General features: G+C 43.3%; 2 protein-coding genes across 3 annotated transcripts; one reads left to right on the forward strand and one right to left on the reverse strand.

Annotated features, from left to right (window-relative positions):
- Positions 1 to 2354: 2354 nt before the first annotated feature.
- HRAS (HRas proto-oncogene, GTPase) lies at positions 2355 to 54098 on the reverse strand. Its single transcript, XM_075837574.1, has 7 exons — positions 53851 to 54098; positions 45206 to 45255; positions 23418 to 23541; positions 17719 to 17897; positions 12749 to 12908; positions 9174 to 9298; positions 2355 to 5592 (listed from the first exon to the last, which is right to left on the reverse strand). Exons 3-6 carry the CDS (start codon positions 23526 to 23528, stop codon positions 9179 to 9181), a joined length of 570 nt encoding a protein of 189 aa, XP_075693689.1. The 5' UTR covers positions 23529 to 23541; positions 45206 to 45255; positions 53851 to 54098; the 3' UTR covers positions 2355 to 5592; positions 9174 to 9178.
- Positions 54099 to 61800: 7702 nt separating this feature from the next.
- LRRC56 (leucine rich repeat containing 56) lies at positions 61801 to 101008 on the forward strand. Of its 2 annotated transcripts, none has more exons than XM_075836947.1 (15): positions 61801 to 61949; positions 68781 to 68912; positions 83532 to 83577; positions 85331 to 85481; positions 85604 to 85691; positions 88472 to 88532; positions 89259 to 89355; positions 90293 to 90490; positions 93032 to 93203; positions 93611 to 93805; positions 94423 to 94487; positions 94875 to 95005; positions 95963 to 96147; positions 97036 to 97381; positions 100209 to 101008. In XM_075836947.1, exons 4-15 carry the CDS (start codon positions 85338 to 85340, stop codon positions 100387 to 100389), a joined length of 1863 nt encoding a protein of 620 aa, XP_075693062.1. In that variant the 5' UTR covers positions 61801 to 61949; positions 68781 to 68912; positions 83532 to 83577; positions 85331 to 85337; the 3' UTR covers positions 100390 to 101008. The 2 variants fall into 2 exon arrangements, with proteins under 2 accessions (XP_075693062.1, XP_075693063.1); XM_075836948.1 differs by lacking the exon at positions 61801 to 61949 and adding an exon at positions 68589 to 68671.
- The last annotated feature ends 43171 nt before the right edge of the window (positions 101009 to 144179 follow it).

The raw sequence follows: 144179 nt of genomic DNA on the forward strand, positions 1-144179 counted from the left end.
GTGTGTCTAGTGATAGGGTCCTTTTACATGTTAAACGAGTGCCGATCAACAAGCGCTGGTTTGCGCCACTCAAACAGAGCAGTGATCGTAAGTGTGGGGACGACCAATCGATTGTTAATGCAAATCGCTTGTCCCTGTACAGTTTGCATCTTGTCGACAAGACGTCCCCTATTTACATGGGGAGATGTGTTGCCTACAATACAGCATTTTGTTGCCACATAAAAGATGTGATCAGCCGAAAAAACGAGCATTTACTTGCTCATCGGTTGATGGCTGCCTTGTTTACACAGGCCAAATGATCGTCGCTGTTCTGCCTAATCTAGGCCTCCAATAAGTCAACAGAATGGTTATTAACTTACAACCCTATAGGGATATATGGAGATGATTCTCCTCATCCTGTGCCTGTATATACAGCAAAGCTGAAGTGAGCTGCAGAGAACAGGAAACACCAGCGTAGTGTAAAAGGTTCTAGTGGCCAGTGTGAAAACTGCAATATTTTTTTTTTTATGGACAAACATTAAAAAATAACACTTTATAATACAAACATGATTTAAGTAAGGTGCAATTTGCTGACGATACATTTCGTTTAAGTGTGGAGAAAGAAATATCAGGCACTTCTAATCACAAAAAATGGCCTGCCATTAAATTGAAATATTGATCAAGATTAATAGTGTTAAGTGATGTTAAGATTTAAGATCCGGGGGCCTAGTTTTAATACAAGAGGTATAAGTCCTAGTGCATCTGCAGCTGCATTTGAAGGCACTAAGTGGGGGGAAAAAAAAACCTTCATATCGGAGGCCCATTGTTCTAGGCTTTCCCATCTGGTCCTCCATGGATGTCAGCAGCCACAAACCACGCCGGAGAGAGAAGCGTTGTTGATCATTAAAAAAATTAACCCTTTTGGTTCTAGATAGAATCCCATTAAAAATAAGAATTTGTTTAGACCTTATTCACAGAAGTGTATGTTATCACTGAATCAGCATATTTGTACACAGCAGAATTTAGAGACTAAAATATGTGATGCATATGGCAGTGACAGATTTGCTTACGGTTGTTTTTCATTTGTTCACCATATTTTCAAATATGCAACATGCCCTATGAGATGGTACATCACGGACGTTCGATCCTATATAACACTTTGTTCACATCTGCCTTGTGGCTGCCGTTCATAACAGAAGCCATGACATTGTAGGATCCATCATATTACAGATCCCAATAGCACCCGATGGACCCCACTGATCTAGGATGTCCGTTGATGGTTTCTTTTGTTTTGTTGGCAAGAATAAAAAACTGCCAGCCAACCATAAAATACAAACAGAATGCATAACAAATACAAAGGTTAAAACAAATGTTAAAAAAAAACAAAACAACAAAAAAACTAGACAGACAAAATACAGTACCAATACAGAATTTCATATGCAACTAAATTCGGATAAAATGTTACATATTTTGTGTTAGTATTTGGTTAAGTTTTGGTTCTGTATTTCAACACGCTTGTCTGAATATAGTCTAAAAAGTGGAGCGACCTGATAAGGATGGAGAGGTGTGAACCATCTTATAGAACCTTTATATTAAAGAAGCACAAACAGATCTTTACACATGATTGTACCTGGCAGTGTTGGAAGTCTAAAAAGATCATGGAACAGGATGAGCAATATGTGCCTATGTGCTGTAATGTGGAAAACTTCAGTTGTACGCAATATTAGCTCAAATGATAACCCAGCACGGGGCTTATGGGCATACATTGGGGTCGTGTATATTTAGATGTCCAATTTAAAATGAAAAAAAAATATTAAAAAAAATGGTGCAGTAAAAAAAAAAAATGTTCTTTTAAAGGGTTGGTCCTCCAAAAGAAGATATTCACTATGCATAAACTTTTAGGGAATTAAAATCACTTTATAAATCAGGCTACGATTACAATTGCACTGTATATTTTGTTACTCTGATCCGTTTTAAAACAGAATAACGGATAAAAACAGATACATTAAGAATCCAAATAAAATCAATGGAATTTTTAATTGCATCCCTTAACTTCCATTCACTTTCCTATGTTAGTCATCCGTTTTGCCAAGGATAAAAGTGCAGAGCAGCACACTTTTTTTTTCCTATTCAAAAAAACGGATGTCTATGGTTATTTTTATCATTGGTGTCAATGTATGAATTTAGCCTAAAATATCGTTTTGTTATATAAAGAAACATTGTACAAATTTCCCATTCAATGTCCTCATTTAGAAACATGATAGATACGGTATATAATCTACTGATGGCGCACATAGATCTGATTAGAATGGAAACATGTTTACATTATTATCAGGTATTGACTTGTTGGTGCAGAAGTAGTGTAAACCCCCCCCCCCCCCCCCCCTAAAAAAAAATTGGCTCTAAAACAACCAAAAAGCTTTTACCCAAGTGACATTTACAATGCGCCTCTACTGAGAGTTGGGTTAAAACAACATCGCTGCGGTCTCTTAACCTGAATTCGGCTCGCACCTGATTTGGAACTACCTGCAGAACCTTAAGTCTGTCATCCATAAATAAATCCATGTACTTTTACCAATTGGACACTCTTGCATAAACCTCTTTGTGAAGACACACGGGGGGATTTTTCACAGTAACTGGGAACATTGACAGAGAGGAGCTTGGCTGTAAGAATGAGCACAATGCCAGGTGTCTGCTGGCAAAGGATGTGACACCTTAAGCAAGGTCTAGAAGTCAACATGTGCCCGGATAAAGATGGTTAGAAATGGGTGTGGACTAAACGCCCAAAACACAGTAATACATATGTCTCAGATCTCCTGCCCTAGAACTACAGTTGAAAGAGAAAAAAATATATATAAAATGAAATATTTGGGTTACAAAGGGACTTCTAAATCAATCCACAACTAGCCAGGCAAGAATACAAAAAAAAAAACATAAGAAATTCAAATTGTTTCTCTTCTTGCCAATACTCATGCCTAAATAGCAGTTGATCAATATATTTTCCTTCCTGTTTTTTCTTAGCTGTACTCCAGAACAGATTTCTTTCCTTTAGGTCTGCCTAGGAGCTGCACACACAAACGGTAGAAGCACTGGAGCAATATGAAAAAACCTGGACACACAGAATCAAATCACAAGCTCTATTGAGAAAAAATGGATGCTTTGTTGCTTAAAACAGTCACCATGAAATAAGTACAGTAGATTAACTCCGACATTGTGGGTAGGAACTAGTCATAATGAAAATGTCAAAAAGTTTAAAAAAGGAAGTTTTTTCTCCTTTCTGCTCAATGCGAAATCCACACAGTACCAGTTAGATACCTGCTCACCATAACTACCTGCAAGTGGCAGTCAACAAAAGGCTCATACCTTTCCTAATCTTTTATTTGGCCCCTTTAAGGGGTTGTCTAATCACAGGTAACCCTTTAATAGGAGTACCTGCTATGATAATTCAATCGGGATTCATCCCGCTTAGGAGACTCCAGAAAACTGCACGTTTTACTGGGGGGCGGGGGAAGAGTCTCCACCTACTGCTTATTTCCCCTGTAGGGAAAAATGTACTACTACATGTGGCTATTCAAATGAATGGGGACCATAGTGAAAGTATTTGCTTGTTAGCAGCTTTCCACTCTGGCTGATAGAGCCGGGGTCCTGAGTGGAGAAGCCTCCGTCCAATGATTTCCAGGTGAGAGGTTGTTTGATACAAGTCCTGTGCCAATAACCTAAATTACAAAGTAAGTGAACATGGCTGAGATTAGTAACTATGAATCCTAGAAATGTAGGATTGTGTATCTAAACTGACTCCAACGTCAGTTGATGTTGATGAGCACTAAGTACACAAGCAAATAAAGGGAAAAAAAATAACTTTGATATAGATATAAGGGGGAAAAAAAAATCACTTCTAGTTCACAGCAGCTGAGCCCCTTTTTCAAGCACAAACTAACATGTCAGACACCATATTTTAAGAATTAAATTAGATTTTACTGAAAATTTCTCCACAGACATGTCAAAGCGAATAGCTTTATTTTGGACAAAAACATACAAATACTAGTAGTCTGTGGCTATGGCCACCCAAAGTGAACATAATTTAATCTGCCACTTGCTACTTTTGTCTTCTTTTAATAAACCGTTATCTATTGGATTAATCCAATAGATAACAGCTAATAATATTCACTTTCCTCACTTCCGGACCGGACACTGCCTGGACCTGTAGAGGAGCCTCGGAGTGAGGAGAGTATGGGAGTCTGGTCTGGAATCTGCATTAATTTAGGGGTCTGGTCTGCATTAATAGAAAGACCTGGTGTCCACAATAATTAAATGTGATTTTTCACGAGCAAATATCGTCCGTATTCACCACTATAGACTAGCATCGATCAGCGCTGGTTTGCTCCCTCCAAATGGAGCAATAATAGTATGGGGACAAATAATCATTACTACGATCGTCCGACTCTATGCAATTGCATTATGTATGTCAACAGCACATCACCCTGTTGCACAGGGAGATGTGCTGCCGACTAGCGACCATTTTTGGCTACATATAAGATGCACTTAGCCAATGAACGTTCACCCAATCATTGGCCCGTGTAAAAGATCCTTAAGGAATCGGATGTCTGCATTAATTAAGTGAGCTTATTTGAGGGGTCTGGTGTCTGAATTTATTTTGGTTTCTCTAGAGGCCAGGGATAGGTGCAGAAATAAGGGACCAAAGATGCCTCAGCAGCAAACTCTGCAGTGGTCAGTAGAAGTTGTCATGGCGGTCTGGGCTGGATGGAGAAGAGAGATCAGGCAAGACATCCCATGTAAGTCACTGGATTTATAGGGGACCTGTTGGCTCTCATGACATATCTGTTGAAGTAAATACTTGTATTATAGAAGAAGTACACAAAAAGTCTCTGTGTAGCCCAGGCCTAAATGACAACAGGGTGCTACAATTGCTCCTCAAGAGGACACGTCCCTACACAGCCTGACACGGTCAGCAATTATTGGAGACTGTCAGACGGACGGGATATAGCCCTTTGACAAGCGGAATGGTAATACCCAGTTGTCAATTTATTAATACAAGCAGAAGTGGGACTCACTTTTTAACCAGAATTAAACCTGCCAGCACAGAAAGGTGTTGTTGACTTTAAACACGATGTGGCAGGGCGGCAGTGGGAATTGGAGGGGGGGGGGGGGATTTGGGGGAACAGCCCAGGGCCAATGGTCTACTTAATCCCCCACTGGGAAGGCCTTCTAAGTGAAAATTAGACATTGCATGCAGGGCCAGGTTGCTCATCCAATGATCCATATTGAGCCTCTAAGTAATAATACTGATATTAGTACCATTGTGACCAGAGAGAACAAGATCCATTGGAGCTGCCAACAACAGTCATGTCATTAACCCTTTTGTTGGCTGTAATACTACCTGTAGTATATACTCAGCACATCCAGAAGACAATACATTCCCGGATATAGAAATATAATACCCAGGTTAATCATGTTTGAGTCTTTACAGACGATTCTTCACAGAAGTCTTGATGTCTTCTAATCTCTTCTAATACTTATCGACCTTGGTATCTGGCACTTGGCCGGAGGAGCAGAACAGGGAAACACATTCAGGTCAGACTGTGACCTGCATTCCTAGCAAGGGAGAAATAGAATAGAAATGTTTTTTAAAAAAAATGGATGACATCTTCAAAATAGCAAGAGTAAATAAAGCAAACAATTGTACAAAAAAAAAAAAAAATGCATATTCTAATGTGTTACAAGAGTCAAGATGTTCTTAAGCCTCAGGCTTAAATTATACTTCATTTGGAGTAGGAGCCGGGAAAGCTCCTGGCGAATACGCCAGACGTATCCATAGGCTCCCCATTCTTTCGAGAGAGGTCAAAAGAAGAAGTGTTCCTTTTGGCCTCTGTCGGGCTGGTATAAGTCAGTATATATTTTTTTTTTACGTCATGGAATAATGTAGTCTGCTGTGTTATTCCATACAGAGGCATCCCACAAAAAAAAAACAACAAGATATTACGCGGTTTAATTTTTTTTATTTTGTATTTAACATAGGAGTCTATGGATGCCACTGTATGCCTATACATTGAATTCTATTGGAGGTATCCATCGGAGGTACACGTTGGGAAATATTTCTGACATATACCTCCAATGTACAGTGCAAACTCAGTATGAATAGGCCATTCACACGGCAGAATTTTTGCGGCGGATTCCACAGTATAATTTCGCTTCCCATTCATTTCAATGGGAATTAGGCACTTCTATTTCCCGCTAGCTGATTTTTTTCAGCTAGCGGGAAAAAGCAGCATCATGCCCGATCGGGCAGATTCCGCCTGAACCTCCCATTAAAGTCAAATGGGTAGAGCCATCTTTCGGATGATGGCAGGAATAATTCCGCGGCGGAACCTTTCCTGGAGGAGACCTATATATGGACAGTGACGTCAAGGGCCACCTCTAGGAGCTGAAACCCCGCCTGAGCATCGGCAACGCTCTGGCCGGGAATTCCTCTCCTGGAGGAGCCCCTGACGCCAATGTCCATATATGGAAGGTGGGAGCAGCACAGGGAGGTCACATTCACACGAGAGCGAATAACGTCCATGTGCTGTACATATAAATCACGCGCAGCACACGGACCCATTGATTTCAATGGGGTCGTTCACACATTCGTGAGTTTTCACGCAGCAGGAGTCCACTGCCTGATACGCACTGCATGTCCTATATTGGTGCGATTTCACGCACCTACGCGCCCTTTGAAGTCAATGAGCGTGAAAACCACTCACTGCACACTGATGCAGCACTCCAAATAGAAGGTTGCAACGTTTCAGCTGCTCAATGCAGCCTCTCTCAAGCAATGAAATACAGGTGTATCAGTCCTTTTATGCAGCCCACAGTGGGTGGGACAAGCATACTTCACCCGCATATCAAAAAACATTAACACCGTTAATTACAAGTGTGAACATCTAACAATCACTAAAACAGTAATGTAGTGTTGTAGATAAACATATGTAATGTAGTGATGCATTATAGATTACAGAAACATATAAAACACGTCATAAATATAGGTCTCAGCTGGAATCAGTTATTTAAAATCCATATATCTAAAATAGCTGGCACTCCCCCAAAAAGGAAGAACTACAGCAGCCATATGCACTTTCAAAAAGCTATGTACCTCACCAAGACGCGGCGTCTAGCGTCTATTACTGCGCATGTCCTGAAGATCATGTGACTAGAGTATGGTTATATGACTACCTGTCAAACCTGGGACTACGGTTGATAGTCATTGGTTACCACCAGTGAAAAAGAAAGAAGCCTGGACACGGACCTGTGCGCATGTGCGCTTACGACAACAGTGTATGCATTGCGAGGAGCCACGCAATGCCCGGTTACAATGGATGACAAGGACATATTTCAAACAAAGAAAATCAACAAAGACAACCTCTTAGTGAAAAGACTCCAGAGTTTAACTGTCTCAACTATATCAATGTATCTGCCTACAGAGCGGAGTCATGATATGCCCGATATGCACATAAACAGCAGTATATGTAAACCACCATGAAGTTATAATAGTGCCATCACCCAGGGCTCTAGTAACCCTTAAGGGGTCAACAACCACTAACCATATATGGGGGGCAATAAATTGTAAAATAATGTCCACCAAAGTACATCACATAATGCATAGCATGTTTAACCCCTTCCCGACATTTGACGTATCTATACGCCAAAGTCGGGTAGGGGAAGTATGGAACGGCCTCATGGAGTGAACCCGCCCCATACGATGCCGGTGTCGGCTGTATGTTACAGCCGTCACTTTAGAGTAACGAGCGCGATCCCGAGGGTTACTAGAGCCCTGGGTGATGGCACTATTATAACTTCATGGTGGTTTACATACACTGTGCTGTTTACGTGCATATAGGGCATATCATGACTCTGCTCTGTAGGCAGATACATTGATATAGTCGGGACAGTTAAACCCTTAATGTTTTTTGATATGCTGATGACGTATGCTTGTTCCACTCACTGAGGGCTGCATAAAAGGACTGATACACTTGTATTTCATTGCGTGAGAAAGGCTGCATTTAGCAACTGAAACGAAGCATCCTCTCCACATATGGGTAAATAAAAAAAACCTTTTGAGGCCTTCTATTTGGAGTACTGCCTCTTTTCTTTTGAAATGTCCATATATGGACAGTGACATTAGCGGATATCTACAGGAGAGAATCCCTGGCCAGAGCGTCGGCAACAGGGAGGGGGGTGTAGCGCTGTCGACAGGGTGGGGCACTATCTACAGGGGGATCACATTATCTACAAGGGATTCCGGTCCACAAGGAGCCCCTTACCTCACTGTCCATATATGACAGAGACGTCAGGGCCTACCTCTAGGAGCAAAATCTCCGGCCAGAGCATCGGCAACTCTCTGGACGGGAATTCCACTCCTGGAGGAGTGAATGGCAGAGCAGGGAGCGGATAGTTTCCTGCTCTGCCATAATATTCAATTGTATCTACATCCTGAGGAAGCAGATACAATTGAATAAAGGCATTTGCTGGGACTGTCTCTGTAAATTTCGGACAGTCCCGGCAAATGTATGCAACTATGGTAATGGCAGATACAATGACAGCATTCAAACAAGAGCTAGATGCAAATTTTCAAAATTGTCGCCAATTTGAGTAATGGAGGTAACATACTGTATGCTTTAAAACGTAGACCTCATGATAAATATCTCTAACGCTACAGAAAGTTATAAAACCATAAATGCGTGTGTGCGCGTTTGAAAAAATGGTGCACAAGTCGACGCAATTATGGTGTCCGGTTTTGCTATCCAAGGCCTTCTCCCTCCACTCACTTGTAATGACCCTCAGTCCAACTCACTTCCCTTTTGTTTGCTAAAGTTGAAGTTCCTGCTCAGGTTCTTGCCGACAAGGACTGGGCCCCCTCTCTCCAGGGGCATTATAGCAGCTGCGTGGTCTGCCCCTATGGTATGTACACCCCTGGTTTCACGGAAGGAATATGTTGATAAATCTAACCAAAGGCTTCTCCATGTAAAATGGTGCTATAGCTCCCTCATGTGGCCAAATACATCTACTACAAGGGTTATTTTTGGCTAACTTTTTAAACAAAAACAAATTTGACATGACGCAGAGTTACATGCAGCTTTTATATGTATTTATGAGAAATGGACATTGTTAGAAAACATTAATACTTTTGACTTCCTTACCATGGTCAGGATACAACGCATTTGCAGTTCAAACATCCTTTCTCACTCTCATCGGGAGGATTGAGCTTCCGTAACTTATGCTGCCGAATCTCTCTTACTAATGTGTAAAAGGCGTCTTCTACTCCCTGCGAGTTACAGGAGACAGCATGATAAATAACGGCTTACTACCCAGTGCGCCAGTTGTAAGGACACAACCCGGTTACTAAAGGGGCACTCCACATTCAGTGTAATGTTAATCCAAACTGAGGAGGCAATGACTGCTGGCCGTGGTTGCCTCAAAACCAGCAAATGTAAATATACCCTGACACGGGTAAAAAGTGGGTTGGCGAGGCAGTGTGATTTGCCACTTTGACATGGAAGCCTCAGACAGACAGAAACACAAAGTATGAGAGTATGGCCGTAAAACACTGAAAAACGGACATGCGCCATAATTCCCGGCACAGTTCTACGGCACGGACACCCATCGGTAGAGATACGGAAAGGTGTCTGCGGCCAATAAAACCGAATGGGTCCGCAATTGCGGACTATATTACGGTCCACAAGGCAGTGTCCTGCTGCTGAATGTGGAGTGTCCTCGGCTCTATGGCCCCTTGCCTGCTGCTATCTCCCACTGGCATCAATCCCACACTAGACCTAGTGGTGACGCTGCTGACATTCCTAGGACTGCCACCGACATCCCAATGCAAATACCAGCTGGCCTGGGCTGGTGGGTTGCCGACCTGGTTGCAAACCTACGGCTGGCCAATGTCTATTGGTAACCTCTATATGCAGCGTTATAATAAAGATAACAATAAAGAAGTAGCACAATGCAGTAACAAATCTCCAGCTATGATATTAAATGCAGAAAAGGCTCTTATCTTTGAAATATAGTAATAATGGAACAAAATACCTAGTCTGTTACCTTCTTTTCATTAGTTACACAAGTTGAGCAAACTCCTTTTAATTGAGATTTAATCCTATGGGTCCTGAATAGGCGGCTCAAATGTTTTAAAGACATACAGTGAAGGAAATAAGTATTTGATCCCTTGCTGATTTTGTAAATTTGCCCACTGTCAAAGACATGAACAGTCTAGAATTTTTAGACTAGGTTAATTTTACCCGTGAGAGATAGATTATATAAAAAAAAAACAAAAAAAAAAAACAGAAAATCACATTGTCAAAATTATATATATTTATTTGCATTGTGCACAGAGAAATAAATATTTGATCCCTTTGTCAAACAAGACTTAATACTTGGTGGCAAAACCCTTGTTGGCAAGCACAGCAGTCAGACGTTTTTTGTAGTTGATGATGAGGTTTGCACACATGTTAGATGGAATTTTGGCCCACTCCTCTTTGCAGATCATCTGTAAATCATTACGATTTCGAGGCTGTCGCTTGGCAACTCGGATCTTCAGCTCCCTCCATAAGTTTTCGATGGGATTAAGGTCTGGAGACTGGCTAGGCCACTCTATGACCTTAATGTGCTTCTTTTTGAGCCACTCCTTTGTTGCCTTGGCTGTATGTTTTGGGTCATTGTCGTGCTGGAAGACCCAGCCACGAGCCATTTTTAATGTCCTGGTGGAGGGAAGGAGGTTGTCACTCAGGATTTGACGGTACATGGCTACATCCATTCTCCCATTGATGCGGTGAAGTAGTCCCGTGCCCTTAGCAGAGAAACACCCCCAAAACATAATGTTTCCACCTCCATGCTTGACAGTGGGGACGGTGTTCTTTGGGTCATAGGCAGCATTTCTCTTCCTCCAAACACGGCGAGTTGAGTTAATGCCAAAGAGCTCAATTTTAGTCTCATCTGACCACAGCACCTTCTCCCAATCACTCTCAGAATCATCCAGATGTTCATTTGCAAACTTCAGACGGGCTTGTACATGTGCCTTCTTGAGCAGGGGGACCTTGCGGACACTGCAGGATTTTAATCCATTACGGTGTAATGTGTTACCAATGGTTTTCTTGGTGACTGTGGTCCCAACTGCCTTGAGATCATTAACAAGTTCCCCCCGTGTAGTTTCCGGCTGAGCTCTCACCTTCCTCAGGATCAAGGATATCCCACGAGGTGAGATTTTGCATGGAGCCCCAGATCGATGTCGATTAACAGTCATTTTGTATGTCTTCCATTTTCTTACTATTGCACCAACAGTTGTCTCCTTCTCACCCAGCGTCTTACTTATGGTTTTGTAGCCCATTCCAGCCTTGTGCAGGTCTATGGTCTTGTCCCTGACATCCTTAGAAAGCTCTTTGGTCTTGCCCATGTTGTAGAGGTTAGAGTCAGACTGATTAATTGAGTCTGTGGACAGGAGACTTTTATACAGGTGACCATGTAAGACCGCTGTCTTTAATGCAGGCACCAAGTTGATTTGGAGTGTGTAACTGGTCTGGAGGAGGCTGAACTCTTAATGGTTGGTAGGGGATCAAATACTTATTTCTCTGTGCACAATGCAAATAAATATATATCATTTTGACTGTGATTTTCAGTTTTTTTTTTTATAAAATCTATCTCTCACTGGTAAAATGAACCTAGCCTAAAAATTCTAGACTGTTCATGTCTTTGACAGTGGGCAAACTTACAAAATCAGCAAGGGATCAAATACTTATTTCCTTCACTGTATATAGGCTTCACACGTATGGCACTAAGCAGAGCCATATGTGTGAAGCCTGTACGGCAGTGCACTGATTATTTTTAAGGCTGCATAAAAGTTGTGATCAGCCAACAAACGAGCGTTTGCTTAAGAACACTCGTTCGGACAATCGGCCCCTTTCAATGGGCTTTAAGTAAGCTCTACTGAATATAATATTTAAATAAAAATAAGAAAATCACCAAACTCAAAACATAAAGAAGAAGAAAAAAAATGTCACCGAAACTCCGTATTGTTCCTGCGCTGCTGGTGCCAGGTTACCAGGTCACAACTTAATATCTGGCATGTGACTGCAACAGCCAATTGCCTGCAACACTGATGCCTTTATGGCTGGGTGCCCCACCATTTTGTGTAGTTATCACCGGGCGATGGCATCTCACGCACTGGTACATTACCACCGCAGCAAGTCGCTGGCCACGGTGGTGGTCACTTTGGATGATTATTATTGAGGACAATGGTAACTTTTGAACTATAATGTTTGAAAATGATCAAAGTCCCTACATTTTTATTCTACTTTCAAATTTCTATTATTCAATAGTTTATTTCTTATGGTGTATTGTTGTGTGAGTTTGACAGATATTTCATGGCGAGGTACATTGAACATACCTTGTTCTTGGTTCAGAGTTAACAAACATGTTCAAATTGCTTGCATTATGGGACCTCATTTATCAAGGTTGTCAACAGAAAAACTGCCTTTGTAGTCCATAGCACCCAATCACAGAGCAGCTTTCATTTTTCCAAGGCAGTTTAAGAAATTAAACCTGAGCCCTGATTGGCTGCTATGGGCAAGCAAGGTTATTTTATCCTGTAAGACAGTTTCCACAGATGACAATTTTTTTAAAACAATATCAGATCATTTATCCATCCTAAATAAAATAAAAAGTCAATGACCAGTTTTATTGACCTCCGCAGTATCACTAGTATAATACATCCTACACTTACCTGCCTGGTTTTGGCAGATGTTTCAATATAAGGAATGCCATAACTTCTAGCCAGGTCCTGAGCTTGTCGGGTCTCCACAGTTCTGGCTGGGAGGTCACATTTGTTGCCTACCAACACCATTGGAACATCATCAGAGTCCTTCACCCGTTTTATTTGCTCCCTATGTGAAATATTGCAAATAACATTAGCGTTCATTTTATAAATTCTAAAAAAAGAACACAAAACATAAAAAAAGGTAACCAAACCCAAAGTTGGAAATATAAATATGAAACTTTACAGCAGCACCTTACTCTGAACAAATGTCATCTGCAATGGCTAGACCAACTAAAACACATACAGTGTACGTATTCAAAAGATTGCGAAAGCTGCTTTTGGAGACCAAAAATCGGAATCTGATTACAGAAGGAGATTGCAAAAGATTTATATAATCCTAATATGACAATTGCAAACATCTAGAAATTTTGCGATCGTTGCTGGTTGTGGCTTTGTGCGGGCCACATCCACAAGTAACATCAACCTTGTACTATAACCGTCATCATCTACTGCTTCTACCAGTGGCGAATTAAGTAGACCATAGGCCCTGGACTGTTCTACAAACTTGGGGCCCCCTTCTCCACCGCCGCTCTGCCGTGTCTATAGTGAACACCACCTTTTTGTGCGAGCATTGCCAAATGGTTTTTACGATTCCCCTTGTCAAAGGGCTGTGCCCCTACATACTGACAGTCTCCAACCATCGATGACTGTATCACACTGTTCAGGGACACTTCCTCTTGACAATGGGAATGGTAACACACATTTGTCTGTTAGTCCTGAGTACACAAAGATATGTGGAATACAAGTATTTCCTACAACAGACATGTCAGGAGAGGGGACAGATCCTCTATAGATCCAGTGACTCACAACTGACGTCTTCTCTGATAGGAGTAGTTTTCCTTTCTCCAGCTGACGCAGACCGGTATGGCGACTTCTCCTGATGAGACATCTTTGCCCATGACTACTGCAGCCATTTCCAGCCTCTATAGAAACACACAAATTTAGACACCAAGGCCCAGAACCATACATTAAAGGTGTTGCCCGATTACCAGACCCCCCCTAAACAAATACAGACCCCAGAAAAAGCACCCTAAATAAATACAGACCTAAGACCAGACCCCTAAATACAGACCCCAGACCTGACCACCTACACTAATAATGACCCAAGACCAGACCACCTAAACTAATACAGACCCTACACTAGGCCCCTAAATACAGACCAAATAAACTAATACAGATCCCAGACCCCTAAATACAGACCCCAACCTCAAATAGACCCCCTAAATACAGACCCCCTACCCTAATAATGACCCCAGACCTGATTCCTAAATACAGATCCCTAAACTAATACAGACCCTAGAACAGGCCCCCTAAATAGACCCCATAAACTAATACAGACCCCAGACCGGACCCCCTAAATACAGAACCCAGACCCCTTAAACTAACACAGAGCTTTAAATATACAGACCCTAAACCCCTTAAACTGATACAGACCTCAGAGCCCCTGAATACGATCCCCAAACCAGGCCCCCTAAATACAGACCCCTTAAACAAATCCATCCCCTTATACTTACATAGCATCGCTCCTGAGTCTTCTCTGTGGAGTCTTGTTGCTGCTGCTCATGGAGCTGTGGTTACGTGCCCAGCAGGTCTCTAAACAGTAGTAAGAACTTCAGCGATGAGATCATGTGACCTTATGTCTGAAGGTCCTTTTGCAGGACATATACAATGCCGATTCACAGCAAAAACGCAACAAAACTACATTGTACCTTGGGCAGCCATGGGCCCCCCGGGAGCCTCGGGCCCCGGGTGGCCACCCAAAATGCCCTATGATGATCCGCCATTGGCTTCTACGGCTCCTCCCCTATTTCATTGTCCGTCATCCATGACAGAATGTCTGGGCAGGAAACAAAACATGCCCAGTAATCCGCTTCTGTGCCGACTAAACCCCCACCTGGCAAAGTTGCTGGCTGTGCAGTGGCTGACGTACCACTTAGATTTCACTGCCTTAAGGCAACTGATGGCGTGTGCTCAGCCTTGATGGGGGATACTTCGTCGCCATTGTTTCTCAAAGAAGGCCATCCCTGCCTTGTACATCAAATGGCAGGGAACGTGAGCCGCTCCTTGGTATTGTCGCTTTGCAGTAAAGGTGCTGCTATCACCAACATTTGGAGCAGCAATTATAGCCAGGGACAGTACACTTCTTTCACGGATCTCTGGGTCAATGTTTTGCGCAGCAGTGGTGACTATGCACCACCACAGCGAAGCCAGGTGCTAGTGACACCTCCACGGTTGTGCAGGTTTGGTTCAGACACCAGATGTTTATCCACCTCCTCCACATCCTCCTAAATGGAAATCTTTCCATTCCAACAGCAATAGAGCAGAGTTTCTTCCACTCACTCTCCCTCCTTTCATAGGTGTAGCAGTAAATTTCCCACTAAGTGTCTCCCCACCAATTATAACCAGGCAACGTAGTCAGTGGCAATGAAAGGAACATGGTGGCTGCACTGCATATAAGGAATTTAACAGAAGCTCCCTGCACGGTGCAAGTCATTAATTTGGTGGTGCAACGTTTTTTAAAAAAGTTGCGTAACTTGCACTAGGTGCTAACCATGTCCAGGAGAGTGTCTGCGCATTTCAGCCATTATTATGTGATGTAGAACGCCCTCCTTCGACTTACAGCGAAAAAATGGTATGTATGTTAGTCTCTTAATCAGCAATGTTCCAACTCACTGAAATTCCACCTTGCATATGCTGGAACGTCTGGACGAGCAGCGTAAAGCAGTCAAGAATTACATCCTGAACCAAACCCACAACGCAGGGAGCATGAGCTATTTTGAGCTCAGGCAGTAGCAGCTCATCAGGGACACTTGTCGCCTACTCAGACTCAGACTCCTCGAAGGGACAGTTTTTCGAATATGGACAACAGCGGCATCATCGAGGTCACCCCCTGATATTTATATTGGAGAAACCGCTCGCACTAATGTAACAAGGGTTGGAGGAAGAACAGCGTCCACATCTTGCTCGCCGCCCTGTGGCTGTTGGGGGACACGCAAGGACGGACGATGTCCATGCATAAAAAAATTGGAGGAGGAGATTGGACTTGAAAATGAGTTGGTGGAGGGGTACATGGAGTTTGCACAGGCACAACTAGGGGACAAGACTGATGCTCATTGTGGCCCGCATCTCCTCCCTAGGAGACACCAGCGCTGACTTCCGCTCGGTTCTGCTGTGTCCCGTAGGGTGCGCACGCACGCTCGTTCCCGGCCTTAAAGAGCTAGAGTGCGCACATGAAAATAATCATCTATTAGCCCATGATCACCCTGGAATATAAGAAGGGCTATCCCCCTTTACTCCTTGCCTGAGCATTGTTGTGTTTACCCATATTAGTCTTGCAAACGGTCCCTTAGTGTTATCCTGTTCCCAGTGTTCCCGTACCTGCATCCTGTATCCCGTGCTACCTTGTTCCTGTGCCTTAGAGAGTTGGAGTCGTGTTGTGCCACCGGTCATGCCTGCTGTGTTACACCTGGTGTCTGCTGCCAAGATCCCATCTGAGCCTAGCCGTTTCTACTGTCTGAACTACTACAGGTACCCTTGTGCTTGGACTATATATACACACATTGACTTGGTACACTGTTTGGCCAGCTGCTATCCTGGTATGGCCAAGTGGGTCCACATACCCACAGATCGTGACAATGGTTTCTTGATGGGAAGGTGGACAAAGGGGAGGAACGACTAGGAAATTTGAGGGAATGTATATGAAGTCGATATTGTATCCCTCCGTGATGATGTCTAGAATCCATCTGCTTAACGAAAGTTTCCTCCATGCTTGCCATAAATTCTCTAGTCTTTCGACTACTTGGCCTGTGGCGTTATTGGGAGGGTTTGAACCTCAGTCAAAGTTGGCATTAATGAGAAAATCCTTAGACTACTATTTCAGGGACTGCCATCTTCCAGAGGGGTCTTTCTTGCTATAAACCTGTGAGTTCCTTTATGGGTTCCGAAAGGAATGTCTCTGCTGATAAAGTCTAGTGTCTGATGGTAAACCTTTTTTCTTATCTGAAGCTTTCTCAAGGATGTCATCTATACCTGACCCGAAGAAAGGATCCTTTTTACATGGGATGGAACATAAACAGGACTTTGACCCTCCTTTCCCACCAAAGAGTGCAGCTAGATGCTTCTTCTGGTCGAATTTGAGAGGACAGCTGCCCTAGTGCTCAACTTTACTGCATCGGCCAATGCCTCCGAAATAAAGTCCACAGCTTTTTAGAGCACTGGAAAGGAGGCTTCTTGGGTGTCTTAGAGTTGAGATGTTTCTCGGTTTGCTGTAGCCAAATTTTTAGGACCTTGCTTACTTCCAATGCCTGGCCTGAAGGAAGCTGTACTTGCTTCCTAGGATTTTCTTAAGATACCTTGAGCCATTTATGTTCATAGGCTCTTTAAGTAGACTTCAAATTATAAAGATGAGCGCTTTGAAATGTGGGCTACGGGCCATCTACTTTTAGGGTCTTATGCCATTTTTCCCGCATCTTCTTCAGCAAAAGGATAACTTTCACTTAAAATTTCTGGGAGTTAAGATCCTTTTTTAGGGCTCTTTCCACTCTAGTAATATCAAAGCGGATGGGACAACCATAATGGGGCTCTCCCTCTCCATGTGCCCCATAGAAATTGAATAAGCTATCTCTATTGGTGCCATGAATAGAATAGAAACCTTGATATTGAGCCCTGCAATTCATTGCCTATTTTGAACCCATCTAACCACTAACTATCCTCCGGATCTGAGTACAATGATAGGATTGGAACATAGTTTTTCAGGGGGCAAGTCAAGGAGGTTGCAAGTAGTTGTTTTCAAATGTATATTTAACGCTTCAGCTTCATCTTTCAAGAGGAGAGAAGAGGTTGAATTAGAGAAAATGCCACTTATTGATCACACACACCTGTATTGGTGAATATCCTCAAAGGACTTGGTGTTGTTAATGGCAAATACACATAAAAATCCCTCTCCTGTTCTCATGTACTGGTCCCTCATAGCACTGTATTCCTCCTGACCTGCTGTGTCCAAGATGTCCAATAAGCAAGTCTCTCCATCTATAACAACTTGTTTTCTGTAAGAATCCTGGAAGAAAAAAAAAAAAAGAACAAACGGAGTTATTTATACATAAAAAATATTTAAATATAGATTTGCTTTTAATTTTGATGTAAATGATGGTCAAGTGCAGGGCCACCTCTACGATTTCTATGATTAATCTAAGCTCAACCCACCAGGAGCTTTCCTACATACAAAGTAAGGCTGCATTTTAGACAGCCGTAATGCGGCAGCATTTTAGCGCCAATATTATGGCCGCAATGCCTGGATTCCACGTGGTTTAAGTGACGCAAACTTAAAAAGAGGACCTGTCACCTCTCCTGACATGTCTATTTTAGTAAATACTTGTGTTCGCCATAAACTAACAATTCTGGAACATCTTTCCTTAGAACTCTGCAATGTCCTGTTCTTATTCCTTCTAGAAATTTCTGAATAAATGGACTATTGGGCGATACCAGTTGGGGATTTGTCCCTACACACTGACACTGTCCAACCAGTGCTAAGAGCCAAAACTATGTAGGAACACAATATTGACAAGGGGAATGTGAACACCCAGATGTCAAATCATACATACATTTCTAGGAGGAACAACAAAGGAACCGCAGAACACAGAGTTACAATAAAAAATGCCCTAGAATTGTTATTTCATGGAAAATACAAGTACTTACTAAAACAGACATGTCAGAAGCAGTGACAGGCAGGGTCAGCCTTAGGATACATGGCGCCCCATGCAAAATTATCTTTCGGCGTCCCACCCCATCATAAAAAAAAATGCCCCATAAAAGAATAAAATAAAGTATAATGCACCCCCCACAGAATAATTACCTATATAGTGCCCTTACACAGGATAATGCCCCTTTTGTGCCCCCATACAGTATAATAATAATATAATATAATATATTATAACTCCTTCAAGGACACCGTATTTTGCCCTCTAATTGTGCCCACACAGTATTATGCCCCCTAAGTGCCCCATTGAGTCACGTGAGTCATCTGACCTGGTCACTGACGTGAGGTCAGGTGACTGGACTGGTCCACTCCCTGGCCGTCACAGACCCCAGTCAGAATGCCGTTGCATGAACTCCTGGCTCTTCCTAAAGCTGATCGCTGCTGCAGGTGTCCGACATAAAGGGCACCTACCAGCAGCGATCAGCTGCTCTGCAGCATCCCCCTTCCCTACCACCTAGTTGCGCCCAGGGCACATGCCCTACCTGCCCCCCGCTAGCTAAGCCCCTGACTACACTCATAGGGTATGTTGACACAGCGGTTTTTTGTAAGGCAAGAGTGGAATCCGCGGTCACAGAGTCAACAACGCTGTGGACGGGGATTCCGCTTCAGGAGTTGCCCCTGATGTCCGGTCCATATATGGATAGAGACATCAAGTGCTCCGTCCAGGGGCGGAATCCCCGGCCACAGGGGGATTACGCTCCTTCAGGGAGCTACAGTGGCGTTGCTACCGCTGTAGCAGCCACAGCGGCTGCTAGCGGCGCCGCAGGTCATGGGGCCGTCCTGACGGGTAGCATGGGCACCCTCATGCCGGGTGTCGCTGCTAACAGCCACTATGGCTGCTACAGCGGTAGCGACGCCACTAAGTGAAGGAGCGCCCGGGCGGAAAGGTGGCTGCTGAGTCGCCGAGCCCGGGCGCTTCTGAAACAAGCAGGAGAAGGGAGCCAGCACAGCGCCCCCTTCCACCTGCTGGAGTGATGCGCGCTGTGCAATGGCACAGGTCGTACACCCCTAAGGCGGGACCTAGTGACAGGCACTCCTAACCATAAAACCCTACTGTGATCAAAGATCTGTTAATGTGAACTTCCAGTCAACCTGGACTGCTGCAGTTTTATATTAGCTGGAGTACTAAAGGTGAAGAGTATATCTATGTATGCATACAATAATATGTTTGTACGTTATACGCATTAACCTATTTTGGTGCTGATGTCAATTACAGTGTAGAAAACCATGGAGCCGGCAGTGACCGGTTAATGCTCTGGATTTCGATCTATTTAGCCAAAACGTATCCAACTGTATGGCATACAGTGGGATACGTCGCCCGGGAATGGCCCAGTGGATACTGAAGTCACTGTCCATGAACAGGGCTGGAGCCTTCTACTAGCGCTCTGCCCAGGGACTATGGTGCTGTTCCTGATGTCCATATACGTAAAGTGACGTGCAAAGCTTTGCAAAGCCTGAGTACACGGCCGAAGCGTCGACAACGCTCTGGCCAGGAATTCCGACCCTGGAGAATCCCCTGACGTCACTTTAAATATATGGACAGTGATGTCAGGAGCTTTCCCAGGGACAAAGTCCACGGGTAGAGCACTTGTGATGCTCTGCCTGGGGACTGCAGAATAGCAAATCTACTCTGCTACTCCATCCTTCAAAAATAAGGTAAACCGACGTCTACCAGCCCAACGTAGGCTAAAAGGAGATAACGGAGCCCTGTGAATTATCGTCCACGTTGGTTATAGTGTACGTTAGATTTCCTGACGTGCATGATAAACTTAGGGCAACAACACGATGTGAAGGGGCCTTAAGGGAGGGGGAAGCGCTTGTGAGGATGTAAGGAGAACTAATGCTCCGTTCTTACGTTGCCATTAAAGTTGAATGTATTTTTCCACAACAAAAATCTGAGGTTTACCCTTTGATTTCTGACACAGATGTGCCCCAAGCGTGTAGCAGATCCGCACAAGAATAAGGCCCTGTTCACACAGAGATTTTTTGCGACATTTTTGCAGTGGAAACCACGTTGGAAACTGCAGCAAAAAACGTCCGAAATCGCCTCCTATTGATTTCAACGGGAGACTAAGGCGTTTTTTTCCCACGAGCGGAAAAAATGCTTGAAAGAAAAATAAACGACATGCCCTTTCTTCAGGCATTTCTGTCTCTGACCTGCCATTGACATCAATGGGAGGCAGAGAAAGCCTGAAGGAATTTCAAGGCAGATTTTTCTGCCTGCAAAATACTGTGTGAACAAAACCTAAGTCCCATTATCATTCAACGTTGCTCATCCTCGGGTTTTTCATGTAATATAAGTCGCATGCTACTTATTGCTGTGGTCAATTTCTTTTCATTGTGCGGACAAAAATACACGTGGAAAATTTTTCACACAATGTGAACTGGGTTGCGGAAACCTCATATGCATGGGATGCAGAATCATCGGAATGTCATCGGAATCCGTATCAAATCCAACATGTGTGAACGGGGCCATAGTGTGAGTTAAAAAAACTGTTAGGCCAAATGCGCACGATACTTATTACATGCAAATGTGTCGCGGGTATTTTCGTGCGGCAAATCCGCAGTGCAATACAGTACCAGCAAATTAAATGTCGCATTTTCTGCACAAATATTGACCTGCGGTGTGTATTTGAAAATATGCTACATGTCAATTTATCTTGCGTTTCCACTTGCGAATTGTTTCGGACTAGTTTAAAAAAAATAAAATTAAACCTGCACCTATTTCCGCATCAAAATGTAAAAACCGCACCTAAAAATGTATAAAAAACCTCAATATTTGGTGCAGATTTTACCTGCGGTTTTGATGCGGATTTTGTGCACCAAATGTGTGCATTACAGAATTGGCTAGGGATTTACAGCAAATTAACCCTTTTCATTGTAAAGGATGAAATACGTTACAATTCTGCAACATTAGGATATGTTCACACGGCTTATTTTCGGCCGTTTTTCTGTACATAAACGTACGAAAAACGTCAGAAACATCAGAAGCAGAACGCCTCCAAACATCTGCCCATTGATTTCAATGATAAAACCGGCGTTGTGTTCCGATGGACCTGTAAAAAAATAGGACATGTCCTATTTTTGTGCGTTTCCACGGATCCCTCAATAGACTCAAGTCTGAGGGATCTGTGAAAACTGGTCCCGCACGGGTGCAAATCGGCCGTGAAAAATAGACGATCTTCACGTCTGATTTCACATGTTGGTCTGAAAATCGCCTTATATTGTAATTTGTAGTGAATTTTAAGTGTGCAATCCGCACCAAAAATAGGAGACAAGTACAGTAAGTGGCCTTATTCAGACGTCCATATTCGGTTTGTGATATACGGACCATGTATCGGCTATATTTCCCGGACCGACCACAGTTCAGGGAGCCGGGTTTCTAGCATCACAGTTACCTATAATCATAGGAGTCCCTCCCTTCCTGTGGGAATACTGTCCCCAGTCCCGCACTGAAAGCATCATTACAGTATGGGGCAGTATTCCCACGGAGAGGCTAGGAGTCCTGCCACATGAATTGTGGTCAGCCTGGGAAATATGGCCGATACACGCTCCGTATATCACGGACCAAACACGGCTGTCTGAATGAGGCCTTATTCTAGTTACAAAGTACGGTCAAATCCCATTTTTTTGCAACAATTTATGCAAAATCGCGGAAGAAACGTGATTTGACCGCACTGAGGATATAGCCGAACAGCACTATTCTTTCATGTTTTGTATCCTTTTTTTATGCAATTTTTGTAATTGCGGCACAAATCACTCAGTTTTGCCACGATTTTTATATAATCGCAGCTAACTGCACAATTTTTGCAGTGATTTTCGCAATCGCTGCAAAAATGGCGCAGTTTTGCCGCAATTATATAATAAAAACGCTAGGAAAACGAAAAAAATAGCAAAAAACATTTTAACATACTTTGTACATTCTACAAATGGGGTCAGGGGGAATGGGAAGCAGGATGGAGAGGGGGAGACACTCACCAGCCTGCAGGTCGGGTCAGCAGTGTAGAGGCGCTGGCTGGGGGGGCGGGATCTCCACACGGAGCTTCTGCACATGCTGCGTCTTCCCCATCCAGTATGTGAAGCTACAACAGGTATGCAGGGGGTGTCGCGAGCGTTGCTAGGGAGGACGACGACAGCCCGGCGGGCCTCTTTTCTTCATCCATGTGGCCGGGCCCCTGACGGGAGTACTAGTAGTGCTGCCCTGATGGCTGGCTGGCTGGCACACACACCTCGATGGATAATTTTATTTATTTTTTTAATGGCCCTTTTTCAGGAATCAATCCTCGTGACGACCGTTAAAAACAGATCCTGGCCCTCACAAGAGGATATCCCGGGCACAGCGCTACAATATGACCTGAGCCCGGGAAAGCCATTGAAGTCACTGTTCATATATGGAGAGTGACGTCAGGGCTTCTCCTGGAGTGGAATACCCGGCTAGAGCGTTTCCGACACTCTGGATGGGTACTCCACTTCTGGAGGAGGCCCCGTGCATTACTATCCATAAATGGACAGTGACGTCAGGGGCTCCTCCAGGAGGTGAAACCCCAGCCAGAGTGTTGTATCCGCTCCTAAAGGTAGCCCCAATGGCATTTTCTACAGGGGAGTGTGGCCATCCACAGGGTAGGTTGTGTGTGGCACTACCTGCATTGGACACTGTGGCGCCATCTACACGGGCACTGGCACTTTATATATGGGCACTATTGACAGTGGGCACAGTGGCACATTCTATTTTTTACATGCAGTTATACTTCAGTTTGGTTAGAACAATGTGTGAGTTGGTAGAAGAAAGAAGCGAGAACAAAGCACTTTTTGGAGTCTCACCTCAATGGTTGGGTCATACTCATCAACAAAGTGGTTCTGTATAAGCTGAATGGTTAAGGCACTTTTCCCAACGCCTCCTGCTCCCACCACCACCAACTTGTACTCGGTCATTGTCCAGAACCCCCTGTTGGAAAAGGAAAAAAAAAAAAAAAAATGTATACATTTTAAAAGTGGTTATAACAAATAATATATCCTGCAAGCATTGGTCCAACTTTTTGAGTACCATGGCCTGTGCATTCTACAGTTGTAATATTTGATAATCTTCATCTGAATCTACAAAACACTTAAAAGGGATTGTCCGCTTATTGTTTACATTTATTTATTGATCGAATAGGAAAATCTAAAAAAAAAAAAAAACACACACACACAATGCTGAGTGGTGTATATGCAGTATGTCCTAATGCATGTGACGTGTGTGCAGCATGTGTCTAATGTATGAGCATTTGTGCAGCATACCAGTGTGAGAGGTTGTGTGTGTGGCATGTGTCTAATTTGCATGTGGCGTGTATACATGTGATGTGTGTGGCATGATTCCAATATATCAGTGGTGTGCATGGCATGTGTCTAATGTGTGAGAAACATCTGTGCAACATATGACTAATGTGGGAGTGGGGTAGGTGTGTCAGGGTACGGATAAAATTTACTTGCATATACACAGGCAGCTTTTAGGGCATACCTTAGTATGTCCTAACAGTGAATATGGTCAGATAGCCCTTGACCTGCCTAAGTAGAGTCGTGTGTTAACGAACCTTCCCTTACCCCATCCTATCCCCCCACCCCCACCTTTAGGAAAGACACGTGACACCGAGGTTGGATGTGAAATGGCCACAGCAGCCGTTTATTAATTTTACAGTTTTATAAAAACAATTTAAATCCGAAACCTTCGGATAACTAGTTAGGAATCCACCAGAGAATTCCTTCTAATAATTCACATGACCCAACATGGGTCAGAAACGTAAATAACAATTTAACGTTAACATTAACCCGAGCAGAGGAAGTCCTTGAAGCCCTTTCAGATATTCCTTTTTTAAGAACACACCGAGTTAGCCATCTGCAAACCACTAATTACCTCCAGCCGTAAACCAGCTCGGAAGCACCGTTCACCTCTGCAGATGGCTCCAACCACTAGAAGTCCACTTCAAGGGGATAACACCCGATGAAGCCCTCAAGTGATATACCGACCACTAGAAGTCCACTTCAAAGGGATAACACCCGATGAAGCCTTCAAGTGATATACCTTCTACCAGAAGACCACTTCAAAGGGATAACACCCGATGAAGTCTTCAACCATGTACCTTTTTTGGGGGACGCATACCCCCGATGCGACCCCCCCACCATTTTTTACTGACTGGCCTCAAGGACTCCCCCCGCCAGCTGCCATGACAATAGGACCTACTCAGGAAAAAAGGAAAACATGTTAGATAAGCACACAAATAAAACACAACACTCATATACGGACGTACGCAAATACCCACCACGTAACAAACCAAGGGCGGGAGGGTGGGAGCTTGTTCTTACTGTGCTACTGCTCCCGCTGCTTCCGGCTCAATGCTGAAAACAGCGGGAAGAGCAGCAACGGCCCCCCTGACTCCTCCCTGACCCCCTCCAACTCCCTCCAGCTCTCCCTCACCTGTTAACCCTTTCCCTACCAGGGAGGTCATGGAGGCTTCCCCTTCAGCCCTGCAGGCTCGGTCCAGCCCCTTCTTGACCTGCCTAAGTAGAGTCGTGTGTTAACGAACCTTCCCTTACCCCATCCTATCCCCCCACCCCCACCTTTAGGAAAGACACGTGACACCGAGGTTGGATGTGAAATGGCCACAGCAGCCGTTTATTAATTTTACAGTTTTATAAAAACAATTTAAATCCGAAACCTTCGGATAACTAGTTAGGAATCCACCAGAGAATTCCTTCTAATAATTCACATGACCCAACATGGGTCAGAAACGTAAATAACAATTTAACGTTAACATTAACCCGAGCAGAGGAAGTCCTTGAAGCCCTTTCAGATATTCCTTTTTTAAGAACACACCGAGTTAGCCATCTGCAAACCACTAATTACCTCCAGCCGTAAACCAGCTCGGAAGCACCGTTCACCTCTGCAGATGGCTCCAACCACTAGAAGTCCACTTCAAGGGGATAACACCCGATGAAGCCCTCAAGTGATATACCGACCACTAGAAGTCCACTTCAAAGGGATAACACCCGATGAAGCCTTCAAGTGATATACCTTCTACCAGAAGACCACTTCAAAGGGATAACACCCGATGAAGTCTTCAACCATGTACCTTTTTTGGGGGACGCATACCCCCGATGCGACCCCCCCACCATTTTTTACTGACTGGCCTCAAGGACTCCCCCCGCCACAGCGAAACAGGCCTTGACCACCTTAAGCCTGTGAGTTCCTCCACACCACCACCGCCCTTTCTATGCCTTCTGCTATCGCCAAGCTCCACAGATCAATGCCAACCTCGGTCAGATGAACCCCGTCACTCCTCCAGAAATTCCCCACTCCTGGCTCCAAATCCCTATGCCTCACGCAAATGCCCCCGTTCCTTGCCACAAAACGGGACACCGCCCGATTAACTTTAATGCGAGCCTTATTGACTCTCTCCACCGATCTAGCCAACCGCCAATGTTTTCTTGGGACTATGTCCGACCACACTATCACTAACTTGGGATAAGATACCCACAAACACAACATATCGTGTTTGATATCCCGCACCAACTCACGAAAGGGGCGGACTCCTAAGTCATTCCCACCCACGTGCAGCACTAAGACCTCCGGAACCCTATCAAGCCGAGCATATGTCTGGAATTCCGCCAACACCCTGCTCCACGACATACCTCTAAATCCCAGCCAATGCACAACCGCATCCTGTCGCGGAATGCGCAACTGGCGACCATCCGGGCGGACGTCCGCCCTCAAAGCCCCCCAGTGCACGTAAGAATGACCCATCAACCACACCAAACACGGAGGCGAATCTGAAACGGAAAAAACAATTAGGCACCACCATATAACATTTTTAAAGCGTTAACAACAAACCTCATAACATATGGGGGCGGACATAGGACTTAAACCTGTTGGACTCCCAACGACCAATACGCCGCACCCCCTCATCATCCAACCCCCAGCGCCCCGCTTCTGTTGCTGCGCCAATCCTAAAGGAGTGAGATGAATATGAGCCTGCCACAACACCAACCGCCGCCAAACATTTTTTAAATACAGCTCCAAACTGAAACCTGGACAAAAACGACCCGTCCACATGACGTAACAAAGGCAAATCTGGAGACCCACTTTTCGGCGTAAAACCCCGCATGCACTCTACTGGGCACATAACCGACCCCGGGAGGGCGAACAAAACTATCAGTTTACCCTTCCCCACTTGATCAGTTTTTGACCGACGCAACCATACCTCCAGCCGATCTGCGAAGAGGCTCACCTCCCCAGATCTCAGCCCCCCTGCCTGTTTAGTACTTGGCGATACCAACTCACCTATTCTAAATGCCCCAAAGAACGCTAACGAAAAAGCTAACCGAAACAAATCCATTTCGTCTGAAGAACGACAGACCGATGCTAATGAACCGCCCAACGAGCTAAGCAAAGCAAACGACACAGGCCTTCTACTATCCGCCTCCACCCTACCTCGGCGCAACCCCTTCAAAGCCTGCGATACCAGAAATTCCTTCGATACATCCTGAAAGCCCCGCAACTTAAACCCAAACGCCACCGCAGATATGAACCGGTTCACCTTCGCCACTGAAAACCCCGCCTCCCAGGCGTCCCCTAACCAGTACAAAAGTGCCACCAACCTGTCTCTATCCGTAGTGACGTCACCCAACTCTCTTACCCACTCCTCCCACTGCCTCCAACAAGCAGCATAAGCACTCCACGTCGAGCGCGCCAAAGACCTTTGTAACAGTTGTTCTACGGGACCGATACCAGATCCCAAAGATGCTCCGGACAAGCCAAACCGAGCCGTTCCGCTCCCGGTGCCAATTGCCGAAACCGGTCCCACTGCGAGCGAGAAAGAGCATCAGCGATACAGTTCCGTACACCCGGGACATGCACCGCCACCACCCACGCGTTCCACGACAAACACACCAACACTAAATGTCGCAACAATTGAACTACCGGAGGAGAGGACGCCGTGATATTATTAATGGCCAGCACCACCCCCATGTTGTCGCAGTAAAAACGGACCTTCTTATCCCTGAGCCTGTCCCCCCAAATGGTAGCCGCCACCACGATGGGAAACAGCTCGAGCAGGGCCAGATTCCGCGTGAGTCCACTGGACACCCAACTAGCCGGCCATTGACCCGCGCACCACGGACCTCCCCCGTAAGCTCCAAAACCGCCCGCCCCAGCCGCATCCGTAAAAATATTCAAATCACTCGTATCCTGCGCTGGGGCCATCCATAGTGAGCGACCATTGTACTGGCCCAAGAAGTCATCCCAAACCTGAAGATCCGCTCGGTGCTCCTCCTTGAGCCGCACAAAATGATGCGGCGCACGCACTCCCGCCGTTGCCGCCGCCAACCTCCTACCAAACACCCTCCCCATCGGCATAATCCGGCAGGCGAAATTCAACTTCCCCAGCAGCGACTGAAGCTCCCGCAGCGTCATTTTCGTCAGTCTACAAGCCCGCCGTACCTCCAGCCTCAAAGCACCCAACTTATCCGCAGGGAGACGACACTCCATTGCCACCGAGTCTATTTCAATTCCCAAAAAACAAATCGTCGCTACCGGGCCCTCCGTTTTTTCTGGCGCCAAAGGAATACCGAAATCCCTCGCCACCTTCTGTAGTGCATGAAGCAAATTACCGCAAACCGGCGAACCCCCCGGGCCAACACACAAAAAATCATCTAAGTAATGGATCAACGAGTCGACCCCGGATACTCCCCTCGTTACCCACTCTACGAAGCTACTAAACGCCTCGAAGTATGCACAAGAAAGGGAACACCCCATCGGAAGGCACCGATCCACGTAAAAAGCCCCATCCCAAAAACAACCCAACAGCCGTTGGCTTTCTGGATGAACAGGCAACAACCTGAACGCCGCCTCGATGTCGGTTTTTGCTAGCAGCGCACCTGGACCCGCAGCCCGCACTAAACCCACCGCCTTATCGAACGAGGTATAGACTACGGAGCACAACTCGTGATCAATCCCGTCATTTACCGACGAACCCTTGGGATACGATAAATGTTGAATCAAACGAAATTTTCCGGGCTCGCGTTTAGGGACAATACCCAACGGGGACACAACTAAATCTTCTACAGGCGACTCAACAAACGGCCCCGACATGCGGCCCAACGAAACTTCTTTCAACAACTTTTCCGACACGACTTTTGCATGCAAGTAAGCCGATTTTAAATTCCTCCGCGTAACCGGAACCTCATAAGGAGGCGGAGGAATAACAAAACCAACACGAAACCCTTCGGAAAGCAACTTCGCCGCCGCCCTATCTGGATACTCATTTAGATAAGGGGCCATCTTTTCCACCCTCACCGGCGACACCCCCTTGACCAGCCGCGGAGTGCTGGTTCCCTGACCTCTTTTTTCGCAGACATTTTGCCGCCCCGTGTGATGCACCATTACACTCGGAACACACGTGCTTGAACTTGCACGTGGCCCCAAACTTACACTGGCCTTCATTAAATTGCCAGCAAAAACCCGCCTTTCCCCCGCCGCTTTGTCCAACCTGGCTAGACTGGCCTCCCTGGCCGGCGCTCCCGGGAAAGGACTGCCTAACCGGAGCCATAACCCGTAACCAGAGAGCAATATCCTTCTGGTCCCACCGAATCGCCGACCGAACCGCTTTCCGCTGACGGAATTGCTCATCGTATCGCAGCCACGCCTGACCCCCATACGCCCTATGAGCCTCCCCAATGGCATCAAAATAACAAAATAACGCCGAACAATTTTCCGCCGCCTTTTCCCCTATCACACTAGCCAATATGGCGAACGCCTGCAACCAATTAACGAACGTCTGCGGGATAAGCCTATACCGCCGCCGTTCCTCCTCGTCCTTTTTACTCTCGTCCCGCTTGCTCTTATCCAAATTAAATTTAGCGAGCGGCAAGAGAGAAAAAATCTCAACATATTCATCCTTCCAGATCCGCTCGCGCACCTCCTGCTTTAAATGCGCCCCCAACGGACCTTCGAAACAAACGTACACCTCCCCCCGAGCACGGTCATCAATACGCACCCGATCGCCATCCTTTTGTGCCTCGGTCTGTACCGACACCGCGACCGCCTCCCTAACCGCCAGCACGGGCCGCGCCTGTACCAACCCCAAGTCCCTGGGGCCCTCCCACACTACCGCCGGGGACACTTCCGTAACTAACGGCGCCGCCGCCCTATCTAGGCGCCCGACCAGCTCCCTCAAGCAACCCACTAAGTCTGCCAGACCCGCGCCATCGCGCCCGCCCGCGCCACTACCGGCAACCGATGCGACGCTAGCAGCCCCCCCACCGACACCCGACATAAAAATCGCTGGATATGACAATGATGGAGTTACACACTCACCGGGCCGCACAGGCGCTGTGTTCCCGTCAGCCGGACCATCCTGACCTCGACGATACACGTCCAGTTCACCTTCCTCGAGCTCATCTCTCGCAGACGACTGGCCATCCCACCGACATCTTCGGATCGGAGATGATGACGCGCTGACCGATGGGCCGGCAACCTGCCGCCCGACCGATGGAACCCAGACTTCCGACCGGACCTGTTGCCTCGACGTCGCTGCAGATCTAGGCGTCCGTCTCGATGATCCTGAAGAAGCCTGCCCCCTGGCCGGAACATCACCAGGCGGGGCGGCCGTACCTCGTCCTCCGAATCTTCCATCCGATGGTGGAGGGGTGACAGGGAGCCCGGCCTGCGACTCCCTGCTCACCGCCAGACCCCGTCGCGGCCTGGGATTCCTGCCAGGACGCAGGGCCTGGGAAGGGGCGGTCCCCCCAGCTGCCTGGCCTGCAGCGTCCGAGATCGGGCTCCCCCTGCGACGCCGTGTCCGCGGGACTGCCTCAGGACTGAGGCGCTCTGGAGGTCGAGACCGCCGGGAGGGACGGGTCGACCCGGCCTGCGTCGCCGTCACCCCCGGCAACGCTCTCTGCCTGCTCCGGACAGGAGCAGTTGTTGCCGACTCCCCCCCCCCGCCGCCATGCTAGGAAGGGGGCCGGGGGAGGGGAGCCTGTCTCCTGCAACAGACCCCGAACGCCGGGCCTGACGTGGCAACACGGCGTCCGGGATCCTCGCTAATGCAGCCACGGTCTCCTCCAGCCATCCGGGACCGTGGTGCACAGCAGCAGCACGCAGCTGCTCTAACAAAACCGCCTCCGACATACAGTAAGAGCGCGGGCAACGGGGAGCTTGTTCTTACTGTGCTACTGCTCCCGCTGCTTCCGGCTCAATGCTGAAAACAGCGGGAAGAGCAGCAACGGCCCCCCTGACTCCTCCCTGACCCCCTCCAACTCCCTCCAGCTCTCCCTCACCTGTTAACCCTTTCCCTACCAGGGAGGTCATGGAGGCTTCCCCTTCAGCCCTGCAGGCTCGGTCCAGCCCCTTCTGGAGTCCTTCAATGTCTGTGTGCTCATACAAGATAAGGGCCCAGATCGCATCTCAGGAATTCCCTGTGACGTCATCAAACGGGGGTCCCTTGCAATTCATGTCTGATGACCAGCTAGTAAAGAGACCCCTCCATGTGATGCAGAAATCACTATTGATTATGGCATCAAAAAAATAAAAAATTACCAGGATCATAGTTTTTACTCTTATCTCGGCCGTTGCCAAAGCATGGCGGTTTTTGATCACAGAAGGTGCCCCATAAACGCACAAAGCACTAGTGTTCACATCACTGTTGCCCTTCCGTTCAGGGGTTCAGTCAGAGGTTTCCGTCGGGTTAACCCCTCAACGAAAAGGAAAAATAAAACCTAAGCTTCCGTTTCCCTCACCTTTGATATCAAATATTGCTAAAGATTTCCGTTAGTCACCGTTGTGACAGTGTTCCGTTGTTTTGACTGAATCAATAGTGCAGTCAACTGTCAGGGTACGTATGTGCGACGTGTTTTAAATGTGTGAGTGCTGAGAGAAGGCATGACATGTATATAGCATGAATTCCATATATACAGTTATTTTTAAATTAAAGGGGTTGTTCACTACCGGACAACTGATGACCTATCCACCGGACCCCGAACCAAATCGGCTGCTCCAGTGGCCTCCTGACGGCCATGCTAGAAGCAGTTGGCTTCAGTCACAGAACAGTAGTCGAGCTGCAGCACGGCCGCTATGCAACGTACGGAGCCAACTGCTTCCCGCAGGCCACCGAAGCAGCTGATCAGTGCAGGGTCCGGGTGTCAGACCCCCACAGATAGTCCAGTAGTGGACAACCCCTTTAATGTTTGTTTGTAATTATAGATTACATCTTTGCACAGCTTTGTTGCCTTTGAAGTGAGGGGGGCCCAGACTTGCTTTTTGCACCAGGAACCTTTGCGCTCAGTGTGCGCCCCTGGATTAACTGAATAGGACGAATTGTGGAATAATGATTAACAACTACTTCACTGTGTGTGTATTTACTGCCCGCCTGTCTTTAGGTAATGTTGTCATGTTGTTAATAAAGGGAGAAAAGAAATTAGACTATAATCACTAATGCCCTAATTGTAGATTAATGGCTTACTGTACTTTAAGCACATTTATTACCTCCCCTCAATGGGGATAAATGTACTAAATTTACTAAATACAATTGTGCAAACAGTAAAGATGGGTGAAATCACAAACATATATTATAGGGGGTTTACACAAAAGGGATTTGCCCATCAGGGACATTGACGGCATATCCACAGGATATGACAAACGTCAGATAGATGTGGGTCCCACCTCTGGGACCTGCACCTCTCTCTAGAACGGGGACCCCTAAACCCCGTTCTACTTTTCTCTGATCTGGCTGCCTCCCGGGCCACTTCCTGATTACATGGTCGGAAATTACAAAGTGGCCAGGAAGGCAGCGGGAACAGAGAAAGGTAGAATGGGGTTTAGGGGGCCCCGTACTAGAAATAGGTGCGGATCCCAGAGGTGGGACCCACATCTGACATTTATGGCATATCCTGTTGACATGGAATAAATGTACCTGATGGCCCTTTAACCACTTGAGGACCAAGTAAATTTTGCCATTGAGAACAAGAACAAATTTCTTGAATTTGCCTTTGCACTCCAAAAAGGTCATAACTTTTTCATTTTATGTTAAACCTAGCTGTATGAGACTTATTTTGCAGGACAAGTTGTACTTTATGTACCCTTTTTTTTTTCTTTTTTTACACATATGCAAAATCATTTTATTCTAAATTATTTTTATTTAGTCAAAAATGCTAACAAAAACCGATTCCACTGCAATTTTTTTCTTGTGCCATACATCGATTATAAATGATGTTCTAAATGTATTGTACAGGTGGTGGTTGTTTAAAAAGGTTTTCAGATTTATTTTTTTATTTCCATAGGATTTTTAATTTCCATTTTTATTTTTTTAAGTATAAAATTTACTTGCATATATCTATATGCCAGTACATTAAAAGTGTGTACGGATATTACACAGGAAGTTTTTAGAGAATACCATAGTATGCCCTAACAGTGAATATGGTCAGATAGTTGATCAAAGGAGGGTCCCTTGCAATTTATGTCTGATGACCAGCTAGTAAAGAGACCTCATTGTGATGCTGCAATCACTATTGATCGTGGCATCACAAGAAATAAATTACCAGGATCATTGTTTTTACAGTGATCCTGGACGTTGCCACATTGTGGCAGTTTTCGATCACAGAAGTTGCCCGCTGCGTTATTAGAGCGCTATAAATGCAAAGCCCTAGCTCCCAGCAGCATATTTTCACGGCAGATGTCGCTAAGTGGTTTAAGTACATGCCAATTTTAATCTACATAGGTCTAATACTCTGCATAGACATACAGTTAAGGCTTCATTCACATCTGCGTCAGGGCGTTACGTTTGAGCTTTCCGTCAGAACGGAGCCCTGACTGACACAAACCATAGGTTTCCGTTTCCATGACCATTGATTTCAATAGTGACGGAGCCGGTGAAAATGGTTTCGGTTTGTCTCCGTTGTGCAAGGGTTCCATCATTTTGATGGGATGAATAGCTTAGTAGACTACGGTATTCATTCCATCAAAACGACGGAACCCTTGCACAACTGAGACAAATGGAAACTATTGGCACCGGATCCGTCACCAATGAAATCAATGGTGATGGAAACAGAAACCTATGGTTTCCGTTTGTGTCAGTCAGGGACCCATTCTGACAGAAAGCTCAGACGGAACGTCAGAATAGAGCCCTGACTCATGTGAACGAAGCCTAAATTATACAGATTTTTATATCTGTAGTGTTATTTTATCTTATTTTTGCATACTAATCTCTATTACATCCACCCCAATGATAAGCAAATGACAGAGTCCCACAGTTGGGAACTCCCCAGCAAATCAGCTGTAAACTGTGGAGTACCCTAGCAGCAAGTGTTTAATCCCCCTTGCAGCACCACCACAGGGGAAACAAAGAATCAATGGGCTGTCTATTTAATGTATGGACATTCTGGTCCTTCAGCAGAGAAAAATACTCTTTGTAACCGCTCTCTGACCCAGATAATAGTGGTCCTGAGAATGAGGGACTCTCCTCGAACAACACAGAATGACCTTATAGGGCATTTTTCAACCAGACAAGTCCTTTAAAAGAAACTGGTCACATCAATAAGGCAACCCGATCTGCAGGCAGCATGTATAGCGTGGGGGGTGCAGAGCAGGCGGATATATCGTTGTGTGGGAAAAGATACAGATTAACCTGTAATATATTTCTTTAAATCACTTCTAAATCTGGGCTTAAAAAGTGTTGACCAGGATTAGAAAAAAATATCTGCTTTCTTCCACAAACAGTGCCATGTTTTTCTAAATCTTGACAACCCCTTCAAGAGTCCAGTGGGCGGTTCCACTCCATGATTACCAGCTGTTTCTGTGTTCCTACTCATGCAGGGGAGTCTGTCAACCAATGGTTTAGACCGCAGACTGGACTCTTTAGCCAACAGTGAGCAGAGATTTCAATGAATAAATTACACGTTTTCCTGAATATTTTTGTACAAAGCCACAGTACATATCCATCTGCTCAGCTCCTCCTGACCTATAACATGATACCTGCAGACAGGACATTACGTTCTACATGACAGATGCTATTTAAATTACAAACTTTGAGGCTTACATCTGCCCCTCTCCTTTTTAGGGTATGTTCACACGTAGAATTTTGGCCTAGGTCATTTTTGGTGTTCTTTTGTAAAGATACCAGGAAAGTTATATTGATTTTTTTTTTAATCAAATGCCAAAAACGTTACATTTGAATGCACTCTTAGTGCCACTGGCGCCATTATTGGTGTATAGTTTACTGGATGACTGAAAAGTAATGGAAAAGGGGGACCACAGTGACTATCATCCATTGACCAACATAAACCTAGAGCCTGCCAAAAGATGTGGTTTACATTACTGAAGTCCAGTTTACTGTCAATAATGTGGTAGGGTTTATCCTTGACTTTACTATGGGGGTCAATTTTGAATCCTAGATTAGGCCCCTGAATCTGAGAGACTTTGTTAAACTTTCGTGTGCGACTATTGACATTGAACTGACGGGATCTTGCAGCATCAGGGCAGCAGTACATGTAAATCTTCACATTCTGGTCCTGAGAATTCATTTTCAAAGTGCAAACTTCTTAGGACAACCTAACTACTAGTTACAATAGGTGTCCTCACATTGGATACAGACAGGGCCAGCCTTAGGGGTGTGCAAGCACACAGGGTGCTACCCACGCCAAGCATGTAGGGGGCGCCACTGGGCTCTGCCTCTACTCTGTTCTTAGTTACACACACACACACACACACACACACACACACACACACACACACACAGAGTAAATAAGAGACGAGGAGCATAGGAGGAAGCTCCGCCCACAGCCCGTCCTGCACGAAGCCAGTGATCCTGTCCGCAAGGAGAGATGGTGAGTGTCTGGGTGTCTCGGTGTATTTGTGTGCGTATACAGTATGTGTGTCTGTGCGTATACAGTATGTGTGTCTTTGTAAACGTGTGTGTTCAATATTAAAGTAGAACATATAAAACGAAGATATCTGTGCTGCCTCCTATATACCCTGCTGCCCCTATATACCTTGCGGCCCCCTATATACCCTGCGGCCCACTATATATATGCCTCTGTGTGTTTATAGGTGTCTATGGGTATAGTTATCTTCTACTACATTATCTGTACTCAGAGTTATCACTGTTATCTGTGGTGTTACATAGGACTGCACATGAAATCTACAACATTATCTGTACTGGGTATATATGGGTCTGTTTGTGAATGTGTCTTTGTGCTTGTATATATATGTGCCTTTTATGTATTTGCATATGCGTGTACGTGTGTCGATATAATTTACCTGTATGTATATATTCCAGAATGTGTGTATGTATCTTTGCCTGTATGTCTAAAAATATGTCTTTATGTATGTACAGTATATATTTTCCAGCGTGTCTATATATGTGGTTAATTTTTGGTTTGTGTAAGGGGCGACAATAGAGAGTCCCGCACAGGGCGCCATCCAACCGAAGGCCGGCCCTGGATACAGATTCCTAGAACAGAGAGTCTTAAAGCAATATCAAAAAATTTAATTATGAAGCCTTTCTCTAGAAAATGTTAAATACAAGAATTGTTTTTTTTCTTCTTCTACCTCCTCCTGTTACAATTGGAAAGATTTCAAAAATTAAATTTGAATTAAATGGTTAACCTGAATTATAGCTAGTTTATTATGCTGTATTGGGTACATTCAAGTGTAGTTTCCAGTGTGAATATTTGGATGTTTGTGTCACGTAATGTGTGTTTTTTTTACGGGCATGATGGTGGACTTTATGGAGTATGGTATTATGCATGCACATCTGCTAAAAAGACTTCTGATCCAGTTTCCTCTTCTGAGAGTATTTGGAAGGAAATTACTTTTTTGATGGGGTTGAACATAGGTCTACTGAGACTGCATAAGGCCTCCTTCACACAGGATTTTTGTCTGACATTAAACGCATTGATATAAACCCTTTTAATGCCCAAAATGTGGTTGCTGTATTTATTCAAATAGCCAAAAGATTTTTTTTGGTTTTTGCCTTCCCATATTCTAACAGCCATAACTTTATTTATTAGGTCTGTATAAGGTCTTGTTTTTTTGCGAGACGAGTGGTAGTTTCTCTTAGGAGACATTGTGCTATACACATAATTAACCCATTCACTCGCTCTAGTGTGCCATTACATCCTGGTGCAGGAGGTAACATATGGAGCGCGCTCGGCCCGTGAGCTCTATACGCTGTGGGTGTCAGCTTTACAGCGGATACCCGGGACTAACAGCCAGGAACAGCGATTGTGCCAGCAGCACCAGAGGCATTGAAAAGATGGGGACAGACAGCTCACCCACCACACCGCAACGAAATCGGGGGTGACGATGGTTGTCATGGCAGCCAAGGGCCTAATGAAGCCTATAAACTGCAATGCATTAGTATTGCATTGTATTGTACCAGCGATCCAACGAGCACTGGTTCAAGTTCCCTAGGGGGGCTAATAAACTGTAAAAAAAAAAAAAAAAAAGTGAAATTACGTTTTCAGTAGTTAAAAAAAATAAATAAATGGTATTGCAGAGTCCATAAGAGTCTGATTACAATATAGCATTATTTAACGCGCACAGTGAACTTAGCTCTTAAAAAATAAAAAGTGATCAAGAAGTTGTATGTAGCAAAAAAATGGTATCGGTAAAAACTACAGCTCGTCCCACAAAAAATAAGCCATCATACTGTTCAAATCGATTAAAAAAAAATACAAGTTATGGCTCTCAGAATGTGGCGACACAAAACTTGTGTTTAAAACTAGTAATATAAAAAAAAAAACAATATAGATTTGGTATCACCGTAATCGTATTGAACCACAGAATAAAGTTAAGTTGTCTTTTCTACCACACGGTGAAAGCCGTAAAAAAAAAACAAAAAAAAACAGAGGAATAATTTTTTTTCCCCATTTTCAGCCCGCCAATAATTTTTTTTCCGTTTACCAGTACATTTTATGGTACTTTAAATGCTACCGATAGAATCTACAACTCACACCACTCCATTTGGCTGGGTTCACACGTGGCGGAATTTCACTTGAATTCCGCTGCGGACACTCCGCAGCGTTAATCCGCAGCGGAGCCGTTTCTCCATTGACTTCCACTTCTATTTAGAAGTGTTCGTTTAGACGATGCGTAAAATTCCGCTGCGGAGCATAGGCTGCGGAGCGGAATTTGGTGTCCGCAGCATGCTCTGTCTGTTGCGGAGCAGTGGCGGACTGGTTGCGGACTCATGGCGGAATTTCTCCATTGACTTCAATGGAGATTCTAAATTCCGCAATGAAGTCCGCAGCTGTCATGCACATGTTATGTGTGCTGCGGATGCGTCTTGCTTTTTTGACATGACATTTCTTCATTCTGGCTGGACCTATGTATTTCTAGGTCTACAGCCAGACTGAGGAAGTCAATGGGGCTCCCGTAATTACGGGAGCGTTGCTAGGAGACGTCAGTAAATAGTCACTGTCCAGGGTGCTGAAAGAGTTAAGCGATCGGCAGTAACTGTTTCTGCACCCTGGAAAGTGACTACCGATCCCAATATACAGCAACCTGTCAAAAAAATAGAAGTTCATACTTACCGAGAACTCCGTGCTTCTGTCTCCAGTCCGGCTTCCCAGGATGACGTTTCAGTGTAAGTGACGGCTGCAGCCATTCACAGGCTGCAGCGGTCACATGGACTGCCGCGTCATCCAGGGAGGTCGGGCTGGATGCCAAAAGAGGGAGGCGTCACCAAGACAACGGCCGGTAAGTATGAAATTCTTTTACTTTCACTAGGGAAAGTGCTGTCCCTTCTCTCTATCCTGCACTGATAGAGAGAAGGGAAGCACTTTTTCCGCAGTCCGCAGCAGCTAGTCTGCATCAATTTACTGCACATTTTGGGCAGATCCGCAGCCGTAATCCGCAACCCGGATTATGTGCGGCATTGATGCGGACAGTTGCGGAGGAAATCCGCCACGTGGGGGCATGCCCTTTGACGGAAATATATATATAAAAAAAAAAAAAAGTTATGGCTCTTGGAAGGCGGGGAGTGAAAAACGAAAAATCAAAAATGTCTCAGTCCTGAAGGAGTTAAGCGTTTAATTCATATCTTTTATTATAGGGAAATGCAGGAAAGAAAAATAATAGATTTCCATATACCAGTACATTATGAGAGTCAAACAAATCTAAGAGTACGCTCGCTTGTAGGTTTTAGTAACTTAATAGCCGTGTCTATGGCTAGCTCAACATTGAAAACAGATCTCAATATCAGTTTGGTCCACAACTGCCAGACTAGATCAATCCAACATGTTGATTGATAGTTTAGCAAATCCTTAGATTGGGGAAAATTTTGGGACAACCTGTACTCATTTCTACTAACTTTATTTAAACAGTTCCAAAGTTCCATAAGCATTTACAGAATGAAAGAAAAATACAGTTAAAACTTAAACCATATGTACGCCTGCATAGTAAAACTACAATCTCTATAAATCGTATTAAACAGCATAAAAATCTGTCATCAGGTCAACATTGTGAAAGACTATTAACTTAAAGGGAATGTGTCGCGAATGAAAACATTTCTTTAAGTTACTTATTTTTATTATATTTTTTAAGTTTTTGCTGTATTATTTTTTTCTTCCACAAGGTGGAAATTATTACAAATTAAATAATTTGACATGTTTTCCTATGTTGGCCAGCAGAGGGAGCACTTCTCAGAATTACAGAAAGGTGAAACAAGCAAAGCAGCCTGACTTACAGCTGCTGTAAATGTGGGAGGGAGACTCACCCCCCCTCCCTATTTTTAACTACAAGTCAGGAAAAGGCATCTTCAAATTGCTAAGCATTGTCCAGTTCCATTTTGGGAGTGTTTTAACAATGGCAGCTGGTGAAAGGCTAAAGCTGGATTCACACGAGGATGTTCGGTCAGTAAAGTCCCAGACCGAACACACTGCAGGGAGCCGGGCTCCTAGCATCATACTGTCTCGTACTGAAAACATGTTTACAGTACAGGACAGTTGTACCACAGCGAGACAGGGAGTCCTAGTGTCGTACATAACTATGATGCTAGGGGCACGGCTCCCTACAGTGTGTTCAGTCCGGGACTTACGGTCGAAATATGTTTCGTCCTTTACAGACCGAACATGCTCATGTGAATACAGCCTAAGAATGATGAAAGTCAAGAGGGAAGACCCTGTGGTGAATTACTTTTCTGACGACCGGTTCACACGGCGCCAAAAAACGTGTCAAACGCTTGATTAAGCTTCTCATTTACATCAATGGGAAAGCGCGCCATTCGTACATACATCACGATTTTTTTATGCAAACGTTTTAAAAAAAACACATTGCAGAAAAAAAAGCAGCGTCTTATAGTCAATGGGAGCAGTACTTGCGTGCAAAAAAACTTGCAAAATGCACGCACAAAACGTGTAATAAAAACACATGAAAAACACGTAAAAACCGCCTGTATTTTAAAAGGCGCTTCACAAGAAAAACAATTTTACACATCTACAGATTCATGTGACCATGCCCTAAGAAAATTATTTTCATTGGTGTCTAGTTTCTACTGAGGTGCAGGGAGAAGACAGAAGTCATTGAAGATGAGAAGATTTTTATTTTTTATATTGCTAACTTTATTTTTTATTCTGCAGGTCCTACTAGGTACGTTGGACTACTTCGATGATCTACTTTTTAAAAAAAGTAAAAATAAAATGGATGACGAGGGTTTATTTGAATAAAAAAAATATTTTGCCGCGTTTTCGCCACGCAGCCGAAAACCGCATTGAAAAAATTGTGGTAAAAACACATACGCCATTTCATGTGGTTTTCGGCCGTTCGGGAAAGAGGCAAAAAAAAATTAAATATCTGACTTCGAATTCCATCAGAGATTTTGAAGCCGATCTTAAACTGCCTGCCCTTTTTTCCGCTGGTTTCACGGCAGTTTTCGCCCGCGGCCATTGAAGCTAAATGCAAGAACCATGGGCAAAAACGCCACAAAAAAGGCCTCAGAAAAGATTTCAATAGGCGGTCAGAGGCAAGAGCCGCAAAAAAGGAAACGCCACTTTGTTTTTCCCTGCGACCGGTGAAAAGCCACCTGGTAAAAAAAAAAAAACCGCCTCTGCCTCCTATTGAAATCAACGTGGGGAGATTTCGGGGGTTTTATGGCGTCAATTTCGATGCGGTTTCCCCATCAAAATCAGCGCCAGCAAGCTCTGTGTGAACAGGGAGTTATATCTCTGTTTTTTGATACTTTATTACAAACTTAGTAACGGCAGTTGTCAGTTTGACGACATCTATTACTATGGAGGGGCATAGTGTTAGCCACTAAAAAGGCTAGCAGTAACCCCCACATTATTACCCCGGTACCCAGCACCGGCAAGGGTATCGGTAAGAGCTGGGTACGATCCAGGGCATGACCATCTGTAGTGACAGCCAGGCACAGGGGCGGCCTCAGGCTGGTATTATTAGGCTGGGAAGGGCCAAAGACAGTGGCCCTTCCCATCCTGGTAATGCTAGGCTGCAGCTGTTTTATTATATCTGGCTGGTTATGAAAATGGGGGGGGGGACCCTACTCCTCCGTTCCTTGCTCCTACTGTGAATCACCATGTAGTTACACGGCGGTTCACAGTAGGAGCAAAGAACAACGGAGCAGCGGTGCTCGCCGCTGATCCTTCAAAACAGCCGATTAGCGGCTATGAACGATCAGCGGTGCTCGTGTGCGGCTGATCCTTCATAGCCACCAATCAGCTGTTTTAAATGAACAGCGGCGAGCACCGCTGCTCCGTCGTTCCTTGCTCCTATTGAATGCCTCTCCTATTCAAGTCTGTAATACTGTGAACAGCCGCTAGAGGGCGATTCACAGTAAGAGCAATAAACGACGGAGCAGCAGCGCTCGCCGCTGATCCTTCAAACAGCTGATAAGCGTCTATGAAAGATCAGCAACGCTCGTGTGACGCTGATCCTTCATTGAAACCAATCAGCTGTTGTGAAGAAACAGCGGCGAGCACCGCTGCTCCGTCGAGCACACACACACACACCCAAACCCCCCAAACATGCAACCGTGCCACACAGTCCACACACACACACACACACACACACACAGACACAAACACACCTTACCTGCAGCCGGTCTCCAAAAAAACGGCACTGGCTTTCCCCCTACAAACCAGCTGTGCAGTACAGAGCAAGACGGCAGAAGCAGAGGATATAATGAACGGCTCCCGTTTGTTCTGTCCTATAGCTGCATTTTTTCATCTGTGTATGCGTCGTTAAGAGACACATACACAGATTAAATAAAACTTGTCAGCCCCCAGTAATGTAAAAAAGTGTTAATAACAAAAAAATAAATAAAGTCCATATATAAATTTTATTAAATAAAACACAAACTAATAAAAAACAAATTACACCTTTCCTTGAAGACTGTTTTAAGGGTTAATGAATGTTCTCTCTAAGAAACAGATCCAGAATTCCCTATGGCAATTCCATTTTGCTACTACAATTTTAACATTCCTGATGTATTGTGGAAGTAAACAGACAATCCTTTCTTTGTATTCCGCCTCGGTCTTGTGAACGTTGAAAAAATGTTACACTAAGATGATGGGGAATTCTAAGGATGTTAAGAGAAAAGGGAAAAACTAATCTTTCACTTCAATGAGTGTTACGAAAACAGCGTAGCCCAGAGAGCTCGGCTGTTTCTGCGCTCCCGGCCACCTTGTGACTCGTTAGATGGAGAGCAGCAACAACAGGTCAGGATAGGACGGAGGCCAGGGGATCCCATTCTAGACATAGGTGTGGCTTCCAAAAGGTGGGACCTGCATCTATCGGACAATTACGTTCTATCCAGTGGATAGGCCATAAATGTCCAAGATGAGAATACAAAAAATCCTATTACAGGCAGTAGAAAAAGGCATGACTATCAGATCTGGAGCCCGAGGATCAAACATGACAATTAGAAAAAGGTTTATTAAAAAACTATTGTCATAACCCAGTTTAATATGTACAAGTGCTAAAGCGCATTAGAAGAGGAAAAGGAAATAGGCACTACAAGGGCATATGTAATGTACTGTGGATGCTATAGGGCTTTTAGAGAAGGAGGAGGGGGGGGGACTAACTCAAGCTGGCCTCTCTTCCCTTTACATTTAGTTTGAGGATGGTACCACAACTCCAGAGGCATTACAATATTAGCAAAAAAATATTGAGACCTACTGCCTCAGGAGTTGTGATGGCATTAACCAACTCCAATGAAGGGCATTTTGGTTTTAGCTATTGGGTTGACCTCCTTGTATCATAGCAAGAAGGCAGGGTTGGGGGACTATTTATGAAGACAGGCCTGAAGAAAAGGGTGTAAGCATACTATACAGGCCGGCCCTGTGGCTACTACGGGATCTCTAGAGAGGGCGGCCCCAGCTCAGTTGGGGTCAATGTCCCTTTGTGAACTTATGCAGACCACCCTAATGCAGAAAGCACTGCAATGTTCTCCTCACAATAAGTACCAACACTCAAGCCCTAGGATGAGGGAAGTTGTGGTGGTATGGCTTAGTACCAAAAGACGAACTTCATCTTGATTTTTGCTTTGGGCCCAAAGTGCCAGGGACATGGAAGGCAAGGAGAACGGTCATGGAAAACAGTGTGTGGCTACCCTAAACAGTTATTTTACCTTATTAGATGGGACTTTGGGATGATGCGTTTCTAATTCATTATTTGGGCAACTGTTTTTATTTGTTTAGAACTCATACGGTCACTGACCCTGGAGAATTTATCTAAAAAAAATTAATTAAAAAAGGAACAAAGAACAGTTCACGGTAATATGTATGAGAAGGATCGCATCTCAGAATTATTACTTAAAAATACCAGGAGGGTGACATGCAGTTTCCTCCAAGGTCACTGGGAGCGTACGCTGGTCTTATATCACATGCCATCAAACTGGAGCCCTGTCAGCAGTGGCTGTGCTTGGATTTCTCCTGACCGATCGAAGTGATTTCAATTAGAGAAGGCAGGGAAAATAGGGCCACTGCATCTAAAAATAACAGGCATGGGCTTATTAAATGGCTTTGCCTGCCAAAGAGCATATTGATTTGAAGAAATGCTTCCATTAGCGGTGTCAGAGAAAATGCATCTGATGTTCTCATGTCTTTATTGTTCCAATGCTCAGCCCACATAAAAACCAGACTGACACACTGGACAAAAAGATGAAAAATCAAACTGGCAATTGGGGGTTATTCGCTAACAAAAAGCATGATATGTGCCTATAGAAACACTTATTTTCTCGGTGACTACGTGACCACCACTCTCTGTAGCTTCTCTCAAGAAGGGGCTGTCTGGGTTTTAATCTTCTGAAAAACAAATAAACGTACTCATTTAAATTAAGTTCCAGGTCTCCATTCTGGGGCTGCGTAAGAGCGCTGAACTGACCAAGGTCCATGTACAGAGAAGGAAGGTTGCATCATATTCCCTGCTGTTAATGTCAATGTGTGCGCTTTTTTTTTTTTTTTTTGCGCATACAGTACAGTAAAACAACATTTTCACAAAAAAAAAAAATTTTTAAAAAAACAGCTATAAATCGATGTGTCTTTATATGTATGATAATGGTGGCTGCTTGTGGTGACCTAACATCACCAGACATTATATTTCTCATAAAAGATGAAGAATCAGCTGTGTGACAGACAACCTTTCATTAGTCTTCAAAGATCGATCGTTCGTAGGAACTACAAGAAAAATGTTCTATGTTCTATGTAATTCTAGTTGTGTTGAGGCAATGGGCTTATAAGGTTTACTAAAAATAGGACCTTAGTAAAACAATGTTGTCCAAATTACTCCATTACTTGCTGTCAAATATTATTGTGGAGAAAATGGGGAATTCCCCTGAGGCCTCCAGCAGTCAGTCACCACATCGTGTCGTCCAATCTAAACTTACTGCCATTACATGTATATCATATAACCCAGGGGCGGACACGGACAACAAAGGGCTCCTGTGCAGAACAGTGTATGGGCCCCCTATCTTTCCAAGTGCTGATTTGATGAGGGAGCTAGTCATAGGGCAACTCCTTCATGACTCTCCTGAAGTAGTCATTGTGAACCATGAATGGAAGTCAAAAGTGGGGTCCCCAAAGTAGCAGTGGCCCTCTTGTTTGCTGGGCCCTGCACATAGGTTATGTCCGCGCCCCTGAATAACCATCTGTGGTAATATTTAGGCATTGTATAGCAGTAATATTGAGGCATAATATGGCAGGATTTATAGGTTTACTGTATGGCACTAGTCACGTAGATATAATTTTGGCAATGTAAAGTACAAATATTTGGCACTGCATTACTTAGGCATATTTTAGCAGTATTAGGGGGATGGTGTTAGGGCAGTATTACTCTCTATATCCTTCCTAAATAAAATGGGTAGTAAGCCACCACATGTTTTGTCAAGGGACCGCCACAGACTTAAAACAGCCCACTCCTCGTGTCACTATCTAACCAATGCCTATTACATATGAAATAACTGAGCATAGTGACCTTACGAGTGCTTGTAACTGAAAATGCACAGAAAAATCCAACTAATGCACTGAAGTTACCTTTTAATACTTTGAGCACTGGAGTTTAGATCTATTTCAATCAGGGTCAACAAAAAAAACCCCTCTATTTTTAAGATGAAGTTCCGTGTACTCACCCTTCCCAAAGTGCCGATTACGTCTCACCAGAGGACCACAATTTAGTCACCTAAAATAAAAAAAAATGTAAATGAAAAAAAAAAGTTAAAGGCAGTATCTCTGATTATGTGAATGGCTACTGCAACTCTCAGAACTACAGTACTCGGTTTATGACCTACTAGTAAAGCAGAGACCCCGACAACTCATGACCAGACACAAGGGTTAACTTATTAACTTAACTACTTTCTGGCACAGAAAAAAAAATAAAAAAAAAATAAAATAAAAAAATCGCAAATGCATCAAAAGTCGGTATTTGCGCAAAATAATTACGACTTTCCATGCATTTACGCCAGCCATACCACTTTTCTAAAAAGCGGGTGTGACCTCCCACTGCCCGAAAAATTTACTATAGTTTATGCCAGAAACTAATTTCTCTTTCAGGTGCATGGACAGCCAGAGATGCGCCTAATTCAATAAGAGGCATGCACCTCTTAATAAGATTAGGCGGATCTTACTCCAGCTACCTTTATATTAAGACTGTCACACTGTATGAAACGGCAGTCTTAATAAATTTCCCCCATTCTCCGATGCTCCATGGAGAGAATAAAGGCTGCTATTTATGTGTAGGGCAATATTTTCAGAACAAAAAGTGATGTAGTCCACAAGAAATGGTCTCGCAGAACTACGAACTAAAAGAGACCATTGTACGGTCAGGGATAGGGTAGGAAATAAGAACACTATTAACATTGATAATCTGACAAGGGTATATGTCAAAGCCAACAAACATTTTTAGTTGTAATTTTTACGAGGGATATTTAAAATAACTTGCTTTATTAGGGATTGCCCCATCAGAACAACCCATTCCAAAATGCCCTATTAGGGGTTATGGATGTTAGAGGGGGTTCCAGCATTCTGCGGAGTGTGATGGGAAGTCCCTCAACCCTATTTCACAATAGGTATTGAGCCCAAATTTTCATTCTAGCCCTAGCTGCCATCACCAAGTCCTATAGCCACAGATAAGCAATGTGATATTGCCTTTAGTTGGACTGCATCACCCAATAGATCTAGTGCGGTACTCGAATAATGCAAGGGACTGTAGCTACGTGACGTCACATTGGACAACCTAGAGATTGTAATTGGGGGGAAAAAAAAGTTAATTCCTAGAAAACCCTTTAAAATGTGGTTCCAAATTAATTGTATATTAAAATGCACTCAAATAAAAACAGGACAACACGCAGAACATCTTTTGATTTAAAAGTAATTCACCCTACTAACGTTAAAGGAAGTTGCCTCCCTGTGTAAAAGTGTTTATGAATTGCTTGCTCTTAAGTGAATATATGGAGGTGTAAATATAGAATGTGCATGTGTGTACGGCACACGTGTATCAATGTCTCCAGAGTGTGTGATGGGAAGTGTAGCTGGGAAAGCCCATTCCTTCCGCCCAGCCCCTCCTGTTATTCCCAAGAGACTTCTTGAGCTTCCTGAGGTGGGCAGCCTTAACCCTTACCTTGTATGTGGGGGCAATGAACAAAAATTAAACAGGGGTAGCTTTGATACTTAGGGCGACCCGCAGCCACTCTGCTTTCCATTGTCAGATTGGGACATGCACATTTGTATCTTGTATGAGATAACTTCACAGAAAACAATAGTCCTCCCCCATGATCACGTCTTTATCTCACATATGCCAGTTCTGAAACACTTCCATAGATGTGTGCGTGACAGTATCATCTCATGTTATAAACTTTTAATTTATGTTCTATGACCCTCCACTGAAACAGCCATTTCTAGAAAAATAGCCCTAGACCATTATTGGTTGAGAATGGTTAGAATTCAATTGTTGACTAGGATTATTCATGACCAGTGGGGGTCTGACCCTTGGGACTCCATAGATCAGCAGAACAAAGAACTGGCCATTCACTTGAATGGCACCAGGCACAGCAGCACATATAGATGAACCGCTGCTTGGTTAAACATTGAGGGGGATGCAGCCCCCTTTGTTCTGCTCCTAAAGATGGACCATCAATGTATATTGCTAAGAAAACTCATACCGTACAAGGTGTGTAAGGGAATCTGGGGCTCTACAGAGCCCCACAGCATTTTCATTTTGGAAAATCAGTATGGGCTCAAACTTATGGACCCTCAACAACCTCAAAGTCTAACATGTCTACACAACACGTCATAAAATGAGTATGGGTGGGTTTCCCTTGCATTAGGAACTTTCATAAAAAGCAGATTTCTACTATAATTTTCTAAATTTAATGTTTTCCCTAAGTAGAGGACTGCAAGGCGACCGCTGGGAGCTAAGAATTCTCAGTAGATTATTATTGGAACTGTACTGCAATTAAATTGGAGTTCCATCGAACGTTACCCGTGTCCGGTCCGTGATTCACGCAGTAGTTGCTAAAGAAATGATGAGAAAGAGAAAAAACGCCTTAATTTTTTTGGGCTGATGTAAATAATGTGTGACCTACACGTGTAAAAAATGCAGACTCGCACCGTACACGTCACACTAAACTGTAATGCGCGCAAAACGTTGCATTTTTTACATGCGCAAAACGGACCCGCTTGTGTGAATAAGGCCTTATGCTGATATTTTCTCATTACTCGGGACAAATAATACTTTCGTAGTATGCTTATATGAGATTGCAGACAAGATGGCTAGAATAAAGTTGCAGGCAGGTTCAACTTTCTTCTTAAAAGCAGCACAATTCAACAAATAGTTTGGTAAGAATCATTTACAGGCTAGAAGCACATACAGCGCTCATGTTGGAGTTGTTCAAACCATTACTTCCATTAAACTGAGATATTTGCATAAACATACAACATTGATTTTTGGTTCCTTTAATTCATTTACATTCTAAGGGCTCCGGCACTCAGCAGAGCTATAGACATGGGTGCTGCTACAATGGCTCCATAGGGTGCTGTATGCAGAACTATTCTACCCTAGAAGCAATGCATCTTGGGGGGAGAATGCTGAATCTGATGAAGCATACCACAATTTTTCATAAGATTCGTACATTCGTAAGAGGACTATATACATGACTTTTGAATACTATGTCCCTGTATTTCAATGAGGAAATGCATTCCACCATATTGGGAAACGTATGCGGAGTCTGCAATAAAAAAAAAAAACAATATTGCAGCATGCTCCATTGCATTCCTTATATCTGACTAAGTTTTCCCCTAAAAGCACTGAATTCAGTGCTCCAAGAGGAAAGCAAAATGTATGAAATGGAAGTACACCTGCACGGAGCGCAATAGTAATCCACATTGAGCACCATATTGTGAGCCAAAATGCACATGAGGCCGAAGGCTGGTTTTAGATATCTGTAATATGGCGGCTTTTTAACATCCAAATTGCAGCCGCAAGACCCGGAACTGTCCCACTGAACTTCGATTAGACAGGACAATGGGGCTCCATGTTTTTCGGCTGTATGGCTCTGTTCACATCTGTACTAGTATTTCCAATATTCTATTCCGTCATTTGACGGACAAAAGAGTGTTGCATGCTGCACTATTTTGTCTGGCAAATATGATGAAATGTGCGCCAGTGGCTCTTAACGGAGCCTAATACATGCAGGGAAATGTAGCCACATTACTACCTTCTGAAACTGGTGTAACCTATTAATCCCTCATATTATTCCAAGCTCTAAACCAGCCAAAGAAGCCTTTGTTTTCAGATCTAGCATTAATGAGAGCTAAAAAGTCTGACAGATGTATAAACGTCAGAACACATGATGTTCTTATAGGCTGTATGCGTGCTTTAAAAAGGTCATTGTGGGCTACAAAACACAGACATGTGTCCATGTGAATGAGTTCTGAAACATGGGATTGTACAACTATAGCAATATCAATATGCAAACTCTAAAGGGGTTGTTCAGGGTTAAAAAATAAAAAACGGCTGCTTTCTTCCAGAATAGCGCCACACCTGCCCCTGGATTGTGCTTGGTATTGCAGCTCAGTTCTATTAAAATGAATAGGACTGAGCTGCAATACCACACACAGCCTGTGGACAGATTTGGCACCGTTTTGTAAGAAGGAAGCCATGTTTTTGTAATCCTGGAAATCTTTTTCTCTTTTGAACAATAATGGCTCAGAAGGGGGAGTCTTGAGAAGTGTCAGCCACAGCTCTGAGCCAGGAATACTGAAAAGCAATGTCACTTCCCAACTCACACAATCTGCTCGAGGAAGCTGTAGTTCTCTCAATCTATGTGGAGAACCCTTCCATGCTACATGTTCGAATGCAGAATCTTACTAAAATGGATCACGGACCATCAATTCTGGGGCCATGAAAAATATTTAAGGGGCAATAATTTAACCTAAAGCTAGCCCTGTCAGGTTTGCTAAGGATTAGTTATCCCACTTTACTATTTAGGGATATGTTCCTGTTTTTTGGTGTAAAGTGTACATGACTTAGGGTATGTTCACATGGTCTATTTTTGGCCGTTTTTGGACCGTAAATGGCAGAACAGTTGGAAGCAGAACGCCTCCATACATCTGCCCATTGATTGCAATGGAAAAACGGCGTTATGTTCCGACCGGCAGTATTTTTACACGACCCTTTTTGAAAAATGGCTGCAAAAAAGAAGTGTAGGTCACTTCTTGGAACGTTTTTGGAGCAGTTTTTCATGGACTATAGAAAACAGTTCCAAAAACGGCCATAAAAAAACGTCTGAAAATCGGGAGCTGTTTTTCCTTGAAAATAGCTCCGCATTTTCAGACGTTTTTGAGTTTGCGTGGGAACATACCCTGCAGCACTACCCACTGCCTCTGCTTTTCAGGAATGATTATAAATAATCATGTCTATAAAACATGGTTAGCAAAGAGACCACCAGAAGAAAAGGTTCTGAGGGCCCACCGTTCAACTGGAACATGTGCACATCCATGTTATTGCATTTTAAACTATGCTCCATTTCACATAGAGGACATATCAATAATATCTAATTATCGTAATTCAACCAATTAAAAATAGACCCTAATTGCAAGTTTAGCGCTACAAAATTAACTCCAACTGGTGTTGTCTTTTGGACCTTTGCAGCTTTTTTTAAAACCCTGGAATTAACCAATGCTAAAATAAAAGAATGCTGCACACCTAGGCTTCCTTGAAAATGTTATACGAAAGAAACCTTTCTATTGACTAAACAAACAAGATGTGATATTCTACATCTATTTTATATCCGGTAGCAGGCACAACGATAAGAGGCATGAAGTGATCGTCACAGCCAAGTATTACACTGGCTGGCTAGAATTGAATCCATTATGGAGAATTTATCTACTGCATCACGTGACATGCATGACATCATCACCAATAGTGCTAGGTCACTACTCAGAAAACTACATCCATGGCATGTTTTCAAAGCACAAATATGTGACTATTGAATCAGTGCATCAAATAGGATTCTTAGCACTTAACTAGCAATTCCTAGTAATAACGGATATATGAATAAGGCATAGTGAGGACCTTGTGGGAAGAAATTCCTGAGATAAAAGTAACAGTTATGTAACACAGGGAAGAATTTATTAAAACGTTTCTACGCCAGTTTTCTGTTGTAGAAAAGTCTCAAATGCTGTAAAATTTCTTGAACCTTCCAATACCATCCATCATTTAGCATCCAGATTTTGCTTAATAGGGGTTGTCCACTACCGGACAACGGATGACCCACCCACCGGTTAGGTCATCAGTATATTATCGATGGGTGTCCTACACCCAGACTCTGCACCAGTCAGCTTCTCCGGCTGCCTGCGGGCACAGTACTGCAGCTCTGCTCCTATACAAGTGATCAGGAGCAGAACTGCAGTTAGGCAGCATGGCCGCTATGCAATGTAGGGAGCCAACTGCTTCCGGCTCTGTACATTGCATTCTGTGCAATGACATCCGGTGCCCGCAGGCAGCCGTTGCAGCTGATCGGTGTGTCGAACCCGCGCCAATGATATACTGATGACCTATCCGGTGGATAGGTCATCAGTTGTCTGGTAGTGGACGACCCCTTTAAAAAAAGATGGATGGGTACATGTTCTGTATAGAAGGAGGGTGGGCCCTAAAATAAAATCATAAACATGAGTCCACGATTATCCTCTTCTATGAAGTGATTAAACGTTCCACCAGTCCATTTTTATTCTTTAGATCTGTGTCTGGAAAAGCTTTCCTGGATTCCACAATACAAAAACTGCCTAGTTACGTAGTCATATGGGAGATGGAGTATGCATCATTGAACGTTTAGGATGGTTTTGGACAGTTGTAATGAAGCCACATTTTAAGATCCGTATAAAGGTGGCAAGACTTGGACTCCCATCTGCAGTGGGGTTGAATCAAGGGTATTCCTGGTCTTATGACCATCAAACTGACATTATAATGTGACCGTGTGACAGCCATCTGAAACTCGCCTTAGGTAGATTTGCCTTTTAGGAGACTGGGAAAACTTGGGGGGGCTGTAATGTTGGCCATGTGCGTTGTTATTAAGAGGTCTCTCGGAAAGGTACTAATTCTCCTTGCAGATATCTAACTAGTAGGGAGTCCTTAGGGCCATGCTATAGATGTAAAAGGCAGATTGTTGAACAAAAGAGGACATGTTAAGCACTTATATTTACGGTTTTGTTTTTTTTTAATAAACATTGAATACAAAAAGTAAAAATTTTTACAGAAGTGGTTTTAAATCGACATGCAGGTTGCCAAAAACATAGTTCTCAAATGCACCATTTAATAGCAGCTGTCAATTTAAGCGAGAGTCTCTAGCTCCCCGAAAATATTATAAATTCAGCTCATAGAGTATGAGCATCTTAAGTATTTCTGGGAAGTGAATGTTGCGGTTGGTAATAGGTTTCTTCTATACAACAGCTCTAATTATAAGCTAATCAATGGGGAGAGGGTTATAGGGCATAAGTAGGGATGAAGTAATGGAAGGCAGCTTCATAATAATTATAGAACATACAGTCAGGTCCAAAAGCATTTGGACAGTTTGTTTTTCAGAATGTAGCCTCTGTACACAACCACAATGATCCCTCTACCTCCTTGAGTGTTCTTGACTTGGCTAGATGTTGCGAATGGGTTTTTCTTTACCAGGAAAGAATTCTGTGATCATCCACTTTAGATGTCTTCAATGGTCACCCAGTCCACTTGGTGTTGCTAAGCTCACCAGTGCATTCCTTGCTTTTTACTAATGTACCAAATTGTTGATTTGACTAGTCCTAAGTCTTCTGCTACAGTATCTCTCTGATAGATTTGTTATATTTTTTGTTGTGCCCAATGATGACCTTCATCACTTCCATCGACACCTGTTTGGACCACACATGGAGAGTTCCCAAGTACAGCTACCAAATGAAAACTCAATATTTAGAAGCAACTCCAGACCTTCACTTGTGTGTGAAAATACGGATCAAAAACAGCTGTACTAACTAAATGTATTGGCAACGTTTTTTTAAAATGAAACAAACAGAATACTGATCCGTAATATGAAAGTGTGAATGAGTCCTAATTTGTCATGAAATAATGAGGTTACGGGCCACACCCAGCCATAAAACTGCTTATGAGTTAGTTATCCAGTTACTTTTAGTTATATGAAAATAGAAGGACTAAGTAAGAATTCCTGTAAATCCGAAATGGTCAATGAAAATGGTTTGGTATACCCATTGAATAAAAGCGGAATGTCTATACTTCATCACATCTTGACGGCTTTATTTTAAATCCATTGTGGGGGTTTACGGAGGATAAATGGTAAAAATTGTGTCACTGTGGAATACTTATATTCCAGATTGGTACAGGGTTGCAATCTCCCTGACAATAACTCAGGACATACACAAAGCTGTGGTACAACAATCATGGCCACTATTACAGTTTCCACAGGGGTTGTCACTCAGCTTCCAAAACTCAAAATGATGTGATACATCCTTGCTCTCATATTACCACATATCTAGGAAGATTTATAGTTCAGAATCTGGGAAAGTCGAGTTACAAATGGACTGTAAGGCTACCAACGTTGATTGTCACCAAGATTTGCCAGAAACGAATTTAACTAAGAAAAGCTAAGACTGGAAAGAACAGCACCGTGATTATTCATTTTTAATTTTAGGTGAAATGCTGTTTGATAGCAATTGATGGAATTACCATCTCTAGATATATTTGACATTTAAAAAAACTCAAATCAAAACATGGCACATCTGCTATGGGTAACACAATATTCATATTACACTATGCAACCCCATAAACAAAATATTGGTTCAGAAAATAAATGTGCATTCATACATTTAAAAAATAATAATAATTTTTTATGCATGTGTAAGAGAGACATCCAAGCATCCTTATTCTGTAGGTAAAATATGGGAATATTAGGGCATCATATACATTGGAGCACATTCCATGGGAGTAAATATATGGGAATTCTATTGTGGGTAACAGATGAGCACATGTAGGGAGGTGGTCTAAATCTCTTTGAAACCCCACAACGCCCATGCACTTTCATTATGAGAGACAGCTAGTAAGGTCACACTAGGACTGTATGAGCTCATTCATGCAGATCTGCTGTCTGGAGATGCAGTACACAATAGATACATCTTGATACATTGTATCACACAAGGTAAACAACTAAATGTTATCAAAATTATATTTATCAACAATTCCTATAAAGATGATCTGAGTGATCCATAGCAACCACAGATGTCAGACACTCACCAGAGGTTTCTTGCAGTCAACCCACCACAATAGAGTGGAAGCATCCAGCTCCTGGCAATGGGGATCTGCCTTGAAAAGTTCAAGCAATACAAAATTCGTATGTCCACACCAGTCTGCAGGATCTTATCCCACCCTGTGAGATCCCATGCGAAGGGGGCTGCAGTGTGCAGATGAATGGGGAATCTGGGCGTTGCTGTCTATGCAGCTGCTGCATTGACTGCTCTCTGCTGTGGAACAATGTGTGCAGCCCACGCCCAGGGAGATGCTGGATGAGACGCCCACTAGAGGGCGGCAATTATCAGGTGCATCAGAGCTGGTATTGGGTGGGGGGGGGGGGGGCGGATAACTACAAAAAGATCCCGCCTGCCTAAAACTTATCATGTTTAGTGAACATATACAGTAGGCTACAAACCAAAATTACATCATGGATCAAAGACACCCTGAACATGAAATGCCAAAATAAATATATATAATATATGCGGGCTGATCATGGGGTACAATCCCAATAGCATCATAAATGCATAATCTAAACCTATAGAGAAAAGATGCCATGAAAACCAAAAATATATAAAAAAGTAGAAAAAATCTTTATTGAATTACATAATAAGAACAAAAATGCATAGGATAAAAAATCCACAACTAACAGGATAAAAAAAGGACAATACGCTGTGTAGCTCCAATGTATGGACATATAATGAAATATGTCACAAGATAACCTCCACATAAGTGTATATAGACCAATGTAGTGAATAAGTATAAATACAATAAGTATTAAATGCGTACAATAAATGCAGTAATAGCTAATAACATATGTCAAGTCAACACAAACACAGAGGCAACATTGGTAGCAAAAAGTGATAGTAGTCACTATCAAAGATAACACATACCCATGATAAGTGCTGGAGACCATACACAGTGGACGTTGTAATTCAATACAGATTTTTTTTCTACTTTTTCATATATTTTTTGTCTTCATGGCATCTTTTCTCTATAGGTTTATATACAGTAGGCTGCTGCATCCTAGTGACAACTGCAGAGTATGAGGAAAACTGCAAGCAGGTTAGGGAGCAGGCTGTAATCAGGGTAGGGAGCAGGCTGTAGTAAGGGTAGGTAGCAGGGTGTAATCAGGGTAGGTTACAAGGTGTAATCAGGGTAGGTAGCAGGCTGTAATCAGGGTAGGGAGCAGGCTGTAATCAGGCTAGTTAGCAGGTTGTAATCAGGACAGGGAGCAGGCTGTAATCAGGTTAGGGAGCAGGTGGAATGAGGTATGGAGCAGGTGGAATCAGGGTAGGGAGCAGGTGGAATCAGGGTAGGACGCAGGCTGTAATCAGGGTAGGGAGCAGGTTGTAATCAGGACAGGGAGCAGGCTGTAATCAGGTTAGGGAGCAGGTGGAATCAGGTTAGGGAGCAGGTGGAATCAGGTAGGGAGCAGGTGGAATCAGGGTAGGGAGCAGGTGGAATCAGGGTAGGGAGCAGGTGGAATCAGGGTATGGAGAAAACTTTAAGGGCAGGGAGCAGGCTGTAATCAGGGCAGGAAGCAGGCTGCAATCAGGGTAGGTAGCAGGGTATAATCAGGGTAGGGAGCAAGCTGCAATCAGGGTATGGAGCAGGCTATAATCAGGGTAGGGAACAGGCTGTAATCAGGGTAGGTAGCAGGCTGTAATCAGGGTAGGTAGCAGGCTGTAATCAGGGTAGGGATCAGGCTGTAATCAAAGAAGGGTGTAGGCTGTAATCAGGGTATGGAGCAGGCTGTAATCAGGGTAGGGAGCAGGTTGTAATCAGGACAGGGAGCAGGCTGCAATCAGGGTAGGGAGCAGGTGGAATCAGGGTAGGGAGCAGGTGGAATCAGGGTAGGGAGCAGGTGGAATCAGGGTATGGAGAAAACTTTAAGGGCAGGGAACATGCTGTAATCAGGGCAGGAAGCAGGCTGCAATCAGGGTAGGTAGCAGGGTGTAATCAGGGTAGGGAGCAAGCTGCAATCATGGTAGGTAGCAGGCTGTAATCAGGGTAGGTAGCAGGCTGTAATCAGGATAGGGAGCAGGCTGTAATCAGGGTAGAGAGCAGGCTGTAATCAGGGTAGGTAGCAGGCTGTAATCATTTTATGGAGAAAACTGTGTTCAGGGCAAGAAGCAGTATGTTATCAGGGCAGGGAGCAGGCTGTAATCAGGGTAGGGAGCAGGCTGTAATCAGGGTATGGAGAAAATTGTAAGTAGAGTAGGGAGCAGGTTGTAATCAGGGTAGGGAAAAAACTAATCAGGCCAGAGAGCAGGCTGTTATCAGGGTAGGGAGCAGGCTGTATCCGGGGTAGGAAGCAGGCTGTAATTAGGGTAGGAAGCAGGCTGTAATTAGGGTAGGGAACAGGCTGTAATCAGGGTAGGGAGCCGGCTGTAATCAGGGTAGGGAGCAGGCTGTAATCAGGGTATGGAGAAAACTATAATAAGGGTAGGGAGCAGGCTGCAATCTGGGCAGGGAGCATGCTGTAATCAGGGCAGGGAGCATGCTGTAATCACGGCAGGGAGCAGGCTGCAATCAGGGCAGGGAGCTGGCTGCAATCAGGGCAGAGAGCAGGCTGCAATCAGGGCAGGGAGCAGGCTGCAATCAGCGCAGGGAGCAGGCTGTTATCAGGGCAGGGAGCCGGCTGTTACCAGGGCAGGGAGCAGGCTGTTACCAGGGCAGGGAGCAGGCTGTAATTAGGGTAGGGAGCAGGCTGTAATCAGGGTAGGGAGCAGACTGTAAGGAGGGCATTGAACAGGCTATAAACATAATATGGATCTCTCTCCTCCATCAGCGTTTCTGACCTGTCTGTGTCCATTTGTAAGTATGGCCTTTTTCGGTGTTTTTGTGTATATATGTCCCCTTGTTTTTATCTGTTTGGTTTGTGTATCAGGAACAAGAAGTTCCAGTTAGGGAGTTAGGGACTCGCAAGTCTGGGGATCCTTGTCGTGGATTGCGAGCTTGCGTCCTTTTGGCCAAAATGATTACTAATACCCCAGGTATTTTTCATTCTTACTTATATTTGCTTCTTTTGGACACAGCCGGGTCTTTGATGCTGGGAGAGTATGGTGTGTTGTTGTTTGGCATAGCAAGCAGGGTAGCCCGCTCTATGCATTTTCAAGGCGTCCCAAATAGGCTTCCACCTGGCTATGTACACGCTGCGCCTCATGTCTTACACACTATCCCTCCATGTTTCACACACTTGCACCCCATTATTCATTTATTTTTAGTTTAGGCACTTTACTCATTACTGCCCCCTATATTTCACTTACATTATTATCACTTGCACATACACTATTCATTTATTATTTTTTACTACACATCATATGCACTATATGCCACTCCCCTCAAGACTAGTGGGAGTGGCTATTATTATTTAATGCACCTGTTCACTCTCCTTCATCAGCGTTTCTGACCTGTCTGTGTCCATTTGTAAGTATGGCCTTTTTCTGTGTTTTTGTGTATATATGTCCCCTTGTCTTTTATCTGTAATTAGGGTAGGGAACAGGCTGTAATCAGGGTAGGGATCCGGCTGTAATCTGTGTAGGGAGCAGGCTATAATCAGGGTATGGAGAAAACTATAATAAGGGTATGGAGCAGGCTGCAATCTGGGCAGGGAGCATGCTGTAATCAGGGCAGGGAGCAGGCTGCAATCAGGGCAGGGAGCAGGCTGCAATCAGGGCAGGGAGCAGGCCGCAATCAGGGCAGGGAGCAGGCTGCAATCAGGGCAGGGAGCAGGCTGCAATCAGGGCAGGGAGCAGGCTGTTACCAAGGCAGGGAGCCGGCTGTTACCAGGGCCATACACTGCACCTCTAATTATAATAGCACCATACACCGTGTCCCACACACACACTGTGCCCCCTGTAGATAGTGCTTGCCATAAAGCCCCCTGTAGATAGTGCCTGCCATAGAGCCCCCTGTAGATAGTGCCCCCATATAGCCCACCCCTGTATATAGTGTCCCACAAATAACTCCCCCTATAGTGCTCTACAGATAGCCCACCCCTGTATATAGCCCCCTGTATATATAGCCCAGCCCTGTATATAGTGCTCCACGTATAGCCCAACCCTGTATATAGCCCCCTGTAGATATAGCCCACCCCTGTATATAGTCCTCCACAGATAGCCCACCCCTGTATATAGCCCCCTGTAGATATAGCCCACCCCTGTAGATATAGCCTACCCCTGTATATAGTGCTCCACATATAGTCCATTCCTGTATATAGTGTTTCACAGATTGCCCACCCCTGTATATTGCCCCCATGTACATATAGTCCACCCTTGTATATAGTGCTCCACTAGATAGTCCACCTCTGTATATAGTGCTCCACAGATAGCCCACCCCTGTATATACTATATACAGGGGTGGGCTATCTGTGGAGCACTATATACAGTGGTGGACTATATGTTCAGGGGGGCTATATACAGGGATGGGCTTTCTGTGGAGCACTATAGGGGGAGCTATTTGTGGGATACTATATACAGGGGTGGGCTATATCTACAGGGGGACTATATACAGGGGTGGGCTATATCTACAGGGGGACTATATCTACAGGGGGACTATATCTACAGGGGGGCTATATTCATGGGGGCTATATACAGTGGTGGGCTATATACAGGGGTGGGCTATATACAGGGGTGGGCTACATCTACAGGGGGACTATATCTACAGGGGGGCTATATTCATGGGGGCTATATACAGGGGTGGGCTATATCTACAGGGGGACTATATACAGGGGTGGGCTATATCTACAGGGGGACTATATCTACAGGGGGGCTATATTCATGGGGGCTATATACAGTGGTGGGCTATATACAGGGGTGGGCTATATACAGGGGTGGGCTATGTCTACAGGGTGACTATATCTACAGGGGTGGGCTATATCTACAGGGGTGGGCTATATCTACAGGGGGACTATATCTACAGGGGTGGGCTATATCTACAGGGGTGGGCTATATCTACAGGGGTGGGCTATATCTACAGGGGGACTATATCTACAGGGGTGGGCTATATCTACAGGGGTGGGCTATATCTACAGGGGTGGGCTATATACAGGGGTGGGCTATATACAGGGGTGGGCTATATCTACAGGGGGACTATATCTACAGGGGTGGGCTATATCTACAGGGGTGGGCTATATCTACAGGGGGACTATATCTACAGGGGTGGGCTATCTCTACAGGGGTGGGCTATATCTACAGGGGTGGGCTATATCTACAGGGGTGGGCTATATCTACAGGGGGACTATATCTACAGGGGTGGGCTATATCTACAGGGGTGGTCTATATCTACAGGGGTGGGCTATATCTACAGGGGGACTATATCTACAGGGGTGGGCTATATTTACAGGGGTGGGCTATATATACAGGGGTGGGCTATATCTACAGGGGGACTATATACAGGGGTGGGCTATATCTATAGGGGGACTATATCTACAGGGGTGGGCTATATCTACAGGGGGGCTATATACTATATAGCCCCCTGTAGCTATAGCCCACCCCTGTATATGGTGCTCCATAGATAGCCCACCCTAGTATACAGCCCCCCCTGTAGACACCCCCCCCCATAGATAAAGCTCCCCCGTAGATAAAGCCCCCCCCCCATGTAGACAAAGTCCCCCCTCCGTAGATAAAGCCCCCCCGTGTAGATAAAGTCCCCCCCGTAGATAAAGGCCCCCCCCTGTGTAGACAAAGTCCCCCCCATAGATAAAGTCCCGACCCCCCCTCCGTAGATACAGCCACACACTTTTTTTTATTTCTTTTTATTGTAATAAAACGATTCAAACTCACCTTAATCCCGCTCCCACACCATCCGGCAGCCATGGAGGCCTGCTCTCTTCTGCACAGGTCTCCTGGGGGTTGAACGCAGCGCCTATGAAAGGCACTGATTGGCTGGGCAGGATGACTTTCCCTGTCAGTCAGTCAGAGCCTTTCATCGACGGAAGCTTCACTGGTACAAAAGGTACCAGTCGCTTCACTCGTGGAAAGGCGCTGAATGGCCGTGCACGGAACGTGCCCGGTCATCCATTGCTTCTAATTGTACCTGTGTCCTATAGACACAGGTACAATTATAGTGCAGGAGGAGGTGGCGCTGGCGCCCCCCTCTAAGTTGCGCCCGGGGCACATTCCCCGCCTGCCCCCCCCTAGCTACGCCCCAGAGTACCTGAATAGTCCAGACAGTCGCAGTAGATAGGCACAGATGGAGCTTTAGACGGCAGAGGATGCCACATGTGGCGAAGGATATCAGGATTGGTAGATGATACCAGATGTGGTGTACGACAGACAGCAGACGTGACCGATGACAGAACACGACTCCAACACTCGATAGGGCTCAGGGACCAACACAGCATAGGATACAGGAAGAGGAAGTAGGGCAGGGGAACACTTGGGAACAGGATAACACTACGAGACCATTTGCAAAGACGAACATGGGAATTACAAACAACGCTCAGGCAGGGAGTGAAATGAGAGGACCCCTTTTATAGTCCAGAGAGATTAGGACACAGCCAAACAGAGTGGAAATGAGTGCTGGTGTCTCCTAGGGAGGAGATGCTGGCCAGCACTCACAGATCCATTGCCGCGGCCGCCGATGGGTGAGTAGGAACGGCGGTCCGCGGCCGTGGACGCTACATTCGGTTGGCAGACAGGAGAAGAATTCATTGCTGGGGACAAGGCTCCAAACTGGCGGGGCATGTGGGTGTTCGTAAAACTCGAGATCTGATTGCTTGTCATTTTTGGTGGCCCACGCTGCCCAAAGATATTGTAAGCTTTGTCTCCTCCTGCACTTGCATCTAGCAAGGTTGCTCACTCCAGGCCTGCCAGTCTACCCCAACCTCTGCCTGTACCAAATGCTCCCTTGCAGCATATTGCAATGGACTTTGTTACTGATCTTCCTGTCTCAGCAGGATGCAATACGGTTTGGGTGGTGGTGGATCGGTTCTCAAAGATGGCACACTTTATCCTACATTCTGCTCCTCGACTGGCAAATCTCTTCATTCAGCACATTTTCTGCTTGCATGACTTACCCCTCCATATAATTTCTGATCGTGGGGTTCTGTTTACCTCAAGATTCTGGAGAGCCCTTTGTAGACATGAGAGTAGCAATATATCACTGCATAACTAGGCAGACTGGCTATTTAGGATTCTGGGAAAGCAGGGTGTGCTGTAAGGGTATGTGCACACGATATCGACAATTACGGCTGAAATTACGGAGCTGTTTTCAGGAGAAAACAGCTCCTGCATTTCAGACGTAATTGCATGTACTCGCGTTTTGCGAGGCGTCAATTACGGCCGTAATTTGGAGCTGTTCTTCATTGAAGTCAATGAAAAACGGCTCAAATTACGTTCCAAGAAGTGTCCTGCGCTTCTTTGACGACACTGTTATTTTACACGCCGTCTTTTGACAACGACGCGTAAAATTACAGGTCGTCGGCACAGTACGTCGGCAAACCCATTGAAATGAATGGGCAGATGTTTGCCGACGTATTTGAGCCGTGTTTTCAGGCATAATTCAAGGCGTAAAACGCCTCGTTTACGCCTGAAAATACGTCGTGTGAACCCAGCCTAAGGGTGCGCTCACACGCATTGTTTTACGCTGTGGAAAACGACAATGTATGCTATGGAAAAAATATTCTGCAACACTGGCATAGGCATAGATTGTAGTTTTCCCACTACGTATTATTATGCTGCGGAAATGCAATGCAAGTATGCCACGTGTGGGCGCACCCTTTTAATGACCATTGTGTTTGTAACACAGCTTTTGCAGGAATAGAAGTAGCAAAGAAACTGTTTAGAAATAATACTAAATAGAAGAAAAGGCCGAATAACTCCTGCCTTTCCCACATGACTGATTAAATCTCTTCTGCACTGCTTTGAGAGACAAGGGGTTAATATTTTCTGCTTCCTTACTCAACCAAAGCCACAAAGCAACCTGGTCTCCAATTACCTTAGGCTTAGGGCATGAATGTTTAGTTATGCTAATTCCAGCTTTTTATTTGCCTGTTGCTGTGAAACAGTAGCCCTTAGCAACATGGCCTGGTAATGCAGCAAGGCCTCGGAGCTTCTTAGTGGAGTGAAAGAGTGACTTCACTGTCCCACGTTACTGAGGTAAGCGTTATACCGGGAAATAGACTGAGGGCGATAGTAGTTGTACAGATGTAGCAGAGCAGAGTTTGCGATTTGTCACAGCTTATCGTGCGGGCTACCTTTGGTGTTGTGTAGGACTGCTGCTACTGGGTTCCTTAATGCAGGCTGTTATCACAATCCAACCCTAAAGAGTTAAATCAGAAATTCAGCTGTTCTTCATCCGTACCTCCTAAGGGTATGTTCACACGCAGTGTTTTCAGACGTAATTTAGGCCTTTTACGCCTGAAAAAAAACGCCCCTAATACGCCTACAAACATCTGCCCATTGCTTGCAATGGGTTTTACGGTGTTCTGTTCCCACGAGGTGTAATTTTACGCGTCACTGTAAAAAAATAAATCGGTAAAAAGACGCCAGCGAAAAAGAAGCGCATGTCACTTCTTGGGATGTTTTTGGAGTCGTTTTTCATTGACTACATTGATAAACAGCTCCAATAACGGCCGTAAAACACGTCGCGAAAAACGCGAGTTGCTACAAAAACTTCTGAAAATCAGGAGCTGTTTTCGCCTGAAAACAAGCTCCGTATTTTCAGACGTGTTTGGTCACTGCGTGTGAACATACTCGAAGTGTCACTCGCTTGTCTATACTTCTGACACAAGTCAGTCTGTCTTTTTGCGCTGGAAATCTCCCTATTTGTGTGTGATGAATAGATCCGAATATTCTGCAGCATTTTCGCAAGAGAAATTGACATCCTGCAGATTGAGAATCCGCACCACAGGTCAATTTCCGCACGTAGTTTATGCATATTTTTTTCCGCAGCGTGTGAATGAGATTTGTTGCTGATATTGTAATACGCTGCAGAATTTCCACACAGCAAATTCAGACGGACATTTTGCACTGTTTAGGCCCCATGCACACGACCGTATTTTTTCCCTCCTGCAAATACTGGCCGTAAATACGGTTCCGTTGTCACAAGTTTTTAACCCGTATTTATCTCATATTTACGGACCCGTGCCTGTAAATACTGGTCCGTTGTTCTCCGTATTCCACCCGTATTTACGGACCCGTAAAAAAAAGGGGGGCTGGAAATTATGTCAAATGATCGCTCAGACGCCATTTTCTCGGCTTCTCTTTATTCAAAAATTTTAATCCCCAGACGTCGCCTAGCAACGCTCCCGTAATTACGAGTGCACACACGTAGCCACCCGTAATTACGGGAGCCCCATAGACTTCTATCGGCTTGCCCGTGCCGTAATTACCGCCTGAAATGGGACATGTTCTATATTTTTCAACGGCCCGGCACCTTCCCGTACGCAAACTGGAAGGTACCCGTGGCCAATAGAAGTCTATGGGCCTGTAATTACAGGCGTTTTTACGGTCGTGTGCAGGGGGCATTACACTGTGTGTGGCTGTACCCGTAATGCAGTTGCACACGACCGAGTGGCACATGATCGTTTTCACGGACCCATTCAATTTAGCGGATCAATTGGGTCCATGAAAACTGAGCTGACTCTCCGATCCGTGGAAACATAAGACATGTCCGATTTTTCCACGCATCACGGACTGGACCCGGCCGTCACCCAACGGTCGTGTGCATTAGAGATTAGGGTGAATTCACACACAGCACAAATTTCTGTAATTGAAAATTCGTTACATTTATCTGAATGGGGTTGTTTCTGTAAGTTTTATTCAGATGAATGCCACTGATTTTCAGTCGCAGAAATGATGTGTCGTTTTTTGCTGGTGTTTTTTTTGCAGCAAGAAACGCTGCAGCCAGCAGTTAGCTGAAAGTCAATGGTGAAATATAGGATGCACTACAGTGTGGTTTTTTAGGTGAAGTTTATTCTCTTTTGTCTTGCGTTTTTGGCTTAGTGGTGATTTTACTAAATCGCTGCAAGTCTGGCTTTGGTGTTTTTTCACAAATTTTGTGGTATTTTTCTCCAATAGACCTCCATAGGTTTTTTTTTTTTGCCTCTTCAAAAAAGTCAATGTGCGTGGTGTTTTTTTATGCCGATTCTGGTGGCGTTTTCCAGAATTTATTATGTGTTGTAAAGAGGAATCTTTGGATCACATTATTACCAATGTGAAAAACGCTATCTAAAAAAAATGCAGGTAGTAAAAAACACTATTCGCAAATAAAACTCCACCAAAACCGCATGTACTGTATCATTTTTAAAAAAATATTATTTTTTTTTTGGCCAAAAAACGGCACCCTAAAGTAAGTCTATATGTTTACATTCAGACAATCATTTTGTGGTTATGTGTGAATAAACTGCTGAAAAATATGGACATGCAACTGGATCTTTAGCACTATGGGTCAGATTTATTAATGCAATTATGCTAATTTCCTGTCGGAACTACATTGGAAAGAAATGGGTGATCAGAATGAATCTTTCTCTCCTACACTTATTCCGACACCTACAACGTTTTTTTGCCACTTATGGGGCAATGAAGCTGGCATTGCTGTAGTGGTAGCGTGGTTGTCAGAGATATTTGGATTTTCTGCAATAAATACACCAACAGAGTACATGAAAATGCAAGTGAAAGGGTCTTATAAAGCCCAATTCACATACGGAGGTAGAAATTGTTGCGGACTATTGGGCATGCTGTGGACTTTCAAATCCGGCGCACTAATTTTTGGGCCGTTTTTGTTCCAAGTTGTTTCTGCAGATTGCAATGCAAAGCGTGAAATCCGTGGCACATCCGCAACAAGATCCACATGTGACATGGGGACAAATCCATGGAGTAAATTTTCTGTCACGTCGAAAAAACGCAGTGTAAATGTTAATAAATTGACCTGCGGTACAGAAATTAAATCCGCAGCATGTCAATTTATGCTGCATTTTCGTTGCTTTTCTGTTGTGGGTTTTCACCATTGACTTGGGATGTAAAACTCACAACAGAAAGTGTTGCGACTTTTGTGGCAGAATCACAGCAATTCCGGTGCAAAATTACTAGTAAGAAAAAAAAAAAAAAAGAAGTTATACGTACCAAGAATTCCCTGCTTCTCCAGTCCGACCTCCTGGGATGACGTTTCATCCCATGTGACCCCTGCAGCCAATCACAAGCTGCAGCGGTCACATGGCCTGCAACAACATTTTAGGAGGCCAGACTATCTTCAGTAGAGAGGGAGGGGGTACGTGTAAATGATTTTTGTTTTGTTTTTTTCAGCGCTGCATTCCTCAGTAGGCATTTCGCGTGAAAAACGCTGGGTTTTATAGACGGAATATAATTGCTGCAGCTTCCAGGTCGAATACGCTGCGTTGGTTTTTACAGAGCGTATCCGACCCGTGGGAAACTGGCCATAGGGGGCAAATATATTTATTTTCTTATTGTGGTGTTTGTGTTAATTTAAAATTGCATTGAGTGGGACATGTAAGCAGGGCTTGTCAGCGGAGGAATTCAGCAGATTTTGGTGGCTGAACTGAATATTCTGAAATCGATTCATTATATTTTTTTATTCTGTAGTTAAGCTGTGACAACAATTGCAGCTTTTTAAAAAAAAAAATTTACACTATAGGAAAACATTTTTCGAACGGATTTTATGGGACACTGTTTAATCGTAGCTCAAGTAAAAATTCCAATTGCAATAGGGAAGAACCACAGGAAATCCTTAACAAAGGCGTAGCGTACCCTGAATAGTGTTCAGTCATCAGCCGCATTGTGTGACCAGAAGTTTTTTAAATCCCATTCACTACAATGTAATCTTGACTGCAGCCAAAAAATACAAAAACTTTACATATGAATGGGGTCATTATCTTTAATCCAGATGTGCTAAAAGACATGAAGAGCAATGGCTGTCGGCAGAGATGAGGCTACTCAGAAATTAACCTCTTCAGTACTACAACAGTTGATTTTTTTTTTTTTATAACATTGTAGATGTTGTGGAAAGTTGGATGACAACCCTAGAAATAGTAATATGTGATATTTATAGTTATCAAGCATCTAGTATCCGTGTAGGACTGTTAATGATAAATACAATATTGAAAGACTTCCCATAAAATGGCCATTTAGGGGGATTATATTTTGAGGTACATATATTATATCTTTAATGATACAGTATACACAATGAAGAAGCCGCCTCATGTCCCTCACCATATTTACAAAAACTGCAACTATTTAGAAGGCTGACTACATGTTGTAGTATACAGTAACAGCTGAAACGGGTTGTACATTGTGTAGATTTAATCCACAACTATACAACACAGAGCACCGCCGCCAGGGAGAGATTGTAGGTAACCCAATGTGAAATGGTAAGGCAAGGCCCAAATAGTTGCACCTTATGTACAACAAGGGATGACATATTTCATACTTCCATTGGCTGAACAGTCCGTAAATATAACAACTAGCTTTTGGTAACATATCTCAATGACCTCTTTGTTGCTCATTTTTTGGGGCCCATTCGAGCCGAGTGAATGGGTCTAAGGGAGTGAGGTAGGGGTTAACATTAGGTTACATGGGTGGTAACTTAGTTAGGGCATCATGGGAGGGGAGGGCCACATAGTAGGGTATATGGGGCAAATGCCTCGTGGAAATTTTATTCCTGGATCGATCTGCACACTGTTTTTCTCTGGTAGGCCTTACATGCTTGATAGCGACCCCTCTTTTTCAGCAGCTCAGATATCTTGGCCACATTATGGAAGGGCTGCTTCCTACATGGCTTCTCCTGCTCCTGTGTCCTCCTCTGTAGCTCCCTGTAAAACATCTCTTGCTGCATGGAAACCATCTCAAAGCAGGAAACCTGCGTTCCACAGATCGGTAGAGTTAAAAAAAAAAGCATGCTGGCATATACCACCCGAACTTATGTCAAAAGGACACTCTTTTGGCATACGTCAGGTAAATGGGGCCCTATGGATGAGTTTGGCATTTTGATATACACAATTGGCCCAACAATATCACCAGTCAGTTGTAGCATTGGTCGTCTCATGTATGGCAGAAAGATCTTTTGGGCCCCCTCAGACTCCAGGACCCGGGTGCAACTGGCTCTGTTGTTGACAGTTTTTTTAGGTAGTAAGAGGATTTTTTTTTTTTCATGACTGTATTTTGAATTCATGTAACGCCGATCCTGAGAGCGGTGGTAAAGCATTTCTATGGAGGCAGGCATAACGCCATACATTCAGACAGCGGTATACATCACTTCGTTTTAGCCCTATAGAAAATGGTGCAACATACTGTATTGCACACAATACTTAACAACATTGCCCTCAATATAGTGGACAATACAATAATAATAAAATTAGTCTTTGTCCATATTGCGCCAATATATTCTGCAGCACTTTGATTTTGTTTGTACATGTACCGTCTGAACTGTAGATATTACAGTTATAAACGAATTAACAATTTGGTTGCGTATTGCACACAGCATAAACCCCTTATCAGCATGAATTCCTATGTAGTATTACATGGTGCCCATTGGGACCTCATGACTGGCCTAAGTAGAGTCATGCGTTATTTAAAACCTTTTACTCCTATTCACCCCTTTTCTGGCCCACCACCCAATAATGACACGAGACAACCGAGGTTGGATATGAAATGGCCACAGCAGCCGTTTATTTATTTACATTATTTTAAATGCAATTTAATCCGAAACATTCGGATAACTCCTTTTGGAATTCGACCGGAGAATTCCTCCTCTAATTCACATGACCCAACATTGGTTAGCCATCTGCAAACCACCACCAACTCTTTACCTCCAGCCGTAAACCAGCTCGGAGGCACCGCTCACCTCTGCAGATGGCTCCAACCACCAGAAGACCACTTCAAAGGGATAACACCCTATGAAGTCTTCAAATTATATACCTTTTTGGGGGACGCATACCCCCGATGCGACCCCCCCCCACCATTTTGTACTGACCAACCTCAAGGACTCCCCCCGCCAGCTGCCATGACATCCGAACCTGCTCCAAAGAAAATGAGAAACACAAGTTATGTAATCATACATCATAAAATAAAATAAACAAAGCTCACAACAACCCCAATCCCAAAGCTAACCCCTAACTTAGGGCTGGAGGGTGGGAGCTAAATGTCTACCTGTTGTTCCTCCCGCTGCTTCCGGCTCAATGCCGAAAACAGCAGGAGGAACAGATACCTCCCCCCTGTCCCCTCCCATATACGTCTCCTCCTTTCCCCCACCAATTATCTCCTCTCCTATTGGCTCCCTCTCCCTCCTATGGCAGTCATGGAGGCTTCCCCTTAAGCCCTCCGCGCTGCCGTCCAGCCTCGTCTAGACTTTTTGCAACGCTCTCTTCTCCTGCTAAAATCTGGGTGTCCCAAGCAGGGGTCTCCGCCTAAAGATGTCCAAATGCTCAAATAGAGCATATGAACAGGGGTTGTCTAAATGGAACAACCTCACACAGTCATGTGCAAAATGCCTCTAATGAACTGAGAAGTAAGTGAAATACCTAATCGTATAATGCAGATGTACATTTATATTACCCGACGTATAGCCAATGGAGGGACATAGCTATAGGGAGGGCCGAGCTAGCATTTGCAACTGAGCCCTGGTCCTTAAGGGAACCCAGAGGCCCCAACGCCACATAGGAAGACTTGTTGTTAAGGGCACATTGTTGGTAAGGGGGGGCCTGGTACAGATTTTACATTGGGGCCAAGGAGCTATAAATAAAATTTTTGAGCTAATGTTCATTAAAGGTGCAGCTTCCCTTTAAACTGAAATCCTCCAGGAGTGGAGTAAACGTTCATCCATGAAATCATCTTAGTTCCCAGCATTCAGAGAAGGGGGAAGAAAGGTATGTTGAACTTTTATTTTCTGAAAATTAAAGCACTGTTAAGCTCAGCCCCCAATGATTATTTCTTTCACGGTTTGTCATTTACATTTGTATTTTGCTTTCATTCCAGAACGGGACAGGAACAAGACATTACCATCTGAAAGCACATAAGAGTGATTTATTATAACCACTGAGTGGAGGGAAATTGATGCAGCAGCAGCAGCGATGTGAAAAACATCTGCACTGATCAGTTTTCTCGCTGGTAAGTACTAGATGTGACTGAGACATTTCCTGCTCAAGCTTATCGTAGAATTCAGTGAAATATAAAAGCCAAGCAATACAGCTACAGTATATTGGTGATCCTCAGATGCATAACTGGTACCCAAAGGATAAGCCATGAATGTCTAAATCATTGGAGTCTCACCTTTTGGATCCCCTACCCACCTAAATAATTGGACTAGGCCAGCCCTACTGCCAGTTAAACAAATGACTCAAATAGTGGATACCCATCACATTTTCCGATAGCCAACAATATTAAATACTAAAAACATGGTGTACATTGTGACTTCCCCAGAATGGAGGTGGGATCAAATTACCTGATTTTCAGTGGTTCTTCCTGGTGTCTCAATTGACACAGAAAGTAGATCACAATGATCGGTTGATGCAAAGGATTAAAAAAAAATTGATGAAAGGGTGTGGGATAAGAAATCAGATTTGTTAATGGCACTGAAAACTGATGTATTTAACAAAGAAGAAAGGTAGGGTGTGTCACGAGGAAAATGGTACAAAAAGTATGGGTTAGGTCGAAGAAGAGACTAAAAATCTAGGAACTTTTACGTTTTTATAGGCAATTAAGAACTATATTGTAATGACGGGGGTGGGGAGACAGACAAGTGAGCCCTAATCTACCCGCCACTCAGTCCCTGCCTACTTGCAACGACCCGCCCTAGGCGACGGGGTACAACTGGGCGACGGTCCCTACGCTCAATAAGTGCACGACAGACAAACAGACAAGGGTACACAGAGCTAGGGGGAGAAAGGGGCAGTTGCCCACGGCAACACCGTGAGCAACAAGAGAAGTGAACAAGCCGAGTCAAACCAGGAGAGTACGAGGTGCCAAACGCAGAGCAGAAGAGTAGTAAACAAGCCGAGTCAAACCAGGAGTGTACGAGGTACCAAACGCAGAGCAGGAGAGTAGTCAGCAAGCCGGGGTCAATATGAAGCAAGGACAATAGTACAAGAAGCTGCAGCAGGGCCAGGAAACCAAACGAGAAGAATCACAAGCAAAGGAGGAACAGGAAAGGCAGGTATAAATAGACAGAGGGCGGGAGCTAGCTCCGTCTGGCCAGGCTGTGATAGGTACCCCCCCCCCCCGTCGACAGTGCTGTACAGCCCCCCCCCCCGTAGACAGTGCTGTACAGCCCCCCCACCCGTAGACAGTGCTGTACAGCCCCCCTGTAGACAGTGCTATACAACCCCCCCGGTAGACAGCGCTATACAGCCTCCCCATACAGTGCTATACAGCGTCCCTATACAGTGCTATACAGCCCCCCTGTAGACATTGCTATACAGCCTTCCCTTACAGTGCTATACAGCCCCCCCTGTAGACATTGCTATACAGCCTTCCCTTACAGTGCTATACAGCCCCCCCTGTAGACTGTGATATACTTTCAAGTATCACAGAGGGATAATTCATGTGGCGCGCAGTGGCAATTTTTTTTAATTTTAAGCCACGCCTCTAATCCCACCCAATCCCCGCTCATACGCACCCTGTTCAGCCCACACCGTATAATGCCCCCATAGCTGCCACCATACAGTATAATGTCCCTATACAGTATAATGCCCACACAGATGCCCCATACAGTATAATGCCCACACAGATGCCCCCATGCAGTAAAATGTCCAAACAAATTCCCCCATACAGCATAATGCCCCATAGTTGCCTCCATGCAGCATAATACAACCATAGCTGCCCCACAGTATAATGCCCACCCCCCATTGCTGTCCCCACAGTATAATGCCCTATACAGTATTATGCCGCCCATATAGTAAAGTGCTCCTATAGCGGCCACCATATCAGCCCCCCTTCCCTACCCAGTATAATGCCCCATAGTGCCTAATAGAAAAATAATAACATACTTACTTACCTATCCCCGTTCCCACGACGGGTGGAGGATCCTTCTCTTCTAGTCTGTGCTGTGAGTGACTCGGCGGAGACAGGTGATGACGTCACTACATCGCGCCTGCCTGCGCAGAGCCGCTTATGGCAGAGTGAATGCTGGAGCACGGAGCTGTCAGCATTCAGGAAGCGGGACCAGCGCGGTCGACTACGCTATTGATTCCATCAAAACGACAGAACCCTTGCACAATGGAGACAAACGGAAACCATTGGCACCGGATCCATCACCATTGAAATCAATGGTGGTGGAAATTGAAACCTATGGTTTCTGTTTGTGTCTGTCAGGGCTCCGTTCCGACGGAAAGCTCTGATGGAACGTCGGAACTGAGGCCTAGCGCAGATGTGAACGAAGCCTTACATGAATGAACGTAATGCAATTCCTTGAAATTTGGATGCTACTATCATAACCAGTATTATTTTTTCTAGAAAAAAGTCAGTGCCAATAGTTTCCAATTAGAGTTCCTGTTAAACAATTGAGATGGTATTCCACTGTACGTCCATGCCAAAATATGCTGCATTGATTTCCGCATTGTGATGCTCTCTAGAATTTCTCTAGGGAGTTTTAAGTATTTTACAGCTTATTTGTGGTTAAGGGCCCACAGAGACAGAGCTTAATGCACAGAAGCTTTTATGAGAGTGTGTCAACAGCCTGGTAGCCCTAAACGGCATTGGGTCTATCCTCATGACCTAATGCTTATGTGGCAAGTCACCTACCTGAAACATTTCCTTAAATTCTCGATTTAAAAAGATTTCAGTGCATATTTTGTAAGGACTAAAGCCAGGGTTGTAACAAGTAAACACAGGGCCCCATAGCAAAAGTGAGTTCACAACATGAAAGTTTATGATTATTTTCATCTTCACTCTGTGACATGTGTCCTTCCATAATGCACCAAATAATGTTACAATACAGGGATTAATGCGTACAGTGATGTCATATCATAGAGACACACACACAAAACTGACATCATAGTGATATCACAGTACAAGAAAAAAAAGAATGATGTCACCATGACCTGTATAATGCACACAATGATGTCACAGTACAGGAATAATGCAAAATGTAATGCTGGAGCAGAGACATAATGCACACAGTAGGGGTTCAACAAGCTATTTCCATTTTCCCCTGCCTAATTCATAGCCATCACTAACTGTCTCTGTGTGGAGATGGGCCCCCTTATCTTATAGCTGCTACCTTCAATCTGTATTAACGACGAGCGACAGATATAACGCTTTGCCCATGAGATACGATTGATATATCTACAATCAGAAGATTGCATTGTGAAGTGGGGACTGAATTTCTTTTTAAAACAGTTAATTATAGTTTATGAAAAAAAAAAAAAAAGATTACAGTAAAAAGTGGTTTTAGTTAGTAAATGTATAAAAAAATACACATATATGATATTGCCATGATCATAACGCCTCGACAATGAAGTAAACGGCGTCCAAAAAAACACAAAAACATCAAAATTCCGAAAATCAAATAAAAGTAAATCAATAAATCCCATGTCCCGCAAAATAGTAGCGATAAATACTACACCTTGTCCCGCAAAAAAATAAGCCCACACATGGCCACATCGACGGAAAAATATTAATTTTACGGCTAATTATTATTATTTTTTTTAATGAAACATATGGGTGGAAATACTGGTGGGTGGTGCGCCAGTAATACTCTACCAACACTTACGTAATACAGAAGGTGTCCATGCTAGTCTCGAAAATATTTTTGAGATCCAGTGTTGTCACGCCTGTCAATCAAGCCAAGCAAGTGGAATGTTTTGGTCATAAAGCTGTATTAGATAATAGTGATATAGCCCGTCACCTTCCATTTTTTGACCTAATCAAGTTACCTGACTCCTCTTCTGAATTCTTCCCTATTCTGTCTGTATACTGTATTTGTTGCTGACCTCAGGATTATTTGACTATAATTTTGCCTGCCATTCTGGGATTTGTTATACCACTGCTAGATATTGATCCTGGTTTTCTCCTGACCCCTTTCTGCCTCGCTAACAGTGTTATTGTCCATCAGCCTGTCCACTGTTATTATTCCATCTCTGATCATGACTTGCTCCTGCATGCTCGGCCAGTCGGTGACTATTCTTCAGACGCAACCAAGGGAGTCCTACCAGCAAAGGCCAGATCATAATATCGGGGTTAAAGAATGAAGATCTGGGAGTCCCTTAAACTTTGCTAATGATAGTGACCAGTGCAAGCTTTACGCCAGTTTTGTGGCTTTAAGGGTATGTTCACACGCAGTGTTTTCATACGTAATTCGGGCGTTTTACGCCTCTAATTACGCCTGAAAAAACGCCCCTAATACGCCTACAAACATCTGCCCATTGCTTTCAATGGGAATTCCGATGTTCTGTTCCCACAAGCCTTTATTTTACACGTCGCTGTCAAAATACGGCGCGTAAAATGACGGCTCATCAAAAGAAGTGCAGGCTACTTCTTGGGACGTTTTTGGGGGCGATTTTCATTGACTCCATTGAAAAACAGCTCCAAAAACGGCCGTAAAAAGCGCAGCGAAAAACGTCTGAAAATCAGGAGCCGTTTTCGCCTGAAAACGGCTCCATATTTCAGGCGTTTTTGCTCACTGCGTGTGAACATACCCTAGGTCGCAAATTATGGGGTGGGTTTTAGCAGGAAGGTGGGAAGGCTGCTGGTTTAGCACGTCACCATTTTTAAGCAGCCGAGCAAACCATAACATGTACATTACAATGTTTCTTAATAAGTACAGTTCTGAGAAAGGTGACCGGCACTCTTTGAGATAACGCCAGTTGTCTATAAGATTATGCGTTTTACAGCTATACACACAGGTCCTTCTCAATTAATTAGAATATCATCAAAGTTTTATTAATTTCAGTTCAATTCAAAAAGTGAAACTCATATATTACATAGATTCATTACACACAGAGGGATCTATTTCCAGCAGTTTTTTTCTATTAATGTTGATGATTATGGCTAACAGTTAATGAAAACCCAAAATTTAGTCTCTCAGAAAATATGAATATTGGGTAAAAGTTGAAGATTGTAGATTCATGGGGTCACTCTAATCAGCAAATCAACACAAAACACCTGCAAAGGTTTCCTAAACCTTGAAATGGTCCAACAGTCTGGTTCAGTAGGCTACACAATCATGGGGAGGGCTGCTGACTTGACAGTTGTCCAAAAGACAGTCATTGACACCCTCCACAAGGTGGGTAAGCCACAAATGGACATTGCTAAAGAAGTCTGTTCACAGAGGGCTCTATCTGAGCATATTAATGGAACGTTAAGGAAGAATATAGTATGATAGAAAAAGGTTCACAAGCAACAGGGATAACCGCAGCCTTGAAAGGATTGTCAAGAAAAGGCCATTCAAGAATCTGGGGGAGATTCTCAAGGAGTGGACTGCAGCTGGAGTCAGTGCTTCAAGAGCCACCACACACAGACGTATCCAGGACATGGGCTACAACTGTTTCATTCCTTGTGTCAAGCCACGTATGACCCAGAGACCACGTCGGAAGCGTCTTACTTGGACTAAGGAAAAAAAGGACTGGTCTGTTGTTCAGTGGTCCAAGGTCCTGTTATGAGATGAAAGTAAATTTTGCATTTCATTTGAAAATCAAGGTCCCTGAGTCTGGAGGAAGAGTGGAGAGGCATCAATCCAAGTTACTTGCGGTCCGGTGTGAAGTTTCCACAGTCAGTGATGGTTTGTGGAGCCATGTCATCTGCTGGTGTTGGTCCACTGTGTTATTTCAAGTCCAGAGTCCATGCAGCCGTCTACCAGGGGTAGAGTACTTAAAGGGGTTTTCCCATGAAGGACATTTATGACATATCCACCGGATATGTCATAAATGTCAGATAGATGCGGGTCCCACCTCTAGGACCTGCACCTATCCCTAGAACGGGGCCCCCTAAACACCGTTCTAGCTTTTGGTGCGAACGCTGTCTCCCGGCCACTTCCTTACTATTGTCGGGACATGTTTGGGAGTTACGGAAACAGTGTAGCTCGGTACGTAACCGCTATACTAGTGAATGGCAGTTATGGAAGCAGCTTAGCATGCGAGCTACGCTGTTTCCGTCATTACGATTCAGTTCTATGGGACTTACGGAAACAGCGAAGCTCAGCGAGTTACGCTGTTTGCGTAACTCCCGACCATAAAGTCAGGAAGTGGCCGGGAGACAGCATTAAAGCACCAAAAGCTAGAACTCGGTTTAGGGGGCCCCGTTCTAGAGATAGGTTTGGGTCCCAGAGGTAGGACCCTCATCTATCTGACATTTATGACATATCCTGTGCATGTCATAAATGTCCTTCATGGGAAAACCCCTTTAAATTCTTTCCTCTGCTGACAGGCTTTATGGAGATGCTGGTTTCATTTTTCAGCAGGACTTGGCACCTGCCCACACTGCCCAAAGTACCAATACCTGGTGTAATAACCACAGTATCACTGTGCTTGATTGGCCAGCAAACTCGCCTGACCTAAACCCCATAGAGAATCTATAGGGTATTGTCAAGAGGAAGATGAGACACCAGACCCAACAATGCAGACGAGCTGAAGGCCGATATCAAAGCAACCTGGGCTTCCATAACACGTCAGCAGTGCCACAGGCAAATCGCCTCCATGCCACGCCGCATTGATGCAGTAATTCATGCAGAGTCGGAGCCCGACCAAGTATTGAGGGCATATACTGGACATTTTCAGTAGGCCAACATTTTGTATTAAAAATATTTTTTTTTATTGGGCTAATATAATATTCTAACTTTCTGGGACACTAAATTTTGGGTTTTCATTAACTGTTACCATAATCTTCAACCGTAAAAGAAAAAAATGCTGGAAATAGATCACTCTGTGTGTAATGAATCTAAATAATATGTTTCAATTTTTTAATTGAATTACTGAAATAAATTAACTTTTTGATGATATTCTAATTCATTGAGAAGGACCTGTATTAGTTTTTAGTTGCTATTATACATAAGCTAAACGAGTTTGCAGAATGTAAGGAAAGGATATTGGAATTCATTCCCATAATGTGCGGACATCTAGTCATGAGCTATTTTATCTAGAAGCTCATAGTGTAAAGTAATTTTACATATATATATATATATATATATATATATATATATATATATATGAAGTCACAAATTGAAAGTGAATATATTAGCTAAATACTTTGGCACCAGCTTGCTATTCCTAGTGTTGACTAAAGACTGCAATTTTACAACCCTGGCTTTTACTGCTGCATCAATAAATGAGGTCATAGCTGACACATCCATTTAACTGTTTAAATGGGCTGCAGACAAAGGTGCAGGAACTGGCTTGGTGAGGACTGGATAATGGAAAGCACAGAACTACTTTCTCATTTATTAATATAATTTATTGGCTTCTGCATGGTTAGGCACTTTAGTATACCATAATGCAGTACATTTTGAGGATAGGACTGGCTACAAATCGGGCCAAATGCAAATGTCATAATCTTCGGAGAGACATCAGTATTGTCAAAAAACGGCAGCTAATTTTTTGAAATTGAAACATCGTAAAAAAAAATTTATATATATATATATATATATATATATATATATATATATAATTTGCATTCGGAAAGTCCTCCGATCCTTTAAATTTTTTCACATTTTGTTATGTTGAGGCCTCGTGCTAAAATAAAAAAAAATTCAAGTTTTTCCCCATCATTCTGCACTCCGTACCCCATAATGACAAAGTGAAATCAGAATGTTAGTAATCTTTGCTAATTTATTGAAACGGAAAAACTAAATATTGCATTGACATAAATATTCAGACCCTTTACTCAGTACTTAGATGAAGCACATTTGGCAGTGATAACAGCCTCCAGTCTTTTTGGATATTTTTAATCCACAAGGTTTGCACACCTGGATTTTGGTATTTTCTGCCATTCTTCTCTGCAGATCCTCCTGCTCTGTCAGGTTGGATGGGGACCGTCGGTGGACAGCCATTTTCAGGTCCTTCCAGAGGTGTTTGATTGGGTTCAAGCCAGGGCTCTGGCTGGGTCACTCAATGATATTCACAAAGTTGTTTGTAAGCCATTCCTGCGTTGTCTTGGCTGTGTGCTTAGGGTCATTGTCTTATTGAATGGTGAACATTTGGCCCAGAGTACCCTGGATCAGGTTTTCATTAAAAAATATCTCTGTACTTCGCTCCATTCATCTTTCCCTCAACCCCGACCAGTCTCCCTGTCCCAGCCGCTGAAAAACACCCCCCAAGGCATTATGCTGCCACCACCATTATGATGCCACCACTGTAGGGATGGTATTGGGCAGGTGATGAGCAACGCCTGGTTTCCCCCAGACATGACGCTTATAATTATGGCCAAAAAGTTCAATCTTTGTTTCATCAGAGTACAGAATCTTTTTCCTCACAGTCTGAGAGTCCTTTAGATGCTTTTTTGCAGACACGTTTTGTTACGTGAAAACCACATCGGAAAATGCGCCAAAAAACATCCGAAAATGTCTCCTATTGATTTTAATGGGAGGCGGAGGCTTTTTTTCCCCACGAGCGGAAAAAACGCTTTCGGGAAATAGAAGCGACATGCCCTATCTTCGGGCGTTTATATCTCTGACCTCCCATTGACATCAATGCGTGCAGGCAGATCAAAACTGCCTCAAAATTCCAAACTGAATTTTGAGGCAGAATTGTCTGTCTGCAAAAAAAACTCAGTGTGAACACACCCTTATACTGACTGTTCCCACACACTGATCTCCAGATAGTGATAGACCCCCAGCCACTAAGAGTCAGCTTCAATTTGTTGTGGTGTCATTTCTTTATGACGATCACACAAACATTGAAGCTCAGCATTTCTTTCATCTGCAGTTCGTTGTTGCCACCTTGTTCTGTCACAATTCGGCTTTGCAGCGTTTAGCATTAGCTTGTTCTTCTGCCGTTAACTGCCTTTTTAGACATGTCATTGTTTATAGAAGTAACTTAATGTTGTCGTCTGCAGTGCATTCACCCCCCACACACCACGTGATCCTTGGCCTTCAGTTAAAAGGGTTACATGACATCAGTGGGCTAACTGAATAGGAATAATGGTGGAATTATTGTTATTATTGAACATCTCATTCGCTGTGTATGTACTTGTATTACATTGCTTTCAGTCTCTAGGTGATGTTGTCATGCCCATAGTGTGGTCGCAACGGTACCACTACGCCTTGATTTCTGTAGGTTCCAAATTAGAAGATATTTACGAGCTCGGTGAGTCAATCATTCTGAGACCAAGTTTTCAAAAAGAAAGAGTCCAATTTATTATCATATACAGCGTATATTTATAAGACACTTAGAACAACACTCATAGAGTGTAATCGGCAAAGGCAGAATCCTTTCTCTGACCTTGCACGTTATCCCTGACTGTTACTTGCATGAACTGTTTTACTGCCAAAAAGAAATAATTAAGTAATCTGCAGAGCATCTTTAGATTATTACAAGGCAAACTAAAAGACATAAAAGAATATCATACTGTGCAGTGTATACTGACACAAAATACAAAACATGGAATTTTGAATTTTAGACAGTTTCGATAAGTCTGCTCACTAAAACAACACATTTATTGAGGGAACTTGTCAACAGAATTTCACCACTAAACCCACAGCACCCTACCTAAAGTGGAATATGCTGGTGACCGGTTCCCTTTAGAGTAGACCATGTAGGGAGATTAGAAGCAATTACAATTAGCACGAAATATGTCTGTTTCAACCTGTCACTCATTGCCTGAAGTAGCTACACCATGTGACCGCTGCAGCCAATCAGAGAAGAAGTGTCGTTGGCCACATGGCTTGCCATTTATATATTAGTATGACAAATCAGCCATGTTGGATCCTGGAAGTAGACTATCTGTCATACGTGTATGTATGTGTGTGTATATGTGTGTATATATATATATATATATATATATATATATATATATATATATATATATATATATATATATATATATATACGGTAAAGGTTAAATCAATATAGAAGTAACGCTAATTGTTCTATAAATTCTAAGGAAGCCCTGTGTGCACTTACAATATATTTATCCTTCTTCGAAGACAGTCTCCCAACAGACCTCTTAGGTGATGTGTCGTGATCTATTACACTCCTAATGCCCTTAGAATTCCACTCCTAAAAGCAAACCAATATTTTAAGACCGGGTCTCTGTACTCACTCACCTCCTTGTGTGACGTAGATAGTCGCAGAAACAGTTTCTCTTTGGCTCATCACCAACAGCATTGTGCGGCGGGTGCACTATTGGAGGTAAATGTCCACTGTATTGGGGTGTATCGTATTCTGACATACATAAGCAGTGGCGGATCACCACAGGGAAGCTCAGGGCGGCCGCCCGAGGCTTGCCGGGGGGGGGGGGGGCCTATGGACGCCTAAAGTACATTGCAGTTTTGTCACGTTTTTTTACATTGTAATTTTGAATAAAGACTGAGAGGTTATCTGTGAAGAAACCGAAAAAATGTGACCGAGCCCAGCTGCAAGTGATCTGTTTTACTATCAGATCTAGTAAGGGGTGTCCGAAGCTCGACCTCATGGGTGCTGTTGTGGCTAGCCTCTGGTGGACCATTCGACCAATATTCTATTATGAATACATTTGAAACTTTTTAAATCCAGTAAAATCCCTATAATCCTAGATTAATGTTGCCTAAGATTACAGACAATGAAATATCGGATGCTCTAAAAAAAAAGTGTATAAAACTTCTAAGAGAAGAGTAACTTCAAGAAGACAGCCCAAAATAAAATGTTAAGATAAAATATGCAGCTATAATTGTGTTTTCTAACCAGGACAATTTCCTAATCGATTATCTCTGCTTCGTTTTCTGCTTTGGGTTCTTGTAAAATTTCACATTTTATTGCCGTTTTGGAAATGAGTCAGATTATCAGATCTTCTGGATTATTGGATGCCAGATTAAAGGGATTTTCCTGTATCTGAGAAAAAAATGGTTAAGGCCACTAAGGCTGGATTCACACGAGCATGTTCGGTCCGTAAAGGACGGAACGTATTTCGGCCACAAGTCCCGGACTGAACACACTGCAGGGAGCCGGGTTCCTAGCATCATAGTTATGTACGATGCTAGGAGTCCCTGCCTCGATGCGGGACAACTGTCCTGTACAGTAATCCTGTTTCAGTACGAGACAGTTGTCCCGCAGAGAGGCAGGGACTCCTAGCGTCGTACATAACTTTGATGCTAGGAGCCCGGCTCCCTGCAGTGTGTTCAGTCCGGGACTTGTGGCCGAAATAAATTCCATCCTTTACGGACCGAACATGCTCGTGTGAATCCAGCCTAAGGGTTGTCAGGTTTTTTTCCTCTGTGTCTAAAACTTTTCATGTATGCTCAAAGCAACAGTGACATATACAGGCTACCAACTGTATTACAACAACAACAACAATGCTGTAAGGATAGCCGTACTAATTAACAAGGAGCCATGTTTCTGGAAACGCTATCTAACAACACAATTTTATGGCCCCCACTGGAGTAGTAACCCAGCTTTCTTACTCTCCTGAAAGGCAAACCTAATACAACCCTCTCCCCCATATGTATGCGGATTTGTCTTTAGGTCTTCCCAGTATCATAACTAGTATTATTTTTTTCTAGATAAACAATCAGTGCCAATAGTTTCTAATTTAGGGTTTATGTTAAAAAGTTAGCCACCGTATGCTCCAGGGGCGTAACTAGGAAAGACTGGGCCCCATAGCAAACTTTTGACTGGGCCCCCACTCCCCAGGGTGTCACACAACCCCCCCTTGTAGATAGTGCCTTTTTTACAGCCCCCCTGTAGATAACGCCATACAGCCCCCCCCTGTAGGGAACGCCACACAGCCCCCCCCTGTAGGGAACGCCACACAGCCCCCCCTGTAGGGAACGCCATACAGCCCCCCCTGTAGGAAACGCCATACAGCCCCCCCCTGTAGGGAACGCCATACAGCCCCCCCTGTAGGGAACGCCATACAGCCCCCCCCTGTAGGGAACGCCATACAGCCCCCCCCTGTAGGGAACGCCATACAGCCCCCCCTGTAGGGAACGCCATACAGCCCCCCCCCTGTAGGGAACGCCATACAGCCCCCCCCCCCTGTAGGGAACGCCATACAGCCCCCCCCCTGTAGGGAACACCATACAGCGTCCCCCCTTCCAAAAAAATGCGACCTACTGTGTGTCCTACAAAAGACATGTATCCCCTATCCACAGGACAGGGGATATATGTGTGATCGCTGGCAGCGATAAGGAGAACGGGGGACTGAAAGTCCCCCAAGTTCTCCATGACTAACCTCTGACTTCCGGCGTCTGCGCAGCTCAATAAAAATGAAAGGAGCACTGGTCACGCATGCACACAAGCGCGACCAGCGCTCCATTCATTTCTACGGAGCTGCCGACACAGACCCCGGAAGTCCGAGGTTTGTGATGGAGAACTTCAGGGGGCTTTCAGTCCCCCGTTCTCCCTATCAATGCCAGCGATCACACATGTATCCCCTGTCCTGTGGATAGGGGATACATGTCTTTTGTTTAATGGCAGAGCGGGGAGATACCTCCCTGCTCTGCCGTAGTCGCGTGTTCAGTGGCGTCGCGCTGTAGCAGCCATAGCGGCTGCTAGCGGAGCCTCCGGCCATGGTGGGGGCCCGTGCCGGCGGGCGACACGGGCCCCCTTATGCCGCGGGCCCCGTAGCATTATTAACGCAGATTTCAAAGCTAAAAAAGCCGCAGACTAGTTCCATTGAATTACAAGGGGTCTAATCTGTTATCAGTTCTGGTGAACAAATTTCTCAGCAGAAATGCAAGTTTCAGCTGCAGACTTTCTGAAAATTATTAGGCCATGTTCACATGACTCTGGATTTCCATAGGCAAATCCATGCCGTGTGAACACGGCCTATTAAGGGAACTCTTTGTGGGTAGGCTACATCTACACGACAGTGAAAACAAATGGCCATTAAAAACTGATCAACTGTGAGTTTTTCATGGCCGTTTTGCATCAGTGTGTCTCTAAATTTTTATCCATTTCCAGTCCGTCTGTCCGTTCTTAATGGCCGTTTACCATCCATTTTTCATGGCCGTTAAAAAAAAAAAAAAAAAAAAAAGGATGGATTTCATTTGTCAGGTGTTTTTTGTTTTTTTTGTCCCAACCCCCTGAAATCACGAAATCACCGCAGTTCCCATGTAGATAGTGCTGCAATGTCCCTGTAGACAGTGCCCACATAGTACCACAGTGCCCACAGTAGATAGTGCCACAGTGCCCACATATAAATTGACACAGTGCCCACATATAAAGTGACAGTGCCCAGATAGTTCCACAGTGGCCATCGTAGATGGTGCCACATTGCCCACATATAAAGTGCCAGTGCCCACATAGTGCCACAGTGCCCATTGTAGATAGTGCCACAGATCCCACATAGTGCCACAGTGCCCATGTAGATAGCACCACAGTGTCGCCTGTAGATAGTGCCATAACCCCCATATAGCACCCCCCTTGTACATACCTCCCCTCCCCTGTAGATAGCGCCACTGTAGCTCACTGTAGGAGCTGAATCCCTCTGGGCTGGGAGTCCTCATAGACAGAGCCCCTGACGTCTCTGTACATATATGGACATTGATGTCAGGAGAGCGGAATCCCCTGCCAGAGCAGACCGGGGATTCCGCTCCAGGAGTAACACCTTAATGTCTATGTCCATATATGGATAGTGACGCCGGGGGCATCTCCAGGAGCGAAATCCCCTGCCAGAGCAGGGTCTGGCCGACGGGGATTCCGCAACAGTGGCGCTATCTACAGAGGGTGGGGGGGCATATCTTCAGGCAGGGGAGTGCTATCTACATGGAGGGGTGCTAGCTACAAGACTGAAGTCCCCTGCCAGAGATCTTGCGATGCTCTGGCTGGGGATTCCATTGTTGAAAGTCCATCACTGTCCTTCTATGGACAGTAGTGTCAAGGGCTTCCCCCGCCTCAGCGCTCAAAGTAGCGCTGTGTGCGGGGAGTCTTTGGCCAGGATCAGTTTTTACCGGCCATTACAAGGATTGTTTCCTAAAAAACAGTTGGTAAAAACGTATCCATTGACTTTTTTTGACGGCCAATATTCACAGGCCGTTAAAAAACCTGTGTGAATACACACATAGAACTTTATTGCTCTGAAAACGGCTGTCTGACGTCTGAATGTAGCCTTAGGCCTTATTCACACGGACGTGTCCGTTTTGCGCGCGCAAAAGGTCCATGGGGCATCTGTATATGGTGCGTGGCTGCAAGATTTTCGCGCAGCTGGCATCATTATGACACTCCCTTTTTATGTGATGACACCGTAAAGAAGGAGCGGATTTTATGCTTCCCTTCTCTTCTTTACCAGCTGTAGCGCGAATCACGCGCGTGTGCCGAGCGCGGTTTGCACGCAGCCATTGACTTTAATGGGTGCATGCTGTGCGAAACACGGGCAAGTATAGGACATGCCGTGCGTTTTACGCAGCGCACATACGCTGCGTGAAAATCACTGACGGTCTGAACGGCCCCATTCACTAACATAGGTCCGTGCGACGTATCACGGACGTATAACACATTCGTGTGAATAAGGCCTTAGTGTTAATTTATTTTGTGATAGCAAAGGTTGGTCTAGTAAATAAAATTAGTTATTAAAAGTGCAAAATGCATGAGATTGATTGTTTTCTATGTAAATGCCATAAAATATATTATATTATAAAATTGCACCTTTTGTGTTCTTCTTTAGGAGTGGTAGAATTTTACAGAAATGTAACCTTTCTTTTCTTTGAGAGGTAAGTGAATGAACACGTGTACTAATGTTATAATAATTGAAAGCCTGTTCCACCTCCCCAACCCTTATGCAATGACTTGGCAGATACTACTTATTTCGGCAGGATCTGCTGACAATCTCATGCCCATGATGACTATCATTGGGGGAAAACAACAGGGATTGAACAGGTTGAATTTCAAGCTGTACAGTCCTGTTATTTCCCACAAGATTAGCGATGCCTGGCAGCTACTTATCCCACTGTCACCATATTAATAACATGCATCTGACCCAAACGACAGGCTTATGATGGAGTTAGGTATAAGTCAGTTATTGTCTGTTTAGGAACTTGACCAAATGTGTATGAAAAATGCAGTTATGACAAAATAAAAGTGTAACTAAACTTTTAAAAAACATTTCACATGTCATAGTGACATATCAGAAGCTTTGATCCGTGGGGGTTCGAGCGCTGAGACCCCCATGATCACTGAGCCCGCACACCACTTTTCCTTGAAGCGGTGTTCGGGCTCAATAGAAAATCTATGAGTCTTGACTTTCCGAGGAAAGCCAATCAGACACGAAGAGGCACACTGCTCACCCGAGCGCTTCTGCTACTTCGTTTTAGCGATCGGTGGGGGTCTCCGTGCTCGGACACTCACCCATCAAAACTTCTGACATGTCACTATGATTTGTCAAAAGTTTTTTTTAAAGTTTAGTTACCCTTTAAGCTATACAATAGCATTACAACACCATATAGTGGCATGGTGAGCACTTAATGGGGTCACTCAGCATGCCAACTTTTGTTTGCTTACTAGTATGGATAGTAAGTTTGGTGACCTTATTCTGGACAGTTCAGTTCGGTATTGATGCTGAATTGTTTCCAGAAGAATAATGAGAATAATAGCCTAAGTATTTTCATTGACAACATAGTGATCAATAGCATACTATTCGGGACTATCACGACTATATGATTTTTACTATTCCATAAGTGGCAAGTTTCTTTCTAATACTTTGATGGGTCACCTTTCACCTTTCCCTATACGTTGTAATGTCTAGCGTTGTACTGTATGGTGAGACTGAGATCTGACCTGGTCCCTAATTCAGGTTATGTGGCTAACATACAAATCTAACGCCCTCCACTCAGCTCTAGCAGGGGTTTTGCTTCAGCCCACACCAGAGATTGACCCACAATCATCCCATGTTTAAAGTTTGACATTACATAATTTACCCATTTAAGTATTTTGACCGAACACTTTGGTGTACGTCACCCATAGAAGCCTTTGGGACCCTTTTGAACCTTCGTATGCCCTACTGTACCTTTTTTTTAAAAATTCTCTTGGATTCTAAATTAATTGAAAAAATTGTGCCATGTCCCATCAGATGCTGTATTACCAAGGTATTCTCCCCTAGAAGTATTGCTTCATAATACGGTACTGTATGGTGGCACCATATGGAGTGCCTATAGCTCCAAAGTATGCTGTAGGGACATTATGTGCCTCCGCTCAGGCTCCATGCACAAGAGGTTTTTGCCTTCCTCTGGATCAACACTGGAGCTTATTCAACCTTACTATATTACTATACCTCCTAGTGATCTGACCTTAGCAGTATCTGAATATAATAATGAAATGTCCTTGTCCTAATAGTCCTAATAAACTGACATATATCAATTCCAGTATATATGCAGGGCATCCACAAATATTAAGATACAAATTCATAGCAGCTGCCTTTCCAGCCCTTGAAAATGTAATGTCAGATGCCCTCTCTCTCTCTTTTCTCAGGTAAACCATGGAACAAAGTTTACAGAGGCATCCGGGCACGCCCAGTGTGAGGGTCCTTGATTTGGGTTGGCAAGGACTGCTGAATCCAAATCCCATAAGCAGGGAAGACGATAAAACCCTCGTTGATGAATATCTCTCACCTTCAAGACTGGTATGGTTCCTCTGCAAAAATACCTACAAACGATATAAGAAGCCTTACATTTTTTTATTAACTAGTTGTGTCTTTTCCATGAAATTAATATCATAATTTTATTTTATTTTTTACCCTTTCAGAAAGCACTGACTGGGGTGGATAATCTGCAAGAAGTTACAACGCTCCGAATGTGTGTGGATACCAGGGAACGCACCTTGGGGAATTTTGGTGAGGGATGCTTTTTAGGTGAGGGGGGTCAAACAGATGGCCCTATGTGCTGTGCAGTATGCTTCTACCACTTAGGCTATGTTCACACAGAGTTTTTTGACAAGTTTTTTAACGCGGAAACCGCGCCAAAAAACTTGTCAAAAACGGCCCGAAAATGCCTCCCATTGATTACAATGGGAGGCGGAGGCGTCTTTTTCCCGCGAGCGGTAAAACCGCCTCGCGGGAAAAAGAAGTGACATGCACTATCTTCGGGCGTTTACGCCTCTGACTCCCCATTGACTTCAATGGGAGGCAGAGAAAGCGTATTTTGCGGCGTTTTATGCCCACGGCGCGCAATGGCTGCGGGTGAAAAACGCCGGCGTGCAGGGAGAGGAAAATCTGCCTCAAACTTCCAAACGGAATTTTGAGGCAGAAATTCTGCCTTCAAAAAACTCTGTGTGAACATAGCCTTAAACTGATCCATTAACCCATCTTTATGTTGCTTTAACTGCACAGCTGGTATATTTTAGACTTCTGAACCCCAACACAAAATCTGTAAAATGGCCCCTAAACTATAATGCGTTATTTATAGTACTGGACTCTTATGAGTCTGAAAGACATTTGGGCCACCTCGGACTCCAGGGCCCAAGTGCGACCACAACCTCAGAGCCCCTATTGTTATGCCCATGATTTAGACACCTTTTTAATGTATATAAGTACTACTAATAAAGGCTCTGTAGTTTTATTTTATAGAGGTCACACTTTTTTTTTTTTTTTTTTTTAATTTTCTTATTTCTAAAGGTAAAATATGTTCTATTAGCCATATAGAATTATCACATATGCATCTTTGTAAGTAGCAATCCGGAATGGGAAATTTAGTTCAGATGTTGGACCTTTTCACATAAAGCTATGAATAAATAATAAGCAGATAGAAGGAAGAAACCATGCAATTATATCTGGTATCCTTTTCAAGGAGCCTCCCATGAGGCTCATTTTCATCAAAGCTGATATGGAAGTGAAATGAAACTGTTATACTGGAAATGTCACTGGATAAATTGCATTACTATGGAATAGAAACTTTAGCAGGTTGGTGTTTCGCAACAATAGGCAGGAATGAAGTGTTAGCTTCCATGCTACAATAGTAACCAGATTCTAGTAATAAAGGAAATGTATGATAATATGAAATAATCAGCGACCTGTCACACAGTCCGCAAAACACAGTGATCCACTAGAGAATGAAGAAACAATAAGTCACAAGCGTCCATGGCCAGTAAGCAATCCAAAAGTCATTGTATTTTTCTGTGGCAGGAAGGGGAGACATCTGTGTCTTCCCTACATTTCTAGGTTTAGTTATATTGCTTATAATGGTAGACTAAACGTCATTTGTCATTTGCTCACTAGGCAGAGGAGACACAGCCATTGGTTAGGGGAAAAAAATGAAACCACTATTGGAAAAACAAAAACCTAGTTTTCACATTTCTCAGGCCGTCCAGACTATACTGGACTACTGATTGTGTCATGTGGTATTGCATACATAAGACAAAAACTGTTTTATAATGCCATCAAAGCAAACTTATTTCTACCATCTAAGCCATGCCTCTATCTTAAGTTCTAACTTTAGAATGCAGCATTGCAAAAGGCAAAATTCCCCCTGTTCATGAAGATGGTGGTTCATGAAGGTGATAGAAGTAACTATCCTGCTCCTGCCTATAGGTAATACTTAAAGGGGTATTCCAGTCACAACAAATTATCACCTATCCACTGGAAAGGTGATAACTGTTGAACCGGTAAGGGTCTGATTGCTGAGACCCCCACCGATCGCCAGAACAGGGATCCGTATATGTTTCCCAGCTGCAATCCCACTGCTAAGAGGTGTTGAATGTAGAGCAGGTCGGGCATGCGCCCTGCCACTCCAATCAAAGTCTATGGTACTGAAGCTTCTGATGATCAGTGGGGGTCCTAGCAGTCAGACCCCGACCGAACAGTTATATATCTTTTTAGTAGATAGGTGATAATTTCTTGCAATACAAATACCCCTTTAATTATTTGTAATCACTTTCAGGGAGACTAGAGATGAGGCATATGGCTGTGTGCTTTTCTGTGTAAAACATGAGGACGGGCCACACCCCTATTACACCAGACTGTATTCCCAGAATCGACAAATATCACTCGTCCACAGGATAGGTGATAATTGTCAGATCGCTGTGGGCCCCACGCTAGGATCCCCACTGTCCGCAAGAATGGGGGTCTAGAGGACATTGAATGGAGTGCTGGTAGAGCATGCGCGCTGCCACTCCATTCAAAGTTTATGGGACTGAAGGAAAAAGCTGTTTCTGTCAGTCCTATAGACATTGAATGGAGCAGCGGGTGCATGCTTAACCGCTTCTCCAGTCAAGCTCCTCATCACTGTGGGAAGTGCCATGAGGCAATTGATGGGGGATCCAATAGGTGATAAATATCTATTGTGGGAGAACACAGGTCTGCCAGCAGGCTCCTCCCCATGAACGTCTTTCATCTGTATCCCACATAAATATTGCCCGCAGAGTGCCCCTGATAAACTATACTGTGAGCAGTGTGGCCTACTTTAACAGTGCCAGCATTATTATGTAGCCCTATCAACTTCTACCCTCATCTGTAATATACAGTATGGTCTAGACTCTATACTAAGTTGTCCCATTTAATGCTTTATCCGTATTGTCCTTTATAACACAGGACATCAGAAAAGTGTGGTAGGATGACTGGAACAGGGCATTTACCTGACACTATGGGGTAAATCACTTATATATTTCTTATTACCACAGGTACATACATGCCAAACCTTGGAGAACTTAAGTTGAACAATAGTGTTATAGTGTCTATCAGGTAAGGACTGCGTGTGTTGTGCTAGAATACTGTTGTGTAATCTGAGCATTATCTGGGCTCTCAGCCTGTGCCCACGATAGTGTACTTCACAATTATGTGTCTAACCCGTAGCATAAGGGCTCATTCAGACGAGCATGTATCTCGTCCGTGTGACATCCGTTAAAACAGCGGCCGTCACACAAATTCATGTATTTTAATGGGGTCGTTCACACGACCGTTGTTTCAACGGAGCATGTGAAGGGTCCGTGAAAAAACAGGACATGTCCTATTTTCCTGTGTGTCACGCATCCCTCCATAGACTCTAGTCTATGGGGTCCGTGACAACGCGTCCCACACGGGTGCACCTCGGACGTGGAAAAACTGCAGTTTTGAGCATTTTATCAATGTATTAGATAAGGGTAATATGATCAATGTCTTTAGTATAGACCACTTTTTTCCTCTCCCTCAACACACATACTTAGGTTCTTGTTGCTGCCACTAGGGGTCCAATGTTTATGCAGCGCATATTCATGTCGATAATTGAAGCTGTAAACATAAAAATGTAGGATGTTTTTGATCAAGTTTGCAAATTTGTAACTTTTTAGCTTTAGATGTATCGAAGCAATGGTTGCAAAAGGAAACTTTTCATACAAGTTCGCCCAATTAAAAGGATGTTTGAGAAATAATATAAAATGATACATCATGTGGTAATTGATTCTTCTAGATATTTTATTGTTTAATTTCCAGAGATCTTGGTACATCACTGTCACATTTACAAGTGCTCTGGATGGCTCGCTGTAGCCTTACAGATCTTGATGGCATATCCTCATTCTCCTCTATAAAGGTACACTTTATTTTTCACCTAGAATCGTTTTTATATTATTTAGTACTGTAGATTATCAGGTATAATAATACTGAATGTAGGTTTGAAGAGTAGGAGAGTGTTAAATAGCATGCTGAAGGGTATTCCAGAGGAGGGAAAAAGCACAGGACAAGTTTTTAAAGTGAAAATCCACCCAAAAGTGATCTTCTGCCACTTACATCTGAGCGATGTAAGAAGATTACAATGGTGTCCGTGAGTTTAGACCTCCACCAATTTCCTCAATTATTGAGTTCTAATTTAATTTCTGATGCAACATTTTCAGTAATATGGACACATAGGTGCTCAATGTGCCACTGTACAGTCTTTGTCATACAGTTAGTTTAGTCCCTAAACTATTACTATTGAACTTCACACTAACTACAGCCATAGAAGTCTGCTTCGTTACATTTTGGAAGAAATTTATCAAACACTCCACGGAAGCTTTCTGGCGCAAAAAGTCGATAGTCGGAATTTATGCAAAAACTCATTTTTTGCGCAAAACTTTTGCGACTTTTGTATTTTTATGCTGCCTCTACTACTTTTTTAAAAGATGGGCAGTGCTTAACAGGAGGGTCATAGCCACTCACTGCCCAACAACTTCATTATAATTTATGGCAGAAACTGGTGTAAATGATAGCAGAAATCTACTCCAGCTAGCATAGATTTCCCTTTCTGGAGCATTTTTTTTTTAGAAAAGTAGGTGCAAATGGCCAAAAACTAATTTCACAAATCTACGCATGATCCTATTTACTGACTGTCAGAATATGTACTTGCGCCTTTTAATAAACTTGGTACAAATCACTACAACTATCTCCTTTATTTAGAATGGTGTAAGATAAGCCAGTACATAAAAACATAAAAAAAGTGCCCTATTTAGTGTGGTCCTTAATCTCATGAGATGTTCTGTTGCTCTCTGCAGGAACTATACCTGTCTTACAATGATATCAAGGATCTCAGCCAGGCGAGCATGCTGGAAAATCTAGAGATCCTTGATCTTGAGGGGAACAGCCTCGATAACATTAGTGAACTACAGTACTTGGCGTTATGCAACAAACTTACAACTCTAACAGTGGAAGGCAACCCCATATGTGTCCGACCCAGTCCTGAAGACACTGAGGTATGCGATCTAATGACTTTCTGAATTATATTTGTGATGGAGACATAGTGATAGTTCACATTTATTAATAAGAGAAAGGGATAAACTATCTTTGGGCTTTACTTCCATTCCTTCTAAAGAGCTCTCTTTAGTGTGTTTTGGCCATCCCAGCAGCATATGGGTTAAGTATTCAGCTCTAATGACTGAAGAGTGGTAATGAAGTCTATGCTGACCATGGCGTCTCTTATGTGTAGAGCTCCATCTGTCCCCAGACAGACCCTCTAACAAGGTTATCAACCCTTCTGTCTGCATCTGGCTCTACGGCCTGATCTGATTTCACCTTGGGTGAGATCATCTTCTCTGGTGATATCATGTCTAAAATACCAAAAGCCCCAGCTCTCCATTAGATCAAGTCTTCTGCTATCATCTGCAAACTGAGAGAGAGAGTGTGTGTGTGTGTGTGTGTGTGTGTGTGTGTGTGTGTGTGTGTGTGTGTGTGTGTGTGTGTGTATATATATCTTCATATTGGTTTTCTATGCATCAATCAAGAATTGGAAATGTATTGATTATTTAAGACACAAATGGAAAGGATATATAAGTTGTTGTTTTTTTAAGTATGTATTTTTATTAGCTCTAAACAGCTGCTATATTTTTGCAGATTGTCATTTCTGCCCTATGGATCTACCCCTTTGTCAAGTATAGCAGGTTATATCAAGGCTTATACTAAGGGGGGATTCACACGAGCGTGATTTGGCAGCGTGTAGACCGCGTGGTTTTCGCGCGGCACGCAATGCCCTATAGAAGTCTATGGGGCAGTACACACAGTCCGTGTATTTTGCGCAGCGTTTGTTCGCTGCGCAAAATACGCGACAGGTTCAATAACTCTGCGTATTTCACGCATCACGCACCCATTGAAGTCAATGGGTGCGTGAAAACCAGGCAGGTCGCACGGAAGCTCTTCCGAGCGAACTGCGTGTTTGCGCAACAGCTGTCAAAAGGATGAATGGAAACAGAAAAGCACCACGTGCTTTTCTGTTTCCAAGCATCCAAACGGAGTGTCTTTGCGAGGAGCGAACCCCGACAACCGAAGCTAACTTCACCGGGTTCGGCCAAACTCGTTTTGGCCGAACCCGGCAAAAAAATTTCCGGTCCGCGACGTCGGAAGACATTCACTGTGCATGGTGCTGAAAGAGTTAAACTGTTTCAGCACCATGGACAGTGACTTGCGATCCCAAAATACATGAACCTGTAAAAAAAAAACGAAGTTCTAACTTACCGATTACTCCTGTCTCCTTCCTGCAGTCCGACCTCCCGGGATGACACTTCAGTTCAAGTGACAGCTCCAGTCAATCACAGGCCAATCACAGGCTGCAGCCAATCACAGGCTGCAGCGGTCACTTGGACTGCCGCGTCATCCAGGGAGGTGTGGCCCGATGTCAAGAGAGGCGCGTCACCAAGGACGCGTCACCAAGGCAACGGCCGGGAAGTTCTCGGTAAGTAGGAACTTTATCTTTTTTTTTTACAGGTTTTTCGCTGTTGTGTTCGGCATTCACTGTCGAGGGTGCTGAAAGATTTAGCTCTTTCAGCACCTTGGACAGTGACGGGCGTCGACAAGCCTCATCTCTATGATGCCGGCTGCGCGAAAATCACGCAGCCGCGCATCAGACACGCATGACACACGCAGCTGTCAAATGGTTTTTGCGCTCGCAAAACGCTGCGTTGTTTGCGCGCGCAAAAACGCAACGCTCGTGTGAATATGCCCTAAAGGACAATTCAGGATTATAAGTAGGATACTTATTAACTTTTTTATTAATTAAAAAAAATGCACTAAATAGCTGATCAGGAACCTTCAATTGGCTGGGAAGCTTGATTTTTTTTTACTCATACGACACAGTGGCACGCTATTACATGTAGGTACTGCTTTGCTGCTACCCAAGATGCAGCAGTTTCCTGTCCCTGATGATTTGAGAAACGGCCCTTAGAGTTCAGTTGTCCTGTTTGTGATATGAATGGAAGTTACTGTCAACCACAACTTTTTAGCCTGTGCCTAGTTTTAGAATAGCTCAGTACAATAATGTAATCCATATGAAGTGTTCATAGCGTTAGCTACATTAATTGGGCTGTCTGGGATTAAGGAAGGGATCTTCTATTCTCCAGAAACAGCGCCACTCTTCTCATCCATTGGCTGTATCTGGTATTGCAGCTCCGTTTTAATCAAGTCAATAGGGCTAAGAGGCAATATTAGACACTGTCTATGAAAATTTGGAGTCAGATTCTCAGTTTGGAATCATGTGTAATAAACCACTGTTACTTAGTGTGAAAGCTTTGGTAAAATCTTATAATTATGATGAGAATGCAAATTACATTTACTGGATGGTAGGCAGTCACTGCATATTGAGTGTAACATCATTATGGGGAAATGTAGTGCAGTCTTTTCCACTAACCATAATTCATAAATCTTATCTAAAGAACCGCACCCCTCAAAACAAATTCTTAATAAAAATCTATAAAGTATTCTTTCATTTATGGTCATAAACCGGCGTATATGTGTTTTCTTCTTAGTTCTTAGATTATAGTTACCGTGTAGTAGTGAGAAGAATGATCCCACAATTGCAATATCTTGATGACGTCCCAGCTGATCAGACAGACCCAAACACACCTCGCACTCCAAACCAGGATTGGCTAATGGTGTTGGACTCTATTAAAGAAAGTGCTATGGGCTTTGCATCTATGGGTAAGTGCTACAAAGAATGGTGAATGGATAGTATATAGACTAACCAGTATGATGGTCTACCAGTGCTAATAAGAGATGAAACACATCCGTATCAAACAATTATAGGAATATATATTTACTCATAAAGTTGCAAAACACCATTTTTTTCTGCATAATCTGAGCAAAAGAGAAAATGTATTGGCTGCTTTACTTGGAATTATCTATCTGACAATATATTTGCAGATTTATTTACAAGAAGAATAATAGTTGGAATGGTGTCCCGGCTTGCTCTGTTAGCACTGTATCTTTAGTCAGTGGTCCGTAATTTATTGTCAGGACCGTGTTTCATATATAGCCACATACCTGGACGTCTTTGATGAACTATTCAATGAATGACCAAACTGATTATTAAAAAAATGTGTTTAAAGACCGGGGGAGTGCCCAAAGAAAGATCACTATGAGACCAAGTACAGCCCAGCCAGTTCTTACCAGACGACCTCCCTCTGCCCCAAGACCGTCAAGTGCTGGAAGAATTGTAACTAGCCTGCCAGGTGCAAAAGGAAGCCCACTTGAACCATCAGATGATACTCCAGTGGAGGATGAAGCCAGTGACCTAACTCATGGTAACATATATTTTAAGAATATATCCAAGAATATTTTGTTTGCCCTTTTGTCTTAATTTTAACTTTGGTATAACTTTTGTATATTTTATTCTAGAATGAACATTATATATTTTCTAAACATTTTCTTGTCACATGGGCGTCTTTGAATTGTCTGCTTTAAAGCAGGTTGGTTGCTTTGGACTCTCACTTTTTGTGAGAATCGTCCCTGAATATAAGAAGCTGATCACATGGTGTCCCCCTACTGGGCCCTCCAGCAATCAACTGTAATCTGTGGGGGAACCGACAGCAAGTGTTCGGTTTCCCTGCAGTGCAACCTCAGGAGGAATGAAGCATTACATGGTGCCTGTTGATACTAATGGGCTGACCATCTAATGTACGGACAGGCTGGGTACTCCAGAGAAAAATATACTCTGGCTAATTGATGGAGGTCCTGAAAGAGGCACTCACCTCTACTAACTACAAATTCCCTAATAGGGTATTTGAAAATGTTTTTTTCTAAACCTGACAATTCCTTTAAAGTATGTTCATCTTGTTTTTATCATTATTTATAAAGGTCTGAGATAGCTTGTTGATTTTTTTTTTTATCCATGAATTTATTTATACTTGATCACAAACAGGTATTAGCAAAGTCATCTGTGGGAATCCCATTAAAGCTCTCCGTGCACGAAGGGCAAAGTTAGAGGTAAGCATCAGTATACAGTTATTTAAGTAATAAAAATGTAATTCCCATTTATTGAAAATGTTGGAATATGTGCTGTATAGCAAGTTAACGAATCACGGAGTTCCTCCCAGCTGTCGGAACTGTGCGGCTCAGCAGGATAGTGAAGGGGGCACTTATAAGGGACAAAGGGGGGGGGGGTTTCACTGCTGTACATCAATGTGGTGATGCATACAGATTAAACTAACTGCTTGAAGTGTATATATTTGAGAATAAAGTCTAAGAATATTGGGCAGTTCCTTTGGCAAAGCTGACAGCCACCTGTGAAGTCTTCAAAATCTGTCTTGTTGGAGACGACTACTGTACAGCAAAATTCTGCTCATACTATTGTCCAGTAACCTTCATTTTCAGGCAACTCAAGTCTCAGGTCCACCGCCAAAGGGATTCAAGCCTGAGGTCTCATTTGATGCTTTAACAGTCTCTCAGAAGGAGCGGGATGATGTGTTTGCAGATCTGAAAGCCTGGAGAGAGAGGAATCACAAGTAAGACAACATACCTAGAACAATTTATGAGAATGGTTCTCATTTTCAATCTTAAAGGCTATGTAAACCTTAAAGGCATAAATATATATATATATATATATATATCTCAAGAAAAAGTTTGTTGGGTTTTATTTAAAAAAAAAAAAAAGTTAACTTTTTTAAATACAGCTGCTATGTATCCTGGATACATATAAGCTGTATCTTGCAGTCCCAGCTGAATCAGTCAAGTCAGCAGGACTGACGGCTTCGGTGACACGTAGTATCCAGCTATTATCAATCGCATCGAAGTTCATGAACTTGAATGTGATCGATAATAGCTGGATCCTGCATGTCAGCGCTCACCGAAGCGACTGGAATTCGGCAGGGACCGCAAGATACATCTTCTATGTATCCAGGACACAGAAGCTATAGCTCAAAAAGTAAACTTTATTTTATAAAAAAAACATTGAAAACGTGTTTAAAATACAATAAAACATTGATCAATATATATATAAAGCCTTCAAAGGTTTACATAGCCTTTAAGACATTGTCCTACCAACCAATCTGAACACGTCAAAAATGAGAGAACATATTTAATTTGCTGCAAATGGGTGTAACACCTATTATATATGTACATATAGGACAGATTTTATATGTTTGACGGCTGTCTATAGGACACGTTGGTAAAAAGAAAATTAAATGCAGACTGTAAACACTGTAAATGGGTAATGTGCTCCTGTATATTACTATAGCTGCACTACATAAAAACTGCTTTGGACCCAGTTTACACTTTGCGGTTTTGGAGCCCTCATGGAGAGTATTCTTGAAAGTCTCCTCTCTTTTACATGAATTATTAGTTTTTGCTGCAGAAAACTGCATGCAAAGACGGCATGAGAATGCAAACTATGAACAGGGCCTATTATTAAGGACCTTAAAGAACAAGACAGAATGACAGTGGCTTTTAATCAATGTCACTAGGGTGCTGCAAAGGATAAAGGATGAGCGATCTCCACAGGTTCTCACTATAACACACACTGATGAAGAGGATAGAGACAGTTTATCTTCTAGCAGTGAAGATGAAGATCCGGAGAACACTTGGGACTCAGGATGTCTTGTAAGAGAATCTCCTGGGACTGCAATTTGCTCTCCTAGATCACCTACAGGTGAGGGCTACTTCAACTTGGTTTAGAAATAATGACCTAAGTTAGGGTACATGCACATGAACGTGGGGGGTCACATCCGATCCTATGAGATCAGAAAAGCCTATTTGGGAAAGGATTTCCTGATCTCGCAATATGCGATTCCAATGTATTTCTCTTAGTTAAAGTGTAACTTTGCTGCTGCACGTTTCACGAAATATTCAGAATTTTCTTCTAAAATAATATACAAGAATACATCAATTATATTCTATATTTTATAGAGCCAAGAGCTGCAGAAACTCGAGTATGGCCCAAGTATTTACATCTCCAGGGATCTAAGCTGAACCTACACATACAGATGTAGCCAAGTTTATCTTGAATCTGATAACTTGCTTCGGCGTGATATCACATAACAAAACCCATTGAAAAAGTCAAGTTAAAGTTACTTGACACTGTGTATTTAATGCGTTAAAAAACAAGATAAAGATAGCTATATCTTGGGAATTGTATATTGCATGATGTACTTATACTATAAGAATCTCTCCTCATATAACTGGCTGTGATCCAGTTATAGAGCAGGGCAGCCATATTGCCATTGGCTTCTCTGCCGCCATGCCAGCAGAAACAGGTCTCTGCATTCTGCTGACTGTCAATGGAAGGGACTGCAATAAAATAAGTATATTGAGAAATTACTGCATATGCAAGTCCCAAATATATTAGCCGTTCTAAAATAGTAGCCTCCATGTGATTGATCGATATAGTGTACTCTTAGTCAGATGTACTCCATTTCTTTACATCAAGTAGAGAAAGATTGATAGGGTAGGTAGCACTTATAGTGTTGATTTAATACAAGCATTTTATTATATTTATATAATTTATGCAAGTTTTATCTTTATATTTTTTGTTAACAAGTCTTCTCACGGAACGTTGGAGAGATAATACCACACAATTCCCCACAGCAGCCGTCTCCTCCCATGACTCCATGCCCGGCAGGTTCAGTTGGTGTAAAGTTTATACCCAACAAGGGTGCAGACATTCGAGCCAGGCGTTTACATCGGGTCTTCACTCCAAGCAAAACCACTGCACTAAGGACAATGGCAACAAATACATGCATGGGGGATGAGGCCTTTTTGCCAACCGATATTGATGACGACATTATTAGGACTCAGTCAGTGATCCAACCTACTTGTACATCAGTGAGTGACCTGAATAGAAGGTCTGCATCTGGGCCTTCACAACTAGAACATAGTAACTCAAGGTAAGGATTTTGACACATTTATATGACTAGTATGACAGCTCACTAGTACACTAGGATACAATGAAGCCTTGTATTATAAAATATACCCCCACCTTTTATTAAAAAAAAAGTTTATATAATATGTTACAATAAATAACTGTTTGCCAACTAAAGACCATCAACAAACATCCTGGCTGCTACTGAAAAAACCTACTTTGCATAGCTTACTACTAAAAGGTTTACATTACTATTGTGCAGGTACTTAAAGGCTACGTACATCTTTTGAGATTTGTCTTTTTCTTTAATATATATATATATATATATATACACTACCGTTCAAAAGTTTAGGGTCACTTAGAAATTTCCTTATTTTTGCAAGAAAAGCACAGTTTTTTTCAATGAAGATAACATTAAATTAATCAGAAATACACTCTATACATTGTTAATGTGCTAAATGACTATTCTAGCTACAAACGTCTGTTTTTTAATGCAATATCTACATAGGTGTATAGAGGCCCATTTCCAGCAACCATCACTCCAGTGTTCTAATGGTACATTGTGTTTGCTAACTGTGTGTGTTAGAAGGCTAATGGATTATTAGAAAACACTTGAAACCCCTTGTGCAATTATGTTAGCACCGCTGTAAACAGTTTTGCCGTTTAGAGGAGCTATAAAACTGACCTGCCTTTGATCTAGTTGAGAATCTGGAGCATTACAATTGTGGGTTCGATTAAACTCTCAAAATGGCTAGAAAAAGAGAGCTTTCATGTGAAACTCGACAGTCCATTCTTGTTCTTAGAAATTAAGGCTATTCCATGTGAGAAATTGCCAAGAAACTGAAGATTTCCTACAACGGTGTGTACTACTCCCTTCAGAGGACAGCACAAACAGGCTCTAACCAGAGTAGAAAGAGAAGTGGGAGGCCCCGCTGCACAACTGAGCAACAAGACAAGTACATTAGAGTCTCTAGTTTGAGAAATAGACGCCTCACAGGTCCTCAACTGGCAGCTTCATTAAATAGTATCCGCAAAACGCCAGTGTCAACGTCTACAGTGAAGAGGCGACTCCGGGATGCTGACCTTCAGGGCAGAGTGGCAAAGAAAAAGCCATATTTGAGACTGGCTAATAAAAGGAAAAGATTAATATGGGCAAAAGCACACAGACATTGGACAGAGGAAGATTGGAAAAAAGTGTTTTGGACAGACGAATCGAAGTTTGAGGTGTTTGGATCACACAGAAGAACATTTGTGAGACGCAGAACAACTGAAAAGATGCTGGAAGAGTGACTGACGCCATCTGTCAAGAATGGTGGAGGTAATGTGATGGTCTGGGGTTGCTTTGGTGCTGGTAAAGTGGGAGATTTGTACAAGGTAAAAGGGATTTTGAATAAGGAAGTCTATCACTCCATTTTGCAATGCCATGCCATACCCTGTGGACAGCGCTTGATTGGAGCCAATTTCATCCTACAACAGGACAATGACCCAAAGCACACCTCCAAATTATGCAAGAACTATTTAGGGAAGAAGCAGGCAGCTGGTATTCTATCTGTAATGGAGTGGCCAGCGCAGTCACCAGATCTCAACCCCGTAGAGCTGTTGTGGGAGCAGCTTGAACGTATGGTACGCAAGAAGTGCCCATCAAGCCAATCCAACTTGTGGGAGGGGCTTCTGGAAGCATGGGGTGAAATTTCTCCCGATTACCTCAGCAAATTAACAGCTAGAATGCCAAAGGTCTGCAATGCTGTAATTGCTGCAAATGGAGCATTCTTTGACGAAAGCAAAGTTTGAAGGAAAAAATTATTATTTAAAATAAAAATCATCATTTCTAACCTTGTCAATGTCTTGACTATATTTTCTAGTCATTTTGCTACTCATTTGATAAATATAAGTGTGAGTTTTAATGGAAAACACAAAATTGCCTGGGTGACCCCAAACTTTTGAACGGTAGTGTATATATATTAAAGCAAAATTGAGCAGCACAGTAGCAGGAAAAACCTCACGGTTGGTGCAAACTTCAGAGGTCCCCACATAGGCCCTTTAACAATATCCCCGATATTAATTTCCGCCAAGCACTGAAGTTCCTTCAAATCATTTATGTGATTGTATAGCATCATTATATCATTTTGCAGTTAGCATGATATGTTCTTGAGGATGCTGCTTTTCTCTTCTGTTTCTTCATGGGCCTACAAACCCCCCAGGATTGGGGACTTGGTTTGGAGTATTACATCTGTTAATATAGCAATATATTTGTCTGCCATTAACTATGTTTAACACCTTAAGTGTATACAAAGCAGTTGTATTTCACTAGTTGTTGTTAACTTTGTTGCTGGCTGATTTTTGTATTGCCTTTTTTTATTTTCAACCTTTCAATAAAATGTCTGCTTGTGGAGCTGCAAGTTCAGAAAATTTCATATATATATTTATACATACATGTCTATCAGTGTGTTTTGTGCAACTTTCTAAATACGTTTTACTTTTTGAAATGCAGCCGCATGCATACAAATCAGCTGTATGTTGTGCTGAGACCTGACTCCGCCAGGTCAGCAGGACTGACGGGTTCAGTGTCAGCAGATCCTTCCGTTATGAACATAGATGTGACCGGTAACCGCTCAATCCTGCGTGTCTGAGACACGCAGGACCCGCTGACACTGAACCCAGATGCATCTCAAAAAGTAAAAAGTATTTTTAATAAAAAGTATTTAGAAAGTTGCACAAAACAGACTGATAGACATTTTTATTAAAACATTTTTTAAAAAGCGATCAAAGGTGTACATAGCCTTTGAAAGCTAATAGGAGATCATTGCTTTGTAACAAATGTTAACCAGCGTCTGTCCGTTCTTCCTTTATAGACCAACAGTAGCCAGAATTATTTCCCCCCATCAGCCAGTTATCCGCTCCTCCAATAAAATCCTAGAGAGACCCTTACCCTTACCACCACAGATCATTTGTCCTGTTACAGCCACGGGCATCCTGCAAAGGCTGCCCAATCGACCAACCCTTCTAAGAGGCAGCAAAACTTCAAGTGCATAGAGAGAACTTAGAACATCACCTTCAAGACAACAAATTCTAATAAGACCACCAAAGAAGATCCCATCTTGTAATGGACAAGTAATCCTGCTGCAGTGGACTGCTCTCTAGCAGAGATATCTTCACCACCAACATGTTGGATGAGCCATCTCTGAAGTAGGACAAGTTTCTAAATTAGTGCAATGTTTAATTAAAAGAATATTACTTAGATACGCTGATACTCGACAAGTGAATTCACTAAAAGATAATAGATTTGTAAGGGAAACATTTTAATATTAGGGTCCTCACACTTTCGGCCTGCCTACTTGTACTGTCCCTTTGCCTGCCAGTGACATGGAGGGAACACTGTGGTCACTGATGTTCAGTGCAGCAAAAAACATTTTTGGACCTAGCTGGGCTGCAATGTTCTTTTTTCCCCACGATATTACAGGTTTGCATGGGGGCAGCTATAAAAGCCCTTCAATTCAAAAACCCTGCAAACAACTCCCCATAACTCAGTTTCTTGGACATCTTTTGCGTGTGAAATAAGGGTGGTGTATATTGGGGTATAGTCACATCTGATTTTCAGGTTTTTAGTGGAGTAAGGCTTTGTTCACATCTGCGCTAGGGCTCCGTTCCAACGTCCTGTCGGAGCTTTCCGTCAGAAAGGAGCCCTGACAGATACAAACGGAAACCATAGGTTCTCGTTTCCATCACCATTGGTTTCAATGGTGACCGATCCGGTGCCAATGGTTTCCGTTTGTCTTCGTTGTGCAAGGGTTTCGTCGTTTTGACGGAATGAATAGCGTAGTCGATTACGTTGTTCATTCCGTCAAAATGACGGAACCCTTGCACAACGGAGACAATCGGAAACCATTGGCACCGGATCCCTCACCATTGAAATCAATGGTGATGGAAACGGAAACCTATGGTTTCCGTTTGTGTCTGTCAGGGCTCCGTTCCGACGGAAAGCTCAGACAGAACATTGGAACGGAGCCCTAGTGCAGATGTGAATGAATGAAAAGAGTTATCTGGTTTGGATATTCCATATTTAAATACTTTATTAGGGTTTCTGGGTTAATAAAATGGGGTCCCCTATTCAGGACCCAAAACCATTAAGCAGAGCGCAGAATTTTTATAAAAAATTTTCTTTCTTTGAAGGACCCGGCATATCCATAAAAAACACAGACAGTCCATTGATTTCAATAGGCACCATGTAAAGCTTAATGTTGCCTGTGATGGCGCTGCAGAGAATTGAACACTTACTGCCGAGTTCCCCAGCAGCAGGACTCCCTGAGATCTAATTATTTTGGGGGGATTGTACAATTCAGACAAACACACATTCACACATCATGTGTTGTTTTTTTTTTCTATTTAGGTGGAAAACTCCCCATAGCATAGAAGCCCGATATGACAGCCAGGTCTGTCTAGTTCTCCAGAACAATACCAGATTTATTATTTCACTTTTAGGTCTATGTATTGGACAAGTTAAAGGTGATTTCTTATCTTTAGTTAAGATTTATTTTGTTTAAAATAGATTTTCCTAAAATTAAAAAAACATATCTGTATTGGCATCCATGTTATTCCTATGTATAGTATCAAGCGTAGTCCACATCTGCAAAACAGCAGCTAAAAATGGTAAAATAAGACTGCAGTGCTAATAGGATGCCTACTGGATCCTTCTGTCATTGCGTGGACTGGTACATTCTGTATCAGTCAAGATGAACTGTGTTTTTTTTTTTTAAAAAAATAGTCACGTTTATTCCAAAAAAGCTGAAAATCGTTTTTTATTATATTTGAGTTTTATGTAAATTATTTATTCTTCACAGGTTTTTACTATGTCACATTTTTGGTTTTCTTTTCTTTCACAAAAATGCCAGGGAATTAATATGCAGTTTGATCTATTTCCACATGCGTGAAGTGAAGGCATAATCCCAGTAGTGACTGCACTAACATCTAGTTACGTTTTAAAGCAATGGGTTTTTTTCTGAACAATTCTCATCACTAATGTGACGTTGGCATAAAAATATGTATGTGAATAATAAATTAAAGCACCTAAAATGTAAGTTTCACGCATATCTTTAAGGTAGCAGAACTTGCAGATCATTTATTTTTCATCTACATTACCTCTACAGTTGAATGCACTCTATTGTCCCCTGTTATCAGCTATTTCAAACTGGGAAGAGCTTACTTTAAACGGTCTTATTATGGAGACCAATGTATGAGTATGCAGTAAGCTCCCTCTAGTGGCAGACAGCCAGAATGTTATCTTTAAATCTACATCTATGCCGGGGGATTTCTGTAACAAAAAAACAAAGCTCAGGCCACTATTCGAATATATGAAGAAATTAGCTCAGAATTTTAATCCTATTTAGATAAAAAGCAAATAAAACAAAATGGTATTCAAAGATGGAGATTTACTTAAAGGGAACCTGTCATTAGGTTTGGAGCCCTTAAATCATCAGCATGTCGTTATGAGGCCGAGTTTACACGTGGCGTAAATACTGTGGATGTTCCGCAACGAATTTTGTTGCAGAAAATCCACAGAATAATACAGTAGCAGCAGAGTGGATGGGATTTGAACAAATCTTTTTTTTAATCCACAGCATGTCAATTGTATTTGCATAATCGCTGCTTTTTTGCTGTAGATTTTTCCCATTGAATTTAATGGGGAGGTAAAACCCGCAACAAATAGCAGATGTTGCGATTTTCGCGGAAGAGAAGTTGCGGTTCTGCTGCAAAAATTGCAACTCAGGAGAAAAAAAAATCTTATACTTACCCAGAATTCTGTGCATCTTCGTCCAGGCTGGCCTCCTGGGATGACGGTTCATCCCATGTGATCGCTGCAGCAGTCACATGGGATGAAACGTCATCCCAGGGCTGCAGAATGTCAGAGGGAGGTGTTGCCATGGTAAGCATAGCAGTGTTTTGGTTTTTTTTTAATTGCAGGATTTCCGCAGCAGACATTCCGGGCGAAAAACGTCACCAGTTTTCTGCCAGAATTCCCTGCGAGCAACACGGCGGATACGCTGTGTACCTTTCACACAGAGAGGATACGCTGCGTAACTTACCGTGAAGGTGGGGCTTAGTGTTCTGAATCTGCCCAGGTCAAAACCAGCTGCCTGGTTTGGCAGCTCCAACCCGACTGAAAGGTTCCCTTTATTGTAAATCTAACTCAATTAGTAGGATGAATGTTGGTTTATCCAACAAAACGTCTGCTTCCACTGTGTGTAGGTAAACATTCTGTAAACGGCCTGTATATAATGTATTCATATTTGGATGTTCTAGCACGACAATCATATTTTTCTAATTTAAGAGGAAATTAAAGACTTTATGTTTCACCCTTCAGTCAGTTGTATTATTGACATACTTTGGTACATCATTCGCCAGGCTGGCTGGTATCATTATACTGTGTGGCACTGGCATGAGTATAAACATGAGGTATTGATGCTGTATAATATGTACATTAGCATTATTGTATGGATATGAATGAATAGGACATTCCTATGACAGGTAAGACCATATCTTCCAGATGATAAATATAGTTAGTATACAAATGATTAGAAACTATATGAGATTGTCTGAACGGAGGCATGGATGGCAGTATTTATGTTATACTTATTACGTTTTATTTATATATGATATTCTGCACTGCATTCTTATCCATTGGTTACCATGGAAATCAAATGTCAAAAAGTGGCATAAGGAATCCCTTGGCATAAAATGGGAAGCTCCTAGATAAATGCATGACATACTGTAGCTTATTTTGAACATAAAGACTAACCATACAGTAACCATGGGGTGGACTGAGAGTGATCTAGCCCCCTATGGGCATTAAAAGTCAATTGCCTCTTACCAACTATTCAATCCATTATACACTTGGTTTAAAGGCTATGTACACCTTTGAAAGCAAATAGTTTTTTTTTGTTGTTGTTTTTTTAAATCAATGTTTTAAATCAACTTTTATATATTGGATACCTGATAGATTAGATACTTGTTGTGTATCATGTCAGGGCTCTCGTTCTCTGCTACGGCCTCAGTGCTACACTGAAGTCTGACATTGTAATGTCACATGTGTAATATTCAGTGCAATGCTAAGGCCGGCACTGAGGGAAAGCCCAGAAGGCAGCCGCTGTCCACTCAGATCAGATCTTCAACGCAGCCTTGTGAGCAAACACTAGCCCTAACTTCAATCCCACCCCGCATCTCCTACCCACCCCACACCACACAGGGATTGCTGTTGTTTCTTTTCACACAACGGGGTTCGGGTGTCGGCCGTTACAAACGGCCATTTTGCATCTGTTTTGTATCCGTTCAGTGTCCGTGTTTTCCGTCTTTGACACATCTTTAAAAACAGATGAATTTCATGTGTAGATAATGAAACAGTGCCCTCTGTAGATAATGCCGCAGTGCCCTCTGTAGATAAGGCCACAGTGCCCTCTGTAGATAAGGCCACAGTGCCCTCTGTAGAGAAGGCCACAGTGCCCTCTGTAGAGAAGGCCACAGTGCCCTCTGTAGATAAGGCCACAGTGCCCTCTGTAGAGAAGGCCACAGTGCCCTCTGTAGAGAAGGCCACAGTGCCCTCTGTGTATGCTCGTATTTATATCTGTGTATCTCCATGGTTACAGACTACAAACCAACCCTGTGGGTAGTCTGGTCTGCAGTCACTCTTCCATCTGACCCCTTGCTTCTTGCTAGCCTACAGACCATAGAAGAGGAATAGATTGAAGGGAGTAACACATGAATGCAGGATCAGACTATGCAGAGGGTTGGTTGGTATTCTGTAATCATGGAAACACTAAGGGTATGTGCACACGATAGCAGGCATTTACGTCTGAAAAGACAGACTGTTTTCAGGAGAAAACAGCTGCCTCGTTTCAGACGTAAATGCTCCTCCTCGCATTTTGCGAGGCTTCTCTGACAGCCGTAAATTTTGAGCTGTACTTCATTGAGTTCAATGAAGAACGGCTCAAATTACGTCTGAAATAAGTGTCCTGCACTTCTTTTGACGAGGCTGTATTTTTACGCGTCGTCGTTTGACAGCTGTCAAACGACGACGCGTAAATGACAGGTTGTCTGCACAGTACGTCTGCAAACCCATTCAAATGAATGGGCAGATGTTTGCCGACGTATTGTAGCCCTATTTTCAGACGTAAAACGAGGCATAATACGCCTCATTTACGTCTGAAAATAGGTCGTGTGAACCCAGCCTTAGGTTTGCATCAGAGCTGTAGACACAAAACAGTAGGATATGTTTAGTCAAGATTATTTGCGTAGTTGCTTTATGTTTTATTTTAGATGCATTGCAACAATAAGAAACATGGTTGCAAAGGAGGACATAGTCTTTTAACCAAATAATGACACCTAATATCTTGGGAATTGATTTAAAACAAAATATTTTAATAATGCCCGTATAATAACTAGAATCAATACCTGAATTCCTGAAGGCTGAATAAAGCTTTGGTCTAATGTAAGTTGGGTGTGATAACATATTTTGGGACAGCCTAACTTCTGGGGTGCCACAGGTCCTAAAATAGGATAAAGTAAAATGACACTTTACACAGTAAAACTAGCATATACACTAACTTCAGAAGCGACAGAAAGTATGATTTGTCTACTAAAGTACTACCTCATGAGAGTAGTATTTGGAGACGGGGTGGAATAAATTTTGCTCTGTTCCATCACGGGCCTTCTTACAGCTTTCTGATGTTTACTTAGACTTGGTCTAAACGTCTCTGGCCGGGAGGACGTCTCCTTATTTTTAAGAGAAGCAACAGGCTAAAGATCGAAAGAAAAGCATCAGATATAAAATATTATAATGAAGGGATGTAGAAAAAATTACACATTTTACATGTAATAAAATAGGAATGACGGAAGTGGACATTGATAATGGGAAATTTTAGGCACCAGGTCAAACTAGACAATATACATAATCAACACAGACAATTGAAGGTCCCTGTACCAGAATGTTGACCCCCTTCTGCCAGTGTATGTATGTATATATGTATATACAGTGTATGTGTGTGTGTATATATATATACAGTGAAGGAAATAAGTATTTGATCCCTTGCTGATTTTGTAAGTTTGTCCACTGTCAAAGACATGAACAGTCTAGAATTTTTAGGCTAGGTTCATTTTACCAGTGAGAGATAGATTATATATATAAAAAAAAAAAAAAGAAAATCACATTGTCAAAATTATATATATTTATTTGCATTGTGCACAGAGAAATAAGTATTTGATCCCTTTGGCAAACAAGACTTAATACTTGGTGGAAAAACCCTTGTTGGCAAGCACAGCAGTCAGACGTTTTTTGTAGTTGATGATGAGGTTTGCACACATGTTAGATGGAATTTTGGCCCACTCCTCTTTGCAGATCATCTGTAAATCATTAAGATTTCGAGGCTGTCGCTTGGCAACTCGGATCTTCAGCTCCCTCCATAAGTTTTTGATGGGATTAAGGTCTGGAAACTGGCTAGGCCACTCCATGACCTTAATGTGCTTCTTTTTGAGCCACTCCTTTGTAGCCTTGGCTGTATGTTTCGGGTCATTGTCGTGCTGGAAGACCCAGCCACGAGCCATTTTTAATGTCCTGGGGGAGGGAAGGAGGTTGTCACTCAGGATTTGACGGTACATGGCTCCATCCATTCTCCCATTGATGCAGTGAAGTAGTCCTGTGCCCTTAGCAGAGAAACACCCCCAAAACATAATGTTTCCACCTCCATGCTTGACAGTGGGGACGGTGTTCTTTGGGTCATAGACAGCATTTCTCTTCCTCCAAACACGGCGAGTTGAGTTAATGCCAAAGAGCTCAATTTTAGTCTCATCTGACCACAGCACCTTCTCCCAATCACTCTCAGAATCATCCAGATGTTCATTTGCAAACTTCAGATGGGCCTGTACATGTGCCTTCTTGAGCAGGGGGACCTTGCGGGCACTGCAGGATTTTAATCCATTACGGTGTAATGTGTTACCAATGGTTTTCTTGGTGACTGTGGTCCCAGCTGCCTTGAGATCATTGACAAGTTCCCCACGTGTAGTTTTCGGCTGAGCTCTCACCTTCCTCAGGATCAAGGATACCCCACGAGGTGAGATTTTGCATGGAGCCCCAGATCGATGTTGATTGACAGTCATTTTGTATGTCTTCCATTTTCTTACTATTGCACCAACAGTTGTCTCCTTCTCACCCAGCGTCTTACTTATGGCTTTGTAGCCCATTCCAGCCTTGTGCAGGTCTATGATCTTGTCCCTGACATCCTTAGAAAGCTCTTTGGTCTTGCCCATGTTGTAGAGGTTAGAGTCAGACTGATTAATTGAGTCTGTGGACAGGAGTCTTTTATACAGGTGACCATGTAAGACAGCTGTCTTTAATGCAGGCACCAAGTTGATTTGGAGCGTGTAACTGGTCTGGAGGAGGCTGAACTCTTAATGGTTGGTAGGGGATCAAATACTTATTTCTCTGTGCACAATGCAAATAAATATATATCATTTTGACTATGTGATTTTCTGGTTTTTTTTTAAATATAATCTATCTCTCACTGGTAAAATTAACCTAGCCTAACAATTCTAGACTGTTCATGACTTTGACAGTGGGCAAACTTACAAAATCAGCAAGGGATCAAATACTTATTTCCTTCACTGTATATGCGCAGCAGCCCCCTCTGATATTTGTTCTGCACATCGCTGCTTCTGGCTCGGCAGTCAGCCCCATTTACTTGATGCTCTCTGTACAGCATCGGGTTGGAGACAATGCTAAATTCTCAAGGGCCATTCTTAAAGGGGCTTTCCGAGTTAAAACTTTTATGTGTTAGTGCTTTTAACTTGGGAATGTGCTTACATTTGTAATGTACTTCGTTTCAAAATTGGCCCCGATTCCCGATGCTGCTGTGGGGCACATGATTGTTGACGTCACTCCCTGCCCACTGTGTTTATCAATCGTATACCTGTTACGTGGTCAAATTATAAAAAAATAAAAATCCTAGTATACGACACGTCACTAGTGACATGCCATGTATGGGCTGATCTGTTATACAGCTAGGAAAGCGCATGCGCGGTCCATGGTGTTCTCCCGTTTGACAAGCGGACAAACGAGAGAACAGCAGGGACCGCACATGATGAATGAGGAACCTCAATTTAATGTACAAAAGCCTGGATAATAAATAAATACACAGGTCCATATATCATGCAGTATATAGAAAGCCATTATGATGCCTAAAAATATTAAAGGGTAACCAAACTTTCAAAAAACGTCTGACATTTTAGAGTGACATGTCAGAAGTTTTGATCGGTGAGGGTCCGAGCACTGAGACCCCCACCGATTGCTAAAATGAAGCTGCAAAAACGCTCAGGTGAGCGATGTGCCGCTTATTTTCTGATCGGCTTTTCTCGGAAAGCCGAGCAATTGGTGTTCGGGCTCAATAGAAAGTTTATGAGACCGTACACTAATTGCTTTGGCATTTCCGAGAACAGCCCATCAGAAATAAAGCGGCTTAGTGCTTAACCAAGCGCTTCTGCTTAATTTTAGCGATCGGTGGGGGTCAGTGCTCGGACCCTCACCGATCAAAACTTCTAACATTTCACTATGATATGTCAGGAGATTTTGAAAATTTAGTTACCCTTTAAGGATATAAATGTACAGTATCTATTACACGGCCACCCAAAGTGTGACTGACTAGAATACTAGAGTACTACCTATTGAAAAGACACAGAAGAGTTAAACCCGGGTCTCTGGTCCTTGTGTCTCCCAGATAGGGTTCGCCCATGTAAGAGCCTTGCCAGTGAGGAGAGAGATGATGATGATGAAAGTGACCCTTGCGCAATCAGACGAAAATGTCCCACTATACAGGCTGAAGTGGATCTGGCACTGATTCAGAAATCCACGACAGGTACTTGCTTCTCCATCATAGCGGTCAGGAAGTGGCAAAGAAACACGCGGATCAACACTGCCAAGAGGTGTAGTCAGAGGATCAACACTGCCAGGAGGTGTAGTAGGAGGAACGGCAGCTTGTGCCACCTGCCGACGAGCAAGAACGTTCAACGCCTGGAGGAGTTGGTCCTGTCAAGACCGGAGGTCTAGCATATCTGCCCACATCTTGAATCGACCAGCGGGGTCCATGGCCTGAGCGTACTGTCACGAAGGGTCTGTGGACCCACTGGGCCATACCGCCTTGGCGGTAAGGCAGCTGGCCAACAGGGCGCAGGTAAATGTCTATAGTTCGTATAGGTACCTGTGGCAGCTCGGACAGCAGCAGGACAGGCTCGGCTTGGACTAGGCAGCAGGTAGACGTCAGGCAAGGTGAAGCAGGTCAGACGTGGGATACAGCAAGACACGACTTTGGCACTGCACAGTACTCGACCAGGATAGTATGGAATGCTGGGAACAGGAATAGGAACAGGAAAACACTAGGATGCCATCACATAGACAAACTTAGGAAACATCAACAACGCTCGCTCAGGCACAGAAGCAGGGGGCTGGACCCCTCATATAGTCCAGGGTACTCACGGGTTCAAAGTTCATCAAAGGTCCGGTCCCTTTAAGAGCGGGCACGAGCGTGCGCACGCACCCTACAGGATCCGGCTGAGGTGAGTGGAAACGAGCGCTGGCGTCTCCTGAGGAGGAGGTTGGGGCCAGCACTTGCCGACTCATGGCTGCGGCTGTCAGGAGGGGATTGGAGCTGACGGCCCGCAGCCATGGACATTACAGCTGTGCTAGGCTGTTTCCATAACTCCCATTCACTTCTAAGGGAGTTCCGGAAACAGCGTAGCAAGACTCTTTGTAACTCAGCGGCCGAAGCCCAGTGACAGAGGTCAGATGGCTCCATTCACAAGATAGGTGTGGGTCCACGAGGTGGGACCTGCATCTATCGGACATTTACGGAATATATTCTGAGGATAGACCGCAGCACTTGTTACTAATATCTCAAAGCTAACAAGCTTTATTTCACCACAACATTGAAATAAAGCTTTTAAGCTTTGAGATATCAAAAATGAGTGCTGGGTTTTTCCAGTGGTTTCAATATAGTGGGATTGGAATGGCTACAGCTCAACACCGCTTGCATCGTGCCCACATACCATTTGAAGCTATATTTCCATGTTTTTGGGATATGTGATGCGCTGCTGATATTTTCATATTCTGTGGATATGACATAAATGTTTCAGGTCGTAATTTTACAGTCCCTGGGCTGAATTTAGAAATGCTGCAGACCCCGGTACTTTAGTGAAGAAATGCTGAGTGTTAAAGCCATAAGGGTAAGGTGAACAAATTAAAAATAAATCAAAGTGTATTTACACTGAAGAATACAGTATATATACCATAATGGGCAATTACACTGTGCAAGAGGGAACCACGTATACTCTGCTCCTGGCACCACACATCGCTAGTAGAATTGCTGTTGCTGCAGGTGTGCAAACTACATGAAATATTGCTACATGAAAGTAAGAATATTTTACACATCAGATTTATAATGTGCCTTGGGGTTTTCCCATGAAGATAGGATCTCTGAGCTTCTAGAACAGTTCAAAAATCAGTTAAACATCTGTATGTACATGTCCTTGTATATTACAGTTTATATGCAGGGGTTCTTTAGTAACATAATTAAAGTGTAGCTAAACGTTTGACAAACTTCTGACATGTAAAAGACACATGTCAGAAATTTGGATTGGTGGGGGTCCGAGAACTGAGACCCCCACCAATCTCTAGAACGAAGCAGCTGAAGCGCTCGTACTGACTCAATAGAAAGTCTATGAGCCCGTACTCCGATACATCGGCTTTCTGGAAAAAGACGAACAGACACGAAGCGGCTGAGCGCTCACACGAGCGCTTCAGCTGCTTCGTTCTAGCGTCTAGCGATTAGTGGGGGTCTCAGTGCTCGGACCCCACCAATCCAAACTTCTGACATGTCACTATGACATGTCAGAGGTTTGTCAAAAGTTTAGCTTCACTTTAAAGATTATAAAGATCAACATTGACCATCTATCCACAGGATAGATTAAAAGCTTCTGATGGCTGAGGGCCTCACAGATCACTACCGTGTTTCCCCGATAGTAAGACACCCCCGATTGTAAGACGTATCGGGGGTTTCAGGGGGGTCGGCTAATATAAGCCGTACCCCGAAAGTAAGACATATGTCTTACTTTCGGGGAAACACGGGGGTATTGCCGCCTCCTGCCCACTTCCGCGCCGCCCCCCTCTCCATACGTCACCGCGCCGTCCCCAGCACTTGTCAATGCCGCCTCCTCCTTAAAACCCGAGCCATAGACTTTTTACGGCTCGGGTTTTAACTTGCTGCCCGCGCGATCGGGCAGCTGAATGTCGGGTCTCCGGCTGTCAGTGACTGCCGGGGACCCTGAGGAGAGGATAGGAGCAGCTTTAGCTGCTTCTGTCTTCTCCGATGTCTTCTTACACAGCGTTCAATGCGCGCTGTGTACAGGAATAGAGACAGCAGCAGCGGCGCTGTCTCTATTCCTCCCGGTGATCATGTGACAGGTCACATGATCGCCGGGTCCCGTTAGTGACAGACTGCTGCTGGGTCTAACAAGACCCAGCACAGCCCTATTAGTGACAATCGTCACTATGAGAGGGCTGATTTCCCCTGTAACTGGGGCTGCTGTGCAGCTCCAGTTACAGGGGAAAAGATGGTGTAAAAGAAAGAAAAAAAAATATATAAAGTTCCCCAAAGGTCTTTTTTGACCTTTTGAGGGACAGACCATAGTAATAAAAAAATAAATAAATAATAAAGTAAAGTGCAAAAAATTCGACAATTTTTTTCTAATATAAGACATACCCCGAAAGTAAGACATAGTGGGGCTTTTGGGGATAAAAAGAAAGTAAGACACAGTCTTACTTTCGGGGAAACACGGTAGAACTGAGGTCCAGAACCCCGAACCCCCCCATCGTGTTTTCCTCATTGCATGACCACAGGAGCAGAACTTTGAATGGAGCGGCACTCTGTTTAAGCTCCTCCAAAAACCCCTTTAGGGCTTATTCAGACGAACGTAAAATACGCGCGTGCAACGCGCGTGATTTTCACGTGCGTTGCCAGTAGCTATATTAGACAATGGGGCCGTGCAGACATGGCAGCGTTTTTTGCGCAGCGTTGCTCCGTTGCAAAAAACTCACGACATGTCCGTTGATTCAGCGTTTTCAACGCATCACGCACCCATTGAAGTCAATGGGTGCGTGAAAACCACGCATGTCGCACGCAAGCACTTCCGTGCGAACTGCGTGTTTGCACAACAGCTGTCAAAAGGATGAATGTAAACCGAAAAGCACCACGTGCTTTTCTGTTTCCGAACATCCAAACGGAGTGTCTTTGCGATTAGCGAAACCCGACAACCGAAGCTAACTTCACCGGGTTAGGCCAAACTCGGCAAAAAAAATTCCGGTCCGCGACGTCGGGAGACGTTCACTGTGCATGGTGCTGAAAGAGTTAAACTGTTTCAGCACCATGGACAGTGACTTGCGATCCCAAAATACATGAACCTGTAAAAAAAAAACGAAGTTCTAACTTACCGATTACTCCTGTCTCCTTCCTGCAGTCCGACCTCCCGGGATGACACTTCAGTTCAAGTGACAGCTCCAGCCAATCACAGGCCAAGCACAGGCTGCAGCCAATCACAGGCTGCAGCGGTCACTTGGACTGCCGCGTCATCCAGGGAGGTGGGGCTCGATGTCAAGAGAGGCGCGTCACCAAGGACGCGTCACCAAGGACGCGTCACCAAGGCAACGGCCGGGAAGTTCTCGGTAAGTAGGAACTTTATCTTTTTTTTTTACAGGTTTTTCGCTGTTGTGTTCGGCATTCACTGTCGAGGGTGCTGAAAGATTTAGCTCTTTCAGCACCTTGGACAGTGACGGGCGTCGACAAGCCTCATCTCTATGATGCCGGCTGCGCGAAAATCACGCAGCCGCGCATCAGACACGGATGACACACGCAGCTGTCAAATAGTGTTTGCGCGCGCGAAACGCTGCGTTGTTTGCGCGCGCAAAAACGCAACGCTCGTGTGAATCCGGCCTTAGGGAAAGAAGATTGAAAGTATACTTCATTTTTGTCTAATTTGCAAATGTGTAGGTCCTTTCTTGCGTGGAAGACAAGTAGACTACATTTCCTAGTTTTAGGCCTCATTCACACAGCCGTCCTGCGACACTGTGTTGTATGGAGCCACAAGAGGGCACCCATAGAGGTGATTGGGACCTTACTGCATGTGGTATGTTTTATGTATGAAACCTACAGAAAAACAAAATGTGGATTGTTCCATTGCCGTATTCGGGTGAAGTCACATGCGGTAGATTTTACTGCAGAAATTTCTACGATTGAAAATCATTTTCATTCATCTGAATAGAACTTCAGGAAGGCCTGAAAAAAAGCATGTACAAAATGACACCCCATAAAAAAAACGCCACCAAAAACGCAAACTCAGGGCTTATTTAGACGAACGTGTAATACGTCCGTGCAACGCGCGTGATTTTCACGTGCCTTGCACGGACCTATGTTAGTCTATGGGGCCGTGCAGACTGTCCGTGAGTATCACGCAGCGTATGTCCGCTGCGTAAAACTCACGACATGTCCGATATTTGTGCGTTGTTCGCGCATCACGCACCCATTGAAGTCAACGGGTGCATGAAAATCCCGCACAGCACACGGAAGCACTTCCGTGTGACGCGCGTGATTCGGGCAACAGCAGTAAAAAGTATGAATGAAAACAGAAAAGCACCACGTGCTTTTCTGTTTACAAACATACAAACAGAGTGTCGTAATGATGGCGGCTGCGCGAAAATCACGCAGCCACGCATCATACGGGGCTGACACACGGAGCTGCTAAGTACCTTTTGCGCGCGCAAAAATACGTGTTTTTTGCGCGCGCAAAACGCACACACTCTTGTAAATCCGGCCTCAAAGTGCATGAGGCATTTTAAGGCAAGCTTTTTTAGATATGTCTTTTGATGCCGTTTAAAACGCAAGAAAAATTCTGTGTGGAGGAGGCATTTAAAGAGACTCTGTCACCACATTATAAGTGCCCTGTCTCCTATATAAGGAGATCGGCACTATAATGTAGGTGACAGTAATGCTTTTTATTTAAAAAACCGATCTTTTTTCACAAAGTTAGGAGCGATTTTAGTTTATGCTAATGAGCTTTCTTAATGCCCAAGTGGGCGTACTTTTACTTTCGACCAAGTGGGCGTTGTACAGAGGAGTGCATGACGCTGACCAATCGGCATCATGCACTCCTCTCCATTCATTTACACTGCACTAGCGATATAGATATATCGCTATGTGCAGCCTCATACACAAGCCCTAACATTACTAGTGTCCTGATAATGAATACACATGAAATCCAGCCTGGACGTCATGTGTACTCAGAATCCTGACACTTCTGACTCTTTTTTTGTGAGATTCCAGCAACGGATACGAAATCTCGCGAGATCTCGGAGCTAAACGAGATTTGGTTTCACTTGCCGGAATCTCACAAAAAAAGAGTCAGAAGTGTCAGGATTCTGAGTACACATGACGTCCAGGCTGGATGGTCATGTGTATTCATTATCAGGACACTGTAGTAATGTTAGGGCTTGTGTATGAGGCTGCACATAGCGATATATCTATATCGCTAGTGCAGAGTAAATGAATAGAGAGGAGTGCATGATGCTGATTGGTCAGCGTCATGCACTCCTCTGTACAACGCCCACTTGGTCGAAAGTAAAAGTACGCCCACTTGGGCATTAAGAAAGCTCATTAGCATAAACTTAAATCGCTCCTAACTTTGTGAAAAAAGATCATTTTTTTAAATAAAAAGCATTACTGTCACCTACATTACAGCGCCCATCTCCTTATATAGGAGACAGGGCACTTATAATGTGGTGACAGAGTCTCTTTAAATGCTTTAAATTGCACGTGCTTTTAAAATGCATTAAAAAAATTCCACAAAGAAACACTGTGTAAACCTGGCATTAAGCAAATACACAGATCCTCTTTATGGGTCCCAATTCAATTTTAGCTTACAGGGGGAAAAAAAATCTGCACTAAAGCTGCACTGTGTGAACGAGGTCTCATGAGTGATGTCATGTGTTCTTTCTTTTGGGCGTATTTGCACAAATAGTTTTTGTCATGGTTTTTGCCACGATTTTTAGAATTGCAGCAAAGCCACGGCATTTTGGAACACAATGGAAAAATGACACCGTTTTGTATCGATTAAAAAATGTTGTCCAAAAACTGGAAACCAATTACCCTTGTAAATATATGCTTAGGCCAGTTAGATCTCAGCATAAGATGGGTGCATTTCTGTGTCTGTATAAGGCTGGTTTCACTCACAGCTTTTTGCTGCGTTTTTATGATTTTTTTTTTGATGGCATTTTTATTTGTGTTTTTGTGCAACCAGAGATTACATTAAAGTCTATAGTAAAAAGTAAAAACCACTACATACATAGCATTTTTGTTGCGCTGATGTGGTCAGTGGCGTATTTTTCCAAACTTAAGCTTGCTCTGGGTGTGGCATATTTTTCTGGTGTTTTTTCTACATAGGGTTCTCTATAGGATTTTTAAAAAAATGGCATAAAAAGCATATACAAAATGAGACTAAATTAAAAAAAAAAAAAACGCCACTAAAAATGACATAAAAAAAATAATATTTTAATATTAATATTTAATATTAATATTGCTGGCATTTTAAAATGCTTATTTTCCAAGGAGATTAAAACAAATGGCCACAAATTCTAGCCCAACTGTGAGTCTGATGACTCGAACAAACAGTTGCTGCTAGTTCAGGTCATCACTTCCCCGGTCAGGCTGGATTTGCGGCCATTATACAGGTGCAGAAATTCTCCTGTACTACACGTGTGAAACAGCCGTACACGGCATCATAGTGAAGGATACATCTGAAGTATCTGAGGACAAATGCTTGACAGGTTAGTCACTGCTGAAGTGAGTCATTTTGTTTTGGCAGTTACTATAGCCCTGAAGCATATAGCACAGAATTGTAAGAATGTTTTCATTCCAATTAAATTATTGCTAAAGTAGAGAGAAATGAAATGAAAGATATTTGAGAATATGTTGCTAAAATGGACTTGTAATCCCTAAATGAGATAATCGGACCAGTGATATTGCATAATAGATGGGTCTAACTAAGGTGGGGCTTGTGGTACATGTACCCCTGATGCTGGATGCCAGAGGGGCGCCAACAAGTCATTCTGCCAAAGTATCAAGATGCAGGGCAGGGACAACAAACTGAATCTGTGCCCCAGGTGAAAGAAATCCTAGCTACACCTCTGCATGATGTAGAGCAGGTATAGGCAACCTTTTTTGTATAATACCTTTTGGGCATAAATTTAAGTGTAAGACACAGTCCAAACAATAATAACTCTATATATGTCTCAAACACACATTTTGTAACAAAATAGTTCTAGACAAGTATTTGTCCAAAAATATATATTTTATTGTTCCATAAATATGGATATCCCCCAGAACCCACACAAATATAAATACAAGATTAATACATACTTAAAATAATAGCTCTAAGACCAACAGCAAAGTGCCAGCATGACCATAAGGTATATTACATACATAATGTGAAACAGTTAGGGCATGTGGTGTACCTCTATCCCAGATCCACCTAACACAATCCACAGTCTTATACAGTGATATACTATGGCCGATAATGTACACACATTGGTCAGGGATGTGGGGTGAACTCAATTACCTGTAGCTGGCTTGATGGCTGTCAGTGGTCTCAGGAAAAACACCTCGAAGCGCGTTTCGCCCCCTTCGTCGGGTGGTTGACGAAGGGTGCGAAACGTCGACCACTGACAGCCATCATGCTAGCTACAGGTACTGGAGTTCACCCCACATCCCTGACCAATGTGTGTACATTATCGACAGTAGTATATCACTGTATGAGACTGTGGATTATGTTAGGTGGAACTGGGATAGAGGTACACCACATGCCCTAACTGTTTACCTGTTTCACATTATGTATGTAATATACCTTATGGTCATGCTGGCACTTTGCTGTTGGTCTTAGAGCTATTATTTTAAGTATGTTTTAATCTTGTATGTATATTTTCACAATGTGCGTTTGAGACATATATAGGGTTATTAACCTTTTTTGAATGGCATGCCGATAAGAAAAAAAAAATCAACTATGAAGTTCTCAGTGTGCTATACAAACATGAAAGTCTGAAAGTCATATAAGACAAACTGTAACCACGTATGTGGTAAAAATAATAAAAGGGTTAATTAAACTTACATTTCAGTGTGACCTTGCCCCTGACTTTCTTTGCACAGATGATTAATCTGCGGTGCATAGGAGGTTACTAAACACCAGCTGGGGTAGTGCACATAGGAGAGACTGCGACTACTGAGCACCAGTTAGGGGGAACTGCACACAATAGAGACCATGGCTACTGAATATATGCTTGGGGATGGCTTGCACACAGGAAATTGAGTGACTACTGAACAGCAGCTTGGGGCGTGCACAAAGGAGAGACTGCAGCTACTAAACACCAGATTTGGGATATGCACATAGGAGAGACCACGGCTACTGAACACCAGCTTGGGGGGTAAGAGCGATCTTAGTGACTGAACACCAGCATGGAGTGATGTACATAGGAGAGAGTGCTGCCAACTTTTGCTAACTTTTTCTTTTACAGAGTGGTTACTTAACTTCGTCTTTGTGGCGCTGATCATTAGGAGAGAGAGTAGTGCTGCATTCTGTGCTTGCCTAGTGTTCAGTAGTGACAAACACACTGGTCTCTCACCTGATGATCAGTGCCGCCAATCGCATAATGAAGCACATTTCTCTCTCCCTGTGTGCAGAGCCGGACTCCGGAAGGGAAGTGTGCAAGAAAACCATGCCCCATGAGCCAACTGTGGCACCGAAGCCACAGTTAGCTGATTCCTGATGCATACCTCCCAACTTTCAAGTATTGCAAAGAGGGACAAACGATGCGCGGCAATTTTTTTCCTTCTCAGCCACGCCTCTAAACCCTCCCAAACCTCGCCCATACACACCCGGTTTAGCCCACACAGTATCATGCTCCCATAGTGCCTTCAAAGAGTATAATTCCCCCATAGAACCCCCACATAGTGTAATGCCACTATAGCTACCCCCACACAGTATAATACCCCATAGTGCGTCCCACACAGTATAATGCCAAATAGCTGCCCCTGCACAGTATAATGACCCCATACAGTATAATGCTCCATAGATGTACCCATACAGTATAAAGCCAACACAGATGCTCCCATACAGTATAATGCCCCATAGCTGGCCCCATACAGCATAATGCCCCATAGCTGCTACCATACAGTATAATTCCCCTTAGTGCCACAATGCCCCTGTATATAGTGCCATAGTGCCCACTGTGGATAGTGCCCACATAGATGGTGCCAGTGCCCACATACAACCTCAGTGCCCACATAGTACCACAGTGCCCACATATTAAGTGCCAGTGGCCACATATAAAGTGCCAGTGCCCAAATATAGTGCCAGTGCCCACATATAAAGTGCCAGTGCCCACATAGTGCCAGAGGGCCCATGTAGATTGTGCCCAAATAATGCCACAGTGCCCATGTAGATAGTGCCACAGTGTCCACATATTAAGTGCCAGTGCCCACATAGTACAACAATTCCCATGTAGATGGTGCCCATGTAGTGCCACAGTGCCCATGTAGATAGTGCCACACCCCCTTAAAGATGGTGCCCCCCTGTCTGTAGATAGCGCTAACCACCCCTGTAGATAGCTCCATTAGGGCACCCTCTAGGAGTGGAATCCCCAGCCAGAAAATCAGCCACGCTGTGGCCGGGGATTCAGCTTCAGGAGAAGCCCTTGACGTCACTGTCCATATATGGATAGTGACGCCAGGGGCTTCTCCATGAGCGGATTCCCCGGCCAGAGTGTCGGCACAGCTCTCGCCGTGGATTCCGCTTCAGGAATAGCCCCTGATGTCACTGTCCATATATGGACACGTGGGCAACGCTCTGGCTGGGGATTCCGCTCCTGGAGGAGCTGTTGACGTCACTGTCCATATATGGACAGTGACGTTAAGGCCTTTTCCAAGACAGGAATCCCCGGCCAGAGAGCTTGCACCGCTCTGGCCCAGGACTCCATAATTGAATGCAGAAGCATGGAGATGATAGTTTCCTGCTTCAGCATTGGATTCAACTGTATCTACGTCCTGAGGATGCAGATACAGTTGAAACCGGGACATACCACCGGCCGCCCAGGATAGTGGGACACCGCACGGAATCCGGAACTGTCGCGCTGAGTCTGGGACAGTTGGGAAGTATTCTGTTGTAGAGTATCACTCTGCAACTTGTGGCTCTCTGTTGGAAAACCACAACGCTCAGAATGTAGATAAAAAAATTAACAAATTGTAAATACACCCTTAGAAGATTATCCTAAAATCTGTAGTAGGTCACTCAACTGTGTGCAAAAGAATGAGAACTGATACACTATATGTAATGTGCAGTGAAATGGCACGTTAAAAAGGAACTAGATCACTGTCATGTTTCGTATGGGAAATGTTAAATTTTTGGGATTAGTGGCCCGGAAAGTAATTTCCGTCAATCAGCTATGAAATGAACATGCATGCTAAATGGATTCTAATCTGACTAGAGCTGAAGACACATGTATATGTAAATGTATGTATTAGCCAAATAGGAAAAAACTGGCCAAACATCATCGACATTCTGCAATGTGAACAATAACTACTATTGGTAGAGAATATATTTTAAGCATATCCAATCAAATTTTCCAACTAATGCACTGTATTACCATGGTTGCACAGATTACCAGTATGAATGATCCACGTTGGCCATTTCACAACACACAAGCTTGTATGAATGACATAATTTAAAGGGGTAGTACAGGATTAAAAAGAAGTGGCTGCTTTCTTCCAAAACAGTGCCAAATCTGTCCACAGGTGGAATGTAGTATTGCAGCTCAGTCCCATTCACTTTATTGGAGGGGAACTGCAATACTAGACTCAACCCATTGTCATGTGAAGAGCTGTTTTTGAAAGAAAGCAGACATTTTTTTCTAATTTTGTTCAACTTCTTTAAGTTTGTGGCTATTTTGTAATGACACTGGCTGTCCACAACACAGGAGGACTACAGTAGAGCCGAAATGTGAAACAACCGGACAGTCGAAGGCAATGGGTTTTATTTTTGCACTTATTATAATACTGACAGGTAACAAAAATACAAGAAACTGAATCATCGATTAAAGACAGGAATGGAACAAGATGAGATGTCAGATGGATAATGGGAACAAACAGATGATGGTTGATGATAACAGTCGGGGGAGAGGGTAACCACGGACAATTGTGATGATAACAGTCAGATGATGGAAACCAAACAGATAATGATAGAGGATTACAAGATAACCCTAACTAGCTCTCCCTATATATATTCTTGGATCTGTCCCTAAGTATGGATCATAAAACCTTACCAATAACTATTTTGTCCCAAAGACTGTCCCTAGCACAAACCCAAGGGAAGCACAAAGAACCAGATGGAATAAAAACAGCGCAACTGGAGACAATCCAGACAATCGGTGGGCAACTGAAGACAATCCAGTCTTGTTGGATAAAGTTTGCCGAGACCCTGAGTCCAGGTAGACAGAGGCCCGGTGCATCTTCTCGCCAGACACTATAGTCACGGGAATGGACAGTTTGGGAGAGAATTTCTTATATAGTGCTGTTACTCCTAGGGTTGTCTCTCCAACCAATCCTAGGCGCTGGAGTTTTTTGGCTTCTGGGAACACATACGCACAAAATGGCCTCCGAGGCCGCAATACAGACTCCCGAAGTGCATCTGCGTTGTTTCTCCTGGACTGACAGCTTGAGACGGTGCACTTGCATAGGTTCTAGTGGAACAACTGATAATGGCAGCAAGGGTTGCTGGAATGTAGGAGCCATCCTAGCGAGTCTTCCGTCCCGGCAAACCTCTTAGGACCATTCCTGGATCCCCATGTCAATTTCGGTGGCCAGAAAAATGAGATAATCTAGGATTGGTGGCAGATCTCGAGCAGCAAGCTCGTCTTTAATATTGGAAGACAGTCCCTGCCAGAAGGTAGCCACCAAGGCCTCATTGTTCCAGGACAGCTCTGCCACTAGGGTACAGAACTGAATTGCATACTCGCTCACGTAGGAGTCTCCTTGGCGAAGGGTCAACAGAGATGCAGCTGCAGAAGAGACTCTCCCAGGTTCCTCAAATAATGTGTGGAAAGTCTGTAAGAAACACTGTAAGTCATGGGTCTCTGGTCCCTGACGTTCCCAGATTGGGTTTCCAGATAGGAGAGAGATTATGAAGGCGATCCTTGCGTCATCGGAAGGAAATGCCTTTGCCTGCAGTCAGAAGTGGATCTGGCATTGGTATAGAAATCCCCTGCAGGCCCTCGCGTCTCCATCGTAGCGAGAAGCTAGTGGCATGGAGAATCGGGGATCGGTACTGCCAGGAGGGGTAGCAGGAGCAACAGGAGCCATAGGAGCAGGTGCCGTGAAGGCTGCAGCTTGCTCATCCAGCCGATGTGCAATGGCATTCACTGCCTGGAGGAGTTGGTCCTGTCATGACCGGAGGTCTCGCATATCCACCTGCATGATTTGGGATTTTGTCAAGGTCTTCAGTTGACCAGCGGGGACCATGGCCCGAGTGTACTGTCAGGATCCATGGGTATGTGGACCCACTAGGCCGCACTGCCATAGCAGAGTAGCAGCTGGCCAAACAACAGTCTACAAAAGTCTATGTAAAGTCCTAGCACAAGAGTGCCTGTAATACCTGACAGTAGCAGAGGCTTAGTCACAGTCGACCTAAAGGTAGATGACGGTAAATGTGGTGGACGATACCAGGCGTGGCAGATGACACCAGACGTGGTGTATGACAGCAGGCGCAGCAGATGAGACCAGACGTGGTGTATGACAGCAGGCATGGCAGATGACACCAGACGTGGTGTATGACAGCAGGCGTGGCAGATGACACCAGACGTGGTATGACAGCAGGCGTGGCAGATGACACCAGATGTCGTATATGAAAGCAGGCGTGGCAGATGACACCAGACATGGTGTATGGAAGCAGATGTGGCAGATGACACAACATGACTCCAACACTAGAAGCGGCTCAGGAACAAACACAGCACGGGATGCAGGATACAGGTAGCAGGGCACAAGAACACTGGGAACAGGATACGACTAAGGGACCATTTGCTAAGACTAACATTGGAATACACAACAACACTCAGGCAATGAGTGAAAGGGCAGGGCCCTTTTAATAGTCCAGGGTGATCTGGGAATAATTAGTTATTTAAATGTGCTCGCGCTAGCCCTTTAAAGGGAATGTGTTGCCAGAAAAACATGTTTTTTTTTAAAAAATTAAACATTTAGTGTGTGGGTGATTAAACATTGTTCAAATTTTTTTTTTTTTTTTCGCGAGTCAGGAAATATTATAAATTATTTCTAATTTATAATACTACCCATTTTTGGTCACTAGATGGAGCTAGTTCCCAAAATTGCAGCATTGCAACATTGGGTTAAAAGCCCTCGCTCTAGTGAGCTCTCAGCATCCCCCCCTCCTTTATCCTGGCTAGTGCCGGGATAAACGAGGGGTTTGAACGGTGTAACCTCCTACACTGTGTGTCGCCATTTTTTGAGCTAACACACAGCGTAGTAGGTTTACATACAGTAGTAAACACACACAAACACGAACATACATTGAAATCTCTTACCTGCTCCTGCCGCCACGGCTCCCTCCGGCCCGTCCGCTCCGTTTGCTGCCGCTGGTCCAAGTGCACAAATCCGGAAGCCGCGACCGGAAGTAGTAATATTACTGTCCGGCCGCGACTTCCGGTCCACAGGAAAATGGCGCCGGACGGCGCCAATTTCGAATTGGACTGTGTGGGAGCGGCGCATGCGCAGTTCCCACACAGATGCCGTACACGGAAGTCAATGGGACGGGAGCCGTTCACAGTCCCTATGGGACTGTGGCTGCCGTATTCCATGTCTGTATGTGTCGTTAATCGACACAGACAGAAATGGAACACAAAATGGCAGCCCCCATAGGGAAGAAAAAGTGTAAAAATAAGAAAAAGTAAAACACAAACACACAAATGAATATAAACGTTTTTAATAAAGCACTAACATCTTTAACATATAAAAAAATAATTTGTGATGACACTGTTCCTTTAAGGCTGGGAACTAGCACGTGCACGCACCCTAGTGGTCACTGCAGGGCAGAGCGGCCAGATGTGCTGGCATTTCAAGGGAGGGAGACGTCGTCAAGAGGAGAGAGGTCTGCAGTCGCGGCCATCAGAAGGTAAGTGGAGGCGGCGGTCCGTGACCGTGGCCGTTAGAGTGGAGTGTACAGCTAAACACAAGTTGTTGTCTTCTGGTAATATTTTTCATTTCTTTATTATTATTTAGCACTAGGGAAATATAGTTTGAGATTGGACTACAAGAAGCTGCCCATATTCTTACAATAGTCGACAGCTATTTCTCCCTACTCCCCCATACATCTTGGCCAAGTGTGCCAGTGTTTTCAATGGGGAGAGGGGAATTAGTTGTAATCCAACATGCCCGATCCTTCTTTCCCTCGAAATCTGCCAACGGGAGAGGGTTAGGATGCCCTCATACACATTTGAAAGTCCTCCAGTCCCAAAAAATTGGTGGATTCAGGCGACTTTCATCTCAAGTGTATGGGCACCCTTACTCACCAGACAAAATTATTCCACTGCCCAGCTATAAAGAAATGGTCCATGTAAATAGCAATTTCTTCTGCTATCATTACACACACAGTTCAAAGAACTAATATGTTATCAGTGAAAGAATTTAAAAAAAAAGTGATACAGCCCAGAGCTATATAACCCATTTCGGATGATGCTCTTTAGATGGTTTTTCTCTGCTGGGCCGCATGGGGTCTCAAACCCACTAAGGGCTAATGGTAAATTTTGCATATTTAGTAGGACTAGTAGAACCCGTAAACTCAATCTATGAAAACATATTTTTTCTAGTAAGAGGTATTTTGCTACATCTATGAACATATATTTCTAATAGTATTTTTGTCTTGTCACTTACACACAGATAATGGACTATATAAGATCAGACTTGCCAAGCAGAACCTTTATAAATATTTTTCACATTCCCGGCATTTCTAAAGGAGGCCCTGGTCTACCTGACATAGCTGTCATATACTGTAATTACTCATGTACTGTGTGTTCTGCTATGCAGGACATAATGCACTAATTGTAAATGTATGTAATATATAATGTATGTTATATGTCACCTTAAAATTATGCAGCAGAATCAAGTATATAATTCATATAGTTTATGGTTAGACTTTGTTCATATTTTCGTTGATGGGTTCCATCGAGTCAACTGTAATTTATGGCAAGAATAGCGCAGCATGTAGCGTTATTCTTGTCATAAAAAATTACAATACCCCAATGGACCCCATTAAATACAGTCTATTGGTGACAGATTTTATCTGTTGGCCGACAGATCCGTTGCAGTATCATGAATCCATTATACAGGAAAGAATTCTTGAAAATGTTTCTGGAATTATTTCCTGCCAAAAAAAACAACTTTTTAAAAAAAAATGTTTTACAACTTTTTTGGTAGTGTTTTTTGCCACAATTAAACCAACTATAAGGTATGCATTTGAAAACAAAGCACTGTAGGCCCCTTGAACCTCAAAAAATTTGCAGCTACTACCTCTGTGTGGTACAGGCATTAACATAGAGAGCATTTCAAACTACCACTCTTCGCATATAGCCACAGTGTAAGGCTGGATTCACACGAGCATGTTCGGTCCGTAAGGACGGAACGTATTTCGGCCGCAAGTCCCGGACCGAACACACTGCAGGGAGCCGGGCTCCTAGCATCATAGTTATGTACGCCTCTCCGTGGAATTACTGTCCCAGACTGAAAACATGATTACAATACGGGACAGTTGTCCCACAGCGAGGCAAGGACTCTCCGTGGAATTACTGTCCCAGACTGAAAACATGATTACAATACGGGACAGTTGTCCCACAGCGAGGCAAGGACTCCTAGCGCCGTACATAACTATGATGCTAGGAAAAAATAGTGCTGTTAGGCTATATTCCCACAGTGCGGTCAAATCACATTTTTGACACGATTTTGCAAAAAATGTGGCAAAAAAAAAATGGGATTTGCCCACACTGTGTAACTAGACTAAGGCCTTATTCAGACAGCTGTGTTTGGTCCGTGATATACGGAGCGTGTATCAGCCGTATTTCCCAGGCCGAGCAGAATTCATGGAGCTGGACTCCTAGCATCACAGTAAGGGTATGTTCACACGTAGTCAACAAAAACATCTGAAAATCCAGAGCTGTTTTCAAGGGAAAACAGACCCTGCTTTTCAGACGTTTTTTTACCAACTCGCATTTTTCGCGGCGTTTTCACGCCGTTTTCGCTGCGTTTTTTACGTCCGTTTTTGGAGCTGTTTACATTGGAGTCTATGAGAAAACAGCTCCAAAAACGTCCAAAGAAGTGTCCTGCACTTCTTTTGACGAGGCTGTATTTTTACGCGTCGTCGTTTGACAGCTGTCAAACGACGACGCGTAAATGACAGGTCGTCTGCACAGTACGTCGGCAAACCCATTCAAATGAATGGGCAGATGTTTGCCGACGTATTTGAGACGTATTTCCAGACGTAAAACGAGGCAAAATACGCCTCGTATACGTCTGAAATTAGGCCGTGTGAACATACCCTTATCAATGCTGCTGGGAGTCCCTGCCTCTCCGCGGGAATACTGCCCCATACTGTAATGATGCTTTCAGTGCGGGACCAGGGACAGTGTTCCCACGGGAAGGGAGGGACTCCTATGATTATAGATGACTGTGATGCTAGAAACCCGGCTCCCTGAACTGTGGTCGGTCCGGGAAATATGGCCGATACACGCTCCGTATATCACAGGCCAAACATGGACGTCTGAATAAGGCCACTTGTCTCCTATTTTTTTGTGCGGATTGCGCACTGAAAATTCACTACAGATCACAATATAAGGCTATATTCAGACCAACGTGTGTGAAATCAGCCGTAAAGAACGGACGTTTTTCACGGCCGATTTGCACCTGTTCGGGACCCGTTTTCACAGATCCCTCATAGACTTGAGTCTATTGAGGAATCCGTGAAAATGAACAAAAATAGGACGTCCTATTTTTTTTACAGGCCCTTCACACGGTCCGTTAAAGTAACAACCGTGTGAATAACCCCATAGAAATACATGCAGCCGTGTGACGGCCATTAAAAAAACGTCCTTCATGCGGACGATTAACACGTTAGTCTAAATAAGCCCTAACTCATGTGAATGGGGTTTGTCAAAACCCCATGCACGTGCAGCAGAAAAAAAATCTGCTTGGAATATAGGACGTGCTGCTGATTTATAACCCCTTAACGCAATATCCCGTAACTGTGCGTGATAAGGGTACGATTGGCTGTTAACAACGGTTGCTATAGCAGCCTGGGGGCCTAATGAAAGGCCACAGGTCTGCCATCTTTGTACTCCTTTGAAGCTCTGCCTCTGGCAGGGCTTCACAGGAGACAGAATCACAATATACTGCAATACATTAATATTGCAGTATATCATGTAGTGGATGATCATTGCAGTGGATCGCTGCTTCAAGTCCCCTAGGGGGACTAATAAAAAAAGTAAAAGACAGTTAAATAAAGTTTTTTTTTATGTTCCAAAAATAAATAAAGTAATAAAATAATAAAGTATTAAAAGTAAAAAAAAAAAAACACTTTTAAATTTTTTTCCCTAAATCAATGTTAAAAAATAAATAAAATTTAACATAACTGGTATTGCCGCGTCCTTAAAAGTCCGAACTATCATAATATAGCATTGTTTAACGCGCTGGATGAATGCTGTAAAAAAAAAAAAAAAAAAAAAAAATATATATATATATAAACACACAAATTGCTGGTTTCTGGTCACCTTAGCACTCCAAAAAAGTGATAAAAAAGTTGCATATACCCCAGAATGGTATTGGTGAGAACTACAGCTTGTCCTGCAAAATTTAATCCCTCACATCGCTAAATTGATGGAAAAATGAAAAAGTTATGGCTCTCAGAATACGGCGACATTTTTTTTTTTTAAAGTGGTAAAACAAAAAACAAAACATATAAATTTGGTATCGCCGTAATTGTATCAACCTGTAGAATAAGGTGAATATGTCGTTTTAACCGCCTGATGGATGCCGTAAAAACAAAACCCCCAAAACAATGGCGTAATCGCTGTTTTTTGCCCATTTCACCCCACAAATAAAAAAAAATCAGCTTCCCAGTACATTATACCGGTACAATAAATGGTGCCATGAAAAACTACAACTTGTCCCACAGAAAACAAGCCGTCATATGGCTATTTAGACGGAAAAAAAAACAAACAATTATAGCTTTTGGAAGGTAGGAAGAAAAAAACAAAAGTGAAAATCCGAAAAATGGGAATGGGTTAAATCAGCTGCATGCCTACTATGTTGCAGAATTGTAACGTATTTCATCCTTTACAATGTAAAGGGTTAATTTGCTGTAAATCCCTAGCAAATTCTGTAACGCACACATTGAGGAATTTGGTGCACAAAATCCGCAACAAAACCGCAGGTACTTCAGCAGGTAAAATCTGCACCTAATGCTGGGTTCACACTGAGTTTTTTTCAGGCGGAAAATCCGCCTCAATATGACGTTTGGAATTTTGAGGCAGATTTTGCTCTGCCAGCACGCCGATTTTTGTGGCATTTTTCACCCGCGGCCATTGAGCGCTGCGGGCAAAAAACGCTGCGAAATACGCTTTCTCTGCCTCCCATTGATGTCATTGGGAGGTCAGAGGCGTAAATGTCCGAAGATAGGGCATGTCCCTTCTTTTTCCCACGAGACGGTTTTTCCGCTCGCGGGAGAAAAATACCTCCGTCTCCCATTGAAATCAATGGGTGGCATTTTTGGCAGTTTTTTGGCGCGTTTTCCAACGCGGTTTCCGCATCAAAAAACTTGTCAAAAAACTCAGTGTGAACTCCCCCTAATAGTGCGTTTTAAAAAAAAAAAAATTTGTGCGCTTTTTACATTTTGATGCGGAAATAGGTGCAGGTTTTAAGCGTCAAATTATTATTCTTTTTTTAAACTAGTTAGAAACAATTCGCAAGCGGAAACGCAGGAAAAATTGACATGTATCATATTTTTAAATACGCACCGCAGGTCAATTTTTGTGCAGAAAATACGACATGTAGATGAGATTTCTTGATCTCATTTACTTTACTGGTACTGTATTACACTGCAGATTTTCCGCACTAAAATACCCGAGTCAAATTTGCATGTAATAAGTATTGTGTGCATTTGGCCTAACAGAGTTTTTTTCAACTCACCCTAAGGCCCCGTTCACACATGTTGGATTTGATACGGATTCCGATGACATGCCGATGTTTCTGCAACCCAGTTCACATGCTGCGAAAAATTTTCCACGTGTATTTTTGTCCACACCGTGATAAGGAATCCACCACAGCAATAAGTAGCATGCTAATTATTTTGCATGGAAAAGCAGAGGATGAGCAACTTTGAATGACAATGGGACTTAGGCCTTCTTCAAAATCTGCCTCAAAATTCCTTCAGGCTCTCTTTGATGTCAATAATAGGTCAGAGACGGAAATGCCCGAAGAAAGGGCACGTCGCTTCTTTTTTCTCTAGCGTTTTTTTCCGCTCGTGGGGAAAAAAACGCCTTCGCCTGCCGTTGAAATCAATAGTAGGCGATTTCGGCTGTTTTTTGCCACAGTTTCCAATGCGGTTTCCGCTAGCAAAAAATGCGGCAAAAAACTCGGTGTGAACTGGGCCTTATTCTTGTACAGATCTGCTACACGCTTGTGGCACATCTGCATCAGAAATAAAAGGGTAAACCTCCGATTTTTGCTGTGGAAAAACACATTGAACTTTAATGGCAATGTAAGAACGGAGCATTAGGGTATGTTCACACGCAGTAGCAAAATATGTCTGAAATGACAGAGCTGTTTTTGCCTGAAAACAGATCCTGATTTTCAGACGTTTATTAACAACTTGCGTTTTTAGCGGCATATTTTACGTTATTGGAGCTGTTCTTCAATGGAGTCAATGAAAAACAGCTCCAAAAACGTCCCAAGAAGTGACATGCACGTCTTTGACGTGGGCGTCTTTTACGCGCTGTCTTTTGACAGCGACACGTAAAATTACACCTCGTGGGAACAGAACATCGTAAAACCCATTGAAAGCAATGGCCAGATGTTTGTAGGCGTAATGGAGCCGTTTTTTCAGGTGTAATTCAAAGGCGTAAAACGCCCGACTTACGTCTGAAAACACTGCGTGTGAACATACCCTCAGTTCTCCTTACATTCTCACAAGTTCTTCCCCCTCCCTTAAGGCCCCTTCACATCATGTTGTTGCCCTAAGTTTATCGTGTACGTCAGGAAATCTCCTAATGTACACTATAAACAACGTAGATGATAATTCACAGGGCTCCATTATGTCCTTATAGCCTATGTCGGGCTGGTAGCCGTCGTTATACCTTATTTTTGAAAGATGGAATAGCGTAGTAGACTTTGATATTCCGGAGTCCCCAGGCGGAGCATCACAACTGCTCTACGCACGGACGTTGTCCCTGGGAAAGCTCCTGACATCACTGTCCATATATGTAGAGTAACGTCAGGGGATTCTCCAGGGCCGGAATCCCTGGCCAGAGCGTTGCCGACGCTCCGGCCATGTACTCAGGCTTTGCAAAGCTTCAGACGTCAGTTTACGTATATGGACATCAGGAACAGCGCCATAGTCCCTGGGCAGAGTGCTAGTAGAAGGCTCCAGCCCTGTTCATGGACAGTGACTTCAGGAGTTTCCACTGGGCCATTCCCGGGCGACGTATCCCACTGTATGCCATACAGTCGGATACATTTTGGCTAAATAGATTAAAATCCAGAGCATTAACCGGTCACTGCCGGCTCCATGGTTTTCTACACTGTAATTGACATCAGCACCAAAATCAGTTAATACGTATAACGTACAAACGTGAGTGCCACACTTTCCGTTGTCCACCCCCGGTGGAGGGGGGGCCCTATGTAGCCCAGAAATTCATGATGTATGGTATGATCAGCCGAATATGGACAATCATTTGCCACTTTGCACAAGTCCATTCTATTTAATTTTATTTTATTTTTTTAAGTACCTTCCTGTTATGCATGTTTTGTCTGGCATGTTGATGGTCGGATAGTTTGTACGAATGATCTGATGTTCAAGTGATTGGCCGCATTTTGGACGATGCTTATCTTATGTGTAAGGCTAGCTTAATATACAGATGACAAGTATTATTACAAGTTATGTAGCATTTAATAATCTGATTGCTACATCATTAAACAATCATCTACTATGTGTACTGTATATCTTAAAGGTTATTCTGATAAAATAGAGTGTTTGGTTTGGGGAAATGTTTAACCTCACACCTTTTTTTTTTTCTCACATAAATCCTCAACTACACACAAGTTCAAGTAGTATTTGTAATCTGATCTGTTTGCATAATAAATTCCATACATTATTAGATCCTTGAGTAGAGACATGTGAAAATGTGTACATGTTAACACTACTGCTGGTGACGCGGAGAATTATTCTCTTCAAATAAACATGATATATTGTGCCATGTTTTTGTCCCTCAGGCAGCAGTTTTTTTCCTTTATGAATACTTTTCAAATGAATTAATGTGTCCAATGAGACTATTTATCCATACCACACCCAAACGTTTACAATACTTTTTATTTTTTAAAAACTTTTTTTTGCAACTTGCACAAACATTAAAAACCATATCACCATTCTCAATCCTGTGCAAACTGCACCAAAAGCCTTTTAGTATTTGGCCCCACCAAAACATGTTCCAAACCAGTGCATATATTCTAACTCACCAGCAATATTCTAGCAGTGTCATTTGTTTAGCCCAGGTTCAGTTGCATCTATACATTTTGCACCCTATCATTATGGAGAGCTGTGTCATGTGATTTCAGTCTGACTACCAAAATAGACCATGCTCCCAGGTGTTGTATGTGGGAAATAGCTCTGTAATGTGGCATGGGATGGACTATGTCGCTGTATGAAACCGGAGGCATATGGAGGTGCAATGCACTTCCATTGGTTCCGTATTAGGGCTCCCTACAAAACACAGCCACATGTATGTAATCCAGGTAAAGTTATAGGCAGGAACAAGGAATACCGCAAGCCATTCTATGGGAATTTTTGAGGATACATCTAGTTAGTAGCCTGACTGGACCTGTTCTTTCATGTGATCATCCTGTGTAACGTCAAATACTGAAACCCCTGATTTCTCTAGAATTGTATTTGTTAATCAAGTGTGAGCGACATGTAGCGCCTCATTTACAAGCAACAAAAAGCAGGTTGTATCCAGACGTTCTACAAAAGAAAGGAATAATCCTTTTCAGTGCTCCATCCCTCCAAAAAAAAACCTGTGCCTGCTGCATATGTACGCTAAGGTGTTTTTTAATGTTTGTTCTCACACTTTCCACCTACCCGGCTTTAAACATCATTAGCAAAAATCCTCACATAGATCTTATCTCTCCGCAGGAACATGGAAGACAGAATGAGAATGTGACATTTCTTGTACTATAGACAGTAATAAATAGTTGTACTCATATTTGTATACAAGGATCTTGGATAAGGTATTAGTTTAGTGGTAACCATTTTTAAAGGCTTGGAGGACCTCAGTACAAAAAGCCACACAAAGCATCTACTCTAAACACTTGTGGCGTGACCTACCTACACTATTACCTAAATAGCTCCTTGTCATAGCCCAGGCATGAGATGATGGCATCCTAGGCAGTGTAATGTAATGACAGGTTGTCTTTTTGATGAAGTTTTAAGTGTTTCAAATGGTAAATCTAAATTTTTTTTGTATTGATAGTTACTTTATAGACCAGTGGTGGGCAACTAGTAGACCAAAGACTGCATACGGCCCTAGGGTGCTCTCTCTGGGGCCCCTGGTCCACTCTTCATGGCAGCAGACAATGCACATGCATACTGTCTATAATGTATTATTATATATTATTTTCAGACAACAGGGTTCCAGTCCCTATTAAGTAACTTTTGATAACAAAGGTCTGAACGTTTTTTTTGGTGTGCGCATCAAGAGCACTAGGAGCTTTCCTCATTGTAAACATTTATGACATATAAATCCCATAAATGTTTGATCTGTGGTCATCCTACGAATAAGAACCTCAGTGATTTCGAGAACATGGATCCACAATATTTTCAGGAGAAAGGTGACTTTACATTCACAGTCACCTAATATTATATTGAATGAAGATACAGTATCAGCTGACTGTGCTCACTGGGTTCCATAGACTATAAGATAGATCGACGGCATTTGTGTGGCCACTTCCGTACTGCAAACTGGGGGAGTCAGGAAATTATATTGTCACATTGCATGGTCACTGGTTTACTTTGATGGTTTATGACTTTCAGTAAAATCCGACTTCTGAGTCGTCACTATTCATCCATGAATCTTTAGTGTTTGATGCTTTTTATGTAATGTTTAGTTAGATGTTGTAAATTCTTTTGAATTTTAATAACAAGGTGTAAGTATGGTGGCCGCCATCATGTACTTAGCATCAGGAACAGTTTTATTGCTTTTTATAATCCGTTTTTAGGGACGCCCATCACGTATAAAATACAGACGAAGACCAATAAATTCTATAATCAAACAGTTACTTAGCTAATGAATCATCAGGATAAGGCTATGTTCCTATCACGTCTGGAGCCTATCATCGGAGGTCTACATCGATAGAACAGATGACCTGCAGCTTTCCCTCAGCATAAGGTTTTGCAACATAAGATGATGCCGTCGCTCTTCCCGTCACCACCTTATGGGTTCCTGTCCTTTGGTCTGTGCACCAAGAACAATGATGGCGAACTGGGAGAGAGAGGTGCCCTGCATGGTGTCTTTTAGCCAGGCTCTAAAGACTCATCTGCTCTTGCCTGTCATCAGGGCGCTCCCTGTTCCCTCTCCACACACAGAAGCTCCTGTGATATGTCCATATAAGGAAAGTGATGTCACTGGAGCTCCCTGAGGTATACATTTTTTTACAGGACCGCAGGATAAAATAACGTAGTCTAAATTTTTCTTTGCGGTATGCTGACGCATACAAGCCAGATGGCCCTCAAAAGAACACCCTTCTGGCCTTCGTCTGGCAATGGAAGCAATGAAACTGAATTCAAACTTGATCATCAGAATGATTGATTCCACACCATCAGGTAGAAAATACAAGACAAATTCTTGTCTGGCATTAGATACTGCCACTCTCCACTTGGGCTAATAGAAGGGTTCCCAGCGAGAAACCCTTTTTTGTGACATCCATATACCCTAGTATAGAACAGAGGTTAAATTGGGACATCCTCTTTAAGGTCTTATTTTTTTCCCCATATATCATACTAACTCACCAGCAATATTCTAGCAGTGTCATTTGTTTTTTCCCAGCTCAGTTGCAGCTATACATTATGAACCATTTCATTATGGGCAGCTGTGTCATGTGATCTCAGTCTGACCACCAAAGTAGACTATGCTCTTATGTGTAGACAGAAGGTCAGTTTCTCCTGTGTGGCTGACGTCCTGTGAACTACAGTATTACATCATCACCTATCAAATTCCTCCTGGCAACTTTGAGACACCTCCCTTCCCCACCCAGCTACATCCTTCTTGTTCCTTTGTTTTTTCCCCATGCATATAGGGCTACTGAAGAGATCATATTTGCCCTATCTATGGGACCAAGAGTGCAGTGATATAATAGGAGTGACAAAGCTCCCCTGACTTACACCGCCTTTCTATACTATCTGTGAATGCTATGTGCAGAGAGTCAAGTGTATTTCTATGAAATGCTGCTCTCCCCTGCCTCATGTGTAAAAACTGACAGAGAAATCTATGAAAATCAGGAGGCAGATAAGACAAATGGAAGCTGCATCACATAGGAATAGACTGTGACTGCAGTGTGAGGACAGAAGGTCTGTGTCACTGATCTATTACTTGCTGCACTTCGATGGGACTCAGAGCAAGTGCAGTGTGATGAGGCTTCGCCCCAAAAGCATCATGGGAAATGTAGTCTGTATAAGAGGAACTATATCAGAGCTGAAGAAGGAGGCAAGCAACCCATAAATGGCACATCTACTAAGAAAGATATACAAAATATGAGCCATTGCATTATTCTTTAATAATAGCCAATGCTGCACTATATAGGCAAAAAAATAGCTTCCTTAAATTTTTGGTATTACAATTTCTATGACCAATGATTGTGAAGTGGTGTTCAGCCCATGGAATGGTCCTAGTGTAACATTACATAAAAAGTAACCATAGGGCCCAAATCCACTATGACCATTTTTAACAAGTTTCTAGATGCAGATCTGTGGCTCCATTGTGGTTTACACTTGTTTTTATAATGTACAGCGGTGTTCTAGTAGAGAACAGCAAGTCTAGGGGCTTTTGTCACTCAGGTACAGTAGGTGTGCTCTGCTTGTGCCATGCACTTTGACTCTTATTTATACATAGGATGAAGAGGGGTGTATGTATGAAAGAAAGCTTAATAATAATGAATGCCAAAGAAAGAGAAGGTAGGCTAAGATCAACAAGAGATCGCCTCTTTACAACACAGAATGCGGGATTTAGGAGCAGTAAGACTTATGAGGATGGGAAAGCATCCAATATTCCAAGCAATATTAATTTTCTTTCCAGGAATGTTTCTTTACATTGAAGGTTTTTTTTAAAGAGTTACTTCATTGCATAATGAAAATTCTGCAATTTTATAATATACTTTTTGTATCAATATTTCATGGTTTTCAAGATCAGAGTTTGTAGTCAATTTATAGGAAACTTCATTGTTTACTTCGAGAAGATAAAATCTGTGCTGGTCATGTGATAATCACACAGGTGCTTGGTGCGTTACAAAACAGAGCAGAACTGTACTGCAATGTGCTGTGGACTTGTGTGTCCATTACATGACTTGGACGATTTTTTTATCCTCTGGAAGTAAAAAGTGAAGGTTCGTATTCGGTGAAAGAGACCTCGAAAACGGTGAAGAATTGATACAGAAAGTATATTTAAAAATGACATAACTTTTTATAACACAATGAATAAGCTTTACTTGCTAAAACTTTGTAAATTACAATGTTTTCACTAAACAAACACAACAATATTTGAAATATTAATACTATGTCTCTTCGGTGCACTCACATTATTACACATTTTTTATTGAATGATCAATTGTTTCCAGACTGTTATATTAAATACAAAATTAGATCACTAAAAGGGCATTAGCCCCACTAGTGTCCCAGCCCTTATCCAACGGCCCAAAAAAATAAAAATTTGAATTAGTCTTATTTATGAATAAAGGCCAATAAGTTGTGTAATTGTTATACACTGACATTCTTAGGGCGCTGTATAGCACTCCAGATGATTGATTAGGGACTGGATGTCCGGACCACCAGCAGCTATATTATAATTTATACCCTGGTACACAGCTTATTAAAAACTAGTGTCCCCCAATATGTTTTGCTTCTAACACAGCGTCACCTGGGGAATGGAACAGGCCTTTTAGCATACCACGTGATTCATACGTGTGTCTACGCAGCTAGCCGATGTCTCTTACCAGTACGTGGATGCGTCTGTTGTCACTTAGCTACAGCGGCGTCCTACATCCAATGACGTCATCCATAGGAAACCAATTGTCTGACGTAGCTAGAAAAATGTAACTAGGAACGATATTGTCGCCTGGGATCCAGGTGAATGCCCAGCCATAAAATCAATAACGGAATCACTTCATATTCTCAAGATATATGAGGACTATTATTATGTTTGTACCTGGTTGTATTTTTCGTACTACTCCAAAGATAATATTTGACAATATAAATTATATGTTTGGATTCACCATATGTCCCATAAAAATGCAGTATGGGAGTTTCTATTAATAATTGGAAAATATAACGTCTTAAACGGAGACCGATCTTATGACGAACGCATCAGGTATGTATAATACATGAGACTAATGTGATGACTATAAGGTGGATATCTTTATACTCTAAGGGTATGTGCACACACACTAATTACGTCCGTAATTGACGGACGTATTTCGGCCGCAAGTAGTGGACCGAACTCAGTGCAGGGAGCCGGGCTCCTAGCATCATAGTTATGTACGACGCTAGGAGTCCCTGCCTCGCTGCCGGACAACTGTCCTGTACTGAAAACATGATTACAGTACGGGACAGTTGTCCTGCAGCGAGGCAGGGACTCCTAGCGTCGTACATAACTATGATGCTAGGAGCCCGGCTCCCTGCACTGTGTTCGGTCCACTACTTGCGGCCGAAATACGTCCGTCAATTACGGACGTAATTAGTGTGTGTGCACATACCCTTAGTCATGACCTGTCTAGATCATTAGAGGGAAGTATGTACACCAATTAGAAAGTGTCATTTTAGTGAAATACATTTACCGGTAATTATCAACATCCAGACATACAGTAAGGATCCTCAGATGAAGGCACCATAGGTGAATCCGTCATTTAGGCCTCCAGGGCTCAGTCATTTCCACTGGACAAAAAAAAACGATGTGGCCTCCTCTCTCACCATTATCTGATCTAAGTTGCACTTTCTAGCCGCATACAGATGTAGCCAAGTTTATCTTGATTCTGATAAATTGCTGCAGCGTGATATCACCTAACAAAAGCCATTGAAAAGTCATTGAAAAAGTCAAGTTAAAGTTTCTTGACACTGTATGTTTAATGCATTAAAAGTCAAGATAAAGATGGCTACATCCGTATGTTGTGAAATTCAGGACATCTTGATCTGAGTATTGATGAAACTAATGTGTTGCAATACTCGTCTACGAAGTTGACCTATTGTCTTGCCCACATATACAGTATAAGAGGACATGGGGACATTGCAACATATATAACACTGGACGTAGTATAATTAAAGAATCGCTGGAATTAATATTTTTTTCGATCGGTAGGATTGATAAAATCATTAAAAGTCCCAATGTATTCACAGTGTCCACATTTGTGTGTTGACTGTCATTTTACAGTCATTAGAGTCAACATAGAAATGCTATACACCAATATTTGTATTTCTAGGACGACTACCTCATTTCTGTAGGAACATTATGAACTAAGCCAGCCAATTGTAAATAAGGTTCTGAGTCCGGGGACAAGCACATGACTAAATATGAGTGTAATGTATGAACAAGACGACAAACAGATGACGTGATCTCTTAGGCCTCCTATTCTTGGGCTGAAAATGTTGAGGAAATTCTGCAGCGTTTCCGCAAGATAAATTGACATGCTGCAGAATAAGAATCCACACCGCAGGTCAATTTCCGCATGTGTTTTCTGCAGATTTTTTCCGCAAAGTGAGGATGTGATTGTTCAAATCTTACCCATATTGCCGCTGCTGTAATACATTGTGGAATTTCCACTTGAAAATTTCCGCATGGAAATTCCGGACTGAAATCCTGCAGCATTTCCATCCCATATGTAGGAGGCATTATACTAAAGAAAACAAGTCATACATGCTTCTCTTCTCATTACACTGCAAGCAATGATTTTAAAAGAAGAAGATTTAGGAGGAGATACAATATTAAAGGAACACTCCGGGCAAAGCAGATACAAAGCAGATACACAGAGTTCTGCGTAAAGTAGGGCCTGAGAGGCGGTCTATGAAACATGGATTCTCTCTTTAGTGTTCTTTGAAATCCTGTGTCATGCACCTCCCCCTCACACCATGCATTAAGTATAACACAGTGTACCAGTTTTTCCTTAAAGGGGTTATCCCACCAAAACAACTTGTCACCTATCCACAGGGTAGGTGATAGGTGTTTGATCGCTGGGGGAGGACAGGGGTCCCGAGTCCCCTGTATAAACGGAGCGGCAGTCCCGCATGTGTGCTGCCGCTCCATTCATTCTCTATAGGATTCCCAGAAAAAGTCGAGTACAGCACTCGATTATCCCCGGCAGTTCATTCGGGGACTCGGGACCCCAGTTCTTTTGATCGGTGGGGTGTTAGTGGTAGGACCCCCAACGATCAAACGCTTATCACTTATTCTATTCAAAATGTGCAGATTTCAAAGTTTTTATTCCTCCGCTTCTAAAATGGAAAATCGTACCACATACAAGTAAATAAATAATGTTTACATTGTAGCCATTATTTTTTTTTACTTCTTTAAAAAAAAATCTGATATAAGGCTTATAAATCTAATAATAATCTATTAAAATTAAAAACTACACCCACAAGTATTTAAAATAGGAATTAGCAAGTTTTGTTTTAACCCTATAGGTTAAAGCAAAGTGGTAATGAAATTTACAAAAATATTTTTTTTATTTTTGTATATATTCAATTTTGGTCCACAGCAGGTACCAACAAAATAACGCAGCCTAATATTTATTACACTGGTTCGTATTTTCAGAATATCCCATGTGTGGCCCAGAATTTTCTGGGCCTTAATTTTTTTTAGATTATTTTTCGGCATCGTTTCATGCTTGTAGGCGCCCTGTGTTAAAATAAAAAAGCCTTTCAAAAAGACTATTTTCAAAACTATTCCCATTATGGAATGTATTTAGGGTTGTAGTGGCCATTTAGGCCCCACAGGTGTTTCATAGAATTTATAAGAACTGAGTAGTGAGAGAAAAAAAATATATTTCCTATTAATTTTAGTTCAAACTTTCATTTCCACAAGGAGTTTTTGGAGAAAAAAACACCTCAATATTCCTTATGCTATTTTTCCTGGGCACAGAAATTCCCCATATGTGGTCGTACTCTGCTGCATTGGCACAAGGCAGGGTTTAGAAGGGAAGAAGCGCCATTTGGATTTTGTAGCATTGATTTAGCTGGAATTTGTTTTGGGTGCACTGCCTTTGAGGTACTATTACAGTTAAAACGCCCGAGAAGTGACCCCATTTTGGAAACTACACCCATTAGGGCATTCATCTAGGGGTGTAATGAGTATCTTGACCCCACAGGTGTAATCCCAAATTTTATGTACAGTGAATGGTGCAGAGTGAAAATTGCAATTTTCCCACAGATATGCCATTCTAGTGCCCAATATTATGTTTTTAGCTTGTGCCACCAGAGAAACTCACCCCACAATTTGTTATGCTGGTTCTTCCAGGTACAATACCCCATACGTGATCGTAATCTTCTGCCTGGGCAAACAGTAGGCCTCAGAAGGGAAGCACCAACATGCAGCTATTGTAGAGTGTTTCACGATGTGTGGGTATGTGGACCCACTGGGCCGTACCGCCATAGCGGTATATCAGCTGGCCAAACAGGGTACAAAGTCAATGTCTATTGTTCGGATAAAGGTACCTGTGGCAATGCAGACAGTAGCAATGGTTTAGGCTCGGATGGAACATTGGCAGCAGTCAGAAAACAGGTGCGGTGAAACACAGCGGGTGTAGTAGGCGACTCCAACTCAGTTTAGCACAGGAACTCAGTAGCACGGGAAACAGGATACAGGTAGCAGGAACGGGAAAACGGGAACTGGAAAACACTCAGGGAACCATTAGCAAATACAGACACGGGTAGATACAAACACACTCAGGCAAGGAAGGAAGAGGCAGGGCCCTTCTTATAGTCCAGGGTGATCTGGGAGCAATCAGCTCAATCTCACACGTGTGCGCTCCTTAAGGCTGGACTGAGCTCGTGAGCGCAACCTAGTGGTCACTGCGGAACATGATGGCCGCATGCGAAGACAGCTCTGGAGAGAAGGACATCGACAGGATCGGAGGAGTTCGTGGTCAGCGACCACGGATGTTACAGCGTGGTTTTTGCTTGAATGATTTTCTGGTGCCATGTCATATTTGAAGAGCCTCTGATGCGCCAGTACAGTTGAAAAACACAAAAAAACACTCCATTTAGGAAACTACACCCCTCAAGGAATTTATCTAGAGGATTAGCAAGCATATTTCCCAAACTGCTGTTTTTTAACAAATGATGCGCAGCGGCTGCTGCAGAATAAAAATGTAATTTTTTTCAAACAGATGCCATATAAATGCCCAATTTTATCTTTGCAGCTTGTGCCACTGGAGAAACACATTTCATTATTTGTTCTGCTGTTTATTCTGTGTACAGCAATAAAAAAAAGTCAAAAGTGGCGCAAATCACTTGATAAATAAGGGCCAAAATATATTAGAAAGTGGTCTAACTTTTCACTTATATGATTAATTGTACCTAGAATATTGTAATGACATAGACATGTTTAGAAATAATGATCATTATATATAACTCCATTATATATACCTATATACCTCCAGCTGTTCTGATTGTCCAGATTAATTGACTCCTAAAAAGAAGTTTAACCCACTGTTAGGGTATGTGCACACACAAAATAAAATATGTCTCAAAATACGGAGCTGTTTTCAAGTGAAAACAGCTCCTGATTTTCAGACGTTTTTTAATCAAAGTCGCGATTTTCACAGCGTTTTTAACAGCCGTTTTTTGAGCTGTATTTCTAGAGTCTATAAAAATACAACCAAAAATGGCTAAAGAACTGACATGCACTTCTTTTTCGCGGCTGTGTAAAGAACGGCCCGTCAGAACAGAGTGACGTTTTTCCCATTGAAATCAATGGGCAGATGTTTAAAGGCATTCTGCTTCCACTTTTTTAGCTGTTTTTCGGGGCGTTTACGGCCCGAAAAACAGCTGAAAACACTCCGTGTGAACATACCCTAAGGCCTCATGCACAAGACCTTAAGGGTATGTGCACACGGTAGCAGGCTTTTACGTCTGAAAAGACAGACTGTTTTCAGGAGAAAACAGCTGCCTCGTTTCAGCCGTAATTCCTCCTCCTCGCATTTTGCGAGGCTTCTCTGACAGCCGTAAATTTTGAGCTGTGCTTCATTGAGTTCAATGAAGAACGGCTCAAATTACGTCTGAAAGAAGTGTCCTGCACTTCTTTTGACGAGGTTGTATTTTTACGTGTCGTCATTTGACAGCTGTCAAACAACGACGCGTAAATGACAGGTTGTCTGCACAGTACGTCGGCAAACCCATTCAAATGAATGGGCAGATGTTTGCCGACGTATTGTAGCCCTATTTTCAGACGTAAAACGAGGCATAATACGCCTCGTTTACGTCTGAAAATAGGTCGTGTGAATCCAGCCTTAGTGTTTTTACTGTCTACAAATACAGATAAGCAAATACAGATGCACATCCGTAGGTGTCTGCAATTGCGGAAGCACCCTCAGGGGCGAGTCTGTGCCACAATTGCGGTCAAGAATAGGACATGTTCTATATTTTGCAGATCATTTCTATGGCCTATAGAAATTAATGGGTCCGCAATTTTATCCGTAATTACGGATAAAAAGTATGGTCATGTGCATGAAGCCTTACACTAAGGTCTTATTCACACAAACGTGTGCATTTTGTGCGCGCAAAAAAACGCTGCATTTTTTGCGCGTTGCAGTTGCGTGTGTCATCAGTATTTGCTGCGTGGCTGCGTGATTTTCACGCATATGCCATGCTTATGACACGCGGTTTTGAAGTTTAGAAAAAGAAATGAAGGAAGTGGTTTTATTTTTTCCTTCATTTCTTTATCTACTGTTGCGTGAATCACGCGCGTCACACGGAAGTGCTTCCGTGTGCCGTGCGCGATTTTCACGCACCCATTGACTTCAATGGGTGCGTGATGCGCGAAAAACGGACAACTATAGGACATGTCGTGAGTTTTACGCAGCGGACATAAGCTGTGTGAAAATCACGGACTGTCTGAACGGCCCCATTCACTAACATAGGTCCGTGCGTAATACACGTTCGTGTGAATAAGGCCTAATGGTTTGTGGACTGTGGCATACATGCAAAGGAGACAGGGCATGCAACTCCTATGAATCAAATAAAGATGAGGGAGGCTCGGTACCAAAAAAAGAATGAGGGTGTTAAAGGGGTTTTCCCATCTTGGACATTTATGACATTTCCACAGGATATGCCATAAAAGTCCCATAGATGGTGGTCCCACCTCTGGGACCCTCACCTATCTTTAGAATGCAGCCCCCTAAACCCCATTCCAGCTTGCTCGGCTCCCGCTCACTCACGGCCACATCCTGGTTATCTCTCATAGAAGTGAATGGGAGTTACGTAAACAATGCAGCATGGCGACCTACGATGTTTTCATAGCTACCCAGTTCCGGAAACAGCATAGCTCGCCGTGCTACGCTGTTTGAGTAACTGCCATTCACTTCTATGGGAGTTACGGAAACAGCGTAGTTCAGCAAGCTCTCGGCTGTCTCTGTAACTCCCGACCACCTAACCAGGAAGTGGCCGGGGGGCAGCCGAGCCAAGTAAGCTATAACGGGGTTTAGGGGGCGCCCACTCTAGAGATGGACTAGAGTGGGACCCGCATCTATCATACATTCATGGCATATCCTGTGGATATGCCATAAATGTCCAAGATGGGAAAACCCCTTTAACTCCTTGAGGCCCGACAAATTTTGGACTTGGGGACATCAATAATGTTTTGATTTTTTCTTTTTGCATTCAGATGGGCATAACTTTTTATTTTTTGTTTGACATAGAATGCAGGGAGCTCGAAGCTCATGGGAAACCCCATAACGCATTGTTTTTGATGAGACCAAATAAGCTATTCGACTGAATAACAATGCGGGTCTGCACCATAAGATTGTTAATCCTTTTTTCTTGCCCTGAATTCTTCCCATGACCTTTGAGCCTTCAAGTACCCTGTAAAACCCACTCCCTGGTGAGCCACCAAGTTTTGGATGATGACACTCCAATACATGGTTAAAATTAGTGTTGTTTCTATACAATACAACAACGGAATCAGGTAAGCACATTTGAATTTTTCTACTAGTTTGTGCTCACCAGTGAATGTGTTTGCACTATAATGCGCTGTTCCTCTTTTCATGTTTATTTTTAGCTGGCTATTTTATATCATTCACTGACAGAAAGCAGAGATCTTAAAAAAAAACTGTGAAAAATTTAAATACAAACTATAAATAGAAAGTTGTTTTCATTATGTACTCACATCATTAAACCTAGAGTGGCATATACTACCAACCTATTCAGAGGTTATCAGGGGGTACCGGTGTAATGCAAATAATTCATTTTAAAACTGTGGCCAAATAGGCATCAAAAGAACCACACAACCAAAAATTTATGGCGCTGAACCGCATAGGGAGGGCGGCAGGGACTGTAGGGAGGTGATGCTATGGAGCACGGAAAGGGTTAAGAATGCCCAGGAGCAGGATTGGTGGTTTTGAAAAAGAGGAGGGGCTAGAAATGGTGTAAGGCTGAGTGCAAGTGCAGAGTCTCCATCTTACCTTCTGATGCAGCGAGAGGTTAGCGCGCACTCTGCTGTTGTGAGGAGATAAGTTCTTGCAAGATGACTGATGATCTTATGCGTTTGGTGTCTCAGCGGGTAGCCTGGCGGGTAGCCTGGCTGGAGGAGCTGATGAAGGATCAGAGAGGAGAGGTCCTTGCACCGGCCCCTGCACAGTTGGAGACAGCTACCAGAGTTAGGCCGCAGCGTAACACCCGTCCTCCCGCCCGTCTGAGGCATAGTCCCCCTCCAAGGCTGATGCGGTCCATGGGGGCAGAGATCCAGGCCGATGCGGCGAGGCACAAGGCCCCTATACCTATTTCACCCTCGACATCGGCGGGGGATGTAGTTCCCCCTTCCCCAGGATCGCTGGTCTTGTCTGCCCTCACTCCAGACGGTGGGCTGTGCAGGTCGCTCCAGTGAGGCGGGCGGCACCGCGATCTACCACCTGCCCGACACATGTTTCGGCGGAGCTGAGCGAAGGGCATATTAGTGGTGTGGAGGA

This window comes from Rhinoderma darwinii, chromosome 9 (assembly GCF_050947455.1).
Source record: "Rhinoderma darwinii isolate aRhiDar2 chromosome 9, aRhiDar2.hap1, whole genome shotgun sequence".
Classification (NCBI taxonomy): Eukaryota; Metazoa; Chordata; class Amphibia; order Anura; family Rhinodermatidae; genus Rhinoderma; species Rhinoderma darwinii.

Bases quoted from the DNA above. Each gene is read 5' to 3' on its own strand.
- LRRC56 (XM_075836947.1), top strand. From the start codon at position 85,338: ATGGAACAAAGTTTACAGAGGCATCCGGGCACGCCCAGTGTGAGGGTC. The intron at 89,356-90,292 runs GTACACTTTATT...TGCTCTCTGCAG, and splicing joins CCTCATTCTCCTCTATAAAG to GAACTATACCTGTCTTACAA. The intron at 96,148-97,035 runs GTGAGGGCTACT...TTTGTTAACAAG, and splicing joins CTCTCCTAGATCACCTACAG to TCTTCTCACGGAACGTTGGA.
- HRAS (XM_075837574.1), bottom strand. From the start codon at position 23,528: ATGACCGAGTACAAGTTGGTGGTGGTGGGAGCAGGAGGCGTTGGGAAA. The intron at 17,898-23,417 runs GTGAGACTCCAA...TTTTTCTTCCAG, and splicing joins AGTATGACCCAACCATTGAG to GATTCTTACAGAAAACAAGT. The intron at 12,909-17,718 runs GTGTGTGTGATC...TATTTCACATAG, and splicing joins GAGGATATTCACCAATACAG to GGAGCAAATAAAACGGGTGA.